The sequence below is a fragment of the Bubalus kerabau genome, chromosome 20, assembly GCF_029407905.1.
Source record: "Bubalus kerabau isolate K-KA32 ecotype Philippines breed swamp buffalo chromosome 20, PCC_UOA_SB_1v2, whole genome shotgun sequence".
Lineage (NCBI taxonomy): Eukaryota > Metazoa > Chordata > Mammalia > Artiodactyla > Bovidae > Bubalus > Bubalus kerabau.
In genome coordinates this window covers 18,684,184-18,794,962 of record NC_073643.1, presented here as the reverse complement: position 1 = coordinate 18,794,962, position 110,779 = coordinate 18,684,184, and the positions used below count along the sequence as shown (strand labels likewise).

The 110,779-nt window shown below is 46.6% G+C and overlaps 2 protein-coding genes, 1 long non-coding RNA gene and 1 other non-coding gene across 18 annotated transcripts; 3 read left to right on the top strand and 1 right to left on the bottom strand.

Annotated features, from left to right (window-relative positions):
* Positions 1 to 311: 311 nt before the first annotated feature.
* Positions 312 to 28,222, top strand: LOC129634999 (uncharacterized). 6 transcript variants are annotated; one of them, XR_008706051.1, is made up of 4 exons: positions 312 to 804; positions 1,730 to 1,772; positions 5,087 to 5,177; positions 27,684 to 28,222. It is a non-coding gene; the product is annotated as an uncharacterized LOC129634999 (long non-coding RNA). The 6 variants fall into 6 exon arrangements; XR_008706049.1 differs by lacking the exon at positions 27,684 to 28,222 and adding an exon at positions 8,950 to 9,373; XR_008706050.1 differs by lacking the exon at positions 27,684 to 28,222 and adding an exon at positions 8,950 to 9,373 and having other exon boundaries at positions 1,629 to 1,772.
* A 7,664-nt stretch (positions 28,223 to 35,886) lies between these two features.
* Positions 35,887 to 35,993, bottom strand: LOC129635652 (U6 spliceosomal RNA). The gene has a single exon (XR_008706410.1). It is a non-coding gene; the product is annotated as a U6 spliceosomal RNA (small nuclear RNA).
* Positions 35,994 to 41,765: 5,772 nt separating this feature from the next.
* Positions 41,766 to 87,240, top strand: MTMR14 (myotubularin related protein 14). Of its 9 annotated transcripts, XR_008706321.1 has the most exons (20): positions 41,766 to 42,062; positions 43,718 to 43,866; positions 49,913 to 50,021; positions 57,114 to 57,189; positions 57,508 to 57,568; positions 59,041 to 59,163; positions 60,144 to 60,217; positions 64,743 to 64,813; positions 65,408 to 65,482; positions 70,179 to 70,245; positions 71,096 to 71,181; positions 71,440 to 71,516; positions 71,754 to 71,790; positions 74,147 to 74,217; positions 75,152 to 75,210; positions 75,376 to 75,514; positions 76,242 to 76,421; positions 82,874 to 83,029; positions 85,763 to 86,027; positions 86,875 to 87,240. XR_008706321.1 is itself a non-coding variant. In XM_055558557.1 (19 exons), the coding sequence occupies exons 1-19, from the start codon at positions 41,907 to 41,909 to the stop codon at positions 85,944 to 85,946; spliced, it is 1,950 nt and encodes a 649-aa protein (XP_055414532.1). In that variant the 5' UTR covers positions 41,766 to 41,906; the 3' UTR covers positions 85,947 to 86,358. The 9 variants fall into 9 exon arrangements, 8 of the variants coding, with proteins under 8 accessions (XP_055414532.1, XP_055414538.1, XP_055414536.1 ...); XM_055558557.1 differs by lacking the exon at positions 86,875 to 87,240 and having other exon boundaries at positions 85,763 to 86,358; XM_055558563.1 differs by lacking the exon at positions 86,875 to 87,240 and having other exon boundaries at positions 82,915 to 83,029; positions 85,763 to 85,902.
* A 124-nt stretch (positions 87,241 to 87,364) lies between these two features.
* Positions 87,365 to 108,766, top strand: CPNE9 (copine family member 9). Of its 2 annotated transcripts, XM_055558566.1 has the most exons (20): positions 87,365 to 87,897; positions 88,416 to 88,456; positions 88,577 to 88,623; positions 88,719 to 88,822; positions 89,260 to 89,296; positions 89,794 to 89,870; positions 93,465 to 93,528; positions 93,641 to 93,744; positions 93,939 to 94,043; positions 95,732 to 95,773; positions 96,093 to 96,168; positions 96,274 to 96,327; positions 96,773 to 96,834; positions 97,547 to 97,593; positions 98,735 to 98,916; positions 99,157 to 99,284; positions 104,657 to 104,759; positions 105,440 to 105,497; positions 105,877 to 105,950; positions 108,370 to 108,694. In XM_055558566.1, the coding sequence occupies exons 1-20, from the start codon at positions 87,749 to 87,751 to the stop codon at positions 108,553 to 108,555; spliced, it is 1,740 nt and encodes a 579-aa protein (XP_055414541.1). In that variant the 5' UTR covers positions 87,365 to 87,748; the 3' UTR covers positions 108,556 to 108,694. The 2 variants fall into 2 exon arrangements, with proteins under 2 accessions (XP_055414541.1, XP_055414540.1); XM_055558565.1 differs by lacking the exon at positions 105,877 to 105,950 and having other exon boundaries at positions 108,370 to 108,766.
* The last annotated feature ends 2,013 nt before the right edge of the window (positions 108,767 to 110,779 follow it).

The following is a 110,779-nucleotide window of genomic DNA, read 5'->3' as shown; positions in this document are numbered from 1 at the left end:
GGAGCGGCCGGGCCCCAGTAGGGCCGGGAGTGGGGGGTGGGGGGCGGCTACCCCGCGCCCAGGCCGGACGCGCGCGGAGGCTGCGGCCGCGGGGAGGGGGTGCGGGGAGACCAACCTGGGCCCGGTCCGGAGCGGTGAGTCCGGGACTGGCACGGCCTAGGCGCCGCGGCTCTGCGCTCCCAGAGGCGGCTTGCCGGGCCCAGGCGGCGGCCTCTGCGCGGCCTCCATCTTGCTCGGGTTCTCCCCGGGGCGCGCTCCCGCGCCGAGGCGCGAGCTCTCGTGCACCGGCGCGGCCCGACGGAGGCGCGTTCCTGCAGCCGGCGTGCGGGGCAGAGCGGAGCGGAACAGGAAAGGGGAGCTCTGTGTTCTGGCAGTCCAGTCAGGGAGCGGGGTAGGCACGGTCCGGGGGAGTCCCCAAGCCCTAGCAGTAAGCCTCCTTCACAGTAAGGCCTTCTAATTTGGGGGACCCCGTTTTCCCAGCCCGAGCTGTGGGTTTGTGGGGCCCACGCAAAGCCCATGGGAACGGGGGAGGGTCCGAGCAGGGTATTAGTTGATAAGAATTTGAACTGACCCCTGGCTCCCAGGTTAACTCAGGTAAAGCCTATCCCAGTGCCTCGAGTTGCACCATTACACTTCCAGTCCTTTGGGTCTTGGAGGCATTGAAAGTTCCCAGAGGCTCCTAGGAAACCGCCAACAGCTCTGGGAGAGGGAACCCCCCCGCAAAACTGTTAACAGCCACTTCCGCGGTGGGGATTCGTTGGCCGCCAGTGCATTAGGAGTTAGGCCTGGAGAGCAGGACCCAGGGTGAGTATGGGAACAGGAGAGAAGGAGGCTGGGGACGTGTGGTTTGTCTTCCTACACTTTCCCGGTGCCTGGCATGAAGTGGATACATCATGAGCGTGTAGTGTGTTAAAGGACAAAGCATCCAAGTCCAGACTCACTGAGAACACGAGGGGGCGTACCAGGGGGGCCAGTGCAGGTCATTTCTTCCCCGCTGTGAAATAGCTTTTGGTTTAGGTTCTGCCAAGGTGGTCTAAATTGGCATCCAGAAAACTCGCTACTACTTACTGTCTCCCTGATCTTGCACTTGCTCTTTGAACCTCTGTTTCCCCATCTGTAAAGTGGGCAGAGTAAGCCCCACTTGACAGCTATTGAGGGGTAGTGAAAATAATGTTAGTACGACCCAAGGACTGGACTATACACAGGGATCAGTCTGATGAAATTAAGGACTATCTACAAAGAAAATACTAATAATCATGTGAGGTTGCCACCTGTCTTTTTTCCCATGGGGAGAGGGAGTGGGTTTTTGTGGGGTTTTTGGTTGTTTGTGTTTTTGGTTTTGTTTTTTTTGTTTGTTTGTTTTTTGCTGAAACGATGTACTTCTTGCTTTCTTGGTATTAAAAATATATATATCTTTTTTAAAGACCTGGTTTTGATAGTTAATGGGATTTTTTTTCCTTCAATGTCCAAATTTGGCAAAATAATAGATAGGCCGTGTTGTTTCCAAATTAAAAAAAAAATTATGTGCAGTCCTCCACAATTTGAGGACCACAGACCCACATGAAATCATTTTACCTGAGACAGTTTGCTCAATCAAGTTGGTTTCCCCTTCCATTGGTTCCTTGAAGAGGCATGCAGACTGTCTCCTGAGAACCCTAAGATCCCAGAAGCATTGAGCTAGAAGGGGTTGTGGAGAGAGCCTCATTCCATACCTTCTCCCACCTGACAGATGGAGAACAGAGGCCAAGAGGAGGATTGACTTGTACGAAAAGGTGAGTCCTTACTGATCAGTACAATTAAACTGATCAACCTAATTCATTACTTTTTTTAACCTACCCAATAAATATGTGAGAGGCTCCTGCAACGTGCCAGCACAGCACTGTGCTGTGCCCTGGGGAGAAGATCAGGTAAAATAGATGTGGTTGCTGCCATCCTGAAGCATACAGCTTCATGAGGAGATAGAAGGTGCCGGGAGGAGCAGAGAGGGAAGTCATCCTCATAGGGCACCTTGAAGTCTTCTGTGGGTTCTCCTGGTATGGGTACTATTCTGAACATAAGTTACTGGAGCCAGAAGCTCCATCTTTTGTCCTTATCCTGCCATGAATTATTGCCTTTTTTTTTTTTTTTTTTCTATCCTGCTGAGGCAAGTTAGGCACTCCAGCGGGGAGGTGGAGGGGAGGGGGGAATCACAGAAGTCCACTTACTATTCTCTTTCCAGGCAAGAACTGAGAGTTCTTGCTAAGATAGGGTCGTTTCCAGCCAGTACCCTAGCAAAGGAAGATTTGTGACTTGCTAGATACCCGTATGCCTAAAGTAAATATTCAGTTACAATGAACAGTTATTAAGCACTTACAACATTCTAGCTCTCCTGATTTTTGCTTTAAAAATATTGCCTCATTTAATCTTCACAATAACCCTATGAGATCATGTTATTGGCTGAATTGTATCCCTCCTCCCTGCCCCCAAATTCATATGTTCAAGTCCTAACTTCCAGTATCTCAGAAGGTGGCTATTTGGAAATACGACCTTTAAAGAGGTGGTTAGGGTAAAGTGAGATGATATGAGTGGGCTCTAATCCAGTTTGACAAATGTCCCTATAAAAAGAGGAATTGAGGACAGAGACTAGATGATGACCATGGGAACACAGAAAGAAAGCAGCTATCTTCTGAGGGGCTTCAGAAGAAACCAGACTTGCTGACACCTTGATCATGGACTTCTAGCCTCCAGAACTGTGAGAAGATGCATTTCTGTTGTTTAAGCCACCCAGCTTGTAGTATTTTATAATGGCAGCCCTAGGAAACTAATACGAATAGGTACTATCTTACAGATGAGGACAGTGCGGTATGCCTGTGTTACAGATGAGGACAGAGAAGTTAAATTACTTCCCCAAAGTCACACCTCTAGCAAGTGAAACAGCTGGGATTTATGTCGCACCCACATTCTTAATTACTGTGCCCTATAGATAATTCTGTAGAGCGGGTTAAATTCTTCTCAACCACCTGGGGTTTCCTTTTTATTTCCATATCATTTGTTTACTGACATCAGACCATCTGGATTCAAGTCTCAGTTTTTCATCCCTTGGATCATAGGCTGTAAGGATGCAACCTTTAGGCTATATGGTCATGTTCACAGTTTCATGGCAAAACCCAAGAGGATAAGCCAATGTGTCCTCAGAGAGATAGAGAGGTTCTTAATACTTTTAAGTTAAGTGAGTGGAAGTCGCTCAGTCGTGTTTGACTCTTTGCGACCCCATGGACTATACAGTCCCTGGAATTCTCCAGGCCAGAATACGGGAGTGGGTAGCCTTTCCCTTCCCCAGGGGATCTTCCCAACCTAGGGATGGAACCCAGGTCTCCCACATTGCAGATGGATTCTTTACCAGCTGAGCCACAAGGGAAGCCCCAATACTTTTAAGAGCCTATGGCAAAAGTTATGCCTGTCTTTCCATGGTTTTCTTGAATCCCTCTCTTTTCTTTACAATAGTCTGAATTTGGGGGCAGGGAGGAGGGATACAGTTCAGCCGATAACACAATCTCATAGGGTTATTATGAAGATTAACTGAGGCAACATATTTAAAACAATGATTAGGGGAGCTAGAATGTCTAATGTCTCTGAAAGAGTCAAAGTAAAGGCCCTCTCTTTCTCTTTCCTCCCTCAAACTCTCACATTAAATCTTGCTCTTTGACTAGAGAAATCATTCATTACTTCAGCCACTCAGCCAATAGGTATCAGTGGCACCTTTTATTTGACAGGACCTTTGCTAGGCAGTGGGGACACAAAGATGAGGAAGACCCAGTCCCTGCCCTGAAAGAACTCGCTATCTTGTCTCTCCTAGGAAGCAGATGGAGTAGAATAAGCATGACAGAAGTTCACTCAGAGATTTTCAGAGCCATGTGCAGGGGCTCACTGGAGCTGGAGTCTTAAATGAGTCACTTCGACTTTTGGAATCTCAGTGGTTTCATGAATGATTAAATAATGTGCTTTATACTTGAAGCAAACTAGAAGTGTAAAGAATTGTTCATTCAATTATAAAATGCTTTCATAGCTGTACTGTGTCTCTCCTGGGAAGTACATGTTTTCTTCAGGACTCTTGGGTTGCAAATGACAGAGACCCAGTAAAAACTGGCATAAGCAGGAATAGGTTCCAGCATGATCCAGCAGTTCACGTGATGGGAATCATATCTGCCCATGAACCCTGCTTTCCCTTCTGTGGTTAGGTCCATGCCCAGGCAAGATATTCCTAAGCCATGGCAAGATGTGTCCATTGTCTTTGTGATCAGAGAATATGGTCTCTGTGAAACTCAGACTTTGGAATTTGTGGAAGATCCATTTGAGGCCTAGTACATGGTTCATTTGCATAAATGTGCTTGCAAAGAATGTGATTTCCTTGTTAATGGAAGGAAGTTCTTTCTATGTCTGTTAGCTCAAGCCTTTTAATTGCATTGTTCACATTTTCTAGATCATTACTCTTTTTTTTCCTGTCTACTTGATCCATTCATTTCTAGAAAAATATGTTAAAATCTCCCATTACGATTGACTATGAAGGGAGATGAGAAAATTTTATGGATTGATGGTAATGTTCTGTGTCTTACCTGGAGTTTAGCTTACACAGATATATACATTTGTCAAAATTCAGCAAACGTGCACTTAAGATTTGTGTGTTTCATTGGATATAAAATTCATTACAAATGAAAAAATTGCAATCAGATAATCAACCTTACTTAATGAAGTCTTTGAAAAGTGACTGAATTTACTTTGAAATGCATACAAAATAAGATGGTGTAATAAATGGATAGAAAGGTGCAGAGGTTGATATGTGAAGAAGCAAATGCAGAGTAAAAGTGTTATTGGTAGAACTAGACGGTAAGTATTTGGATGTATGCTCTAAGATTCTTCTAGCTTGTGGTACATTTGAAATTTTTCATTAAAAAATATTGGGGAGGAAAATCTGCCATTATGATTGATTTGCCAATTTCTCTTTGTGAGTCTATTGATTTTTTGTGATATGTATTGAGACTAAGTTATTAGATGCATAATAGCTTTCTTCTGACCAGTATTTTCCTTCTGTCTATTCTTTTATCTTTAGTCTTTCTGTCATCATGTTTTTGGAGTGTCTTTTGTAAAAATCCAAAAGCTTCATAAAAAAATCTAATATGAAAGCCTCTGCCTCATAATAGGTAAGCATTGATCTGTTTACATTTATCGTGATTATTGATCAATTTGAACTTATTTCTACCATCTAATTTTGTGTTTTACCTTTACTATGCTTTTTCTATGTATTTTTTCCTCATTCCAAGCCTTCTATTTTTTTTTCAAGGTTTTTTCAACCATTTTTATTTTAATGGTTTCATTTTCTTTTTTCTTGGTTTTGCTTCTTCTGGTTTGGAAGATCTGTAATTCATACTTGTGTGAGACGTTTCTCAAGAGAATCCTCTTGGTTTTCAATACCAGAACATCATAGAGATTTCTTATCTCTCAACACAATATTTTCTGGCCAATATTTAGATAAGAAAATTTTAAATTTACATCCCTAAAATTCAGCACACTGTTTTAAACAAAACTCAGTGTAGGAAATAGCTTAAGCTATATTCAAACCACTATTGATACAATATCAGAATTAAGTGTTCTTTGTAAATTGTGCCTCCACACCCACAAAAAGAATGTGTATCTCAAGATGTCTTTGGTGCAGAGAGAGAAATCAGTGTATCAAGTTATTGCACACGAGATTGTTGAAGCTGTTTGCTAACAGCAGTAGCATTTGTTTGGTGGTTAGGAAGCAGAGTTTTTCATTTTGCTTTTCGTGTGTAGTAAAATATACATAACAAAGCTTATTCTTTCAATGATTTTTAAGTGTTCGCTCAGTGGCATCAAGTACATTGTGCAACCGTCAATGCTTCCATTTCTAGAACTTTTTAATCATCTCAAGCTCTGTATCTATTAAACAATAACTCCTTATTTCCTCTGTGTCCCCCAGCCCCTGGTAACCTGTGTTCTATTTTCTGTCTGTTAATTGGCCTATTCTAAGTATCTTGCCTGGAAAATCCCATGGACGGAGGAGCCTGGTAGGCTGCACTCCATGGGGTCGCTAAGGGTCGGACACGACTGAGTGAATTCACTTTCACTTTTCACTTTCATGCATTGGAGAAGGAAATGGCAACCCACTCCAGTGTTCTTGCCTGGAGAATCCCAGGGAAGGGGGAGCCTGGTGGGCTGCCGTCTATGGGGTCGCACAGAGTTGGACACGACTGAAGTGACTTAGCAGCAGCAGCAGAAGCAAATATCTTATCTAAGTGGAATCATACAATATTTGTCCTTTTGTATCTGACTTATTTCTCTTAGCATAATGTTTCCAAGGTTCATCCATGTCGTAGCTGTATTCTTTTCTAAGGTTACTGTTTCATTGTATTCTATTTCTAAGGTTACTATATTATCCATTTATCAGTTGATGGGCATTTGTATTGTTTCCACCTTTGGACTATTGGGAATAATGCTGCTGTGAACACTGGTGTTTAAATATCCATTTGAGTCTCTGCTTTCAATTCTTTTGGCTGTATACCTATTAGTGAAATTGCTAGATCATATGGTAATCCTATGTTTATCTTCTTGAGAACCCACCAAACTGTTTCCACAGCAGCTGCAACATTTTACATTCCAACCAGCAATGCCAAGTGTTCTGATTTCTCCACATCCTTGCCAACACTTGTTATTTTCTGTTTTGTTTTGTTTTGTTTTATTATAATTGTAATCCTACTTGGTATGAAGTGGTATCTCATTGTGGTTTTAATTTGCATTTCTCTAATGACTAGAGATGTTAAACATCTTTTCATGTTATTGATGGTTCATACATCTTCTCTGGAGAAATATCTATTCACATTCTTTCCTCATTTTTCGATTGGGATGATTGTTTGTTGTTGAGTTGTAGGAGTTCTTTATATTCTCCAAATATGAATCTCTTATCAGATATATTATTTGTAAATATTTTCTCCCATTCAGTGGTTTGTCTTTGCACTCTCTGGATAGTACCCTTTGATACACAAATGTTTTAAATTTCAATGAAGTCTGATTTATCATTTTTTTCTTTTATTGCCTGTGCTTTTGTGTTATATCCAAGAAATCATTAACAAATACAATGATGTGAAGCTTTTTCACTGTGTTTTTCCTAACGGTTTTATAGTTTTATCTCATATGTTTAGATCTTTGATCTACTTGAATTAGTTATTATATATGGTGTAAGGTAAGGGTCAAACTTCCTTGTTTCACATGTAACTATTCAGTTGTCCCAGCATCATTTATTGAAAAGACTGTCCTTTCCCCCATTGAGTGGTTTTGGCACCCTTGTTGAAAATCAGTTAGCCTGTATGTGAGGCTTTAATTCTAGACTTTCTAGTCTATCATCAATTCTATTCATCTGTATGTCTATCCTTATGGTAGTACTATGCTGTTTGAAGGAAATAGTGGTTTTAATCATATAAAATCTTAATACAATAGACTGTTGCTTATGTGCAGGTGTTTCACTATATTTTATTTATGTTTTAGGAAATTGTTTGGGTTTGGTGTAGACACATCATGCATTATAATTTTTCCCAGTTAAAATAATGGGAACCACACTCCCTTCTGCTCTGTGCTTTCACATAGAACGTCTGATTTCTGACACAGATTACTAATGTTAAGCAAGAGATTCTTGTATTTTATTTCTGTCATTTATTTGTAAACAGAAATACTTAACATGATATCTAAAGTAAATTAAGATTTTTATACTCCTTCTATGCCTAAATGGATATTAGAATATTTTAGCTTAGAATCATATTCTTCCATATTTGTTGTTGTCGTCTATATATTTTTAGTCCCATCTTCTAGTACAGTTCAGTTCCATTCAGTCACTCACTTGTGTCTGACTCTGTGACCCCATGAACTGCAGCACACCAGGCCTCCATGTCCATTACCAACTCCCAGAGTTGACCCAAACTCATGTCCATTGAGTCAGTGATGCCATCCAACAATCTCATCCTCTGTCATCCCCTTCTCCTCCCGCCTTCTATCTTTCCCAGCATTAGGGTCTTTTCAAATGAGTCAGCTCTTCGCATCAGGTGACCAAAGTATTGGAGTTTCAGCTTCAGAATCAGTCCTTCCAGTAAATATTCAGGACTGATTTCCCTTAGGATGGACTGGTTGGATCTCCTTGCAGTCCAAGGGACTGTCAGGAATCTTCTCCAACACCACAGTTCAAAAGCATCAGTTCTTCGGCACTCAGCTTTCTTTATAGTCCAACTCTCACATTCATACATGACTATTGGAAAAACCATAGCCTTGACTAGACGGACCTTTGTTGGCAAAGTAATGTCTCTGTTGTCTAGGTTGGTCATAACTTTCCTTCCGAGGAGTAAGCATCTTTTAATTTCATGGCTGCAGTCACCATCTGCAGTGATTTTAGAGCCCCAAAAAATAAAGTCAGCCACTGTTTCCACTGTTTTCCCATCTATTTGCCATGTAGTGATGGGACCAGATGGCATGATCTTAGTTTTCTGAATGTTGAGCTTTAAGGCAACTTTTTAACTCTCCTCTTTCACTTTCATCAAGAGGCTCTTTAGTTCTTCACTTTCTGCCATAAGGGTTGTGTCATCTGCATATCTGAGGTTATTGATATTTCTCCCGGCAATCTTGATTCCAGCTTGTGCTTCTTCCGGCCCAGCGTTTCTCATGATGTACTCTGCATAGAAGTTATAAGCAGGATGAGAATATACAGCCTTGACGTACTCCTTTTCCTATTTGGAACCAGTCTGTTGTTCCATGTCCAATTCTAACTCTTGCTTCCTGACCTACATACAGGTTTCTCAAGAGGTTAAAGCTCCCCTAAGTGTAATTTTTAAAAGTCACTTTTATTGATAAATTTTTAAATTATTTATTTATTTAATTATTATTAGCCTTGCCATGCACTATGTGGTTTCTTAGTTCCAGGATCAAGAATCGAATCCATGCCCTCTGCAGTGGAAGGGTGAAGTCTTAATCATTGGACCAATAGGGAAGTCTCAGAGGTATATTCAGATATGATAAAATTCACTCATTTCAGTAATGACAGACACATAAAGTTGTATATCCACAGTTCAGCCACTCCCCAAAATTTCCTCTGATGTTGGCTCCTCACCATACCTTGAACCTTACGTAACCACTTTTTTTCTTTTTTAACTTTATTTTATATTGGGCTATAGTTGATGTACAATGTTGTGTTAGTTTCAGGAGTACAGCAAAGTAATTCAGTTATACATATACATATATCGATTCTTTTTAAAATTATTTTCCCATTTAGATTATTATAGAATATTGAGAAGAGTTCCCTGTGCTTTATGATGGGTCCTTGTTGGTTATCTATTGTAAATAAAATAGTGTGCATATTGCAATCCCAAACTCCCACTGTTGTTTGTTTTCTTTCACTGTGGGTTTTGCTTTTTGAGCAATGTCACATAAACGGGATTATGCAGTATGTACCCTTTTCAGCCTTAATTCTTTAAGTTGACATAATGCATTTGCAATTCAACTGTGTTCTTGGATGGATCAGTAGTTTGTTTCTTTTAGTTACTGAGTAGGGATCCATTGTACAGATGAACCATAGTTTATCTGTTCACCAATTGAGGGCCACTTGGATTGTTTCCACATTTTGACAATTATAAATAAGGCTACTCTAAACATTCATATATAGGCTTTTGTAAGAATATAAGTTCTCACTTTCTAATGTAAGTACCTAGAAGTGAGAATGCTGTGTCATCAGTGTGGCACTCAATATGCCAGCAGATATGGAAAACTCAGCAGTGGCCGCCACAGGACTGGAAAATGTCAGTGTTCATTCCAAACCCAAAGAAGGGCAATACAAAGAATGTTCAAACTCCTGTACAATTGCACTCATTTTACATGCTAGCAAGGTCATATTCAAAATTCTTCAAGCCAGGCTTCAGCAGTATATGAACCAAGAACTTCCAGATGTTCAAACTGGATTTAGAAAAGGCAGAGGAACCGGAGATCAAATTGCCAACATTCACTGGATAAGAGAGAAAGCAAGGGAATTCCAGAAAAATATCTATTTCTGCTTCATTGACTACACGAAAGCCTATGATTGTGTGGATCACAACAAACTGGAAAATTCTTAAACAGATGGGAATACCAGATCACCTTATCTGTCTCCTGAGAAACCTATATGCAGGTCAAGAAGTAACAGTTAGAACCAGACATACAACAGTGGACTGGTTCAAATTGGGAAAGGAATACATCAAGGCTGTATATTATCACCCTGCTTATTTAACTTATATGCAGAGTACAACGTGTGAAATGCTGGGTTGGATGAATCACTAGCTGGAATCAAGATTGCCGGGAGAAATATCAACAACCTCAGATATGCAGATGATATCACTCTAATGGCAGGAAGCAAAGAAGAACCAAAGACTTTCTAGATGAGGGTGGAAGAGGAGAGTGAAAATGCTGGCTTAAAACTCAACATTCAAAAAGCGAAGATCATGGCATCTGATCCCATCACTTCATGGCAAATAGAAGCGGGAAATGTGGAAAATGACAGATTTTCTTTTCTCCGGATCCAGTATCACTGCAGACTCTGACTGCAGCCATGTAATTAAAAGACACTTTGCTCCTTGGAAGGAAAGTTATGACAAACCTAGACAGCATATTCAAAAGCAGAGACATCACTTTCCCAACAAAGGTCAATGCTTTGGGAGATAGTGAAACTCTGGGACATAGTGAAAGACAGGGAAACCTGGCATACTGCAGTCCATGAGGTTGCAAAGAGTAAGACAAGAGTTAGCAACTGAACAACAACAAATAACTAATGATATTGAACATCCCTTCATGTATAGTCAAAGCTATGGTTTTTCCACTGGTCATGTTCGGATGTGAGAGTTGGACCATAAAGAAGGTCAAGCACCAAAGAATTGATGCTTTCTAATTTTGGTGCTGGAGAAAATTCTTGAGAGTCCTTTAGGCAGCAAGGAGATCAAACCAGTCAATCCTAAAGGAAATCAGTCCTGAATATTCATTGGAAGGACTGATGCTGAAGCTCCAATTCTTTGGCCACCTGATGTGAAGAGCTGACTCATTGGAAAAGACCCTGATGTTGGGAAAGATTGAGGGCAGGAAGAGAAGAGGGTGACAGAGCATCAAATGGTTGGATAGCATCACCAATAAAATGGACATGATTTTGAGCAAACTCTGGGAGACAGTGAAAGACAAGGACACCTGGCATACTGCAGTCCATGGGGTTGCAAAGAGTTGGACAAGACTTAGCGACTGAACAACAGCAAAAGACTAATGATGTTGAACATCTCTTCATGTTCTTACTTACATCACTGGTGAACAGTCTGTTCAAATATCTTTTTCCTGTTTTTTATTAGACTGTTAGCTATCTCATTATAAAGTATTAAGAGTTCTTTATATGTTATGGATACAAATCCTTCATTAGATATGTTTTGTGAATATTTCCTCCTAATCTGTGACTCATCTTTTCATTCTCTTAACAGTATCTTTTGTAAGAGCAAAAGTTCAAAATTTTTATGAAGGCCAAATTCTCATTTTTTATTTTATGGATCATTTTTATATAGTATCTTAGAAATTTTTCCTTGATCTAGTTCATAAAATTTTTCCTCTATATTTCCTTTCAGAAGCTTTATGGTTTTATTCTTTACATGCAAGTCTGTAATCCATTTTGAGTTGGTTTTTTTTTATTATTTATTTTTGGCTGCACTGGGTCCTCATTGCTGTGCACGGGCTTTCTCTAATTGCAGGGAGCAGGGGCTACTCCTCACCGTGGTGCTCAGGCTTCTCATTGCCATGGCTTCTCTTGTTGTGGAGTATGGGCTTTAGGTGTGCACACATCAGTAATTGTAGCATATGAGCTCAGTAGCTGTGACTTGCTGTCTCTAGAGGGCTGGCTCAGTAGTTGTGTCTCACAGGCTTAGTTGCTCCACGGCATATGGAATCTTCCTGGACCAGGGATCAAACCCATGTGCCCTGCATTGGCAAGCAGATTCTTAACCACTAGACCACCGGGGAGGCCCTCGAGTTAATTTTTGTATATGATGACAGTTTGATTAGACTGTCATCTTTTGCATATGGTTATCCTATTGTTAAAAGACAAAATTAAAAGATGCTTACTCCTTGGAAGGAAAGTGATGACCAACCTAGACAGCATATTAAAAAGCAGAGACATTAGTTTGTCAACAAAGGTCTGTCTAGTCACGGCTATAGTTTTTCCAGTGGTCATGTATGGCTGTGAGAGTTGGACTATAAAGAAAGCTGAGCACCAAAGAATTGATGCTTTTGAACTGTGGTGTTGGAAAAGATTCTTGAGAGTCCCTTGGACTGCAAGGAGATCCAACCAGTCCATTCTAAAGGAGATCAGTCCTGGGTGTTCATTGCTAGGACTGATGTTAAAGCTGAAACTCCAATACTTTGACCACCTGATGCAAAGAGCTGACTCATTTGAAAAGACCCTTATGCTGGGAGGGATTGGGGGCAGGAGGAGAAGGGGACAACAGAGGATGAGATGGTTGGTTGGCATCACCAACTCAATGGACATGGGTTTTGGTGGACTCCGGGAGTTGGTGATGGACAGGGAGGCCTGGCGTGCTGCAGTTCATGGGGTCGCAAAGAGTCAGACATGACTGAGCGACTGAACTGAACTGATCCTATTGTTCTTGCACTGTTTATTGAAAAGACTATCTTTTCTCCTTTGAATAGCCTTTGCACCTTTGTCAAAAATCAATTGAATCACACTGAGATACCTCTTCACAACCACCCAGGTGGCTAAAATTAAAAAGAGAGATAAAAAGTGTTGATGAGGATGGAAAAATTAGAATCCTCATACATGGGTAGTAAGAATACAAAATGGAAAACAATTTGGAAGTTTCTCAAAATGTTAAACATTGTGGTGCCATATGACCCAGCAATTCCATTCCTCACATAGGAGAACAGTGACTAAGTTACAGCCTTAGATCTTGACACAGGAAGGATATAAGAAAAAGAAGTGATTGCTCCTGGGAAATTCTCAAAGACTAGCAAACGCCATAGAAACATATTCCCACACTGCTTCTAACCTGACCATCTGGAGCTTTGTATATCCTAAATACACATCAGTTCAGTTCAGTTCAGTCACTCAGTCGTGTCCGACTCTGCAACCCCATGAATTGCAGCATGCCAGGATCCCTGTCCATCAACAACTCCTGGAGTTCACCCAAACTCATGTCCATCGAGTTGGTGATGCCATCCAGCCATCTCATCCTCTGGCGTCCTCTTCTCCTCCTACCCTCAATCCCTCCCAGCATCAGTGTCTTTTCCAATGAGTCAACTCTTCGCATGAGGTGGCCAAAGTATTGGAGTTTCAGCTTCAACACCAGTCCTTCCAAAGAACACCCAGGACTGATCTCCTTTAGGATGGACTGGTTGGATCTCCTTGCAGTCCAAGTGACTAGCAAGAGTCTTCTCCAACACCACAGTTCAAGAGCATCAATTCTTCAGCGCTAAGCTTTCTTCACAGTCCAACTCTCACATCCATACATGACCACTGGAAAAACCATAGCCTTGACTAGACGGACCTTTGTTGGCAAAGTAATGTCTCTGCTTTTCAATATGCTATCTAGGTGGGTCATAACTTTCCTTTCAAGAAGTAAGTGTCTTTTAATTTCATGGCTGTAGTCACCATCTGCAGTGATTTTGGAGCCCCCAAAAATAAAGTCTGCCACTGTTTCCCCATCTATTTCCCATGAAGTGATGGGACCAGATGCCATGATCTTACTTTTCTGAATGTTGACCTTTAAGCCAACTTTTTCACTCTCCTCTTTAACTTTCACCAGGAGGCTTTTTAGTTCCTCTTCACTTTCTGCCATAAGGGTATTGTCATCTGCATATCTGAGGCTATTGATATTTCTCCGGGCAATCTTGATTCCAGCTTGTGTTTTTTCCAGCCCAGTGTCTCTCATGATGTACTCTGCATAGAAGTTAAATAAGCAGGGTGACAATACACAGCCTTGATGGACTCCTTTTCCTATTTGGAACCAGTCTGTTTTTCCATGTCCAGTTGTAACTGTTGCTTCCTGACCTGCATATAGGTTTCTCAAGAGGCGGGTCAGGTGGTCTGGTATTCCCATCTCTTTCAGAATTTTCTACAGTTTAATACATATAGTTTATCTTAATTTGGGGGCAAGTGAGTGTTCTTCATGTGTTCCAAGCTCAAGTCCTTCCTAAGAGAAATGAAAACATATGCACACACAAAAACTTGTGCACAAATGTTTATAGTGGCACTATTCATATTTTTGGCACAGTAGCCAGAAAGTGGAAACAACCCAAATATCTATCAACCAATGACTAGATACATAAAATGTGGTATAGCCATGCAATGAAATAGTATTCAGCCATAAAAAGGAATGAAATAATAATACGTGCTACAACCAAATGGACTAATGGTATGCTAAGTGAAAAAAAAACAAAACAGTCACAAAAGATCACATATTATGTGGCTCCATTTATATGAAATGTCTAGAATAGGCAAATCTATGGAGAAAAATAGATTAGTGATTGCCTAAGGCTGGACTGTGGTGTTGGAGAAGACTCTTGAGAGTCCCTTGGACTGCAAGGAGGTCCAACCAGTCCATTCTGAAGGAGATCAGCCCTGGGTGTTCATTGGAAGGACTAATGCTAAAGCTGAAACTCCAGTACTTTGGCCACCTCATGCGAAGAGTTGACTCATTGGAAAAGACCCTGATGCTGGGAGGGATTGGGGTAGGAGGAGAAGGGGATGACAGAGGATGAGATGGCTGAATGGCATCACTGACTTGATGGACGTGAGTCTGAGTGGACTGCGGGAGTTGGTAATGGACAGGGAGGCCTGGCATGCTGCAATTCATGGGGTCACAGAGAGTTAGACACTACTGAGTGACTGAACTGAACTGAACTGAAGGCTGGAGAAATGGGAGAATGAGGAGTAACTGTTAATGGGTATGGAGTTTATTTTTGAAACTTTTCAAAGTTTTCATTTTGAGGAGATGAAAATATTCTAAACTTGGATTTTGGTAGTTTGCACAACTCTGTGAATATACTAATGTCATTGAATTATATATGGGTAAATGTTATGGTGTGTGAATTATCTCAATAAGATACTTTAAAAATATATTGGTCACATATGTTTGTTTCTTTTTCTGGACTCTGTTCTGTTCCATTAATTTGAGTCTGTCCTTTCAAAATACCAGTTTACCTTGACTACTGTAGCTTCATATTAAGACATGAAATTAGGTGGTGCATGTCTTATAACTTTGTTCTTCTTTTGAAAATTATTTTGACTTTTCTAGTTCCGTTACTTTTCAACATAATTCTTCTCATCAGAATGTTGATGTCTACCAAAATTCCTGCTGGAACTTTTAAATGGATTGGGTTGAATTTATAGCTCTATTTAGGGATAACTGAACTTCCTGATGTTCAAGCTGGTTTTAGAAAAGGCAGAGGAACCAGAGATCAAATTGCCAACATCCGCTGGATCATAGAAAAAGCAAGAGAGTTCCAGAAAAACATCTATTTCTGCTTTATTGACTATGCCAAAGCCTTTGACTGTGTGGATCACAATAAACTGGAAAATTCTGAAAGAGATGGGAATACCAGACCACCTGATCTGCCTCTTGAGAAACCTGTATGCAGGTCAGGAAGCAACAGTTACAACTGGACATGGAACAACAGACTGGTTCCAAATAGGAAAAGGAGTTCGTCAAGGCTGTATACTGTCACCCTGCTTATTTAACTTCTATGCAGAGTACATCATGAGAAACGCTGGACTGGAAAAAAACACAAACTGGAATCAAGATTGCCGGGAGAAATATCAATAACCTCAGATATGCAGAAGACACCACCCTTATGGCACAAAGTGAAGAAGAACTCAAAAGCTTCTTGATGAAAGTGAAAGTGGAGAGTGAAAAAGTTGGCTTAAAGCTCAACATTCAGAAAACGAAGATCATGGCATCCAGTCCCACCACTTCATGGGAAATAGATGGGGAAACAGTGGAAACAGTGTCAGACTTTATTTTTCTGGGCTCCAAAATCAGCGCAGATGGTGACTGCAGCCATGAAATTAAAAGACGTTTACTCCTTGGAAGCAAAGTTATGACCAACCTAGATAGCATATTCAAAAGCAGAGACATTACTTTGCCAACAAAGGTCCATCTAGTCAAGGCTATGGTTTTTCCAGTGGTCATGTATGGATGTGAGAGTTGGACTGTGAAGAAGGCTGAGCGCCGAAGAATTGACACTCTTGAACTGTGGTGTTGGAGAAGACTCTTGAGAGTCCCTTGGACTGCAAGGAGATCCAACCAGTCCATTCTGAAGGAGATCAGCCCTGGGATTTCTTTGGAAGGAATGATGCTAAAGCTGAAACTCCAGTACTTTGGCCACCTCATGCGAAGAGTTGACTCATTGGAAAAGACTCTGATACTGGGAGGGATTGGGGGCAGGAGGAGAAGGGGACGCCAGAGGATGAGATGGCTGAATGGCATCACTGACTCGATGGACGTGAGTCTCAGTGAACTCCGGGAGTTGGTGATGGACAGGGGGGCCTGGCGTGCTGTGATTCATGGGGTCGCAAAGAGTCGGACACGACTGAGCGGCTGATCTGATCTGATCTGACACTGGAAAGATGATGCTGTAAAAGTGCTGCACTCAATATGCCAGCAAATTTGAAAAACTCAGCAGTGGATACATGACTGGAAAAGGTCAGTTTTCATTCCAATCCCAAAGAAAGGCAATGCCAAAGAATGCTCAAACTACCACACAATTGCACTCATGTCACACGCTAGTAGAGTAATGCTCAAAATTCTCCAAGCCAGGCTTCAGCAATACGTGAACAGTGAATTTCCAGATGTTCAAGCTGGTTTTAGAAAAGGCAGAGGAACCAGAGATCAAATTGCCAACATCCGCTGGATCATGGAAAAAGCAAGAGAGTTCCAGAAAAGCATCTCTTTCTGCTTTATTGACTATGCCAAAGCCTTTGACTGTGTGGATCACAATAAACTGGAAAATTCTGATAGAGATGCGAATACCAGACCACCTGACCTGCCTGTTGAGGAATCTGTATGCAGGTCAGGAAGCAACAGTTACAACTGGACATGCAGACTGATTCCAAATAGGAAAAGGAGTCCATCAAGGCTATATATTGTCACCCTGCTTATTTAACTTATATGCAGAGTACATCATGAGAAATGCTGGGCTGGAAGAAGCATAAGCTGGAATCAAGATTGCCTGGAGAAATATCAATAGCCTCAGATATGCAGATGACAACACCCTTATGGCAGAAAGTGAAGAGGAACTCAAAAGCCTCTTGATGAAAGTGAAAGTGGAGAGTGAAAAAGTTGGCTTAAAGCTCAACATTCAGAAAAGTAAGATCATGGCATCCAGTCCCATCACTTCATGGGAAATAGATGGAGAAATAGTGGAAACAGTGGCAGACTTTATTTTTGGGGGCTCCAAAATCACTGCAGATGGTGACTGTAACCATGAAATTAAAAGATACTTACTCCTTGGAAGAAAAGTTATGGCCCACCTAGATAGCATATTGAAAAGCAGAGACATTACTTTGCCAACAAAGGTCTGTCTAGTCAAGGCTATGGTTTTTCCAGTGGTCATGTATGGATGTGAGAGTTGGACTGTGAAGAAGGCTGAGTGCTGAAGAATTGATGCTTCTGAGAAGACTCTTGCTAGTCCCTTGGACTGCAAGGAGATCCAACTAGTCCATTCTGAAGGAGATCAGCCCTGGGATTTCTTTGGAGGGAATGATGCTAAAGCTGAAACTCCAGTACTTTGGCCACCTCATGCGAAGAGTTGACTCATTGGAAAAGACTCTGGTGCTGGGAGGGATTGAGGGCAGGAGGAGAAGAGGACGACAGAGGATGAGATGGCTGAATGGCATCACTGACTCGATGGACGTGAGTCTGAGTGTACTCCGGGAGTTGGTGATGGACAGGGATCCTGGCGTGCTGTGATTCATGGGGTTGCAAAGAGTTGACACGACTGAGCGACTGAACTGAACTGAACTGACATCTTCATAATATTAAGTCTTTAAATCCATGAACAAGGTATATTTTGGCGTTTTTCTGTTTTATTTCTTTCATCAATATTTTATGGTTTTCAACATATGAATCTTACACAACTTTTGTTAAATTTATACCTATTTCATAGGGGGAGTTTGGTGCTCTTGTTAATGGTACTATTTACTACATTTCAATTTCTGATTGTTCATTGCTGCTGCTGCTGCTGCTGCTAAGTAGCTTCAGTCATGGCCGACTCTGTGCAACCCCATAGACGGCAGCCCGCCAGGCTCCCCCATCCCTGGGATTCTCCAGGCAAGAACACTGGAGTGGGTTGCCATTTCCTTCTCCAGTGCATGGAAGTGAAAAGTGAAAGTGAAGTCACTTCAGTCATGTCCAACTCTTAGCGACCCTGTGGACTGCAGCCTACCAGGCTCCTCCGTCCATGGGATTTTCCAGGCAAAAGTACTGGAGTGGGGTGCCACTGCCTTCTCCGTCATTGGTACTTTGTATATATATGTATATATATATATATATATAACTTATCTTTTTATATTGACCATCTATCGAGTTGCCTTGCTAAATTGTTTATCAAGTCTAGTAGTTTTTAATAGATTTGTTGGGATTTTAATGAACATTGGATCAAAGAGGAAATCAAAAAGGAAATTTTTGTTTTAATATTGGAACAAATGAAAATGGAAATCCAACATACCAAAATTATTAGATGCAGCAAAAGCAGTCCTAAGAAGGAAGTTACAGTGATAAATGTCTACATTAAAAGTAACAAAAGATCTCTTAACAACCTAACTTTACACCTCAAAAAACTAGAAAAACAAGAACAAACTAGCCCAAAGTTATCAGAAGGAAGGAGATGACAAAGATCAAAGTAGAAATAAAATAGGGACTCCAAAAACTGTAGAAAAAAAAAATCAGTGACACTGAGTTGTTTTTTTTTTTAAATAAACAAAATTGACAAACCTTAGCTAGACTTACTAAGAGAAAAACAGAGGACTCAAATAAATAAAATTAGAAATGAAAGAGGAGATATTACAACTAATACTGCAGAAATGTAAAGGCTCGTAAGAGACTACTATGAACAAATATATGTCTACAAATTGGACAGTCTGGAAAAAATGGATAAATTCCTAGAAACATACAATCTGCCAAGACTGAATGATGAAGAAACAGAAGACTTGAACAGACCAATAGTGAATAAGGAGATTGAATAAGTAATCAAAAATGTTCCAACAAACAAAATGCCAGGACCAGTTGCCTTTATGGGTTAATTCTACCAAACATTTAAAGAAGAACTAATGCCCATCCTCCTCAAACTCTTCCAAAAAATTTAATGGTCAGGAATACTCCCAAACTCATTTTATGAGTTTACTTACATGTAATGAGTTACGTTACACTGATACCAAAGCTAAATAAGGATATTACAAGAAAAGAAAATGGCAGACCAATATCCCTGATGAATATGGATGCAAATATTCTCAACAAAATAAATACTAGCAAACTGAATTCAAAAGTTCATTAAAAGGCTCATACATCATGATGAAGTGGTATTTATCTCTGGGAGATCACAAAGATGGCTCAATATATACAAACCAATAAATATATTATACTGTATTAATGTAATAAAAGATCAAAACCATATAATCATCTCAATAGATACTGAAAAAACATTTAACAGAATTCAACATCCTTGCATGATGAAATCTCTCAACAGATTTGGTATAGAAAAAACATACCTCAACGTAGTAAAAGCCATATGTGACAAATTCATAGCTGACATAATACTCGATGGTGAACGGTTGTAGCAAAAATTAAGGGTTCTCAGGTTAACTTTGTAACTCAACAATGACAGTGAGGATTGAGAACTTTCCATCTTTCCTCTCTGCAATACATGTTTGTAATATTCTTTATTATGGTCCCAAGATGGCTGCAGCAGACATTGCCATGCCCAGAGTGGAGGAAGAAGGCTTTTCCTCTTACACAACTCTTTCTACTAGGCAGGAGACTCTTCCACAGCGTCCCTTTGCAAACTTACCCTCAGATCCCATTGGCCAGGACTCAGTAACCTGCCTGTATCTTCAAGAGAGGCTGCAAAAGTGACTCTGAGCATGCTCCACTCTCTACATTGGGAAGTGAGCTCTTCCAGTAGTGAAGAAAGGACAAGTTGGAGTTGGGAAAGGTTTTTCAGTAGGCAACATTTCCAAAAATTTGTAGGGGTGTACACCAGGAGAAAAAAAAGTTGGTTACCAACTCAGTCTACCATATTGACTGAAATTCAGTATTACTTTTATAAATAGAATAAAATAGGGCTTAAAACTCTGAAACAAGAATTCCAACCATTTCACACAGATGAGTTCCTGCAGACTACCTCAGCTGCAGACCATGGTGTGTGCCTTGACCTGTGAGTGAAATCCGTCTTTAACTTAAGGGAGCTGAAACTCCCAGATCATTAACTTCTTTTCAAAAAAATCAAAACTTCTATAAGCTTCCTTATAGCTGATACCTTATGAAGAAAGTGATAATTTACTTTATAGAAATATTGAGGAGTCAAACTAGTTATTTTTCTCATTTGCAATATAAACTTAACAGCTATAGTTTAATTATGTATAAGATGGACATTACCAGTAAATGGATTATGTTGAGTTCCCAGAGCTTGGTGACATCACACTGCTTCTCTTCTCTAAATGTCTCTTCTACTTGCCTATGAAAGATTTCTTATTCCTATAAACAGCCAATGTTGGTTTTTCTCTGAAGTGTCTAATATCCTTTTTTGAAAAAAAGGACCAAAGAGCTATATAACTAAAAAAAAAACCACACACACACACACAAAGATAAATTTTGGTTTACTAATTAAAAAAAAAAAATCCCAACTATTTTAACTAACCTCCCAGCCATCCTCCCTAGCAAGAAACCCAACCTATTTAGAAAGCCTAGTTGATTTTAATGTCATTTAGTGCAACAGGAAAAAACAAAGAAAGCATTTGTTCTTGATTCCATGTGTTGGGTCTTTGTAACACATATTGCCTTCAATCTTCACAATGACCAATGTGATAGATGCTCGTGTCCTCACTTTACAGATGAGGAAACTGAGACGTACAGAATAGAAGTGCCTTGCTTGGGCATTTCCTAGTAGTGTATTCACTGCCAGGCCCAGGGTTTGATCCCTCGTCCAGGAACTGAGATCCTGTCCACTGTGGCAAAAAGAAAACAAAAATGCCTTGCTTGAGGTTACACTGCCTAGAAAGCCACCCCAGCCAGGACTGCCTGACTCGAAAGTCCATGCATTTTTCTTTGGGGATTCTTCCTCCTCTTTCCCCACCCCAGTTACTTGTAAGGATAGATTTGACACTCAAAAATGGAATTTCCCAGACTTCCTCTGGGCCAAAAAAGTCCATCTTGAAATCAGAAATCATCATAGTAGGGCTTGTTATTAAATAATCCACCAGACAGGTCCTTGATTAGCAACTCTACCTAGAATCTCTCTGGGAATACCATTTAGCTATATTAAATTGAGAGCTTAAGTTAGTCTGAACGAAGAGTTAATTCCCTCTCTGATTCAGGCAGCTGTCCTGGGAGTGAGGTCCACCGGGAACTCAGCCTCCTGGTTCAGATTTTCAGCAGATGAGATTCCAGAAGAGCAGACTTTCCCAGAGCATCTTAACTGTTCTTCCTCAGCACTCCACTGGATTGCTGTTTACAATCTGTCTTTCCTACAGTGTTCTCTGGTGGCTCAGTAAAGAATCTGCCTGCTGGTGTAGGAGACATGGCTTCTAATCCCTGGGTTGGAAAGATCCCCAGAAAAGGGAATGGCAACCCACTCCAGTATTCTTGCCTGGAGAATTCCATGGACAGAGAAGCCTGGTGGGCTGCACAGTCCATGGGGTCACAAGGAGTTAGACCTGACTGAGCGACTAACACTTTCCCTAGAGGACAGTGAATAGCGAAGCTCGGAGATCTACTACTGACTCCCAGACCCTGCATAGTGCCTAACGTATAGTAGCACTCTATACACACTTGGTTAATTAGTTGACTGATTAACAAATCATTGAAATTACTAGCATTCTCCTCCTACCCCGCTGGTAGGAATGTAAGTTGGTGCAGCCACTGTGGAAAACAGTATGGGGGTTCCTCAGAAAACTGAAAATATGGGATTTCCTTGGTGGTCCAGTGATTAAGTCTCCCTGCTTCCACTGCAGAAGGCACAGCTTTGGTCCCTGATTGGGGAACTAAGATCCTGTATGCTGTGTTGCATGGCAAAAAAAAAAAAAAAAAAAACACCTAAAAATAGAATTACCACATGACGTAGAAGTGCCACTCCTGGGCATATATTCAGACAGAACTACAATTCAAAAAGATACATGCACCTCTGTGTTCATAGCAGAGACATGGACTATTCACTATAGCCAAGACATGGAAACAACATAATGTCCATCGATTAATGAATGAATAAAGGAGATGTAATAGATATATACAATGGAATATAGATGTATGTATAATGGAATATTACTCAGGCATAAAAAAGAAGAAGATAATGCCATTTGCAGCAACATGGATGCAACTATAGATTATAATAGTATGTGAAGTAATTCAGAAGGAAAAAGACAAATACCATATATATCATTTATATGTGGAATCTAAAATATAACACAAATGAAGTTATCTACAAAACAGACTCACAAACAGAACAGATTTGTGTTCTGTAGGGTAGGAGAGGGATGGGATAGGAATTTGGGGTTGGCAGATGCAAATTATTATATATAAAATGGATAAATAGCAAGATCCTCCTGTATAGCACAGGGAACTATTTCAATATTCTATGATAAACCATAATGGAAAAGAATATAAAAAAGAAAACTCAATAGTATATATGAAGTAGTTCCATTATTTGTAAGTGAATCAATGTAAAGCAGAAATTAACACTAAGATTGTAAGACTGACATGACCCCTACTACTCTGCTCTAGCCTCCTTTACCTGGGTACTCATAGTCTACTAGTTCTCAATCTTACTGGTCTTTCTATTCCAAACAGACTACAAGACCCTTAACAATAGTCTTCCAAGTTGGTGACCTTATAACTGCAACAGTTCCAAGGCCAGAAATCTAAAACAGGGGGCATCCTCCTTTGCACCCTCTTAGAGGTCTATCATCAAGGCATTGGTCCAGAATTTGATGTCTCTTTTGCAGTCAACTGGGACACTGGGAAAATATCCTTGAAAGTTTGTCAAATCCTTCCACACTGTCTCGAATGCTCCTGTTGTAGCCTCATGTTCCGGGAAACAAACTCACTCAGAAGGACAATGCAGATAGTGAAGTGCAGTTTATTACACCAGCGAGCCCAAGGCAGAGTCTCCTCTTAGCCAAGGACCCCGACCAGTTTTTGTGAAAACTTTATATACCCTAAGTGTACATGTTCAAACCCACCTCCCCAAATTCTCTGAAACTCGTCTGAACAAAGGAAAAGAAAGATACAAAGTTAACCTGTGATTCTTATGCCTTAAACCCATGATTCGTATGCCTTAAGCCTAGGTAGTTAACAGTAGACAATTATCAATAGGCCTGTGGTCATACCCCAATAAGCATAATAGAATTTATGATTTATTTGGTTACACAGATAATTAGTGTATTCTTTTAGGCAATGGAGAGTATAGATACGAGCCCTGGGGCTCTTCCATCACGGGGGTGGGGTGGGGGGGTCTGGTTTTCCAGTTGGTGTGTCGTTTCCATAGATACTGGGCATATAGCTCAAAGTCCACAGTCCGGCCCAAGATGGAGTCCTGCTTTGAAGATGGAGCCTGTTCTGTCTGTTTCCTCCTTCATTCCCCACTCTTGATGCTCTTAATTCATAGTATGAGCATCACTCATAGGGATATATTGCACCCTGGCTCTCCAACCACCAATCTGGGAGAACGACACCAACCTTTGGGTTACAAAGTTCATAATACATTGTAAAATGCAAGGTCCCCAGAACAGAACTATCAAGGCAACTATAATAATGGTAAATTAATTTTCTGCCAATCACCCTTCACCCAAGGATAGTACCGAAGTCCAGAAAGGAATGTTTTTATTTGACATTGTTTTTACCTGGTTTTTTCATGACATCTAAAGCAGCTGATACATTGTCAGATAAATCAGGAATATATACACAACATTCAACCTTAATTATAGCACAGGTCCCTCCTTGAGCAGCTGTGAGCATGTCCAAAACCATTTTAATTTGAATTAAATTAATTCAAATTACTTTTATGAAACTGGTGTTTACATAATATGTAACCCCATGACCCAAGTCTATTGACTGTAGGTCTGGCTTACATCAAGAGAGCAGGGAGAGATTATGATTGTGTCCCAGAAAAGAGCTGAGTGGTTTAAAGTCTCCTTGGCAGAGCGGTGACAGCCACCAGGGAAGTCCACCCATCACAGACAGAGGCATAGCCCCACATACGCAACAGTCGAAGGTATTGTGGAAGTTGGCATGTCAATGAGGTCAAGCAGCAGGAGTTGATCATGTGGCTTCATCCTGAAGGTGCTCGTCCGGGATCTTCTTTTTCTTCTTCTTAAGGATGGTCTTAGTCTCTTGAGGGTCAGTGGGGTCCCTCTGTGCAGTCCACTCAGTGTTTTCTGGGTCTGTATGTTATGCTGTCTTTACCCTGGTATGATGGATCCAAGGGGCAATATCTGCAACTTTAACTGCTGTAGGGGTAGTTAGAAAAATATAAGGGCCCTTCCACCAAGGGGCTAGCAAATCATGTTTTCAATCTTTGACCCATACTCAGTCACCAAACTTAAACTTATGAATCTGTCCCCCAAGGGGGAACAGCACCCTTTCTTGTACAAACTTAGTTACCTGATTTATTACCTTACCCAGTTCCATCTGCTGTGAAATCCTATCCCCCCTTACCTGAGGCAAATTTGTTGACACCTGTTTTATTATGGGAGGGGGCCTCCCATACACAATTTCCTAAGGAGAATAGCCTTGGGACTGTGGGGGTCATCCTGAGTCTGAGCAGAGCCGTCGGAAGCAAGTCCACCCAGGAGCAGTCAGTCTCTATGATCCATTTGGAGAGTCTCTTTAAGTGTCTGGTTGGTTCATTCCACCATCCCAGAACTCTGGGCCTATATGCAGTGTGCAGTTTCCATTTGATGTTTACAGTTTTGCTTACTTGTACTAAATCAGCTACGAAAGTCAGGCCATTGTCTGATCCAATGCTGGTAGGAAATCCAAATCTGGGAACTATTTTCCTAAGCAGGCACCGGGCTACTTCTGATGCTCTTTCAGTCCAGGTAGGAAAAGCTTCTACCCATCCTGAGAATGTACATACCATGACCAGCAGGTAACGGTAGTATTGGTGAGGTTTCATTTCAGTGAAGTCCACTTCCAGGTGTTCAAAGGGCAGTGTGCCTTTTAGCTGAATCCCCAGAGATTTCTGTTTGTGCCAGAGGCAGCACTGACGTGTGAGCAGGCAGTGCAGTTCTGAGATTCTGTCCTGCATAGGGAAGAGAGGTGGGGAACCAAGAAATATTTTCGAATTAGCTCTTCCAGTTTATCATGGCCTAGGTGGGTTGCTTGGTGTGTTTGGCTTAGCAGAATGGGTGCCAGCTCCTCCAGTACCAATAATTTGCCACTTTGCAATTCCCACCATCCCTTTTCAGTCTTGATAGCCCCTTCTGCTTTGACTTTGGTTTTGGGGTTCGGTGTATTTTGGAGAGTCCAGCGTTGCTCAGGCAGCTCCACCAATACGAGAGCTTTAATAGGGGCTTCACTTGTCACCCCAAGCCCTCGGCTGCTTGTTTAGCTGTCTTATCAGTCAGTCTGTTTCCCCGAGCCCAGGGGGTATCCTCTTTTTGATGTCCTTGGGAGTGTATGACTGCAACCCTTTCTGGTTCCCAGGCAGCATCTAATAGGGCCTTAATTTCTTCCTTATTTAATATCTTTTTCACTGGCTGTCAAAAGGCGTCTCTCCTTATACAGAGCCCTGCGTACATGTATTGTGGCAAAAGCATACCTGGAGTCTGTGTAAATGTTTGTCTTCTTAGCTTTTGACAGCTGAGGGTCTGGATTAGAGCATATAGTTTGGCCCATCGAGTGGACCAGTGTGATGGCAGAGAGCTAGCCTCAGCGATGGTTTCTTCCATGACTACTGCATATCCTGACAGTCATTGTCCTTGTTTCACCAGGCTGGTGCCACTGGTGTGCAGGACCAAATCTGGGTCCAGGATTGGCTGGTCTCTCAAGTCAGGGCTGCTGGCATACGTCCTTGCAATCATGTGAGGGCCCACCTTCTCCCACAGGAAGGAGGGTGGCCAGATTCAGGGCCTGACAAGGCTCAATAGTAACATGGGGGTTTTCACATAACAGTCCCTGGTATTGAGTAGTCCAGGATGTTGACAGCCATTTATGGGGGTCCCCTCGCAGGAGAGTGTTGACCTCATGCGGGACTTTTATGATCAAATCTTGGCCCAAAGTCAGCTTGGTTGCCTCCCAGACCAATAAGGCAACTGCAGCAACTGCCCGTAAGCATCCCAGCCACCCAGTGGCAATATTGTCCAGCCGTTTTGGGAGATAAGCCACGGGTCTGTCCCATGTCCCCATGCTCTGGGACAACACTCCCATAGCCACCTTGTCCTTTTTAGTCAGGTAAAGAGTAAACAGTTTATATAGGTCTGGCAGGCCCAAGGAGGGTGCTGATATAATTGCACTGGGTTTTAGTTCTATTACCAGTGGGACTTGTTTTGCAAGCCTGGGGGTGCCAGGGGTGGTTGTCTGCCTCCAAGACCTCAGGGAATTGTTGAGTTAGCTCTCTTTCTCTCTCGACTGTGTAGCCTGTCTGGTTTCCCTTCTGGGGGATCGAGCAACCTCCATTCATCTTGAGGGGTTACCCAGAGGAAGAGTAAATAGGTGGTTGATCCCACTCGAAGAGTGGGTCTTTCGTGGCAGGGAAAGGTCACTTGTGCCTCCAATTTAGCAAGTCTCTTCCCAACAAAGGTACTGGGCATTCAGGGATGTATAAAAATTCATGAGTCACTTGGTGTCCCCCCATCTGACATTTTTGAGATAGTCTAGAGACACAAATTCCGCATTTATCACCATCTGAGACCCAGCAGCCTCTGGATCTATTGGCGTATAAAGTCTACAGGCCTCGCACAGTCTTTCGTAGAACTCAGAGGGTGATTCGCTTTCCCTTTGAATCACTTTGGAGAGTTTTGCCATACTCATAGGTTTTCGGGGCCCCCTCTTGAGGCCTTGTAAAATAGCTGCCCAATATCTCTCCAGGTGGCCGCTCCCCTCCTCTGTGTTACAGTCCCAGTTGGGCCTCTCATCGGGGGTGGCGAGTTCTGCCCACCGCTGCGGGTTTGCAGTACCCTCAGGTGCCATTTCTTTTAACCATTTTCTGACCTCAGTTAGGATCCTGCGTCTCTGCCAGTTTACTATATCTGTAGAGGAAAATAATAATAGGCTACAGGGGGCTGATGCTACGTAGTGCCCACATGCGTCCTGAACCGGAGGCTCTCTGAGGGGCAGCTGTAGTGGGGTTCTTTCCGCCTGTTCCTTGGCAGAGCACAGCCTCTGTCTAATTCCTGTGTTTTCTTCCCCCTCTCCATCAATACTCACTGACAGAGGTGGATACAATCTAGGAGGTCCGGCTGAGATGGAATTCTGGGGGCATTGACCAGAGGTCTCCATCGCTAGGATCGGAGCCTGCCAAAACGGCGGCTCTATGAACTCCGGGAGAGCTGGCGGAGGAGCAGCGGCTGCTGCAGGACTTCACCTGGCCCTGGGTTCGGCATTAAGGCAGCCTCCGGTCCTGGTGGAGCACTGGGAGGCAGGCGCATTATTATCCAGTATGGGGAGGAGTCAGGTCATCCCCGTCCAAATCCTGTAGAATTTCCTTTTTTATCATCAGTCAATTTTTGTGCCATTAATATTTTTCCCTTTTCCTTCTGGAATACAGAACCTTGTCCAAGTAGGAGGGTCTTGAGCTAACCCTAGCCATGAGTCAATATATGGATTTTGATCCCCGTGTCCTGGCTCTCCTGTGCCTACTGTATAGACTGCTTCCACTATTTGTAAGTTCATGGTGTTCTCTGGTGGCCATCCTACTCCCACAGGGGGCCATTCGACCTCACAGAGTATGTGGAGGCGGTTAGGCATCATCTTCACCCCATAGTCTCCTCCAAATCCCTTCTTTAAATTTTTAATCATGCACTCCAATACAGTTGCCTTAGATTCACTTCCCCCCATCTTGCTTACCTTCTCAGACCTTCTTCTACTTTTCCTTTTCATTCTATGAAGTTCTCAGTACCCTATGTACTTCTGATATTTCCACTCAATGAAACATTTAAATTGCCATTCCACCTCCTTCCTAATTGGGGTGAGAAGAGCCTTACCTGCTAGATCCCAGAGGGAGAAGGGGGATCCGCGTGTCTTCACCTGCTGGTCAGCACGGCCAAACCAGAACACCACATAGTCCAAGACTGTTTCTCCCTTAACTTTTAAAGTCCATTATGCCTTGGTGGACTTGATCAGGTGCGGATGAAAACACAGATGGGTTAAATATCCCACGTCATAGGCCATCTCCAGAAAAGCCAATTCGTACTCACTTACGTATTCCCCTCCTTCTAGCCTGACAATTCCAAGGAGGTGAAGAATTTCACAGCAGATGGGACACCTCCTGGGGGACAGTAGAATATGAGCACACAAGGACCAAGTTTCTTCTCCTAAAAATCCCCTGACAATTGCTTAGTAATAATTTTCCCCAAGACTGCATGGACACCACCTCCTAAATTACCTTCACAACTTTCCTTCCTAAGCCCTAACACGCTCGTCGACCCGTGTACCAAGCAATCGCTGCCACCTGTCTATTCCAGACCCCTGTGGGTCCGTGTCCCTTCTAGTCCCTCCCAGGGGGGTGACCAGGCCCCCTCTTCCACCCTGCCAGGTGGGTTCCTCCTCACCTGAGCGCTCAGTTCCCTTGCTGCCGTTCACTACCTGTCAAAGCAAAGAAACCGGGCTTTGAAAGGCTGAATTCTTCCAGAGGGGCAAGGCGCCTTCCCCCCTCTAGGAGATTCAAGCCACAAAGCCCTGGGGTGGCCTCAACTGAGACCTGTCTCCTCAAAGTGAGGAGTTTCCCGGCCAGTGCACCAATTGTAGCCATGCGTTCCAGGAAACAAACTCACTCAGAAGGACGATGCAGACAGTGAAGTGCAGTTTATTACACCGGCGGGCCCAAGACAGAGTCTCCTCTTAGCCAAGGACCCCGACCAGTTTTTGTGAAAACTTTATATACCCTAAGTGTACATGTTCAAACCCTCCTCCACAAATTCTCTGAAACTAGTCTGATCAAAGGAAAAGAAAGATACAATCAAAGTTAAGCCATGATTCATATGCCTTAAACCCATGATTCGTATGCGTTAAGCCTAGGTAGTTAACAGTGGACAATTATCAATAGGCCTGTGGTCATACCCCAATAAGCATAATAGAATTTATGATTCTATTTGGTTACACAGATAATTAGTGTATTCTTTTAGGTGATGGAGAGTCTAAATACGAGCCCTGGGGCTCTTCCATCTCGGGGTGGGGGGGTGGGGGTGGGTCTGGTTTTCCAGTTGATATGTCGTTTCCATAAATACTGGGCATATAGCTCAAAGTCCACAGTCCGGCCCAAGATGGAGTCCTGCTTTGAAGATGGAGCCTGTTCTGTCTGTTTCCTCCCTCACTCCCACATTTAACCTTGAAGGATGATCCCTATCTCAGCCCCTCCCAGGGTTGGTGGGACTCTAAGGGGTTTTCTGGTAAACTGCTACCAGTTATTTCCTTTAAAAGCCAAAGGGAAACTAAATTTGAAATGAATGGAAAACCATGTCAGATTTTTGTAGATACCTGGAATGCACTCTCTAAACTTCACTTGCTATGGAGCCTGAAGATGGGCTGCTGGGAAAACTGGCAGAAACCTGAGAAAGGTAAAGATCAGTGTCAGCTTCCCTGGATCTCCATAGGCAGGATCTTCCTGCCTCATTGAGGGAGGAAGGCACGATGCTCTTGTGAATTGGTTTTGGGTTACCAGTTGGTCATAAATCCTTTCTTTCTTAGGGACAGTTATTGTTTTCTTGTCTGTTTAGTTTTGTGTCCTTAGATCTCGGTTCAGGTTTCTGCCTGCCTGGGGCATGCAAGTTGTTATCACTCAAATTTGCAGGTTGGGGGCCCCACAATTAGGCTGGACCGAAAAATGTGGGTCAGATATGGTCCTACTGACTGTTGCCAAGGTGCTTGAAAAATGTCACCTGCCATATGAATAAACAAATGATGTTGTTTGTTGTTCAGTCACTAAGTCATGTCCGACTCTTTGTGACCCCATGGACTGCAGCACACCAGGCCTCCCTGTCCTTCTCTATCTCCCAGAGTTTGTTCAAACTCATGTCCATTGAGTCCGTGATGCCATCCAACAATCTCATCCTCTGTCTTCCCCTTCTGTTCCTGCCTTCAATCTTGCCTGGCATCAGGGTCTTTTCCAATGAGTCAACTCTTTGCATCAGGTGGCCAAAGTATTGGAGTTTCAGCTTCAGCATCAGTCCTTCCAATGAATATTCAGGACTGATTTCCTTTAGTATGGACTGGTTTGATCTCCTTGCTGTCCAAGGGACTCTCAAGAATCTTTTCCTACACCACAGTGCAAAAGCATCAGTTCTTCAGCACTCAGCTTTCTTTATAGTCCAATTCTCACATCCATACATGACTACTGGAAAAACCATAGCCCTGACTAAATGGACCTTTGTTGGCAAAGTGATGTCTCTGTTTTTGAATATGGTGTCTAGGTTTGTCATAGCTTTTCTTCCAAGGAGTAAGCATCTTTTAATTTCTTGGCTGCAGTCACCATCCACAGTGATTTTGGAGCCCTTTCTCTTTTTTTGGGTTCCAAAGGATGTAGCTGCCATCAATCCAGCAGCCAAGGCAGCCACCCCCAACTGTGTACCCTGAAGTGAGTCAGGATGGAGAAAAGTAGCATACTGGCCCTGCATAGTTAAGGTGCAAATCAGAGGAATGATTTCAATGAACCCACACTCTTGCATCTTCCCATGTATAGAAAAGCACTAAATTCATTAACTTGAGATGTATGGCTTTCTTTAATTAACAGATGTTCTGACTACCTGGTTTTTGTTACAAAACTCCTATATATCCTGGCTCCTCCCTTACCTCTTTGGAGCAGCCCCTCACAGCTAAGAGGCTATCTTTCAGACTTAAGTCCTCCGAAAGTCAACTGAATAAATAATAATTCTCAACTTTTAGGTTGTGCAATTTTTCAGTCAACACCAGCTCTCAAGGGAATTATCTAAGTCTTTGGCTACCTTTGGGAGTGGCTCTGGATCTTGGGAGAGGTAGTGTCTTTTGCACTCTCCAGGCATGCCTCTTGCATCCATGGTGTTGTTCAACACTTCCAGGAATACTTACTCTTTTTCCCAAATGAAGTCTAACAAGATATTTGAAAGGATTTTTTTTTTTTAAGTAGCTGTAGAGTTGGACTGTGAAGAAAGCTGAGCGCCGAAGAATTGATGCTTTTGAACTGTGGTGTTGGAGAAGACTCTTGAGAGTCCCTTGGACTGCAAGGAGATCCAACCAGTCCATTCTGAAGGAGATCAGCCCTGGGATTTCTTTGGACGGAATGATGCTGAAGCTGAAACTCCAGTACTTTGGCCACCTCATACGAAGAGTTGACTCATTGGAAAAGACTCTGATGCTGGGAGGGATTGGGGGCAGGAGGAGAAGAGGACGACAGAGGATGAGATGGCTGGATGGCATCACTGACTCGATGGACGTGAGTCTGAGTGAACTCCAGGAGTTGGTGATAGACAGGGAGGCCTGGCGTGCTGCGATTCATGGGGTCGCAAAGAGTTGGACACGACTGAGCAACTGAACTGAACTGATGGTTAAAAGTTGGCCAGATTGGAAGCTCATATGTAGAGTTGGTTAGAAACTTATTTTTAGGCCCTCTCCCCTAAGGAAACCATGTATCCAGTGGGGAGGAGGGGGGGGAATTCCAAAAACAGCTCTAAATTTAGAACATAGGAATCTCTTGATTATTTGAACATCTTATCCCTGATACAAGAAGCAAATAAAGTAGTTGGGTGGGTGGGTGAGACTGTGATGTCATTCAGGTTGCAACGCAAGTCTTGGAGGAATTGAAGACAATTGTCCTTTATTTTCAGAGAAGGCGATGGCACCCTACTCCAGTACTCTTGCCTGGAAAATCCCATGGACAGAGGAGCCTGGTGGGCTGCAGTCCATGGAGTCGCTAAAAGTCAGACACGACTGAGCGACTTCACTTACACTTTTCACTTTCGTGCATTGGAGAAGGAAATGGCAACCCACTCCAGTATTCTTGCCTGGAGAATCCCAGGGACAGGGGAGCCTGGTGGGCTGCCGTCTATGGGGTCGTACAGAATCGGACATGACTGAAGCCACTTAGCAGCAGCAGCAGCAGCAGCAGTCCTTTATATTGCTTCCCAGGTGCTGCTAGTGGTAAAGAACCTGCCTGCAATGCAGGAGACGTAATGAGACATGAGTTCAATCCTGGGTTGGGAAGATCCCCTGGAGGAGGGCCTGGCAACCCACTCCAGTATTCTTGCTTAGAGCATCCCATGGACAGAGGAGCTTGGTGGGTCACAAAGAGTCGGACACAACTGAAGCAACTTAGCATGCACATCATTTATTTAGAACAAGAACAAAAAACCTTACCCATCCTTTTTTAACCAATCCCCAAACCTGCCCTATTCATTGGAGGAACTTACATTCTTTCTCCCTGTCTTTGAGACTTAAATGTTGTAACTGCTCTTCTCTAGGTAATTAAATTTGTAAATTTACCAATCCACAAAATACTGGTGTAACAGATTGCTTGAAATGCAAACTTCAAGGAGGCAATTCTTATCAGAAAGAGTAAAAAAGGGAAAGGCTATTTGGAAGCTGCTGCTGCTACTGCTGCTAAGTCACTTCAGTCGTGTCTGACTCTGTGCGACCCCATAGCCCACCAGGCTCCCCTGTCCCTGGGATTCTCCAGGCAAGAACACTGGAGTGGGTTGCCATTGCCTTCTCCTAGACAAACGAAAAGTCTTGAGAGTTTTTCTCATAAATACTGCTAAAAAATTTAAGGCATCTGAACAGGTCAGCTTATTTCATCTGTTAGAAACATAATTTGAATCTGCAACTGTTTTATGGCTAAAAATTTAAATACAAATTTGCTTCTGTTCTGTATGTATATATTTATATGTGTATTACAGATGTGTGATAATTTTTCTACCTTCAGATGGTATTTACAAAATTTGTTTGTAAAGATTTCTATTAAAAAAAAAAGATTTCTTTTTAATTGGGGCTTCCTTTGTGGCTCAGATGGTAATCAATCTACAATGCAGGAGACCTGGGTTCGCTCCCTGGGTTAGGAAGATCCCCTGGAGAAGGAAATGGCAACCCACTCCAGTATTCTTGCCTGGGGAATTCCATGGACAGGCCCCAGTACATGGGGTTGCAAAGAGTAGGACACAACTGAGTGACTTTCACTTCACCTCTATTTGATTGTCTTAAAGAAATTAAATATTTATATAAATCAAATATATTCTCAGAAATATAGAAACTAATTCAAATATTTCTGAAGGTCACATGATCTAGGGTAATCCTGATGGGGGAAGCTAGTTTAAATTTGCTGGTTTATTTAAAACAGGCATGTATTTAAAGTTATTCACAATAAACACAACTCAGACATACAACTTTTATTCCACATAGGATTACTAAAAGTCAAATAAGTCTTTACAAAAAAGTCAAAAAAGCCTGTCACCTGTTAAAGATTTTGTTAGCCAAAAAGATAACCAAAGATGATGGTCAGTTTAACGTTTCACGAAATTTTCGTGAATAATCCAAATATAATTGTTAAAAACAAGAAAATTAAATAGATGTAAGTAAAAATTTACAAACAAACTTTTTCTTTTCTCTTTTTTTCTTTTTTGACTGTGCAGCTCCACTTACAGGATTTAGTTTCCCAACCAAGGACTGAACCCCAGCCAGGGCAATGAAAGAGTCCTAACCACTGGACTGCCAGGGAATTCCCTACAAATGAACTTTCGACAATAATTACACTTTATGGTAGGTCTGGCATCTTTGGTGGTTCAATGGTAAGGAAATCTTCCAGCCATTGCAGGAGATGTGGGTTTGATCCCTGGGTATGAAAGAGTCCCTGAAGAAGGAAATGGCAACCCACTCCAGTATTCTTGCTTGGGAAGTCCCATGGACAGAGTAGCCTGGAAGGCTATAGTCCATAAGGTCACAAAAGAGTCGGACACGACTTAGCAACTAAACAACAATGGTATGTCTACTTAAAAATAATTTCCAAAATCTTTTTTGACAACTTGAAACCCTGAAATTATACTGAGATAAGTTAAATGATAGATATTCACTGAATATCTAGATCATTTCCAAATATGATAAAATACTGAAACATTAACTTCTGGGCATAGGTTTATCCACTTTGGCTTCCTTTACAGAGGAACTAAAAATACTTGGTTCTGCTAATAAATGTGTTTTGTGCCACAGTGAAAAATTTACTATGAGGAAGAATAAACTTCCAGAAATTGTGAAATGTATTTATAAGTTTACCAGTCCACAAAATACTAATGTAACAGATTGCTTACTTCTTAGTTTTCAATAGGAATTAAGAATGCTAAAACATATGCATAATTAAAATTACTGGAAATAATATAAGGAACATCTTTATAAAAGGAAAGTAGTATGTGTTTATGGGTGAGAAAAGGTACCTTTTAAATAATCTGCCTGGAAAGCAAAGATTCTGTGTCTTACCAAAATAATTTACTGTACTTCATGTTATGTTTATCTTAAGGAAATGCTCAATATTTTTTTTTCAATGAAAAATTTTATTTAGCTCAAATAAAATCGGACATAGAGCCCATTGCTTATTGAACTAAACCAGCACTGTCTTATCAGCTACAAGAGGGCTTTTTCACTTGATTTTTATTTTTCCAATTTGCCTGACAACCCAATGAAGTTATCAAAATAAAAAGTAACTTCTCTTTATCAAACCGCAAACAATTCATTATTCTATTCTATAATGTAACTGGAACTTAATACCACCCACCCCCCTTTTGCCAACTGTACAAAAATTTTTAACTTATTGTCAAATGCTGTTTTATTTATTGGAGAAGGCAGTGGCACCCCACTCCAGTACTCTTGCCTGGAAAATCCCATGGATGGAGGAGCCTGGTAGGCTGCAGTCCATGGGGTCGCTAAGGGTCGGAAACGACTGAGCGACTTCACTTTCACTTTTCACTTTCATGCATTGGAGAAGGAAATGGCAACCCACTCCAGTGTTCTTGCCTGGAGAATCCCAGGGATGGGGGAGCCTGGTGGGCTGCCGTCTATGGGGTTGCACAGAGTCGGACACGACTGAAGTGACTTAGCAGTTTTATTTATAATGTGTACTTAGATTATAACATTTTAGTCACTAGAGTTATCATACTTAAATTTGACAATTTTTAACAACAGCACTGCAAAATTATTAAAGAATGATAGGCACTAGAGGCCAATTATTTTAGACTATGCTTTTGATGAAGAGAAAGAAGAACTCTAAAATTATATGTAATGCCAAAAAATAAACACTTTTGATATGTCGAGGTTTTCAAGATTATTAGCAGTTTTATTTTTTCTCAAAAGCCTAGTCATATTTTTTTTAATAAATTTTTTTTTCAGGCTGCTTGCCACTCTATTTTTTTAATTGAAGGACAATTGCTTTACAGAATTTTGTTGTTTTCTGTCAAACATCAATAAGAAAAGTATGGAATGCTTCACGAATTTGCATATCATCCTTGCACAGGGGCCATGCTAATCTTCTCTGTATCATTCTAATTTTAGTATATGTGCTGCTGAGGCGTGCACAAAAGCCTAGTCATATTTTTTAAGACAGTTAATCTGCAAATAAAAAACCCTGACTCTTAAAAGACTAAGGGTTTAGGGTTTTTACAATTCTGTAACTTTCTGTCTTTGCCTTCAAAGTCTTTACATGTTACTTTGGTTAAATAAATATTTTCAACAAACTTACCCAAAATCAAATTCTAAATTAATTTTTTTTAACCTGGAACCAACTCTGGGATTTTCCAAAGGACCCCTAGAATATTTATTCTCTGTCCTTGTAAAAAGAAAAATGTTAAGCTAATTAGGCTTATTTGATACGTTAAATTACAAAGGAAACACTGCCAAGTGATATTTAGCTTATCTTTGTAGGAGTACATTATTAGCCTAAGTGTTCCAGGAATTATAAACTTTCTATAAATCTGATATGCCTTCTATAAAGTTATCAGCCATAATTCTAGTTATTATCTTAAAAATATTGGGTGTCACAGAAATAATCAAATTTCTTTGTTGATTCCATTGTAATGAACTCTGATCAGATCTTCAGTCGTGGGCATTTTACAGTCCTTTGTCATTTACAGGCATTTACTTTTTTACTTTGTTGCTTTTGCAAAGATGAGATTCCTGGAAAGGACCTTCTGGTGTGTTCTTGACCTCTATCATCACTGTCGAATTACAGGGTGTCACAACTTGGATACACAGTATTTCCCAACTGAAGAAGACCCCACCTAACACCTGGCCCTGTGTAAATGTGGAGACCTCAAAATCTGATTGACTACGGAGAGAAGTAGGCAACATTGGGATAGACTGCTTTCTTCCAAGAAGTCAGATTAAGAACGTTTCTTTCCATTTCTCCTTTCTTCCCTTACCATCCTTTTTCAAATTCATACATGATTCTTCTCTCCACCTTTTGCCTTTCTCTAGCCTAGAATGATAATTGTTCACACGTCTCAGGTCATTACAAAGAAGGGTAAACTGACTCTTGGACTGGCTTGGATGCTGGTGATCTTGTCCTTTCTGGCTGTCATAAACTTCTCCCTGATTTCTAACACCTCTGTTTCTCTGGAACAAGCTCACCGATTAAACATTTCTGGGGAAGGGGGACATAGTTACACAAAATATATAAACAAGTCAACCGGTTTAAAGACGCCCCCAGTTTTCTAGCTGGATTGGATCATGGCGACCCTGGCTCAGGAGTACTCTCCAAACCATGACTATTGTTTTGTTTCTAGTAATTATTATTGCCTCCCTAATAATCTGGGGTCTCCCAAAGTTTTAAATGCACGTAGGGAGCCGCTGATCAGCCAACAGATGGTTTCTCTCTGACTGAAAGGACGAAGAGAGAACAGAGGAATGGAATCAGCTCCAAGACATCACCTGACATCATCTCTTGTGACTACTACACTGAGAACAGAAGAGGCAATGGCGACTGAGGGTCATGTTAGTACTGGTGCTTTCTAAACATTTTTATTTATTTAATTTTTGGCTGCCCTGGATCTTCACTGCTACGCGTGGCCTTTCTCTAATTGTAGTGAACCAGGGCTGCACTCGAGCTGCGATGCATGGGCTTCTGATCGCGGTGGCTTCTCTTGTTGCAAAGCACGAGCTCTAGGGCATGTGGGCTCAGTAGTTGTGGCCCATGGGCTTAGCTGCCCTGCAGCACATGAGATCTTCTTGGACCAGGGATCAAACCCACGTCTCCCACACTGGCAGGCAGACTCTTAACCACTGAACCAGCAGGGAAGTCCAGTACTGATACTTTTGACCAAACCCTGTGAATGATCAAGAGAATGTTAAAAGGGAGAATTACTTCCCTGGTGGCTCAGATGATGAAGAATCTGCCTGTAGTGCAGGAAACCCGAGATGCATCCCTAGATCAGGAAGATCTCCTGGAGAAGGGAATGGCAACCCACTCCAGTATTCTTGCCTGGAGAATCCCATGGACAGAGGAGCCTGGTGGGCTACAGTCCATGGGGTCGCAAAGAGTTGGACACGACTGAGCAACTAACACTGACATAAATTTGTATGACAAATATTGGAACCACTCCTGCCCAGGGTGCTAGAGCAACAAACCAAAACTCAGTAACTTTGGTGTCTCTATTAGTGTTCTGCTTGACCAGAAACAGTATATATACTCAGCCAATCCCCAAACACTAAGCCAGCCCTGGGCTCTATACTTACTTCATGGTTTTTCATTCATTTTCTATTTTTCTCTTCCTTGTTCCTTATTCTTTGGTTTCAGCCCCATTTTGCAGTTTTTTAGATCCTTGGGAACAAACACTGGTCATTTCATGAAGAATGAGAATATGTTTTAACGCTTACATTTTCTTCCTTAATCTTTTTTTTTTTTTTGACCTGCTGTTCAACTTGTGGGATCTCAGCTCCTAGACTAGGGATTGAACTTGGGCGATGGCAGTGAAAGCATGGAATCCTAACCACTAGGCCACCAGGGAATGCCCCTTAATCATTTGTATTTTAACAGTACTACTGTGGGAAGGAATCCCTTAGAAGAAATGGAGTAGCCATCAGAGTCAACAAAAGAGTCTGAAATGCAGTACTTGGATGCAATCTCAAAAACAACAGAATGATCCCTGTTCATTTCCGAGGCAAACCATTCAGTATCACAGTAATCCAAGCCTATGCCCTGACCAGTAATGCTGAAGAAGCTGAAGTTGAACAGTTCTATGAAGACCTACAAGACTTTATAGAACTAACACCCAAAAAAGATGTCCTTTTTCATTATAGGGGACTGGAGTGCAAAAGTAGGGAGTTAAGAAATACCTGGAGTAACAAGCAAATTTGGCCTTGGAGTACAGAATGAAGCAAGGCAAAGGCTAACAGAGTTTTGCCAAGAGAATGCACTGGTCATAGCAAACACCCTCTTCCACCCACACAAGAAAAGACTCTATACATGGACATCACCAGATGGTCAATACCAAAATCAGATTGATTATATTCTCTGCAGCCAAAGATGGAGAAGCTCTATACAATCAGCAAAAACAAGGATGGAAGCTGACTGTGGCACAGATCATGAACTCCTTATTGCCAAATTCTAACTTAAAGGCTGTGAATAGAAGAGAAGCGAAAGGCAAAGGGGAAAATGAAAGATATACACATTTGAATGCAGAGTTCCAAAGAATAGCAAGGAGAGATAAGAAAGCCTTCCTCAGTCATCAGTGCAAAGAAATAGAGGAAAACAATAGAATGTGAAAGTCTAGAGATATCTTTAAGAAAACTAGAGATACCAAGGGAACATTTCATGCAAAGAGTGGCACAATAAAGGACAGAAATGGTATGGACCTAACAAAAGCAGAAGATATTAAGAAGAGGTGGCAAGAATACACAGAAGAACTATACAAAAAAGATCTTCATGACCCAGATAATCATTATGGTGTGATCACCCACCTAGAGCCAGACATCCTGGAATGCCGAGTCAAGTGGGCCTTAGGAAGCATCACTACTAACAAAGCTAGTGGAGGTGATGAAATTCCAGTTGAGCTATTTCAAATCCTAAAATATGATGCTGTGAAAGTGCTGCACTCAATATACTGGCAAATTTGGAAAACTCAACAGTGGTCACAGGACTGGAAAAGGTCAGTTTTCATTCTGATACCAAAGAAAGGCAATGCCAAAGAGTGCTCAAACCACTGCACAATTGCACTTATTTCACATGCTAGTAAAGTAATGCTCAAAATTCTCCAAGCCAGGCTTCAACAGTATGTGGACTGTAAACTTCCAAATGTTCAAGCTGGTTTTAGAAAAAGCAAAGGAACCAGAGATCAAATTGCCAACATCCATTGGATCATTGAAAAAGCAAGTGAGTTCCAGAAAAACATCTATTTCTGCTTTATTGACTATGCCAAAGCCTTTGACTGTGTGGATCACAATAAACTGTGGACAATTCTGAAAGAGATGGGAATACCAGACCAGGGAATACCTGACCTGCCTCTTGAGAAATCTGTATGCAGGTCAGGAAGCAACAGTTAGAACTGGTCATGGAACAATAGACTGGTTCCAAATAGGGAAAGGAATATGTCAAGGCTGTATATCGTCATCCTGCTTATTTAACATATATGCAGAGTACATCATGAGAAACGCTGGACTGGATGAAGAACAAGCTGGAATCAAGATTACCAGGAGAAATATCAATAACCTCAGATATGCAGATGACACCACCCTTATGGCACAAAGTGAAGAAGAACTAAAGAGCCTCTTGATGAAAGAGAGTGAAAAAGCTGGCTTAAAACTCAACATTCAGAAAACTAAGATCATGGTCCCATCACTTCATGGCAAATAAATGGGGAAACAGTGGCAGACTTTATTTTTGGGGGCTCCAAAATCACTGCACATGGTGACTGCAGCCATGAAATTAAAAAGACTCTTGCTCCTTGGAAGAAAAGCTATGACCAACCTAGATAGCATATTAAAAAGCAGACATTACTTTGCCAACAAAGGTCCGTCTAGTCAAGACTATGGTTTTTCCAGTAGTCATGTATGGATGTGAGAGTTGGACTATAAAGAAAGCTGAGCACGGAAGAATTGATGTTTTTGAACTGTGGTGTTGGAGAAGACTCTTGAGAGTCCCTTGGACTGCAAGGAGATCCAACCAGTCCATCCTAAAGAAAATCAGTCTAAAATATTCATTGGAAAGACTGGTGTTGAAGCTGAAACTCCAATACTTTGGCCCCCTGATGTGAAGAGCTGACTCATTTGAAAAGACCCTGCTGCTGGGAAAGATTGAAGGCGGGAGGAGAAGGGGACGACAGAGGATGAGATGGTCGGATGGCATCACCAACTCAATGGACATGAATTTGAGTAAACTCCGGGAGTTGGTGATGGACACGGAGGCCTGTCGTGCTGCAGTCCCTGGGGTCTCAAAGAGTCGGACACGACTGAGCGAACTGAACTGAACAGTACTAATCTGTTATAAATACTGAAGTAGTCACAGATTAAATAATGAGATGTGTTTTAAAACAATCCTATTGGATGGGGAAAGATTGACTAAACAGGATAGATTGATAGTATTTGGATTATTGTTGACACAAGCTAATGTATTGGAGAAGGCAATGGCACCCTACTCCAGTACTCTTGCCTGGAAAATCCCACGGACGGAGGAGCCTGGTAGGCTGCAGACCATGGGGTCGCGAAGAGTCGGACACGACAGAGTGACTTCACTTTCACTTTTCGCTTTCATGCATTGGAGAAGGAAATGGCAACCCACTCCAGTGTTCTTGCCTGGAGAATCCCAGGGACGGGGGAGCCTGGTGGGCCGCCGTCTATGGGGTCGCACAGAGTCGGACACGACTGAAGCGACTTAGCAGCAGCAACAGCAGCTAATGTATATAAGGGCTCATTATACTATTCTCTCCATTTCTGTGAATGTTTGAAATGGTCTGTTAAAAAAAAGAAAAATAATATGGGGCTTCTTAACACAAAATTTCAAGCCAGTCATGATCCGCCCCTCCCCTCCCTTTTCCCTCAATAAATTGGGTTGACTATTGCAGCATCCTCCTCTCTCGGTAATGGTTCGTTCCACTCTTCCGCGGTCTTTCCGTGGTTCTTTCCTCCTAGTTCCCGCGCTGTCCACCTCCCCCCACGCAGTCCCAATGGTTTAGCCTGGCTTTCCGGAGGAAACCCCGTGGGGCGGAGCAGGAGGTTTCTGCGAGTGGCCGCAGTCCCCTCCTCGGAGACCACTTGGACCGCTCCGCGTCGGGGGTGGGCGGGTAATCTTGGGGCAGGACGCGAGTCTTGGGCTCCGATTGGTCAGTGCCGGAGTAAACATCCGTCTGGGTGGGGCGGGGCCGGAAGTGGAAGGCGAAGGCGGTGGCTGAGGCGGCTGTGGAGATTCTGGACTTGTACTTGGTACCTGCAAGTGCCATGTGCCGGGCTGAGCCGCGCTGAGGGGGCCGCGGGGCGCTGAAGGGGACGGGAGGCTGGGCCATGGCTGGCGCTCGGGCCGCCGCTGCTGCCTCGGCGGGGTCCTCGGCTTCTTCGGGCAGCCCACAGCCACAGGAGCCAGGACTCGGGGAGCTGCTGGAGGAGTTCTCCCGGACTCAGTACCGGGCCAAAGACTGCAGTGGGACGGGCGGCTCTAAGGTGAGTACGGAGCAGCAGTGAGCAGAAAGAGAAGGTCCCTGCCTTGGGAAGTAACTGAGGAAAGGCTGAGGTCAGGGGTGAGAGGACGGAAAGAGAGGGAAGTTCCCAGGGTCTGGACTTGGAGAGTAAGGGTCCGGGTTTAAATACCGAAAAGAGGAACTGGGGTCAGAGTGAACCAAGGAAGGACGACATTTTGGTTTGAGACAGAGAGGTTGGAGGTCAGGGATCAGCCCTGAGAGACCAAGTTCAGAGATTAGAGAGGGGGAGCTGAAGGGAGGGGATAATTCTCTTGCATCAGGTATGGGGACAAAAGCCCTCAAGTCTACTTTTTAAAGGCTAGAGGATTTCTGCAAGTCAGAGATTAGAGTGAAGATGCTGGAGGGCTGGTGCAGAATTGAGCAAAGAGGTAAACCGAGTTGTGTTGCCTCCTTCAACAGCCTCAGCATGACTTAGAATTAGATCCATCCCTTCCTTTCCTTCTTCCATAGAGTAGGAAGACAGCCCACACTCTCTATTCCTTTATCAAAAGCAAGTCTTAGTGCCTCTATTTTTCTACCCTTGGGATTCCCTTCAGTCTCCTTATTGCTAGACCTGGAAAGCTTCCAGTGTGGTCACGCCATTTCCATCTTAGGCACTGCCTGGCAGTCTGATGGGAATCTTGCTGACCCTACCATCTGTCATTCCTCACGTTCTTTTGGCAGGTTTAGCATCAGGTTTTCCAATGAAATTCTCTTCCATGCAGGGCCATGAAACTCTGGTTTGGCTCCAGACCATCAGCATCACCTGGGGTCTTTATTAAAAATAAAGGTTGCTTGGTCCCACCCAGTCCTACTGAGTTAGTATTTCTGAGGTTGGGAACCTGGAATTTGTAATTTTAATAGGCTTCTTAATGATGTTCATGTCCCTTCAAATTTGAGGATTCCTCATTCCTGTGAGTTTTTCCCACCCCATTGATCTTTTGGGTGGTTACAGGGTCAGTGGTTTTCCTGGGGCTCTTTTCATTTTACACACGCATGAAAATCAGTGTTGTAAAAAGTTATGTCTGACTTTCACTCCAGCTGGCGTTAAACTTTCTGATCTTTTGCAGGCTTGTTGAGATGTTGTGGGTTTTATGTCCTCCTTCTATGGGGCCTTTCCCGAAATTAGCAAAATAAGAGCAGTTTTAAGGGAGCTGCTCCTTCTATTTCATAAGCAAATTGTAAGGAGACAGCTTTGTCTGCAGCTTCTACTCATTACACTAATTAGAGCTTCTGGGTACTGTTCTATGACTGGAGAATTGAGAAGCATCTGGAGCCAAAGGAAGATAATGTATTGATGCTGGTTAAAATAACCTAGAGCAAAGGTTCTTAATACTTAGGGCCTGTGGACCCCTTTGAGAATCTCGTGAAAGGTGTAATCCTCTCTTTGGATGCCTAAGAAACACAGTTTCACCACAACATTGAGGGCTTCAGAGTCCCTCCCTGCCCCCACCAAAGTTTATTACGTGGGTTCATGAACTGCACGTTGAGGGCCTATGACCTAGCAACAGGTCTCTTCCTTGTATTGAATTATAATTATAGAGGGAAAGGTTATTCCCAGAGATTTCTCCAGGGCAGGACCCAGCTAATTCTGAATCCCAGAATCTTCTTTATGTTCATATCTCCTCCTCTGTGCAGGTTGAACGCATTGAGAAGAGGTGTCTGGAGCTGTTTGGCCGAGACTACTGTTATAGTGTGATCCAGAATGTGAATGGGGATATCTGTGGCCACTACCCACAGCACATTGTGTTCCTGGAGTATGAGAGTTCGGAGAAGGAGAAAGACACGTGAGCATCATGTCACCAAGGCATCCCCTTCTGGGAAGGCCTTGACATCTCATCCCCAGGATCAGGAAAGTCTGTCATTGGGCAAGGCAGACTCGCTTTTCCCAGATGTTAAGCCTTGTTGGCATCCTGATAGCACAGCATAGAAGAAGAAGCTGAAAGTCACAGTCCTGGTCTCCTATTTTACTCCCACCCTATCAGTCATTGTCCTAAGACAGCTGACTTCATGCCCCACCTCCCTAAACCTCAGCGTTTCCTTTTTTTAAGAGTGAGTGGGAGGTATGCTTTGTGGACATGCTTAAGGGTACGTACATGTATAGAGCTTAAAAGCCTGAGGTCAGTGTACTTACTGGCTGCATCACCGACTTGGGCAAGTTGTTGAACTGCTTTGGCTCTTAGTTTCCTCATCAATCTATATCTCTATTTACAAAAGTGACTAGTACAATCCCTGCTGATAAATGGGACTATTCCAAGCTTGATGTGTGTGCTCTAAGAGTTAGAAATAAGTGCTGCTGTTTATTGAGGACCTACCAAAGCGCGGGTGCTTTTCTGTGAGGTAACAGTTCACCAGGTACTAGTGACACAGAGCACCCAGCACAGGATGCAGCCCGTAGGCAGTAAGTAAACGGTAGCAGTTGTTGGCAGAGAAGGCAGTGGCACCCCACTCCAGTACCTCTTGCTTGGAAAATCCCATGGACGGAGGAGCCTGTTAGGCTGCAATCCATGGGGTCGCTAAGAGTCGGACACGAATGAGCGACTTCACTTTCACTTTTCACTTTCATGCATTGGAGAAGGAAATGGCAGCCCACTCCAGTGTTCCTGCCTGGAGAATCCCAGTGATGGGGGAGCCTGGTGGGCTGCCGTCTATGGGGTCGCACAGAGTCAGAAACAACTGAAGTGACTTAGCATAGCAGGTGTTGGACACTGATAAGTAATCAGGCTTATTACTTATAAGGCTTATAAGTAATAATAAGTACTTACAAGAGGCTTATAAGGCTCTAGGAAGTGCTTTATGTTGATCTCAAAGTTTGTTCTGCTAGACTTCCTGCTTGCTTTTGATTTTAAGGGAATTCCAGGAGGTGTTGCCAACAATATCTGAAACTCTGGCCCCAGGGAAGCACTGTTATGAGAAAGACTACAGTAGAGTCATTCTACGGGGTGCAGCAGGCCATCATTGCTCACAGCACTGCTCAGAGCTCACTGGCTAGAGATTCTGAGTCCTGGGTTCCAGAGCCACTGAATCAAAATCATGGCATAACAAGATGGCCCATACATACATAGAGGCTGGAGAAGTGCTGCTGTAGACAAGTTGGGGAGAAGGGTAGATCCTGCCTGGTGTGTGAGTGTTTGGGGAGACCCTGTGGTGGAGATGCCTTTCAGCTGTAATTGCACAGACAAGTAGAAATGTCCCTTAAATGTCCCTAGTTAGGGACTAGCTTGTATAGGGTCTTGATTATTGGTCCAAGGAGTGCGGACTTGTGGGTGTTAGTGGTTCTTGGGCTAGTACCCTCTGAGCACTCATTGAAATCACAGATTCCAGGGGCCCTAAATCAGAATTTCTACATCACAGAGAGCTTCCTAGATGACTCCTTTGCTATAACCTGGAACCACAGGGAGCCAGAGAGGGCTTTCACATAGACAAATTTGCTCATGTGTAAGATGGGACACATGTAAGTGTGCCTTCTAACCAGGTCGAGGTGGTGTTCCCTGAGAAAAAGGAACTTACTGGGGGAATTAATTGTATGTAGATTATAGCACTTGTATGCCTGCCTCTTCTTTCTATCACTGCCAGGAAGCTTCCACTTTGCCTAGCAGAGCCTCTCTTTCCAGGCCAGGACCACCACAGTATATCGCTAACCCTAGAGGAGTTATAGTCTGTTTTTACTTTTCAATTCTTGGAAGGCCTCAAGGTGATACTAAGTGGGCCATGTCTGTTGAAGAGAAGGGAATATGTGCATGTGTAGGTGAGAAGAAATAGAACTTTTTGCTTTACATGCCTGGATTTGGTGTTACTATGACACTAGTTAGACTGAGTTGCACAGGGTAGAACTGGATTCAGGAAGTGGTTTGGTTCTATTAATCCACCTCCCCAGTTTAGCCCATCATCTGGGAAGAGAAGCCTGGATGGGGCTATCTGAATGGCCAAGACGTGTGTTTATCAGCAAGACAAACTACTGCCATGGGCCACATCTCAGGGATCTAGTTGGAGACCCTGCCAGAGATATGAAATCCTTACCTTTAGGTCTGGTCGGTAACACAGACCAATAAATGAGCAATGATTGTAACAAAGGCCAGAATTAAGGCAGGTATAGGTGAGGCATTAGGAGACAGAGTTAAAATCCTGCACTTGATAATTCCCACTGGTTTGTGAGAGTAGGGTAGGGGGGGTTCCCTCATACCACTGATTTTGAGACATCAGCTGTGTGTTCTACAATTCAACTCAACTCTGATACCATCTACCCAGAGATAGCTTCAGATCTTACAGGTTAAGGGCTCAGTCCCACAAGACAAACATAAATACATAGCCCACTTTCATTCCTTTGAATAAAAGTATCATGTGTCAGACACAGCCCAGTGCTTAGCATGGTAAGAGAAAGATTCTAAGGCCAAGAAATAATAAAAATAAAAACAGGAACCACTGAGAACAGAAACTGAATTGGTTCTTTGAGTAGGGGACCCAGGACAATAAAGCACCAGCTAGCCTAATGAAAAAAGTGTGCCTTCCTCCACATAAGACTGCCCAGAGCCCTGAGGCTGGAAATGCTGGCATGTTCTTTCCTTCGGTTTTGTGGAGCGTTTGTTGAATGGAAGTATTTAGCCTGGGAGACTCAAATGTGGTTTCAAGGCATTTAGAGCTGCTGGTGTGAGCTCAGAGTCAGTTAAAGCAGTGCTGGGACTTCTGAACTCCCAGTGTAGGGGGCCTGGGTTCAATCCCTGGTCAGGGAACTAGGTTTTGCATGCCATAACTAAAGATTCCCACATACCTCAATTAAGATCTGATGAAGTCAGATAAATAAAAATAACTTTTTTTTTTTAACTCAGCAGATAGTGCTGATCTCATCTGTGCAAATGACCTGGGGCCACCAAAAGGTGGGAGGAAGACTAATGTAAGCAGTATTATGTGTATTTTGTTTTATATTCTCTTGGCATCTGAGTTTAATTAGGCAATTATTTTGAACTCAGTTGCCTTTTTATTTCACAGAGTGAGGGAAAGGTGGTAGAACTTGGTTTCCAGTGAGCCATGTTTTTTCTAGGGCCTGACTGATTGGCCTGTGCCAGCTTCCCTGGTAACTCAGCTGGTAGAGCCTGCCTGCAATGCAGGAGACCCCAGTTCGATTCCTAGGTTGGAAAGACCCCCCTGGAAAAGGGATAGGCTACCCACTCCAGTATTCTTGGGCTTCCCTCATGGCTTAGATGGTAAAGAATCCACCTGCAGTGTGCGTGACCTGGGTTCCATCCCTGGGTTGGGAAGATCCCCTGGAGGAAGGCATAGCAACCCACTCCAGTATTCTTGCCTGGAGACTCTCCATGGACAGGGGAGCTTGGTGGGCTACAGTACATGTGGTCGCAGAGTTGGAGATGACTGAGCAACTAAGCACAGCACTCTGTACGTACCGTGAAGAGGCACTCCAGCCTTCTTCCTTCCTTCAGAAAAGAAAAAAATGTTGGTCGTAAAAATAACATGGGGACTTCCCTTGTGGTCCAGTGGTTAAAACTCTGAGCTTCCACTGCAGGGACCACTCACTCCCTGGTCAGGGAGCTAAGATCCTGCATGCTGCACAGTGCAACCAAAAAAACAGAAAGAAAAAGAGAAAAAGAGTCTTATGTAGTCACTTCTCTATTTGAATTATAGTAAAGATGTAATCAATTTGTGATTTAAAACAAAATGCTTAATAAAAATGGGGAAAAAGTCTTAAATCATACCTTACAGAAACATACACCATGGAAAGTTTAAGTCCTCTTCCTTTATCCTCTTGTTTTCTTTCTACAATCACCAAACTGTTGGTCCAAGTTATTTTTTTATTATTATTATTTTTTATGCTTCCTGTACCTCTAACCTGTATCCCCAAATAAGAGGATTTTTCAGTGATTATTTCTTCAAATAATTTTTCTCTCCCTCTCTCTCTCCTCTTTCTGAGACTGATATAATGCAAATGTTAGTACATTTGATGTTGTCTTAGGGGTCTCTTAAGCTCCTCTCATTAAAAAACTTTTCTTGCTGTTCTCATTGGGTGATTTTTATTTTACTGTCTTTCAGATTGCTCATCTGTTCTTCTGTATCATCTAATTTGGTATTGATTCCCTCTACTGTATTTTTTATTTCATTTCAGTTATTCTGTTACTCAAATCTAATTGATTCTTATTTTTCTGGGTTTTTTTTTTTTTTTTTTTTTTTCCACTTTTTTGGATTGGAGAATAATTACTTTACAGTGTTCTGGTGGTCTTTGCTTTACATCAGTGCAAATCAGTCATAATTATATATGGTGGCGCTAGAGGTAAAAAGCCTGCCTGCCGATGCAGGAGACATAAGAGATGCTGATTTAGTCCCTGGGTGGGAAATATGCCCTAGAGGAGGAAATGGCAGTCTGCTCCAGTGTTCTTACCTAGAGAATCCCATTGACAGGAGCCTGGTGGGCTACAGTCCATGGGGTCACAAAGAGTCAGGCATGACTGAAGTAACTTCGCAAACGTGCATGCACAAACATATGTATATATGTCTCCTCTCTCTCGAGCCTTTCTTCACCTCTGCATTCCACCCTTCTCGGTTGTCACCGAGTCCCAGGCTGGGCTCGCTGTGTTATACAGCAGCTTCCCGCTTGCAATCCATTTTACATGTGATAGTATATATATGTCAGTGCTGCTTTCTCAGTTTGTCCTACACTCTCCTTCCTGCTGTTTCCACCAGATCATTCTCTATGTCTGTGTCTCCATTTCTTCTCTTAAATAGGTTCATCAGAACTGTTTTTCTAGACTCCATATATCAGGTTTTTATTTGAAGACCTTGTTTTAACTTCAGTTTCAAATGCTCACTTGATAGTAGTTATTTTATTAGCAACTAGCTTGAGAATATATCTATGAAGGCTACTAAGAAATCAGCAGTGTTTTCAGAAGACTATATTTTTATTAATGCCAACAGAATTTAGATATGCTTAAAAAGGTACCAGTGCTGTTTAGGAGTCACTGAACTTACTCATTCTGAAACAGTTATTTGTGTGCACATGTCATGCAATGACACTAGCAGGACTGGGATGTAGGAGGGGTGACGCCCTCGGACTCGGCCTGGAAACTCAACCCTTGTAAGGAAGGAGCTTGACTGTCTTCCTTTTCCTCTATTATTCTGCATAGCCGGGAGAGCTTCCCACTGTTGAACTTCCTGCCTCCTGTTTCTCTTGGAACCAGAAGTTCTTACTGGCTGATGTGGAGCCTTTTGTTAAGACTCAGTGGGTGAATCTGTGACAGTAGACCCTTATTTTAAGGGTGTGCTATAGGTGTGACTTGCTTAAACTCATTTCTAAATGTGTTTTTTTGGTGTGTGTTCTAGAAGCTCCCTTAGCAAAGCTGGATGTGTTAACTTCCATGCTTCTCAAGGCCACAAATAGCTTCTTTTTCACCATCTTTGCTCCAGCATTCCCTGCCTTGTTGACATTTTAGACTGTTAGTGTTGGTTGAAATGTTGATAATGTATCAGAGGCTCATAACCATGTGGAATGTTAACTTCATCATATCCTGCCCTCTGAAAGATCACAAAGATGGCCCCGTTATTGCCAGAGGGTCCTCAACATATTTGTCCTACTTTTGGAGTGAAAAACTGAGCACCTTTTGTTTTGATCTTAAAGGTTTTGAAATCAGGATGATTTCAGTTTTAGTACCTATAATCTAGCTTTTTTTTTTTCTTTTCTTGAAAAGCTTAAAATGTCTGTGATCTAGAATTTAGGAACCTGAGCATTTATTCAATTTGAAATGAATATTTACACACACACACCCCTAGCATGGGTTACACAGTACTCATGCACAAGCAGCCTGACCTACCTCTCTTGCCTTGTGTTAGGTTTCAGAGCACTGTGCAGGTGAGCAAATTGCAGGACCTCGTCAACCGCAGCAAGACAGCCAGATGCAGAGGACGTTTTGTCTGCCCAGTGATCCTGTTCAAGGGCAAGGTAAGACCTCCCCATAGCCTCGCTCTCCCTCCCTTGGAGGTACCTGGCTTAATGCAGAGTGTACAGTTGTCTCAGCAGTGGCCACAGGACTGGAAAAGGTCAGTTTTCATTCCAATCTCAAAGAAAGGCAATGCCAAAGAATGCTCAAACTACTGAACAATTGCACTCATCTCACACGCTAGTAAAGTACTGCTCAAAATTCTCCAAGCCAGGCTTCAACAGTACATGAACCATGAACTTCCAGATGTTCAATCTGGTTTTAGAAAAGGCAGAGGAACCAGAGATCAAATTGCCAGCATCCGTTGGATCATCAAAAAAACAAGTGAGTTCCAGAAAAACATGTATTTCTGCTTTATTGACTATGCAAAGCCTTTGACTGTGTGGACCACAACCAACTGTGGAAAATTTCTTAAAGAGATGGGAATACCAGACCACCTGACCTGCCTCTTGAGAAACCTGTATGCAGGTCAGGAAACAACAGTTAGAACTGGACATGGAACAACAGACTGGTTCCAAATAGGAAAAGCAGTGCATCAAGGCTGTATATTGTCACCCTGCTTATTTAACTTATATGCAGAGTACATCATGAGAAACACTGGACTGGAAGAAATACAAGCTGGAATCAAGATTAGCGGGAGAAATATTAATAACCTCAGACAGGCAGATGACACCACCCTTATGGCAGAAAGTGAAGAGGAACTAAAAAGCCTCTTGATGAAAGTGAAAGAGGAGAGTGAAAAAGTTGGCTTAAAGCTCAACATTCAGAAAACAAAGATCATGGCATCTGGTCCCATCACTTCATGGGAAATAGATGGGGAAACAGTGTCAGACTTTATTTTTGGGGGCTCCAAAATCAGTGCAGATGGTGACCGCAGCCATGAAATTAAAAGACACTGACTCCTTGGAAGGAAAGTTATGACCAACCTAAATAGCATATTATAAAGTAGAGACATTACTTTTTTTTTTTAGAGACAGCCAACAATGGTCTGTCTTGTCAAGGCTATGGTTTTTCCAGTGGTGATGTATGGATGTGAGAGTTGGACTATATAGAAAGCTGAGCACAAAAGAATTGATGCTTTTGAACTGTGGTGTTGGAGAAGACTCTTGAGAGTACCTTGGACAGCAAGGAGATCCAACCAGTCCATCCTAAGGGAAATCAGTCCTGAATATTCATTGGAAGGACTGATGTTGAAGGTGAAACACCCAGTACTTTGGCCATCTGATGCGAAGAGCTGACTCATTTGAAAAGACCCTGATGCTGGGAGAGATTGAAGGCGGGAGGAGAAGGGGATGACAGAGAATGAGATGATTGGATGGCATCTGACTCAATGGACATGAGTTTGACTAAACTCTGAAAGTTGGTGATGGACACGGAGGCCTGGCATGCTGCAGTCCATGGGGTTGCAAAGAGTCGGACACAACTGAGCGACTAAACTGAACTAAACTGACAGTTGTCTTGTTGCCAGACAAGGTAGGGTGGTTACCGGGTGTCTGGTGTGGTGGGAAGCAGGCCAGAGAATCAGACCAGTTTCAAAACCAGTTTTTTCAAGGGTGATTCTAGGTAGGCAAGGGATGGTCAGCGCGGAGGACTCCACCCTATGTCCTGGAGCCCTGCTGCGTAGATTCTGATCCCGGCTCTGCTGCTTCCTGCCTGTGCAAGGCCTCCATTTCCTCCTCAGTCAAATGGGAAAAATAATCATGCCTACATCACAAGTTTATGAATAGATTAGATCAGATAAGTTGTTTGTCCATTCTTTCAGTAGTGTAATTTACCAAGTATTTATTGAATATGTATCATATTCAGGCCTTAAGGTACCTCAGCATATATGATAAACAAAAATTTGCACCCTTATCAAGCTTATATTCTATTGAGTGTTGTTAATTTGGTACCCAAATAGGGTCTCATTTCACCTATTTTTAATAATCCTTTGATGTATTAGATAGTCCCATTTTGCAGATGAAATGAAGGCTCAAAGTGGTTAAATAACTTCCCCAAGTTTACTTTACACAACTTGAGAGCTGAGATTTAAACTTACTGCAAAACGCCCTCAAGTTACTACACTGTAGCTTGGGGCCACATAGTGTGGTATCAGAGGAACCCACTAAAGACGGGCAGTGGTGTGGACTGACAGGCATGGCCTCATTAAGTGAGCGGGACTAGGCTACGAGCTTTGGCAGAAGAGTGGGAGGGTATCCCAGGCAGGTGGCTGCCTGGGGCGTACAGTGAGGCAGGCGTGAGAAAGGCTGGGAGACGACCTGATGGGAGTGAGGTAGGTGGCAGAGCTGAGGATGGAAGGGGCTGAATGCAGGAGGCTGGATGCTGGCTGAGGTGTTTGCATTTGCCAGACAAGCCTCTGTGACTTCTGGGCAGGGAAATATAGGATACAAATATCATTTTGAGAAAGATTAATCTAGAAGAAGCAGACCAATAGCTTGGAGGAGGGGAGGAAAGCAGAAATGTCTGCCCACTCTTCTGTTCATCTGGTAGGTGCCTGTGTGTGCTGTGGTCCTGGCACCTCTGGGACTTTAGTCCATTCTCCCAGCATGCAGGCAAGGGCTGGAGCACGGCACTGGGAGAGAGAAATGCTAGCCTGATTCCTCTCCTTTTGTGCCTTCATGTGACAGTAGATAGGAAAGGAGAAGCAGCCACAGACTTTCATAGGGTAGGTCTGTTTCCTCTCCTGTGCCTTTCTTTCTTAAATGGAAGAAGGGCAAATGTGACAGGTGAGTCAGGAAGCCGCAGACTTGATAGGGTTGGTCTGTTTTAGGGGAAAGTATGTCTGCGAGTGAAGTTCCAGAAATTGATCATCTTAAAGCTTACTTATTCCCACAAGAAATTATGTAGGAAACACTCAAACCAGTACTTCCCACAGTGTTCTATAGAACAGTAGTTTAAGGATATGCTTGTGCAATGCATTCCCTCTCAAATAAGATTGAGAGACATCGCACCCTAGATTCACCCTGACCCCCGAGCTCCAGATTCAGGAGGTACATTGGCAAGTGTACGTCAGTGTAGGAAAGGCTCTAAGAAGTCCTGAAGCAGAGGAATCTGTGTGGTGTTGTCCTTTCTCACTCTGCAGACCTTGAGAAGTGAGTTTCCAGAATGCACTTGGGAAATTGCAGTGAGACTGAGAGAAAGAGCCGCAAGGCAACACATTTCAGAGGGAGGGTAAAGAGTTGGAGGGATTATTTTTTTATTTTGGCCGTACCCCAAGGCTTGTGGGACCTTACTTAGTTCCCTAACCAAGGATCAAACCCAGGCCTTGATCGACAGTGTAAGCGTGAGAGCCCTAACTGCTGGACTGCCAGCAAATTCCGTTTTGGGGGGCAGGGGTGGTATTATTTTGAGGAGGCTTTGACACTAAGGGCTTTACCATTCATCATGCTTTCTTCTCCCTTTGCACCTTCCTGTCTGTTGATGTGATCCCATTGTGTTCCCTGTAGCTTCCCCTGACTCAGTCGTGTTCACTGGCTTAATACCTACTTACGTACATTTTATTCCTATTGTGTTTGAAAATCTGCTGTCTCCTCTCGGCTGTAATCCCTATGAGGACAGAAGCCGTGTCTTATTACTGCTATCCTCCCAGTGTCTAGCAGCTGCCTACCCAGCTGGTGTGGGCAGGCTCTCTAGGAAGACACTGCTGTTGGGTTACACAGCAGTGGGCTCTGTGCTGGGTTCTAGGTGGACAGGTGACTGAGACAGTCCTGTCACCCTGGAGCTCAGTGAGTGGGGAAGGCAGACCTATGAACTTGAGGATCAAGAGATGGGGAAGAACAGGAGACGGTCTTGTGTTGTGAGGTGGGCATCTTGTCCGCAGGCGGGTCTCCCAGCAGGCCCTAATGAGTTTGGTGACAGCAGTGTTTGCTGCCAACACACCCAGCCAAGCTGCGCCGGGAATGTATGCTCAGAAGTGCCGATTTCCTGCTTCCTTCCAGACTCAGTCCATTGTGGCTAGGCCAGCTTAGGAACTAAATGTCTGATTTTGTTTCATTTCAATTAATTTCCATTTTCTAATTGAAGCGATGTAGAATTTTTTTCGATTAAATACAATTTTCTTTTGAGGTAGGACTACATTACCCTTTAAACACTGAAAATAAAGTGTCCTACTTGCGATGTGCTGTATTTATAAATACATATTGGATTTTGAAGACTTAATCCAAAAAATGTAAAATATTAATAATTTAAAAAGTGACTATATGTTGACATAGTAATATCTTGGGACATATAGGCTTAAATAAGATATATTATTAATTTTTTAATAAAACTCAGTTCAAGCATTTAAGAATAAGCTGTTCTCATGTGCCATTTTCTCCCCCATCACTTGTATCTGGTTTTTAGAAAATTAAAATTGGAATAGCTCCTCTTTCTGTTTCCTCCCTTAAGAAATGGGGAGCAGAGATCAGCTGCTTTTATTCTGCATGCCAAAATTGGTACTAAATTTACAAATCCTACAGAGCCATCTTCCTCATGCAACATTAGAGGCCGCCCCTAATTAGGTAAATGGATAGCTTTCAGAGTGTATCCTGCTTTTTCAGTCAAGAGTTAAGCTTGAAGTATGGAAATGGTGGCCTGTGCATTGGAGCCGTGAAGCCCAGGAGCAAGGTCAGACATGGACCCGCCTGTGGGGTACGGCTTCCCCCAGACTCCAGCTCTCAGGACCTTTCTGTGGAGGTTGGTGCTTCACTTGGGAAGCCAGCCAGCTTACCCATTCTCCTCCACCTGATGAGTCCCCTGGACTGGGTGTGGCTGCCTCTGAGACCAAAAAAACAGGGACAGATCGAGGGGATTTGGGGAAATTGGGGAGCAGAAAGAAGAATCTGAGCCTTGAAAAGAGCTCAGAGCTCAACAGCTCACGAGGGGATATGTGTCTGCCTGAAAAAAATTTAATAGAAATAATAGAAGAGTGAGATTTCGTGCCGCAGCTTGGATGATGGAGGGGGACATGGTAACATGTGCTGGTCAAACTCAAAACAGCCACCACCACCCCTCACTTGTTTGCTCATGAATCGGACCTCCCCCAATACCATTGGAATCTTGAGGGTCCTCAACCTGAAAATGGACACTCCGTTGCTGCAACTCCTAATTACTGGGCTGGTCTCTTCCGAGTAGAGGATGTTATTTGAGGCTGGAAAGGGATCTGTGGATGGACTTGGAGATACAGGTAAACTCGGGCATGTACATTTTTATCCGGAGACAGTTTGTCATTATCATCAGATTTGCAAAATCCTTTTGGACCCAGAGAAAGGGAAACATTCCCCTGATCGTGCTCAGGCTAGCAGGACTCTCTGCCCAAGCCCTTCTTTACAGGCTTCCAGGACAGCCCTACCTCAAATGTGTTCTGCCCCCAGCACTGGAAAAGCACCCCCCGGATTGTAGCAGGTTGCCCTTCTATCATTTGCCCCCTGTTCTAAGCTGCCAGGGATGACCTGCCAGTTCCTAGCATGCCTCTTTCCTGTAGCAGCAAAACTGTTTCTTTCCCACTGTCTTACAGGTGGAGAAGGAGACGCCCTCTGTCAATATTCTACAATCTTCCAGGGACCCTCCTTATACTGCCAGGCTGCATGACCCATTCAGAAATGTACCCCCCACCCCCAGTTTAATCTCCCAGCCACCCTCACTGCCTCCCTCAGCCTGTAGCTAAACCCTGGGGTCACCAGATCCCAGATACCTCTTCCCATTCCCCCACCCCTCTTGGATCTCATCAAACACAGTTTATAAAGATTCAGCCTTAGAATCAGATAGTGAGAGGCTTCCCTGGGGGTCTAGTGGTTAAGAATGTGCTGTGCAATGCAGCGGATGTGGGTTCAGGCCCTGGTCTGGAAGTTGAAATCCCACACGCTGCAGAGCAACTGAGACCTGACACAGACAAATAAACTCTTTTTTAAAAAATTAGAGAATGAAGTTCACACCTAATGCCTGGTTTCTAGAATTCTAGCTCTTCTAATGCTGCTTCAGTGATGAGCAAAGAGTAAAAGCAAAGTTAAGCACAGTTACAGTTACTACATTCCTTTAGTACGTAGGAGAGAGAAGGTAAAATTTCTTTAAAAAAAAAAAAAAGCCCCCAAACATTTCTCCCTTAATTGACCCTCCTGCTCCAAAGGTTTCCCTTCCCTGCGCTAAGCAGTGACAGCACAGGTGCTCTGGAGGGATGTGGGCTCGGTCAGATCCCTGCTTGTTCCTCACTGTGGGACCTCAGGCCCTACTTCATCTCCCTGCGCCCGTTGCTCTTTGCATCTGTGAAGCAGCAGCAGTGCCTGCCCCCAGCCACACTTCCCTTAAGAGCTTGTGAAAACCCAGTGGAAAGGTGTGTTTGTGTTTCACTGACATGCTGACATACACATGTGATAATCGCCAGGTCTTAACCCAAGTAAGACCACTTGTGTGTGACAACCACTGAGTCTACCCATTACCATTAGTGATACTCTGGTGCCTCTCGTTTGGGAGAGAGAACCCCTTGACAGAGGCTCTAGGTTAAAATCTAGGCTTGCTTCAGAGAGACTGCTGTCACAGTGGCCCTGATGCTGAGACTTTGGGCAGTGCTCATGCACCCATTTTGCTGGTCTGGAATGATCAGAAGAGTTCCAGGGCTTCCCCCTACTGTGTGCACTTCAGAAAACCACCTGACTGTTGGTCAGAGGGTACAAACTTCCAGTTGCAAGATGAATAAGGTTTGTGGATCTAATGTACAGCGTGGTGGTTATAGTTAATAATACTGTATTATATACATGAAAGTTGTAGAGAGAGATGGTCTTAAATGTTTCCACCACACAAAAAAAGAAATGGTAATTATGTGACCTGATGCAGGTGTTAGCTAACTCTGTGGTGGTAATGGTTTTGCAGTATGTTAGTGGTCTTGCCTGGAGAATCCCAGGGATGGCGGGGCCTGGTGGGCTGCCGTCTGTGGGGTTGCACAGAGTCGGACACGACTGAAGCGACTTAGCAGCAGCAGCAGCAGTGATACAAATCATCATGTTGTGCACCTTAAACTTACACAATGTCATGGGTCAATTATATCTCAAGAAAGCAGGGATAAGTAGAACCAAAAAACTCCAGAAAACCATCTGACCCTGAAAATGTGGTTTCTCTCCCAGCACATTTGCAGGTCAGCCACACTGGCTGGATGGGGGGAGCTGTATGGACGCACTGGCTACAACTATATTTTCTCAGGTGAGCGCTGAGCTGCAGCCTCTGTGACTAAGAACAGGAGCCCAGTCATGGAGAACAGTTACCCATGGCCACAGCGGTGGTGGTGATTATGGGGGTGGGCAGCAACCTGGGGCAGGGGGGGCAAGGGCGTCTAGAGCCCCTCCTCTCATCACCTGAGAAGATGCGTGTGGTGAGAAGAATGCCAGGCACATGGGGCATCCAGTCCTGGGAAAGGGAGGAGCATGGTCCTTGGGGTGGAACCAGGGGTAGACTGGTCAAGCAGCCCTTGCATGGAGCCCCTGCCATGCCCCAAGTGCTGACCGCAGGTTCCTCCCACAGGGGGTGCAGACGACGCCTGGGCAGATGCAGAGGATCTCACAGAGGAGGACTGTGCTCTTCGGTCAGTGCCAGGCAGTTATGGGTCTGGGCTTGGGTGAGGGGCAGGTATCTGACCAGTGGTGGCCATTTTCTACTGATGGCCGTGACATCATCAGTGGTCCAGGTGAGTGGATTGGCTTCCTTCGTCCACATCTCTGAAACAGTTGTTGAAGTCCACCCCATAGCCTCACCCGCAGCTGACTTTATGAACTGCCTGAGCAGTCTGTCTTTATCCTGGCTGCTCACAAGGACCCCAGGGAGAGTGCCCCAGTCCTGGGGTTCCTGGCACTGCAGGCCCAAGACATGGTGCAGACATCTGTGTGTCTTCAAGCCCCATGGTTTCCAGGATGTTGATGTCCAGCCTACCAGGTGATGCCGGACACACCTGGCCTGAGGACTGTGGTCAACACATCGGAGATGCGGGCACCAGAAGTTCCGCAGCTGTGTAATTGGTGCCGTAAGGGAGTACAACACAGAGGAGTGCTTTAGGTCCCCTGAAAGGGAGGGAGGGGGCTGGCTCCCACTCTTCCTACCTCCTTTCTAAATACTTTTTCGAAAATGACAGTAATGTTACTTTGGAAAAGCTCCTTTGCATGGTCTGTGCCACATGGAAAGTCTTTAACTGGTGTCAGGCATCTCTGGAATGCACATCAGCACCCTGGTCAGATCAGCTGCCCAAAATTACAGCTCAGAGCTTGAAAAGGCATCTCGCTGTGCCCAGCTTCTGCCTGCTGGTTCCACGAGCAGCGGCTCTGGCTTGCACACAGGAATGTTTGGCTCTTCCCCCGAGATCAGACGACCTCTGCTCCAGCCAGGCCGTCTTCCACACTGCGCACTGTTCTTGGCGAGGCATCTGCTGGGTTCAGCAAAGCAGTGGGCATTAAAAAAATAAATTAATGGTGACTGTTTATTTGTTCTACTTTTGCCTTTATCTGTATGACTGATCAGAAGGCAGCCTGGGGATTAGGAAAATCTCATCTTTCTCCTTGCTTCAGAGGCCTTCTAAGGAGAGGGAATTCACTTGCTAGTATTTCACAATTAGTTGATAAAATAGCTCTAAAAAGTCTATCTCCCAATGAGAATTTCAATCTGTTACATTTTGAGCAAGTCATGTGGCTAAAAATGGTCATAAATGGGGGAGAGGGAGGAGGGTAGAGAGAGAGAAACTCTAATGGAAGCTCAGAGACTTGATCAGCCACCAGCCTGCTGCTTTTTAGAACTCGGAGATTATCTTGAGTCTTCTGGCTTAATGTCAGGCAGCACCAGAAAGCCCTTTCCTGCCCCAGCTGCATATTGCTTCTCTTTGAAATGTGTCCCAGAGAGCAGGATAATCTCTTGGAAAGTCACCTTCCCTCACCTTCACTGGGACCGCTGTCCCGTCTGGCCCTCGCAGCCTACCTCTCCTGGAGAAGGGAAACAGAAGTGCTCCTGTAGCGCCTAGACTTCTGGGAATGGACACTCAGTGCAGCTTCTCCCTCTGGCTGTCTGTTTCAGAAGTTCCGACACGCATCTCTTTGATAAGGTCAGAGGCTATGACATCAAGCTGCTCCGGTACCTGTCAGTCAAGTACATCTGTGACCTGATGGTGGAGAACAAGAAGGTGAAGTTTGGCATGAAGTGAGTGCAGGGCACCCCCCTCCAAGTGGGTGGAGGCCATGTGTTCACAGGCTCATGGGCTCGGGGATGGTGCAAAGCAGTCACTAGGGCACACTGGGTGCCAGGCCTTGAGCATCCTCTCCCTGTATCCTCACACAGCCCTCCCTGTGAGGAGGTTCTTGTATCCCTCTCTTGCGGGGGAGAAACAAGCCAGAGAGGTTAAGTCACTTGCTCAGGGTGGTCCAGTAGGCACCGAGGGAGCCGCCAACGTCTCATGTGTACTCTGCTGTCACTCCGCCATCTCTGGTGGATTGGCATCTCTTTTAAAGTGGATCCAAAAAAACAGGGTGGATCCAGAAAATCAGTATTCACTCAATTTTTATATCCTGTATGCTGTATGGACCAAGTGTTCACAGGACAAAGAAAAATGAGAAAAAATGGAGCCTGGGTTGGGGTGATGAATTTGGGGAATTTTCCCAAAGTGTAGCTTGTTTATTTTTTTTATAATACTGACCTTTAATTATGCCATGTTTGTCTTAGAAAATAAGCCACACTTATAAGTTACAGTTCAGCTGTCTGTAGGTCCCCCTGCCCCTCCGTCATCTGTCAGAGTAGACCTCTGTCTCTCAGATGCTGCTGGGGAGCATCCTCAGCTGATGCTGGAGAAGACAGTGGAGAGGAGAGTCCCCCTTGGGGCCCCTCCTGAATGGTGCCTGTGCTTCCTTCATCTGGGAGGCTTATAAGGATTGTGGTTCTGTGGCTTTAGGTCCCATCGCAAGTGCTGTGATATCAGGGAGAGTCAGCGCTCTCACCTGGTGACTTCGGGTAGGCGGCAGAGAGGTCCCATTCTTACTTGCTCAAAGTAAGCCTGACTGAAGGGCCTCATCCCAACTCTTGAGAGAGGTTTCTGTAGCAGGAGGCTTATCCGAGCTGTGGTGATGCTTGTGGGGAATGGCATGCATGGGTTCTGATGCCGTAACACGTTGTGTCCTGTCTTGTAGTGTCACCTCCTCTGAGAAGGTGGACAAAGCCCAGCGCTATGCCGACTTCACTCTCCTCTCCATCCCGTATCCAGGTAGGGGCTCCTTCCAGGGTCCGGTCAGGGGACAGGCTTCCCAAGACTGGGGCTCCGAAGGCCACCTGGCAGGCCCTGGCCACTTAGGTGCTCAGGTGCCCTGGAGCTCCCTGGTAGCATACACTGTTGCTCAGTGTAGGACAGTGTGGTTCCCGGTCCATGGCTCTCAGCTCAGGGTAGGACACTGTCCTGGCAGGGGTTTGCCTTGGGAGGGGCCCAGGGATGGAGTCTGGACTCACACGCACCCTGCTGCACCCTTGAGCGAGTTCCTTCACCGTGCCAGTCCCAGGTTTTCTCAAGCATCGTGGAAGTCAGTGAGGCTTAGCTCAGGGTCTTGTCGGATTAGGTGAAGTCAGGTTGATCAGCGTGCTCTGTGCCGCTAATGTGCTGTTCTTATGGTCAGCCGCCAGTCGTGCCCTGCTGGGTGTTACTGTGGTGACGTAAGCACTCTGTCCTCAGTTGCACGTGGTTGGTGGCCTCGCCATGTTGCAGAGCACTGTGGTGAGCACGCAGCTGGCTACATGTGTCTCTGGCACAGACTGTATGCAGTCTGTAGCCAGGGCAGTGTTCTCTGCACTGCATGGGTCCATTGGTAGCATTGTAGCCTTCTAGCAACACCTGCTTGTTCAGGGAGGTATGAGAGCCCTAACCTCAGTGCCAGACTTTGTGAACAGACAGCAAAAAGTGAGCTCGTCCTTAAAACCTCTCTCCTGCTCCGCAACACTAGCCCTGCCTTCAGTCCTGTGCTGGATCTTGTCTCTTCATCTTGGAGCCATGGGGCCAATGGCAAGAGCAGACTGGTGACCCCAGGTTGCTGTCGAGCCACGAGGCCTTCTCTTTAGAAGCTCAGGTTCATCTGGTGCCTGGTGGGCAGAGGGTATCATCATTGTGAGCCGGTGGCACCTGAACCAGGACCCCCGGTGGCCTGGCTGTCTCACTCTGGCCTCGGTTAGGGACTCTCCTTTCTAATCTCTGCCAGCTCAGCATTTGGTGGCTTGTAGGGCTGGGCGTGCATCTCAGCTGCAGCACCATGTCCTTGAATAAATCCCCTAACCCTTCCGAGGATAAATGAGGATAACACTGTTTATTTCTGGGTGCTATGCCATGTCCAGCCCTGACAGGTGCTCACTGACACTGGGCAGAGTGATGGGTGCGTGGGAGGAAAGGCTTGTTTTAGCCAGATGCTGAACTGTTACATTGATGCCTGGGCTTGGCAACATCAGAGCTGTCGAGAAGATGTCCCACCTGGGGGTCTGCATGAGGGCTTCCATAGTGTAGTTTTCAGGTTGGTTTTCACACCAGGCTCCCCACTCTCAGGGGATGCTTTGGGGTCTGCAGACTGAAGTACTCTGCCTAATGGGAGAGCTCTGTATTGGCTGAGGACCCAGGTGTCAGCTTTCTGTATTAGTATTCAGGTTCTCAGTAGGATTTGGTTTAGAAAAAATTGTTTTGTGCCAGAACAGTGGCACAATATCCTTTCTGCTGTCATTGGGCAACTTGTTATAAGACTCCTGAAACTAACACCATTTGACCCAGTTATTCATTAGGCTGTAATCCAGCCAGCCTGGGGCTGCAGATGTTCATCATGTGAGTTTTATTTTTTTGGCCACACAGCATGTTAGTTCCCCAAGCAGATTGAACCCATGCCCCTGCATTGGAAGGCAGAGTCTTAACCACTGGACCACCAAGGGAGGTCCTTCATCACGTCCATTTATACCCAGCCAAACATGGGTAATATTTTCATTAATCAGAATAAGGATTATGTAAATAACGGCACAGCCACCCATAGTATTGTAGAATGAGATATTACACAGTCATAGAAAAATGCTTAAGGTGCTAATAATAAGCACAATACAAAGTGAAATAGTAAAATCTCAACTGTGTGCGAGGAAAAGTGCTTATACAAAGGATAAGAAAGAAATATGCCAAAATGGTAAGATGATACTATCTATCTCTGAATTTTTTCCCCTGTTCTTCCTAGAATATCATGGACTGGATCTGATAGTCGTATGTGTGTTGAGGGGAGAGTAAGGGGGGTGGGTAATCAATAAAAATTCAGAAGCCTGGGGTGGGGGAGATGGCATGTGAGGGCACAGGAGAAGCAACTTTTACTTCCTGTGTTTTACTTCTTATGTTCTTGAATTTCTTCACCTGCCTATATTACTTCATAACAAAATTAACATTAGCCAGACCAAGTCCTGAAATGCACTCTGCTGCCGTTTCAGGGGTCTCCGTTGAGCCCTCTGATGAGTTTGAAGCCCAGACAGGAACTGTGGTGGTATCAGTTCTCTGTCAGACTAACTTAGGCTTTGACTGGCCCTTGAAAATGAGAAGTGTTCTGGGAGCACTTCCCTCAGGCCCCAAAATAGAAGGGGCCGAAAACTCCCCAGCACAAGTCTAATTTGTTTCCTTCTCAAGTGAGCGCCTGCTCTCGCTTCACTTTTGGTGCCATCCCTTTGCCTCTCAACAGGCTCAGAAGCCCATTGAGGTAATGAATGTCAGGCCTTGCCCTGGGTATCAAGGTTGTTTTAATTCCCTCCATTTCTCACAGTCTATTGCTTCTGTATCACACGCTGCTCAGAGCTGGGCCTGGAGCCTGTGGTGTTGATTGGAGTGCTTGAGTCTGAGAAAGCAGAGCACTTCACAGGAGCTCTGAGGAATAATTGGTGTCTCTTCTAAACCTGGGCTGATAAGCTCAGGTCCTCTGTCTGATATTTATATTTCTTCTTTCTCCCAGTGAGGCGCCTAGGAATAGGCTGAAGTGTTAGGGCTGAGTATTGTGTCCTGACTTCCCCATCTACAGAGGGGCCTGGGGACTTAGAGTGAAGGAGGGCAGAGGTAGGGGGTGGATAAGAGCCACGTCTCCAGGACACGGGCTCGGTCTCTAGACTTCCCCCTACCAGAGGAACCTTTCCTTTGTTCCCAGGAGTGACCTCAGGCTGAGCGTGGCCCGAGGAGCTGGAGAGTCCCATGGGAATGTTGATGGCCTGTGGCTACCTTGACAGAATTCAGGCAGTTGTTCTGTTGTCTTTGGGGACCTCCTCAGACTTGGACCTGTGGCCAAAGGCTTGTGTCCTTCAGAGTTTGTGTTGGCTCTGACAGAGGACCTGAGAGGAATGTAGGAAGCTCTCTGCCAACCCCCCGGCCCTGGCCGTCCTGGCTGTGTGGTGAGGGCAGGCCTCATTCCGCCTGGATCGAGCTGCAGGGCTGCGCTGGGCTCTTGCTTCAGCTTCAGCAGGAAGGTGGCACTGGTATGCTGTCTCCTGAGGGCCATCAGTGCTCTGCCAGCTGTTTTCTGTGTATTATTTCATCTCGTCCTTAACCACTTGACAAATGAGAAAGTCAAGGCTGAGAGACGTTCACGTGTACACGGTCACAGAGCTGAGCTAAAGACTGAGGTTTGAGGCTGGGAACGTTGGCAGGGCCCTTTTCACTCTTTTTCCCTCGGTTCCTGAGGTCTTACCTTGGTGGTGTTTCTTACGGCGTTTCACTTGTCGAGATGGGTGTGTCTGGAGCACCTGTCCCGTGCACTGCCCACGGTCCTTTCCTGCATGTTACAGTGCTCAGTCCTCACTGAAAGCCTATGGGGCTGCTATAGGCAGACCTTGTTTTACTGCTCTTCGATTTATTACTCTTTACATTTTACATCTTTTATAAATTGAGTGTTTGTGGGAGCCCTGCATCAAGTCTGTTGGTACCATTTTTCCAACATTTGTTTACTTCATGTCTCTGTGTCCCATTTTGATAACTTTCATAGTACTTCAAAATTTTTCATCATTACTACACTTGTTATGGTAATGTGTGATCAGCGATCTTTGACTTTACTGTTCCAGCTCATTGTAGGCTTAGATTTTGGTCAGCAATTTTAAGGAATAAAGCTTTTTTTTTGGCCACACCACGTGGCTTGTAGGTTCTTGGTTCCCCAACCAGGTGTTGAACCGGGCCCACAGCAGTACTCTTGAGTCTTAGCCACTGAACCTCCAGGAAATTCCCTGAAGTATTTTTTATATTTAAGGTATATTGGTTTTTTAAGACATCATGTAATCTCACATTTAATAAACTGTAATATAGTATAAGCCTGACTTTAATATGTACTGGGAAACCAGGATTTGCATGGCTTGCATTATTGCAGTATTTGCTTTATTGGAGTAGTAGCAGGGTGATCTTATGTGACTAGATAAGTTGCTGAGAACGTGCTGCCAGGGTTCAAATTGTACGCCACGCTTTTGTTCTCTGGTTGTTGGCACTTCAGGGGCATATAGAACAGAGGAACCTGAAATGAAAGGAGAGGTGACCAGCAACCAGTGAGCACAGATGGAGAGAGAGAGAGAGTGGTGTGCAGGCAGGCGGTACCTTGTCAGGAAGGGTCGTGACTAGAAACCGGAGGAGCGCTGGAGGTGCCTGCCCACCCAGTCCAGGCCCCACTCGTGTCAGCTGGTGGCCACTTTCGTCCTCCAGCGCCCAGGGGTGTCTCAGGACATTGGGCCAGGAAGAGCGGTGGTGTAACTCTGCCCTTCTTTTCCAGGCTGTGAATTTTTCAAGGAATATAAGGATCGGGATTACATGGCTGAAGGGCTCATTTTTAACTGGAAGCAGGTATGAACTGTACCACTTGTCAGCTTGGGTCTTCTGTTCCTTTGTGAAGGGAAACCAGCTAGAAAATTTTGAGGGGAAAACAGCTACCCTTTTCGTTTCTTTTCTCTTCCCTGAATGAGTCTCATTTTTTTCTCTCCCTCTTCTCCTTAGATATACATGTTTAAACTCTTATCACATACTATTTTCTCACCCCCTTTTAGTTTCTCCCTTTCTTTAAAAAAGTTTTCAGGTAGGAGAAATGCTTCATCTTTGCTCCACCACCTCCTGTGGGAAGAAGGGGCAGCCTTCTGGTCCTCCCCAGTGGGTGGGAGCAGCCCAGGAGCTGCTGGAGGCTGAATCCAGTCCATCACCTCCGTCTCAGCAGCAAACACTCAAATGGCCAACTGAAAAACTCCACTTGGCAGCAATATCTGGTCCCTTTGATTTTTTAAGCTTTCCCTCTCAGGGTGGCACAGGCATCTAGCTCAGAGGAGGCGAGCACTGTCGGGGGGACACCCTGCCTGCCCATGATAGCCGCAACTTCAGGGCCTCCACCTGTCACCATAGCGTCTCCTGGTGGCCAGCCTGTGTCTCACAGTGTCTTTCTGTCCCCAGGACTACGTCGATGCCCCTCTGAGCATCCCTGACTTCCTGACTTGCTCTCTGAATATTGACTGGAGCCAGTATCAGGTGAGGGGACCCCTGGTGCCCAACCCACAAGCCCCTCAGGCAGAGGTCTGGAGGCCTGGCTCGCCTCCAACCTCTGACAGCCTAGGAAAGGAGGAGCTGCTAGTCTCTCTGACTCTCTCTCCTGATTTGCTCTTGGCCCAGAAAATCAAAGCTTTCTGAACATGACTCACTGAAAGATTTGCATCCACCAGGGGGTTCTGTTTCCAGAGGAGGACTGCGTGGAGTTTGCTTTTCCGGCTCTGGGACTTAGTGACTTTTTTCATTTTACCTTTTAAATGCATGTTCCATCAGAGGAAGTGCAGCGCTCCCTGACCTAATTTGCTCATAGAGACCTGAAAATTATTTCCATTGTACGTCTCTCGTTACTGTCTGCCGTGGAAGGGGCGCCAATCTTACTGGATGAACCCATCTGTCTACCACGTCTGGCCCACACTGTACAAGCCCGTGGCCCATTAGCAGTCTCCTTGCCACCTGCTTCAGCCAGGACAGGGAGCCTCATTCTGCCCACTGCCTTCCCCACGCCTATTCCCTCTGCCTGGCTGGCCCCCCCCAGACTCCTTTTGTCTGGCTGACACCCTGCCTTCAGGATTTGGCTTGAGTGTCCATTTCAAGAAGACTTGCCTGATGTGCCTCCTGTCCCCATCCCTGGGAAGTTGGATGCTTGCATTACATTCCCATTAATCCCTGGGCGTGTCTTTCTTGGAGTTTTCCACTGAGCTCTAGTTACTGATTTATAATAGAGCTGCTTCCCCATCTTCTGTAGACTGAACACCAGGAGGATGGGGAACCACGGCTTGTGCATCCTAGAACTGAAAATGGCCTTGAGCCAGAAGGCTGAGCCACTGAATACCTAGAAAACATCCTGCTTCCGTCCTCTTTTCATCTGCCCCTGGGTCTGGACAGTTCCCATTCAGCCTTGAGATCTCCCTCTCCCAGAGGCCCAGCACCCTCTGTTACGCAGCTCTGTGTTCCAGTATCACCTTGGACTTTGTTATCCTAGTAGCAGAGGGTCTGTAAAGGCAGAGGCCATGCTTACCCTGTTTTTTTCTTGTACGTGTGCCCCCGGACACAAGGCAGTTGCTCCATAACTATTGGCATGAGCCAGTTATAGGGGTGTTGGGTCTTCTCTGTGTAGGTGTTTTTGCAAGAGAGGGGACTTCAGAACGAGAGCTGATAGGTTGTTTGTTGTGTCCCAGAAAGGTGGAACAGGCTGAGGAGCCTTGTTCCCTACTGTCAGGCCCCAGTCTGTCCCCAGACAGGCGGCACAGCCAGAGAAAGCGGCAGGCCTCCTCCTGAATCTGCTGTGTGCAGAGCCCTCAAGTAGGCCCCACCCAGCCACCACCCCTCTCTCTGCTGGCACCGTTCTTTGCCCTTGTGCATACAGATCTGAGAACCACTTCCTCACCAAATTCCCTATAACTGTACATCAATGCTGTCAACTATGTTGATAGCATTGATGCTGCCAAGGAAGTCTGTCTCTCTGGGAAGGGTCCCTTGTGTGTGAGGAGTTGTGTTTAGTGGATAGAGGCCCTGGGTGTGAGCTCCTTCGGCTGTTCTCACGGGGCTCTGTGACCTTGAGCAAGTGACCTCACTTCCCTCTGAAAGCAGAATTGACAGCACCTGTTTCAGAGTTGTGGTGAGGTTCAGATACGATCACTGCATGAAAGTGTCCTGTTAACGGAAATGCCGGACCAATTTAGTGATGATTGAGGGGGACTCCTGGCTTACTAACTTGGGAGTGAGCACTCATAAAGCCCTGGGCACGAGGGTAGGGGGCAGGGCCTCCCCCAGCTCTGCCTGCCAACAACAGCTTTTGTCTCTGGTGTTGCTCAGCCAGTTGGCCTCACTGCGCTTTGCTGTCCTCTTCCTCAGCCAGGTATGAGCTTGGTCCTTTCAGCCCCTGTGCTGACTCTTCAGCTCCCGGGCCCGTCCACCCATCACCACTCCCTTCACCCTCTGCCGGGTCACCCAGGCCTGGGGCTCTAGGCCAGGCCTCACTTGGCGATCCGCATCTACAGTCTTTCCCAAATGTCCAGTCATGTGCACACCTGAAAGTCAAGCTGCCCAAAATGGAATTGTCAAAACCCACAGCACCCCCAGGCCCTCCACCATTTGCCCAGATGCTCAAACTCAGAATGTTGGGGATGGTGGCTCTTATCCCTCACTTGATGGCTATAGTTCCCATTAGTTCTCTAAGTCTCTGCCCCAGGGATTTTCTCCAGCCCTTCCTGCTTCCGTCTCATGTCACTGGCCTAATACAGGCTACCATTATCTAAGGGCTGAGAGTGGGGCCACACTGAGGGTTAGCCGACTGGAAGTAAGGAACCTAAGTATGTGAACAAGGCCTGGCAGAGAGCAGTACTTAGGTGACAGGCCAAGATTGTCATTGTCACTCCATCCTTCCACATTCCATCTGACTTTTCCTGTTATCCTCAGAAGTCCAAGGACCCTCACATGGCCCGAGCTCGTTCTGGTGACTCATTGGCTGTCCCCTCCCTCTCCTCCAGCCACTCTGGCCGTCTTCCCTAGGGAAGATGCTCTGCAACTTTGCACGTGCTGTTCTCTATGCCAGAAACACTGGATGCTTCCCCTAAACCCTTTTCTCACATGCATGTCACCATCTCTTAAAAGCCTTACCTAATGGTCCCCGAGGATCGGGCTAGGCTCACCTCCCATTACATGGTTCCACAGCATCTTACAGGGCTTCTTTTAGTCAGCACGCCTGCAGCAGTTCACTTTGCCTTCCGTTCCGTGCAGCCCCGAGAGCTGGGGTTATTGTGTTCACTGCTGTGTCCCAGGGCCAGGCCCACAGTGGTGTTCACTGCAGTGTTCCCAGCGCGCGAGGAGCAGTGCTGCCCTCTGAGTAGCCGAATGGAATCCCCTAGAGCTCTGCTCTTTCATTCTGTGCCCAAAGGCCCCTTCCAGTGGCTGCTTCTCCTCACACAGATCCCTGACCATGAACAGGCAGTGAAGGAACTTTCCAAGGGTATCTCCTAGTCCCTAAGCACTAAGCCTTATAGATGCAGAGCCCTCATTGGACTTGGTCTAGGAGAAGAGACAACACATAATTGTCATCTGCATAGAAAGATTATTGGCCAATGGCTACAGAAGAAGACTGTATGTAGATAATGGGGCTGGGCCTTTGAAGGATGAGTAAGAATTTGCCGGCCAGCGGAGACTACTCCAGGCATACAAATGTAAGCCAGATATGTGGTACTTGGCTCTGCACCCGGAGGCTTTTTCACGGCACACATGGGGTGAATCAGAAATGAGTGTAGATTTTCATGCATTTCCAGGGTCCTCTTCACATTCTATACTCTCCTTAGACATTCGTTTCCTCACTCTGGTATCTGAGGAAATAGACATCACAGTGTAGCGTGTGACTTACCACAGGCCTGGGTCCAGACCCCAGCTCAGCTTAGCTGTGTGACCTCGGGCTTCCGCCAACCCAGTGCTCCCTAGGCTGTGGTTCTTGCCCCCGCCCTAGGCGCCATGGCCAGTAGCATGTGCTGCCGCTTCCTGGTCGTTGGTGTCCCCTTCAAACAGCTGCTGTGGTTGGGGGGCCCTGCAGGCTCGTCCTTGGCGGCCCCCTGCCTTCTGGCTGCTGCAGCCCTCCCCCAACCCGTCCAACCACTCCGCGCATCTGCTGCGAGTCTCCTGCTTCTCCTGCTCTTTCTCCTCTGGGACTCACAGTGAGGAGGAAATCTGTGGACAGTGGTGTATCTGACATGTTGAACCAGACAAGCAGAGAGACCCCCAAGCTGCCATGGATAATAACTTTATTAATGTGGTGCTGTAGCGGCTTTCTCTGGAGCCACTGAAAGTGGGTCAGGACTCTCCAGGGTCTGTGGGAGGGTCAGGTAAATGAGCCTGTTTGAAATTCCTGGGAAAACCATTCCAATTACAGGTGCTGTGTTCACCCTCCCTGTGGGAGCACTCTTGCTGGCATTCACCACGGCCTCTCTGCACAGCCCAGACACTGAGAAGCAGTTGTGTTGAGAGACTGTCCCCAGCTCGGTGGGGCGGGGGCCACAGAACTGGGTCAGGCCCCTCCGTGGAGTTCCAGACTCCAAAGTGGGCTGTTTCTCAGAGTGTCGAGTTTAGCCCTTTTGCTTGGGCTAGAACAGAGGTTCCGATCTCTAAGAAGCTTTTGCTTATTTTTTTATCTCCTACCTCATGGATCTCCTGTTTTAAAAGTTTTGTCTGCCAGACTGCATTTGTTATTCATCGAAAGACAGTATAGTGAGTAGCAGTAAAGAAGCGATTGATGAGAAGGCTGATATTTTCCTTAGTTTCTATGATATAACAGCAGATGAAGTAGCTCTTGCTGTTTGATGACAATGGCCACAGGCTTGAGGTTCTTTGTTGACTTCTGTTAACTCCCTGGACAGCTGTGCTTGGAGCCCAGGACACACAGGAGGTTAATATCCAGCTGTTGCTAGTGGGCGTGGTGGTGTGGGTTGCCCGGGCCTCTGCATGGCTCCCCTTCCTCGCTCTCACTTTGGGTGAGAGCACACCGGGGTAGGCGGTGGGCCCGTGGGAAAGGGTGAAGGGACATGTGGGGAGTGAAGTCACAGAGAATCTGGGGTACTTTTTGCCCCAAAATAACTTATTGGTCTTTTATTTTTTAAATATAGTATAAATTCCCATTATGAATTAAATACCTATTCCTAGAATCCTTTTTCTTTTCCAACAGAGTTGGGACCTGGTGCAACAAACACAAAACTACCTGAAACTGCTGCTTTCCATAATTAACAATGACGGTGAGTCCGCCTCGGCCTGCCTCAAGCCAGTGGATGTTCGGGGTGTTCCCAGGTCTTGACAGCACCTGTGTGTGATTATTGGAGCCTTTTGCTCTATGGGAGAAGGATATGGGGATTTGCTCATCATTGGCGGATTTATTCCATGTTCTCAAAACCCTAGAAAACAAAATTATGAACTTCTACAATCTGAAGCACACACAGGGTGTTCCTACACTGACTCAGCTGGCCTTTGAGCTTTGAACCTCAGCCTTTTGTGTGGGGCTGCAGTAGCCTCTTCCGGTTCAGAAAGTTGAGAGAAAGTCAGCCTTGGCTTCTTCTTGGTCACACACAAGCCCATGACAGACCTGTTCTCTGGATGGTGCTCCAACTGCTTTGACTGTTTTGGTTGGATAAGCCCACGACGCTCAGTGTCCTGGGGCAATCTGACTCTGACTGCTCCTTATCAGTTAGGACTTGTGTGAGGTTGCATTTGCTTGAACAATATAACCAAGAAGGCCCAAGAGCAGAGCCAGGAGACAAATAGCAGAAACAGTCTCTCCTTGTCTCATATCCACTGTTTAGTTAGCTCAAAGCCGGCAGTCATTTCAGACTTGTCTCCTGCCGCCTTAAATCCTCCAGAAGAGAGACACAGTCTCTGTCCCAGAGCTCACACTCATTGTCTCCATTTGGGTCAAGTGCCCATCCTTAAACTGTGGCAGGCTGGGTGGGACATCCCCTGCCTGCCCCTGGAGCTAGACTGTGGTTCTGGGGTAGCCTGGATCTCACCCTAGACCTGGGCGGTGGCACATCCCCTTCTCATCAGCCTGTGTTTACTTTTCTCCTGGGCCACCTGTCCTGTGTTGCTGCGTAGACGACAGCGGGCTGCTGGTACACTGTATCTCAGGCTGGGACCGGACCCCCCTCTTCATCTCTCTCCTACGCCTTTCCTTGTGGGCTGTGAGTACACATGGGCTGGGCTGGGGGTCAGAGAGCCTTCAGAGGCCCTTACAGGGTCTACCCTTGGGGAGCGCTGAGCCTGTCTCCAGAAGCAGAGAGGATTTGGCATGAGGGACTTCAGGTGTCCAGAGCAGAAGTTGTAAAGTTTGACCCTGTTCCTGGGCTGTGGGGCAGCCTGGTTGTCGGGGTTCTATGGGTGTGGTTCAGCCCCTGAGGCCAGGAGGGGGCCTCTCTCTGATCTGTACACGTCTCTTCCAGGACGGGCTCATCCACGCGTCCCTGAAGCCCGCTGAGATCCTCTACCTCACAGTGGCCTACGACTGGTTCCTCTTTGGGTGAGCCTTCGGGGGATGGACAGCAGGCCGTGGGGTGGGGGCAGTGCCTCAGAACCAAGTGTGTGCACGGGTGTGGGGGCTCCTGTGACAGGGTTGAAGGTGAAGACAGTCCCACCCCCTTGGGAAGACAGGAGGCGCTGGTCAGGCCCCCCGAGGCTGTGGGGCCGGTGCCATGGGCTCTCCCCGTTCTCCTGCCTGCGCACTGCTGGCTTTGACTTCCTTGCCTTCTTGTTTCAGGCACATGTTGGTAGATCGACTCAGCAAAGGAGAGGAGGTGGGTACTGCTCACAGTCCGCGAGCACGTGTCAGGGCTCCGCAAGCTCTGGCTCCTGTACTCCCAAGAGGGACAGGATGACGGTTTGTTTGGTGTCCACACTTTGGGGGCAGTTCTTTGCCTGGTGTGTGCTGGGGCTGGGCAGCGTGGCAGGAAGAAATCCAGCCCAGCAGCCCCCCACGCTGCACCTTAGTCCCCCGCTCTCTCAGGAAGGACACTTACCTGTGACCTTCCTGTGTCGGTCCTCCTCCCCTCTTTCTCTGCCATCCTTTTTACGGCTGACCTTGTTTTCTGCACTCAGCTTTGGAAGCAATTTACAAGTCGTTCCTGTGCCCCTCACCCTTACAGCTGAAACCCAGAAGCTCTTCCCTGTCCTCTGTCCTCATCACACCCACTCGGTGACTTCAAGCCCTAGGGCTGTCCGTGTAGGCAGAGGCCTGCCTGCCCCTCACCACTGGCCCAGGCCCAGTCAGGGGCCCTGGGTCCCCTTCCTGTCTGGGCACTGTCCCTCCTTCCTCCTCTCTGCCCTGTCCACACAGCATCCTTTTTGTAGCCTTCGCCTTGTTATTCTTTTTTCAGCCTATTTTCCCTACACGCAGACCTAGAGTCAGACTTAAGTGTGAACCCTAGTCGTGCCACTTATACCTGGGTGATCTTGGAAAGTGTGATTAACCTTGAGTCTCCTGGTGTCCATCCTGCTGCCTCACAAGGAGAACAAGTCCAGATGCCCAGCGTGGGAGTTGCACGCAGTGCTGTCTCTTTCTCCACACCCCCACCCCCCATTTTCCTGAAGCATCCTCCTCCCTTCCTGAGGCTGCCTCTTTCTGGGATCTTATCTTATGCCTTCTTCTTTTGTTCCTCCCTCTCAGCTGCTCCTCTCCCCTTGCAAATCTCTTCTGAGCACTTATCGCATCTGCCAGAACTGCAGAGCTCATAAGCCTGTTCCTCAGAGGCAGTGACTTTGGCACGGAAAGCTGCACACACAGTCCCTTTGCAGCCTCTCGTTTTGAGACTTGCCAGGTGCCGATGCCCCAGGACCTACTGCCCACCCACTGCCATGCTGTCCCCCACCCCCCAAGGCAGGCCAGGTTTCACCTCAGAGACTGGGTGGGAGATGCAGCTGAGCCCAGTGGGTTCTGGATTCAAACCCTGGCCATGTCTCAGTATAAACAAGAGGGTCTCCTCAGCCGGGAGGGCGGGCAGAAGGTGGGCTTTTCTCTTATTCCCCCCTTCCCTCCCTCCCACTTCACACACTCAAGATACCGAAACTTTAAAAACATGCAAAAGGCTAGGACCTGTTAAACAGCATTCTATACCCTTCCTTTGCCTTTGAGATTCTCCGAGCACATTAGCATATTAAAATCTGAAAAGTCTGTAATGAAGACATCTGTTTCGTTGTATCTAACAGGGAATTCCCTGGCAGTCCAGTGGTTAGAACTCTGTGTTCAGGACTCCATGCCTTCATTGCTGAGGGCCCAGGTTCAATCCTTGGTCAGGGAACTAAAATCCCACAAGCCAAAAAAAAGAAATTTTGTAACCAAGTTTTCAAACTGGACTGACCTTGGCGCTCTCCCTCCTCTTTTTGAGGAAATCTTACCAGGCTCTGGGATACTCTGTAGGTGTTTCTCCCAAGTGAGGGGTGGATGGACCACACCTTTCAGAATCACTGCAGAGACAGAGCATTGTGTGCACTTCGCAGAGGCCTGATGGACGTGTGTGCTGGCTGGAAGGAAAGAGCGTTTGCCCACAGAGACGAGGATGTGGATGTGGGGCCAGAATTCAGGGCCTCCCCTTGCCTTGGCCTGTCTCAGACTTCATACTGACCCTGATCTCTGAGCAGTGCAGTCTGTGGGTCTGAACCACACTGTTTCTGGGTATTTCCCCTATGAAATCTGATTCCTTACCCTTCTGTGGTGTTCCTGCTGTGTCTTGCCTCCAGATCCTCTCTCTCCCAGCTGTCCTTCCCTGTGACCCTCTCTCCATGGTGTTCTCAGGAGAGACTGAGGGGGAGAAGTGACTGTTATCTTCATCGTTTTCAGTAGCTTGAGAACACACGTGTGGAACTTGAAGATGGTTTGAAACATCCCTGGCTTACCCTCTTGCGTTCTAAGGAAGGAAACATAGTCCTTTCCTTCCTTGCCCAGCCCCGGCATGCCTGCCTGAACTGCTACGCCCTCTCTGGCACCCATTCTTCTTCCACACCAGAATATCTGACAGGGTCCCCAGAGCGGGGCTGCTGTCTGGCAGGGGTGACCAGGGTCATTGGCTGCCCTCTCCTGGGAGTCTAGCCACCTAGATCCTTCTCCCTGGGGAAGACTATCTTCTCATGTGTGCTGATTTTTGGTCTGTTTCTTAGATTTTTTTCTTCTGCTTCAATTTTTTGAAGCATATCATCTCTGAAGAGTTCTCTGCTCTGAAGACACAGAGGTAAGGAGAGACCTGCTCTTGCTGGAAGGCAGGTGCACTGGGAGGGGCTGTGCTAGGGCAGGTGGTCTCGCTTGCTGTCTTCTCCCCACCCTGCCTCCCTGCATGCTGGGCAGGCTGGCCTTCCATCCCTGCCTTCCCTCTGAGGGCAGATAGGGGTAATTGGAGAGGGCCAGAGGGTGAAATGGCACCCCACTCCAGTACTCTTGCCTGGAAAATCCCATGGACAGAGGAGCCTGGTAGGCTGCAGTCCATGCTAAGGGTCAGACACGACGGAGCGACTTCACTTTCACTTTTCACTTTCATGCATTGGAGAAGGAAATGGCAACCCACTCCAGTGTTCTTGCCTGAAGAATCCCAGGGACGGGGAAGCCTGGTGTGCTGCCGTCTATGGGGTCGCACAAAGTTGGACACGACTGAAGTGACTTAGCAGCAGCAGCAGCAGCAGAGGGTGAAGAGGCTTATCTTGTGACTGGGGTGCAGGGCACATTGCTGGAGGGAAGGGATGGGGAGACCCCAAAACTGCCCTTCCACCACCTCCAAGGCCAAAGTTCTCCTCCCTGAGTTGCTGCAGAGGTATGTCTGTGCAGCCCCCCACCACAGAGCAGTCTGCTCCCAGTTTGACACACATAGGGGTCTTGGCCTGGTGATTGCTCCTGTGAGAATTGGTGTCTGTGCCGTGTTTCCTCACCTTCCAAATCCAGGCCCCTAATGTGTTGAGCCAGACTTGACCTCTGAGGGACCATGCTGACGGGCAGGAAGCGGGCTTTGCTGGCCTCCCTGAAGTGGGCCTTGGCCTTTTGCAGCAGGCTAGGTAGGACCTGTCTCCATGAGTTTCCACGGAGTTGGAGCTTCTTTTCCAGGTGGGCAGCATAGTGGGAGACAAAGAATACCCCCAGTCCAATCTGGAGCTCACTGTTCTGGCTTCTGTTTATAGGAGGAAGAGTTTGCCAGCTCGGGATGCAGGCTTCACCGTGGAAGATATCTGCATGCTGAGTGAGTCATGGGCCCCGGCAGACTTCTCTGTGCATCTTTCTGAGTATGGACCACATAGAGATTGTTTGTTCTAGGAACTTCTCTCTCCAGTTGTATGGTGTAGAAGAGGTGGGGAATCCCTCATAGAAGATAATATGCTGACTGATGGTCCTGGCCTCTTTTCAGGGCGGAAGGACCGTGGCAGCACCACCAGCCTTGGCAGTGACTTCTCTCTAGTCATGGAGAGCTCCCCAGGAGCCGCCGGGAGCTTCACCTATGAGACCGTGGAGCTGGTCCCTGCAGGAGCACAGACTCAGGCAGCTTGGTGAGGGCCAGGCTGGAACTGAGCTTGCTAACAGCTGGGAGCCAGGGCTTCAGCTCCAGGGAGCCCCAGGAACAAAGGGGCCCCAACAGTAGGTCTAAGAGCTCAGCTACCTGCCCTGCTGTCTCTACTGGACCTCAGAGGCCAGCCATCTGGTTGGGGAGGGATGCTGCCATGCTGGCCCAAGAGCATCAAGGGCCAGTGCTCCCTGTGGGACAAAGGAAGAAGCTGCAGGGCTGGGCAGACAAGGTGGGGTGAGGGGAGGGTGTTAAAGGGACTTCATGGGGGCACTCCCTTGTATCGATTGCCAGGGAGGTGGGGCCAAGCTTAGAAAAAGAAAAAAGTACTGAGTACGAAATGATGGTTGCAGCTGGGAGCTCGTTTGAGGGTCAGCTCCTTTGAGAATCAGATGACTTTTCTCCCTGGACAAAGGGCTTGAGATTTTGTACAACATTTGGAGGGAGGGGCAGTCCTTAAAACTGTTAGTTCAGAATCTGTTGCCCAGCATGTGCACTGAGGCCAGTAGGTCAGTGTGTTTGAACGCCATAGTCCCTCTGTGAAGACCCAGCTCTCGCTGCCTATGGCCAAGCCCAGGGGAGTGGTGAGTGTGCCCACTCCCATGTGGCATTTTTCTGGTGGAAGTAAAAACTGGGCCCAGAGACTCAGCTCAGGTGAGCAGAGGGTGGGCCTGAGGTGGCCCTTCACCAGCAGCCCTGTCTTCCCACCACAGGAGGAAGAGCCACTCCTCCTCTCCACAGAGCATGCTCTGGAACCGGCCACAGCCCTCCGAGGACCGCCTGCCTCCCCACCAGGGACTGGTAGAAGCCAAGTCCTCCAGCTCCTCGTCCTCGAACCATTCTGACAACTTTTTCAGGATGGGTAGCAGTCCCCTGGAGGTCCCCAAGCCCAGGTGAGGAGCTCCAAAGTCCTTCCCTCTTGATAAGGCTGGAGCTTGGGATTCCAGGGCACGCGGCCTGGTAGGTGGTATATCCAGGAGACCAGAGGGGATCAACAGACTTGCAGGCTCACCCACTGTTTGGAGGTACAGAGTGAAAGCAGGTTCACAGAGCAGTCTGAGAGCCCTCCTTCCTGGAGCGCTGGCCGATGTGGAGTCGAGAAGGTGGAGCAGTTGTGATGTGATGGGCAGGGAGTCGGGGCTGCCACCACCTGCTGCCTTTGCCAGGTCTCAGCCCCTGTGAATGCCACATTCTGATTAAAGAGATGGAGCTGGATCCTCTGGAGTTGCTTCTGGTTCTCCCATTCCTTGTCTGAATTGGTGGGGCATGGAAGAGAATGGCCAGTAGGGAGTCAGGCTAGATGTGTGTGGCTGGGGTAAACCTCACAAGACTGTACACCCGGTAGGAGAGCAGCTCAGCCAGGACGGACAGGTGGGCCTGGAATGTGCTGCAGAAATCATGTTTCTCTGGTGAGATGAAAGCTGAGCACCGGGCAGGTTTAGGATTGAGGGATGGCCTGGCATTTGGGGAAAGGATTTCCTCACTGACCTCATACCTTCCAAGTCATACAGCCAGGGAAGAAATCCTGTGATTTATTTTGTTTTCTAACGCCTTGAGAATGTCTAGTCCTTCTGGAAAGAACAAAGCAGTGTGTGACTGAAGAGGTCCTTAACAAATGCCAGGGAGAAAAGACCTTTAGCAGAAAGATCATAAGTGTTAAAGTCCACTCTAGATTCAAGTCCAGCTCTGTCAGATTTTCCAGAATTTCAGGTCTCCTTGTAGCAGACGTGTTACCAAAGAGGAAACTGAGCCCAAAGGTGGCAAACTTATAAGGAAAGACCTGAAACTTTGGAAAATCTCCTTCCTTCGCCATCCTCTGGTTTTCCCTTTCTGGGCAAAGACAGGCAATGGAGGAAGGTGGGGAAGAGCGCCCTCCCCTCGCAGGCTGAGTGGGTCAGCTCTAGGCGAGTAGGAGCTGCACTGTCCAGAGGGGTCACTTGAAGGTGAGCCCTTCAATTCCGAGCACTGCCATGTCTGCCAGTGCTGTAGCTGAGTCTGGTAAGCAAAGGCCACAACCCCTCTGTCCCCACGGGTTGGTGGAGGCAGCTGAGCAGAGGTGGCACCCAGCAGATAAGCCCCTAGCTGTGCTCGCGCACATCCTCGGTGCCACCCCATGTCCATGTCAGCTTTCCTCGGCTGCTGTGGGGCTGCTGGGGCACCGCGTGGCCCTCGCTCTTGCGGCTGGAGCTCCTGTTCACCGTCCCTCCTTTCCTGCCTGTGCAACACTGCTGGACAACTGGGAAGGAAACCAGAAGATGCCCCTCGTCTCCTGGGTCCTCCTGGTCTTAAGTGTCCAATTGTTAGGGCTCCCTTACTGAGGCAGCACCCCACCACTCACCTTAGCTCTTAATCATTTTCTTCTTCCTGACATTCATTCCAATTTTGTGATCATTTCCCTCTGTCTCCCCAGTGGTTTTCCACCTGCACTGGGCTCAAATGCTATGGCTGGTCCAGGATGGTCCACAAGGCTGAGGAGGATTGGGAGTGTCCTTCTGAACTTGGGACCATGTGAGCGGGGGCCTGGTGGAGGAGGCTGGAATAACTGGACCAAGATGGGGCACAAGGCCTTGGAGAGGCATGGGGTGGACTGCTGTGTGGTTTCTGATGGCTCTGCTGGGCTGTTCTGTCAGTGCTTGCTTGTAGCCAGGCTGGACTGGCTACAGGCTGGCTAGGAGACAGGGTTCCAGATTGGATGCTTGTTTGCCAGGGGTTTTGAAAGACTAGATTCTGATTTAGAGCATTCTAATTATAATTATGTATCTCCATTAACATTAAAATTAATTTAGTCCTTCTTATCTTAAAGTGCCTGAGGGATTCTGTCATTAGCTTTCCTGCTACTCTTAGGAAACAATAACCAATCAGCTTTTTAATGCAGCAGGAGGAACTGTGTGGAAAGCTATGTGTGACAGCCAAAATTCCCCTAATAATATGAATTCTCTGGGTTTCATATGCTGCAGAGTCCTAAATTCTACCAGTGTATCTCTTTTTTTTTTTTTTAATTAAAAATTTTTTTTATTTTTAATTGGAGGATAATTACAGTGTTGTGTTGGTTTCTCCCATACTACCATGTGTGAATCAGCCGTAAGTGTACACTGGGCTGAGCTCCCTGTGTGATACAGCAGCTTGCCACTAGCTACCTATTTTACATATGGTAATGTCTGTGTTTCAGTGTTAACTCTCTCAGTTCATCCCACCCTCTCCTCCCCACCCACCCCCCACCATGTCCATATTAGCATATCTCGTTTAAGGTGGGACTGCTGGCAAAGAAGGCAATGGCACCCCACTCCAGGACTGTCGCCTGGAAAATCCCATGGATGGAGGAGCCTTGTGGGCTGCAGTCCATGGGGTCGTGAAGAGTCGGACACGACTGGGCGACTTCACTTTCACTTTTCACTTTCATGCATTGGGGAAGAAAATGGCAACCCACTCTAGTGTTCTTGCCTGGAGAATCCCAGGGACGGGGGAGCCTGGTGGGCTGCCGTCTATGGGGTCACACAGAGTTGGACATGACTGAAGCAACTTAGCAGCAGCAGCATCTGGCAAAAAAATTGGGGGAGCTTTGTGCAAAGTTACGAAATAGGTGTCGGGTTAGAAAGAAGGTTCTGTGGGGTGCTGGTTCTTATCCAATTCCAACCCCATACCCCTGACTGGCAAGACTGGTGGCCCTTTTGTGTCCTTAGTTGTCACTACAGTAGCTTCTGAGTTGTGTTTCTGGACCACTGTGAAATCTCTCGTCATCTGCAGGGCTGGGCTGGGAAGAGGCAGGACGCCTCCCTGAGGCCTGATCAGTAAGGTGCCCCTCTCTGTATGGTCTTGGTCTCTGCTCCAGGGTCAGACATTGGGGGCTGGGGATTGCTAGCATTGTACATGCCTGGAGTGGGAGGATGCTATCGCTGAGCCCAGCTGGAGGCCAAGCTGCCTGAAGAGCAGATGAACTTGTCTGAGGGACATCCAGCAGCCTGGTTGAATAGCTGAGTGACAACATAGGCACCAACTCTGCTGCCCAGATAGCGGCTCCTCCCCCACCCTTCCCCACCTACTGACTACTTGTTGTTACAAGCAATGTGCTGTGTCCTGGGCTGTGTTTAATGAGGCAGGAAAACCAGGGTGCTTTCTATGACACATAGGGTTCCTGTCCCATGTTTGATGAGTTCTCACTTGGGGCTACGGAGAAGGCAATGGCACCCCACTCCAGTACTCTTGCCTGGCAAATCCCATGGACGGAGGAGCCTGGTAGGCTGCAGTCCATGGGGTCGCTAAGAGGCGGACACGACTGAGCGACTTCACTTTCACTTTTCACTTCCATGCATTGGAGAAGGAAATGGCAACCCACTCCAGTGTTCTTGCCTGGAGAATCCCGGGGACGGGGGAGCCTGGTGGGCTGCCATCTGTGGGGTCGCACAGAGTCGGACACGACTGAAGCAACACAGCAGCAGCAGCACTTGGGGCTACAGGTCCAGACCAGGGATGAGTGATGAGGAGCGTTAAGGCATTACCAGCTTGAGACTGAGATGGATAAGAGAAAACTTGGAGCCTCAAAAAACTTTTCCTTGGGCTGCTGCATGAATGCAGAGGTCCCTGGTTCACACACACAGACACACAGAGCAATGCTTAAAGTCCAGGCTGGGGGAAACTTGATGATCTTTCAAATCTGATAAATCTTGTCCTAGCTGCCACTGAGGTCGAACACTTCCCTTCTGAGCTCATTTTTTTCATCCCATCATTAAAGTAGGAATAGTGATCTTTGTCTTCATAAGTTTGGGTTTAAGTGAGGTGACCTTGGAAGCACTGTCAGCTCGACCATTTTCCAGTTTAAGGATGGCTTGGCCCAATGTCCCCTCCAGTCCTGTAGGTAGATGGGTGGAGGTGGATGCTGTGTGTGTACTTGAGTTCAGGTGTAGGGAAGAAGGGCATGGGGCTTATTAAAGCTGCTTGCGTTACCTGTGCACTGGGGCTAACTTGAAGGTTTTCCCTCCTTTCACTTGGCAGGTGCAGTTTCTTCCTTCTGGTGACTGTTTCCTGTCATCTTTAGGGTGTCCCCTCTCGCCAGCTGATTTAAATTGGCACTTACCAGCACCTCTGTGCTTTGTACAGCTCCTTGCTCTCAAACCCAGGAACTCAGTGGTTATGTTACTTTGCAACCCTTTCTATGACAAGAGCCTCAGATAAAAAGGTTCATTTGGAGCCTGTGTATTCAACTCTTGAAAAAAATGCAGAAGATGGTTGGCTGCTTGCTGAGATTACTTTGTGACCCCTGGGATCATGCGTCCTGTTGCTATTTATGCTGTCTACTTCATGCCACAGCTGTCCCCTGACTGCTTCAAGCATGGCTCTTGCCTGGTGCTGCTGCTGCTGGGCAGGGCAAGTACAGGGAACACAGCCTAGAAGACCAGGAGCCCTTGCTGGGAACCTGTCTGTAACCACATTCTACCTGGCTGTCTTTTTCCCATTGGAAATGTGAGTCACTGATAGCCCTGGGGAGTGGGGTTAGGAACATGGAAACCCCCATGTTCCCTGTTCTAGAAGTCCCTCATCCTCCCCAGCCGCCTCTACTTCACATTACTTTCGTTCCCTCAACACTTGGTTGTTTAACGATTGTTTTCCCAAAAACTGGAAAAGAATGTCCATCTTAAGCTTGGAGCAATAGATGAGGTATGTGGAGCCAGGCTGACCTCAAGAGGGGTTGCACCAACATGAGACCCCAGCATGACCCAGAGAAGACACAGGACCGGCCCCAGACTGGCCTGCAGCTTGCTCTTATGTGTAGTCAGCTGTTTGATTTATAAACAGTTAAGGATCACCAAAGATAGAGCATCTGGCCACCAAGCATCTCTGCCTGGGAAGAAGGGAGCCTGCTCTGTCATCGCCAGGGCTTCCGCCAAGCGGCCCATCCTGTCCTCATCCATGCCCTGTTGTCACACACCTTCGGGGTAGGCCAGGAGCAAGGAATATGGCAAGTCGCTGTGTTGCAGGAGATTCCATCATGGCAGCGTTAATGTGGACAGCCATCTGTTTTCCCTGGTCTCAAGGTGATTCTGTTGTATGGCAAATCTGTAATCAAGCTTAGCTCTAAAAAATAAAAATCTCTTCTTGCACTCAGTAATTGTGGTGGATCCTTGGGCAAGTGTCTTCCCTTGCCCAGGCTGCCATTTCCCTGCCTCTAAGATGGAGACAGTTTAGGATCAGCAGAGATGTAGCGCTGGCCAGAGCTGCACTCAGTTTGGCCACTGCTTGCGGATAAAGCTGGCCTGGGGACCCAAGGGGACTGTCACCTCAGTCTAGGAGCCCTTGACACCAGCCAGCTGGTTGGGCCAAGGTCAGTTCATTTGTCAGTTCCCCACCCCCTATACCACGATTCATGCTTCTGCTCTGGTCCCTCAGGAACACCTGCTGCTGTTCTTGAATTAAAGGATAAAGGGTCAGGCATCAAAGATGATATACCTCTGGGGACAGGGACCTGGTGTCACTGATGGAAGGGCCTTGTTTGATGTTTCCCCGGCTCCTCCCCTCCTCCCCCACCCCCACTGGCTGGGCCACTGTCCAGAGACAGCAGAGAAGGCTTGGCCGTGAGTGGGGAGCTGGTGGCAGTGGTATATTCCTAGTGCAGCTTTCCTTTCCCCACACCATGCAAACCTCTATTTGAAAAAGGTCTGATGAAGCTGTCAAGTTGGCTACCAGATTCATCCCTCCCCTCTGGGCATACAGTGAGTTTGCTGGGTTGATGCTTGTGAATACAAACTTTGGCTCCTGGAAGGCATTGCAGAGGAAGAGGGTGGGGCTCAGGGCACCCGTACCCTCCTTTTCAATCTAGGTCACCACATCCACCATCCCCAGGAGACTCGTTCTCTCATCTCTTTGATAGGACCTCAGTGACCCTGGGCTCTGCATTGCCCATCCTGCCAGTCTTCATGCCAGGAGAGTGAGGTGATCCTGGCTCCTGGAGCCTTCAGTCTTGCTCCCCTCCTTGTGGTGCTGTTGAGATTTTACTTGTTTTGTCAGGCAGAGCAGGCACGCCCTGATCCCCGGCTTTGGTTGCTTGCTCACCTTTGTCACCATGCTTTGCTCTTGTTCTTTTGCTCCTGTAAATCTTTGCATGAAGTATTGTCCTCACAATTAAGCCTCTCTTATGGTCTTGACTCTTCTTTCTTGGTCATAAGCTGTGCAGCAGTTTTTGCACTTTGGGAGAAAGTGCAAAAGTTGACTCTGCAGATGCTCTTCCACTAGGCCCCTGTGGCCAGGTCCCAGGGCCACCATAGCCCTACCCCGACCCCGACTCTTCCAGGACCTCCCCTGTCAGGCATATGACTGACTACATCATCTCCCCTCTCTCTCCTCTTTGCCCCAGATCAGTGGACCATCCCCTGCCCGGATCCTCTCTCTCCACAGACTTTGGCAGCTGGCAGATGGTAACAGGCTGTGGCAGTATTCAGGAACGGGCTGTCCTGCACACAGACTCCTCTCTCCCTTTCAGCTTCCCGGATGAGCTCCCTAACAATTGTCTGTAAGTGTCTTGCTTGAGAAGACAGGATGCCCCTTCCCCTGCCTGTGTGAGAAGCTGGCAAGCAGTCGAGTGCTGGCCAGGAATGAGGTGGCAGCTGGCCTAAGGGAGCTGGCCTGGGCTCCCTGCCCCTCCTGAATGTCTCCGCTAAGTATACCTCTCTGGTCCTGCACCCTGAGGTGTGAAGGGGGCTGACGGGCTGCTCAGGAAGGGTGATAGAATGTGTTCACTCTCCCCAGCCTCTGAAACCCATCCATGGATGTCTTGGGGCACACCCTTAGGGAAAGCTGGCTGGACTCTAACTATAGAGGATGCTATTTCGGTCCAAGGCTTTGCCTGACATGAGAATCCTTTGAAAGCGGAACAGTGGGGTAGTGAAGGTAGGTGTATGGTGGAGAAAGAGCCAGAATGGAGCTGGGTTAGCCCAAGGGCTGTGCTCCCAAGCAGAACCGAGGGTTCCTTGCTGTTCCCTGCCCCCTTTTGTCATCTGCTTTTGCCTCTGGTCAGGAAAGAAAATTGGACGGGAATACTAAAGCCCACGCCTATAAACTCCTCTCCCTCCAAGGCTCCAGTACTGGGCCTCCAACTCAAGCAGTGCATCTACTTGAGCAGCTGCTTCTCAGGCTGCCCTGCCCCCTGCCTGCTCTGCTGTTTCACAGATGTCAGATGGCAGGGAGCCTCCGGTGGCCTGGGGAGCAGGATCTGACTGTGGCTGCCTGACAGCCTTCAACTACCCACCCACTACTGCCCCCGATATGGGCTGAATGAACTTCAGGTGCTGGGTGGTCGTCACCACCTTCAGGATCAGCTCATACCCTCCAGTACTGACAGGTTGGAGGCAGGTTGCCTTTGGGAGCTGAGACGGATTCTGCCTAGGGCAGGCAGGGGCCAGACCTTGGGATTCTCGGATGGTCCTCGCAAGCCCTGGCCCTGCAGCTCAGGAGTAGCCCAAGGACTTCAAAGGCCTCTAGGGCTTGGCACAGCTTTCTCTATAGCCACTCCCTTAAGCCAGAAATAAGATCTCTTAGAAAAATTAAAGACATAGTTCTCTTCGTGTTTCCGTAGGCTCTTGCTATTGAAGCCAAAGAGCCTAGGAGCTGGAGGAAGCTGACATCTCTGCCCCTGCATAATAGCACCCTCACTTACCTGGCATTAGCCACTGAAATGGGCAGCTTCAGCCCTGGATCCTGTAATTAATGCCTTAGGTAGTTCTCTGTGTCCCTAGCCATTCCTCAGGTTCTGGGTGGTTCCCAGAGGAGGGCTAGGTTCTCCATGATCCCATGGCCTCTGAGATTGCAGGGTGGGCATGGGCTCAGGGTTGATAACTGGGGAGATCACATAGTATGTGGGTTCAGTGCTTTGGCTTGGGTGTCTGAGAGAAATCGAATCCAAATCCCAGCTGTTAGGTTTACAAGTTCTGTCTTGGGGTTGAACCCTTGACTACTATGAGCCTACTAGCTCCTGTCTTGAGAGGGAATGACACTGTAGTAGCTCTGCCCACCTTGTGTCCTCAAGCGGATCACATATCCTCTCTGGGCTCCAGGTATCTTGTTTCTAAAAGAGGTTGTGATCTTTCCCCTTTCTGCATCCCAAAATAGGGGCAGTGAGAATGCACACATATGGACCTTCAGATAGTCCCTGTGAATATGAACTACTAATCTGAATTTCTCCTGGTTATATGCTCTAAGGGAAAGCTAAAGAGGCACACATGGTCTCCAGCCTTTGTGAAAACTAATTAGGAAGTAAAGAAGATCTAGGGCCACGAATCTCCCCCACATGCCAAGAGAGACTTGGGAGTTGTTCATGGTATTGCAGGAGTCCAGGATCAGCCTCATTTCTTTGTGCTGCCGCTACAGTTACTTGACTTTTCTTTGCCCTAGAACCTGCTGCTACTTCTGCTATTGCTGGTATTTCTCTCTCTGTCACACATGCACACATACACACCCCCCCACTCCCACCAGTCTGCTTTTCCTGGGTCTGCTGTCTCCATACTTAAGCCCTGGACTGTCATTTATCCTCACACTTCCATGGGCTCCACAGGCCCCAGGTACAGGTCATTTGGGCTTGGGAATTGGGGATATTGCTGCGGCTTCTGACAGATTCACAGGAGGAATTACCCAGGCATTGGTCTCTTAGGGGAAATTTTGGAGGGAGTTGGTGTTCAGGGCTGGTCTTGGTGCTTAGGTGGATAGGAACGTGAGGGCTCATCTCATGTAGGTCTGTGACTTTTTCCCTAATTCCATCTCTCCTGCCCCTAGACTTTATAACTTTGAGTCCAGAGGTTGTGTGTGGTTGGTACCTCAGCCCTTTTCTATGAATGACCCTTCAGGTTATCAGATAACCTCATGTGAAATTCACACTTTTTGTTACCCTTCTTGACTTGTGATAAGTGCCTGTAGAGGCCAAGAAAGGAAAAGCAGATAGAATCAGAACGGAAATCCTGCTGGAAAAGCCAGCCCCTTCCTAGACGTTTCCCTGGGGACTGCAGCGACTAAAGGTGAGGGCTCTGGCCTCTCCAGGTAGGAACAGCAGCCTGAGGGAGAGTTGAAGATGGGAACAGGACTGAACATTTCAGGGGTGGTTCAGGGGCCTGAACCACAAGGCCGCATGGCCAGGGGCAGATGCTGGCCTTGTACTGGCGAATGCAGAAGGACAGGCAGTGGGGCGTAAGGATGAGGATGATGGATCCTGCCCCTGGATAATGCATTAATTCTCTCTTTCCCTCCCTCCCCACAGACTTACAGCCCTGAGTGAACGGGAGACCCGGCTACAGGAGGTGCGCTCAGCCTTCTTGGCTGCGTATAGCAGCACAGTGGGGCTCCGCGCAGCAGCCCCCAGTCCCTCTGGTGCCATCGGTGGCCTGCTGGAGCAGTTTGTCCGTGGCGTTGGACTCCGGGGCACCAGCAGCAGCACCTTATGAAGCAGCCAGCTCACAACAGCTTCCTGATCCTCTCTCACCTGAGCGGAATCAAAGCCATGCCCAGCTAAGGGGTGCTTCAAGGTCGGGGGGAACTTCCCTTCACCATCACGCACATGGCAGCCCCGAAGCTGAGCAGGACCGAGGACGGGGTTCTCCCACCCCCAGCTTCCTGACTGGTGTCTGCCGACCCACTTGTCACTGCCTCCCACCCACCTTAGTCTTTGCCAGGATTCCTGTCAACTCTCAGAACTGTGTAGCGTTTCCCTGGGGCCTTGGGGGAGGCTGAGATTTCACAAAAGACCTCCACTTTCCATTCTTGTCTCCTGGGGAGGAGGGGTCGGGTCACCTGCACTGAAAATGAGGCAGTTTAACACAGATCACAAAATGAAATCAAAGTCTTTTTGAACAGCTATTTTCTTGCATCATCATTTGGTTGCTGTCTTTGTGGAGTTAATTAGAAGGTTCTCACTTTCCTTCCTTTTGCTAGAAGAAGGGGTTTTTATAGGGGGGATGGAGGTACATAGGAAGCAAGAAGAGATTGGAGACTTGGATGTGCCTCTTAATTCATGAGCCATGAGAGTCTCCAGTGAGATAGCAACACATAGCAACAGGCTCTTAAGGTGGGAACAGTGGTCCTCAGGCCTGAATGGGCCCCAGTCACTTGGGGAGCCTGTTTATCCATGCAGATTTCCAGGGCTGCCTGAAAGTTGGACTTGAAGTTGCTGAGATCTTCATTAAGCTGGGAAAAGGGGTGGGGGAATTTTTTTTTTTTTTTGGCCATGCCCTGGGTTCTTAGTTCCCTGGCTGGAAATTGAACTTGCACCCTCGGCAGTGAAAGCATGGGGATTCCTAACTATTGGACCACAAGGGAATTCCCAAGTAATCTTTATTATTAAAAAGTTCAGCAAACAATCTGCTTTTGGTACAGGTGACCTGCAGGCCCTGCATTCGGTGAGGGATTGGCTTCCAGGGCCTCGAAGGCAGTAGGTGATATGGGGAGGGTGAACCTGGCCGACCACCACCCTCATTTACTGTGTGATCTGCGGTGAGCTGCATCCTCACAGAGTATGTCTTCGTCTCTAACACCATGAAGTCATGTGGGTTCAAAGACATGGACCAAAGGTTTTGCACAGTGCACCATTTACTGACCTCTGACTCAACACAGAAGAGATTATTAGTGTAAATGCCCAGAAGAGGGAAATAATACCAATGAACATTTTTTGAGTGTTTACTGTGTATAATCCCCTATGTTAAATCCTGTTTGTAGGTTATCTTGATGAAATTTTACAACACCCCAAGTATGTGCTATTAAGGCCATTCTTACCAGTGAACTGACTCTGCCAGTGACTCGGCCAATGTTGAGTAACTTGCCCAAGGTCACACGGCTAATGAGAACAAATGTGTAACTATTCCTATTCAGAGACTGAGGAAAGGCGGGAGTGGCAAGGGGAAGAAGCAGATTGTTGAGGGAGCAGCTCAGGAAAAGCAATCTACCCCAGTGCCCACTAGGTATCCGGGGCCGGTCAGCATCCTGGACAGCTCTTGTGGGGGCAGGCCTGGCTCTCTCCTCGGGGAGATGCACTGGGAGGACTCTCCCACCTAGTGAGTTGGAGTTCGGATCTGTGTAAGGTTCCTGGCCTATTGGAGGCTGCTCCAATGGAGTGGGGGCCCCCCGCGGGCCGGGCGGGGTTGCATTGCCATCTGGAGCCGCTGTGCGGCCGGCCACAGTGAAGGCGCGAGCAGCCAGAGCGCAAGCAGGGCTGGAGGGAGCGCAGCCTCCGCCACCACCGCCGCGGCGGCACATGGGCCGGGCCCCGCCGCCGCCGCCGCCCCTAGCAGCCCCCGTCTCGCAGCCTCCCGCAGCTCCGGCCACCCGACCAGCCATGTCTTTCAGCGGAGCCTCCGAGCGCAGCGTCCCAGCCACCAAGATTGAAATTACCGTGTCCTGCCGGTGAGCGGGCCGTGCCGGGAAGGGCTTAGGCATTGCCCCAGCACCACCCAGCTCAGGGGCTCAGCGCGAGCAGGGGGTAGACCCCAGGAGAAGAAGGATCGGGGCCGGGGAAAATCGCGGGTGCAGACTCAGGGGAGTTGCTAGCGGACGCGGGGAGGGGGTTTCCTTGAATAGCCCCAACCACAAAAGAGGGCTCAGCCTAAGGCTTGAAGGGATGGGTTGCGGGGATCCAGTAGGATCTGCGCCCCAGGAGGGTAAAGTTCTGGGGGCTAACCCTCTTTCCTGGGCCCTTGGAGGCAGTCTGGACGCGTCCAGTCCGCAGAGAAACAGCTCTAGGGCTGAGATTTCCGGTGTTGTCCAGGGTGCTGATAACGCGGGCCCCCGGCAGGGTGTAGTTACGGGGGAAGGAGGTGTGATTTGAACCCCGTGCCTCCCTAGGTGCCCACCTCTGGGTAGGGTACCAGTAGTGGGCTCCAGAATGATCCACTCGCTGTCCGTCTGTTTGTCTCTTTCTCTAGAAACCTGCTGGACCTCGACACCTTCTCCAAGTCCGACCCCAGTAGGCGGCACCAGGGTGGGGAGGGAGGGAACCTGGGGTCCGAGAGCACCTGAGGGCCGGGGGGGCGGGGGGCGGGCCGACCTGACGTCCTTTCTTCCCCGCCCCCGCTCCCGCCTGCAGTGGTGGTGCTTTACACGCAGAGCCGGGCCAGCCAGGAGTGGCGGGAGGTAAGTCCTGGAACCCTCACCCAGTCCACCGCCGCGCCTGGGAAGCACCTGCCCCCTTTAGCAGGCCCCATGCTGATTGTCCACTCCCCATTCAGTTCGGACGGACCGAGGTGATCGACAACACACTGAACCCAGACTTCGTGCGCAAATTCGTCCTGGACTACTTCTTTGAGGAAAAGCAAAACCTGCGCTTCGATGTGTGAGCCCCGCCCAGAAACCTGGCTTGGACCTCCCCCAACCTGGATCCGCCCCCCAGCGGGCCCCCGACCTGGCTCCACCCCCGGGCCCAGTTCGGTAGCACTTTGAAGGACTCCTCTCTAGGCTTAGCGCCGCCCCAAGTCTAGGTTGGCCACTCCCCAGGCCTAGTCCTGCTGACAACACTTCTCCTTAATTGGCTCCGCCCCTTTCTAAGTCCCACCTCTGAGGTGACCATGCCCCCAGCTGGCCCCGGACTTGACCTTGCCCAGGTCTGACTCCCTCTGACCCCGACTCCTACCCCAGGGAGGTCCAGGTTGAATTCCGGTACAAGACTGCCCCACCCTCCACCCACAATTTTAACCTGGACTCGAAATCGGACCCCTTTTCCAGGCTCTCTCCCACCATCCCCTCCCCATGTTGGTCCCACTCTCTTCCCAGGTACAACGTCGACTCCAAAACCAACATCTCCAAACCGGTGAGCGACCATTCCCTCACGGGCAGGCTGGGCACACAGGCGGCGCTCACTGTGTGTTAAACGACCCTCCTTAGAACCCTCCTACCCCTCAAACCCGACTCGACCTTCTTCTGCCCCGAACCTGCCCTCCCTGCCCTCCTCTCCTGTTCCTGCCTCGGTTTCCCGCCTGTGCCTCTTACTCACTGCTACTCTTCCTTCTCGACTGCTGCTGGGACCCTCAGAAGGTGAGGCTGAATGGGGCTGGGCGGGGTCAGTGTGTGTGGTGTGTGAAAGGTGAGGGGTGGGATGGTATCTTGGCAGGGTAGAGGCAGCGGGCTCCAGATGTCAGGACCAAGAGCGGCGGCCTGTCTGGGGACCCCGTCCCTCCTCTAAAGCCCTGGCTGGGTGGTTCCACTGCCTCCAGTCGCAGCGGTCAGTGCAGCAGCAGCAGCAGGGCTGGGCTGGGACTCTGCACCACCAGTCGCTCCTGTCCTCGCGGACTCTGTATCCCTGTGCAGGATTTCCTGGGCCAAGCGTTCCTGGCCCTGGGAGAGGTGATCGGAGGCCAGGGCAGCCGAGTTGAGCGACCCCTCACGTGAGCTGAACCCGAAGGGGAATGGGGAAGGGGCGGGCTTCCGAATTCTCCTAAAGATGCAGCTGACTCTGTATCGTTGGAGGCTGGGATTCCCCTGGTCAGGTGCCTTCAATGGCTCCCATCACCTCCTGGGAAAATTCAATTTTCAGGGCTTTGCTCAAGTCACTCTCAGCCCTGACATATCTCCTCTCTCTCTCACTCTCTCTCCTCACTCTTTTTCTGAATCTGATTCAGACTTTAAGGTCCATTTCCAAGTCTTCCTCACTAAATTAAGTTCTCTGGAATTTACATTACATTCACTCACTAAATATTTATTAGCACATTTTGTATGCTATACCCTGGGCTGGGTACCAAGGATTTATCCATTCCACAAACACTACTGGGCATATACTCTATGTGAGCCACTGTTCAAATGGCTTGGATTGCAGTGGTGAACGAAACAAAGGCTCCTGCCCTCAGGGAGCTTATGTAACAGAAGAGGGAGAGAAATAGTACAAAACTGAAATAATAAATAAGTAAATTACATAATGTGCTAGAAGACATGAAGTGCTGTGGAATGAAAGTAGAACAGAATTAGAGTGACCGGAAATGCAGGGTGATGGGTGTTGCAGTTTTCTGCAGAAGGGTTGAGGAGGCCTCATGGAGAGATAACTTCGGAGCAATAATCTGAAGAAAATAAGGGAGTGAGCTGTGCTGATATCTGGAGGAGGAATGTTCCAGGAGAGGAAACTGTGCAGAAGTCTGATGTGTTCAAAGAGCAGCACAGAGGCCAATGTGGGTGGAACTGGGTGAGCAGGGGGGAGAAAGGAGGAGGTGAGCTTGGTGGATTCACGTTTAGGGCCTGGGAACCACTGTGAGGACTTTAGTTTTTACTCTGAGTTGGGACTCAGTGGAGGGTTCTGAGCAGACAAATGCTCTAACTTGCTTTCAAAGGATGCTGCTGGGTTGAGACTACATCTTGGGTGGGCAAAAGTAGAAGTAATCCATGGTGCCACGAGTGAAGGAGGGGAGAATTAGTTAGATTCTGGATATAAATTGAAGATGGAGAAGCAGACTCCTGACAGACTGAATATGGACGTGAGAGAATAAGAGGAGTCAAGGATGACACCAAGGCCTTTGGCCTGAACAAGTGGAAAGATGGAGTTGCCATAGAGATGATTTTCTTTTTTAGGTGAGGGAGGAGTAAGTTGTGGGAGGAAGTCAATGAGGAGTTCAGTATGACGTATTGAATTTCATAAATTTTTATTAGACAAGTAGATGTGTCAAATAGGCAATAAGAAACATAAATCTTATATGCTCTTTCAGGACATGAGATTAGATGAGATCACTAAGGGAGTGAGGAGAGAGAGAGAAGACCAAAGACCAAAACTCCATGAGTTGGAGCTAGGAAGGGAGACTGAGAAGGAGCATTAATGAAATGGGGGGATAACCGAGAGTAGGTGGTGCTGTCCTGGAAGCAAAAGACAGGCATCAATGACAAGAGAGTGGCTGACCATGTCAAATGCTGCTGCAGTCAAGAAAGGCGAGGACTGGGAACTGGACAGTGGGTTTAGCAGGATGTCAGTCGCTGGCGACTCTGCTTGTCAGAGTTTTGAAGAACAGGTTTGGATAACAGCCTGGTTAGGGAGGTTTAGAAGAGAATGGAAGAGAGAAATGGGAATTAGGGATCTTTCAAGGAATTTTCCTGCAAAGAGGAGAAGAGAAAAGGAGGGGTGGCTGGAGAGGGAAGTGAGATCAAGAAGAGGTTTGTAATATTTTAACCTGAAAAAAATTATATCACATTTGTATGCTAATGGGAATGATCTAGTAGAATCTGAAAATCTGACATAATACAAAGAGGGAAAGAACTTCTCTGGTGGTCCAGTGGTTAAGACTCTATGTTTCCAGTGCAGAGGGTGTGGGTTCAATCCCTGATCGGGGAACTAAGATCCCACATGCCTCATGGCATGATCAAAAAAAGGGGGGCCAGTTGCTGGAGTGATGTCTCTGTACAGGCAAGAGGGAGGGTGTGGAATGTAGCACACAGGGGAGGGATAAATAGGCACATGTAGTCATTTATAGCAACGGTAGGAAGGCCTCGTGTGGGAGAAGATACTGGAGGCAGGGTAGGTGTGTGGCGGGTCTGTGGACAGTGTCTTCTGGTTGCTTCAGCTTTGTCAGTGAAGTCGGAAACAAGGTCATTGGCTGAGAGTGAGGACGGAGGAGGAGGCTTTTTGGGCTGAGGAGAGAGGAGGAGGAGTGCAAGTGCCATCTCACAGCACTGGGGAGTGAAGGGCTCACTTAACCCCTTCTTAAGGACCTTCTTGAGGTTTGTGGTCACACATCTAAAATGAAACCAGTTAGCACAAGTGTGAGTTTTCCTCTGGCCATATCCAGTTGCACAGGTGTGGTATGGGTTAGGCAGAGAATAGGATTTAACTCAGGCTGTGGTTCTGCCAAATAAGTAGACAGAAGTGAGAGAAGGGCTAGGGGAAAGGAGTAGGATGGAAGGGAATGATTATTATAGTCCAGAGTGACTGGAATTCACACTGGGTGAGGAGATGAGGGAGAAAATTAAGGAGAGAAAGAACAGTGAGAAGGCAGTAGCATCAGTGATTCACTTCTGGGTGTGCAGGTGGAGAGTCCCTGCACTCATTACACACTATCTTTTTAAAGCACAGGGAGTCAGAGATCAAAAAGCCAACGAAATGGTTCAAGTTCTCATATTAAAGATGACAAAAATCACATGGCAAGTTGGAATCAAAACTTGAACTGAGAATACTCCCAACTTAGCTTCCTCTCTGTCACACTTTGGCTCTTCCAGAGTTTAGGGTTGGCAGGCCCACATCCACAAGGCCTCTGACTGCTTGGAGACCCAAAGCAAGTTGGGGATGGATGTCCAGGCATATGCAAGTGTCTCTTCTTGGATCAGAAGAGGATAAGGCTGCCCTGGTCTTTTAGGTCTCACTCTTCACAATCTTCTGAAACCACAGCATCTTTGACCTAACAAACCAGTCCTTCTGCCCCAGATCTGGGTAGAAATTGCTGTCCCTCATTCAGGACTGTTGCATCACATCACACTGTACTTGCCTATGGCCTTGACATCCCAGCTGCCCCTGGAAACTCCCTGAAGGCAGGGTCTAGCAGAGCTGGAAGGTGCCAACTGGCCAAATTGTACCTAGAACAATGCCTGGCATATAGCAAAGTCTGCTTTGAGAAACGGAACCACCTTCATATCTACCAAGCTTACCAACTGCTTTTTATTCCATGCATTCATTCTCATCTTTTCACAACCCTAAGAGATAGACAAGATTCCCATTACATAAAGAGAAAACCAAGGGCCCAAGGAAAGGGAAAACAACTTGCTCAGAACTCTAAATCCTGTCTTTCCCATGTTACCATTATGAGATGTCCACACAGGCTAAATTAACCCCTTCCTTCCAGACCAGAGACCCTCCCCAGTCCAAGTCAGGTCCTACCCCACCAGAGATGGAAACACTCGGGACAGTCAGTAAATGACAAATTGAATCCCCTGGCCTACCCAATCCCAGATTGGCCACCCCAATCATTGTTTCCTACTCTCCCCCCTCACAAAGAGGCTTTTTCTGCTTCCAGGGGTGTACCAGGCAAGAAGTGTGGGACCATATTGCTGACTGCAGAGGAGCTTAGCAATTGTCGGGTAATTAAGGGCCACATGCTAGACCCAGGAGGCTCTCTTCTCTCCCCAAACTCCCTTTAGTGGGCTGAGTCTGGGGGCAATTTGAGTGTCAATAGTCCAACGTCATCCACAGGATATTGCCACCATGCAGCTGTGTGCAAACAAGCTGGACAAGAAGGACTTCTTTGGAAAATCAGACCCCTTCCTCGTGTTCTACAGGAGCAATGAGGATGGCACGTGAGTCACTGCTCCCACTATTGCTGTGGGCCCATAAGGGCTCTTAGGCTGGGACATCTTAGACTCCATCAGGACCTGAGCCCAGAATTCACTTAAGGCAGCACCCAATATGTGCTTAAACCAAGCATATGAGGCCCTGTCTCTGGGCTCAGTCCTACCCCAAAGGCAGGATCCAGTCCTCTTGTCCTCTCCAGGTTCACCATCTGCCACAAGACAGAGGTTGTGAAAAACACACTGAATCCTGTATGGCAGCCCTTCAGCATCCCTGTGCGGGCCTTGTGCAATGGAGACTATGACAGGTCTGCATCAGTATAAGCCAAGGAGTAAGGGGACAAGGGTGTGAGAGTGGGGTTCTTGGGGTGAAGAATGAAGGTTGAAGTGCCATAATAGCATTGGAGGATCCTGCTCAGTGAGACAGTTTTGAACATGGATATGGGTGCATGGAAAGGCATATGAATAGCCACATGGATGAATAGGTAGATGGACGGATGGATGGGTGGATGGATGAATGGATGAAAGGGCAAGTGAATAAGTGAATGAGCAGGTACATGGATAGATAATCAGATGAATGGATAAACTGGTGAATGAATAGATGGGTATGTGGATGGGTGTACAAGAGGACTGGTGGGTGGGATGGATGAATGGATAGCAGATGAGTGAGTGAGTGGACTGCTGGGTGGATTAGTGGATGGGTAGATGATGGGCAGATTAATGGATGGATGGCTAAATGCTTGAGAGGCAGGATGGGTATATGAGAGATTGGTGGTTGGTTGGAGAGGCAGAGGGGTGACTGAAAAAGCAGGAGGATAAACAGGTGGAATGACAGTACATTAATAGACAGACAGATGAATGGGTGGTAGAGGGAATGGATGGGTGAGTGTATCGTAGATGGACAGGCTGACCATATGAATTCACAAGTGGGCAGCATGAAGGTAGGTGAGTGGGCCCATAAGTAGATGGTTATGTAGACGCATGGATGATTAGATGGACAAATACCAGATGGCTGAGTGTTTGGTTGGATAGATGCGTGGAGATACAGATGAACGCTTGAATGTATCGGTGAGTCATTGAAGGGCTGGATGTATAGTTATATGGGTGATAGAGTTTAATAAGTAATTGATTGGTAAATTTATATGGGTAAAAGGGTGACTAGATGGATGGTTGAATGAGCTGCCACATAGATCAGTGGCCATATGAGATGACTTAGGCATAGCTGTTAAGAACATGGTCTTTGGAACCACGATGTCAGAGTTTAAATCTCAGCTCAGCAATTTATTTGCTATGGTCCTTAGTCAAGTTACTGGTTTTGGGGCCTCAGTTTCCTTATTCAAAAGTAATAATAGTATTAATACTTGCTTTATAGAGTGCTTGTTAAATTAGTCAGTGAAAGTGCTGAGAACAATGCCTGGAATACGTGTGTGTACTTAGTTGTGTCCGACTGTGCGACCCTCTGGTCTATAGCCAACCAGGCTCCTCTGTCCATGGGATTTTTCAGACAAGAATACTGGAGTGGGTTGCTGTGTCCTACTCTAAGGGGTCCTCCTGACCCAGGGGTCAAATCCACATCTCCTGCATTACATGTGGTCTTTACCTTTTGAGCCATCAGGGAAGCAATGCAATTCCCTGGTGGTACAGTGGTTAGGACTCTGCATTTTCACTGCTGAGGGCCTGGGTTCAGTTCCTGGTCAGGGAAAAAAGATCCCACAAGCCATGCAGTGTGGCCAAAATATTTTTTAAAAATCAGTAGTAAAGAATAGTAATAGTACAAATAGCAGCAGCAGTAGTAATATTGATAGTGTCAGTAGGTAGTTGGGTACATTCATGGACTGATGAATGGATAAGACAGATGCGAGGAAGGCTGAGAGGAGGACAAATGGATGGATGGAAGGATGATCTGTATATAGTCAAGATCATCTTGACTATCATGGGTGGGGGTGTCTCAGACTTATCCTACAAACCTAGCCTATGTTTATCTCCAACATTTCAGAACGGTGAAGATTGACGTGTACGACTGGGACCGGGATGGAAGGTAGCACTGCCCTCTCCTAGAATTAAACCAAACAGTTCCCTGAAATATGTAGCACACTCACTAGGAACCCCAGACTAGCCTTGGGAGCCAGAGAGGGTGACGACAGATGCCAGGACCTTGAACACAGCTGGTCCCCTTAGTTGTCTCTCTGGCACACTGTCTCTTCCCTTCTTTTCCTCTTAGGTTGGTCTCTCTTCTGACCCAAGGCCCAGTGCCTGGCAGACCAAGTAGAGGCAGGGGATAGTGAGGATAAAAGACTGGTTTCAGGGGTGGCTCCAAGCCAGCAGCAGTCACTTACCTGCCCCTGGCCTCATTGCAGCCACGACTTCATCGGTGAGTTCACCACCAGCTACCGAGAGCTGAGCAAGGCCCAGAACCAGTTCACAGTGTATGAGGTGAGAGCACAGGCCCACCCAGGTTTCCCAGGCTCCACCCCAGGTGTGCTCGTCTGTGCTCCCTTCCTCTGTGTCGCACTGTTACCACTACCTTACTTCACTTAGGTACTTAACCCTCGGAAGAAATGTAAGAAGAAGAAATACGTCAACTCGGGAACTGTGAGTACTCCCGAGAGCTCTGGCCCTCTGTAGATCCTTCTGTCTCTGTCCCCAGAATGGGGACACCCAGCATGACCACGCGGTGAGGGTGTGGGAGAGCTATGGGTGCAGACTACTTGCACACAGTGATGCTGGATACAAGGTGGCACCATTTCAGTTTTGCTTTTGTTTCGTTTTTTTTTTTCTTGTTTTTCCTCTCACCTAAGAAAATTTATTTGATCTTTAATCTTTTGCAGGTTTTTCAGGGGCGGTGAGGGGGGGACCCTAAGTTTTATTTCATGATTTAACACACTTTTGGAAATCCAAGTGTGTTTCTGATGGCTTCCCCCTTTGCCCTTTCAGAAATCGGACAGGGTGGGTCAGGGGCTGGAGTAGAGTGCCTCTTTCCCTTTCTCTAGCCCAGCCACCTTTTCCAAGTAGCAGGGCTGCCTCTTCTGTCCCACAGGTGACACTGCTCTCCTTTTCTGTGGACTCTGAATTCACTTTTGTCGATTACATCAAGGGAGGGTGAGTCACAGCCAAGCTCCGGACTAAAGTCCAGCAATGAGTTTCTCCCAGTTCTCAGCCTCAGTGTTACTCTTCATTAATGGTCAGGATCCGATGAGATCCTGAAAACAAACTTGAGAACACTTGGCAGACTATAAAGTGCAGGGTGCTGTCCACGGTAGTTCTCTCCATAGGACTGCCTTTCAGCTCTAGCTTCCAGCCCCCCTGGGAAGATGACAGACCAGTGGTCTCCCGTAGCCTTACTGGAGCCCAGACAGAAGATATGGCGAGGCAAGAGGGAGAGGCTAAGAGAGAAGGAAAAGACAAGCAGGCTGTAGGGGACATTTTCCTTGGTTTAGTGGATGCATGCAGACCCCAGTAAGGTACTTTTCTTCTTTCAACCTGATTTTAATGTAAAATGGAGATGTTAATTACTACTTCAGGACTATAGTAAGGGTTAAATTAAATTATGCATATTATGTCATGAGGTAGGCATTTAGGAATGAATGGGGCATGTGGGAACACACTCCCCAAAGTGTGTTCCATGGGCCAGCAGCATCTGCCTCACTTGGGATTTTGTTAGAAATGTAGAATCTCAGGCTCCACCCAGACCATCCAGATCATAATTTACTTTTTAACACGATTCCCAGGTGATTCAGATGCATACAAGTGTTTGAGAAATTCTTAGTAAGTATTAGTCCCTCATTTCTCAATCCATCTATTTCCCCAACAGGACACAGCTGAACTTCACAGTAGCCATTGACTTCACAGCTTCCAATGGTGAGGCATGGATGGGGGAACAGGGTGTGGAGGGATTCTAAAGAAGTCATTAGGGATGGGCCTGAATTAAAACCTGGGAATAAGAGTTAACCTATCCAGGAAGCCCAGGCTTGAGGCAAGGCCCAGTCAGGCTAGTGTTGTGGGGGTAATGGTGGGAGAGAGTACAGAAAGGTTTAAGTGGATAAATGGATCAAAGAAAATTGAAAGGATAAATAGCTCTAGATAGCTTGAGAAGTGGATGAGTAAATGAATGGATGGGAGGGAATAGAAGTATACTAACAGATGAATACATAAATGCGTGGATAACTGTGTGGGTAGCTAGATGAATAGAGTAGGCAAATGGGTCTGAGTGAGTACAATAGGCTGAAGAGGTGGATGCATGAACTGGCATGTGGGTGAACAGATGGACAAGTGTTTAAATTGGTGAAATAGATGAGTGGACAGGTGGATGGATCCATGAGTACAGACAGACAGGTGAATGAAGGGGATGGATAGAGAGGGATGAATGAATGAGTAGATGGACAAAAGAATATGGTTATATGGACAGATGGGAAAGAAAGAGAAATGGCAGGTGAGCAAGTAGATAGATGGCAGACTGGCTGGCTGGATGCACAGGTGGGTGGCTAGCTGGATAAGAGGATGGAGAAGCAGATGATAGAGATGAAGAGATAGATGGATTTACGGCCAGTGGAAGGGTGAATAGATGTATGAGCAGGTGGATGAATTGGTGGATAGATATAGGGGTTGGTACATGGATAGTTTGAAAATGAACATTTGGATGACTGAGTAAAATAATAAGGAGTACATGGGTAAAGAGGCTTCTCTGGGGGCTCGGTGGTAAAGAATCTGCCTGCCAATACAGGTGACATGGGTTCGATCCCTGGGTTGGGAAGATCCCCTGGAGAAGAGAATGGCAACCCACTCCAGTATTCTTGCCTGGAGAATTCCATGGACAGAGGAGCCTGGCGGGCTACAGTCCACGGGGTCATGCAAGAGTCAGACACGACTTAGAGACAAAACACCAACAGCATGGGTTAAGAGTGGATGAATGGATAGGCAGCACATAGATGCAACAAAGACAGGCAGGTGAATAGACGGATCATCAGTATGACCATGGGGTGGGGCTCCTGTTTCCCTACAGGGAATCCCCTGCAGCCCACCTCCCTGCACTACATGAGTCCTTATCAGCTCAGCGCCTATGCCATGGCCCTCAAGGCAGTGGGAGAAATCATCCAGGACTATGACAGTGACAAGCTCTTCCCAGCTTATGGCTTTGGCGCCAAGCTCCCTCCAGAGGGACGGATCTCCCACCAGTTCCCCCTGGTACAGTATGGGCCAGATCCTAGACTCCACACTCTGGAATCTGGCCCACCCAAGTTGACAAAATTCTTCTACTTAGGTTTTCTTCTAAGGGTCAAGGACATGCAGAAGAGAAGGATCTAGGGGAGGGTGGCAGAGCAAGGAGGGGAGCTGGGCTGGAGTCTGGAGGGGCATATGAAAGAGAGCAGTGGAGAAACGCAAGAGTGAGCTGGGATCAGTCCAGCAGGGCATCTTCCCTGACAGAACAACAATGATGAGGACCCCAACTGCGCGGGCATTGAGGGTGTGTTGGAGAGCTACTTCCAGAGCCTGCGCACAGTGCAGCTCTACGGGCCCACCTACTTCGCCCCTGTCATCAACCAGGTGGCCAGGTAAGGAAACTGGATGGACCTGGGGGAAATTAAGGGGACCAGAGAGGGGATTGCGGAGAAGGTGATGGCACCCCACTCCAGTACTCTTGCCTGGAAAATCCAGCACGGAGGAGCCTGGTGGGCTGCAGTCCATGGGGTCGCTGAGAGTCGGACACAACTGACCGACTTCACTTTCACTTTTCACTTTCATGCATTGGAGAAGGAAATGGCAACCCACTCCAGTGTTCTTGGCTAGAGAATCCCAGGGACGGGGGAGCCCGGTGGGCTGCCGTCTATGGGGTTGCACAGAGTCAGACACGACTGAAGCGACTTAGCAGTAGCAGCAGACAGGGGATTGACTTCCCAAGGATAGTGAATTTAGGCTTTGGGGAGAGGGTGAAAGTTTCAGTGTTGGCCAAGCTCTGGTATAAAGAGGTTACATCAGGCCTTATTCTAAGGTAGAAAGAGTGTCAGTGAACTGCCTCAACCCCACTTCCTGGGAACAACAAACCAGGCCTCAAGTTTGAGGAAGAGAGAAGGACCTATACAACAGTGGATAAGGCACAAGCTTTGGCATCAAACCTGGGAGTGACCCCGGGTCCACCACTCACTAACCTCATCTGACCTGGAGCAACTTAACTTCTTTCTAAGCCTCCATTTCATCCATGTAAATGGGTATAATAATGGATAATAAGAGCATCTTCTTTTTATAGGGTTATTGGGGATTTAAAACTAGGTAACAATATAATAATACTTAGCGCAGTGTCTGGCCCATAGTCAGTGCTCATGGTAGATTAAAATGAGCTCAAGTTGTAGATTAACGATGGAAGAGTAACTTCTAAAAACAGAAGAGTAACTCCAAATTTTCAGAATAAAAACACAAAGCAAAGAAAATCCAACTTACATATCAAATGATTTTTTTTTATTTTTTAAAGTATATTTCAATACATAAATTTGTATGCATGCTTTAAACAAACTATATGTCAAGAATGAGAGAGTCTAAACAAAAAGTATGACCAGCACCAGCATTTAAGTTTTCTGATTTTTAATGCAAATAAAATGATTGAACTAAAACCGAACGTATGTCAATGAACTTAAGTTGGATAAATTCACCTAATAAAAGAAAAAGTTTCTCTGATTGGATAAAAAATAATAATTCTACTATATGCTAAGGGCTTCCCTGATAGCTCAGTTGGTAAAGAATCCACCTGAGATCTTGGTGCAATTCTTGGGTCAGGAAGATCCCCTGGAGAAGGGATAGGCTACCCACTCCAGTATTCCTGGACTTCCCTTGTGGTTCAGCTGGTAAAGAATCTGCCCGCAATGTGGGAGACCTGGGTTCGATCCCTGGGTTGAGAAGATCCCCTGGAGAAGGGAAAGGCTACGCACTCCAGTATTCTGGCCTGGAGAATCCCATGGACTATAGAGTCCATGGGGTTGCAAAGAGTTGGCCACAACTGAGTGACTTTCACATACATGCTGCTGCTGCTGCTGCTGCTAAGTCGTTTTAGTCGTGTCCGACTCTGTGCAGCCCCATAGACGGCAGCCCACCAGGCTCCCCCATCCCTGGGATTCTCCAGGCAAGAACACTGGAGTGGGTTGCCATTTCCTTCTCCAATGCATGAAAGTGGAAAAGTGAAAGTGAAGTCGCTCAGTCGTGTCCGACTCTTTGTGACCCCATGGACTGCAGCCTACCAGGCTCCTCCGTCCATGGGATTTTCCAGGCAAGAGTACTGGAGTGGAGTGTCATTGCCTTCTCCATTCACATACATACTATATGCTAAATAGAAGAGACCCATGTAAAACGAAATACCTCAGGAAACTTGAAAGTAAAAATATGAAACAAACAAACAAAAAAATAATAAAAGTGGAAGAATTTCAGAGAGATATATATATCCAGAGACTCCATTTTCCTCTAATAAAGATTAGTTTATCTTCTAATTCATTATGAGATAATAGTTTCTTTAATTACAAAAGTAATGTAACATTGCTGTTGAAATTTTAAGGATGGAGAAATTAAATAACAAATGACCCAGAAAATGGCCCATGAGAATGTGAAGATATATATATATATACACATATATATATAATATATATATGGTTAATGATAGTCTTTTCCTTATGTAGCCATAATGGCAGTCAAATTTGATGTAACATTTCACTACTGATCTTTTCACTTAATAATGGAACCTGAGCACATTTTCTTTTGTTATTGTTATTAAACAGACTTAAATATTATCTTGGGCAAATTCGCTGATTCACTCATTCATTTACTGATTCAATGTTCCATAATGCAAAATGTAGCATGAATGTGGGCTGTAGAGCTAGACTAAGTTAATACACACACTCTACTGATTACTAGCTGTGTCACTTTGGGCAAGACTCCTAACCTCTCTGTGTCTGTTTCCTCAACTGTAAATGAGGATAATAGTAGCTACATCATGGGGCTGTTGTGAGGACTAACTTAATATTCATCAAGCACATACAACAGTGCCTGCCACATGGTAAGTGCTATAGGTGCAAGCTATTACTGTTACTATTATTATCATTATTACTATTCAAAGGGCATCTGCCTGTGCTCAGATATCTGCTGGGGCACTGGAGATTCAGATGAATCAGATCTAGTTTCTGCCCTTGAGATCTCCCGCCTTGGCGCGGGAGACAGAAATATAAATAAATCATTACCTTCTACAGGCCAGAGCTTCCCAAACTTTTCCAGCAAGTCGCCTGCTGGCAAAGGCAAACAGGCTTCCCCTAGGGGACACTGGGGGCCCAGTTGAAAGCAGCCAACCTGAAAATGTCTTTGAAATCCCCATATTTTATCTTAACAATTCATGCACATTTTACATGCTTCTGACATTGTGTCCATATTTGCTATAATTTAAGGCGTGGGGAGGTGTGTTTTAAGTATACTTAGAGTCATCTAGCTTTATCCACCAGATCATATAGTGTAATGGGTGCTTCAGGTATCCTATGACCTTGGGTTCCCCTTGGCATACATGTTGGTACACTCATGGGTGTAAGGACCCAGGAAGGGCGGACAACCCATCTTGGTGGGTGGCATCCAAGAGACCGGAGGCAGCCTAGTTGTGGAGGGACCTGACTTCTTGGCTGGGTGCAGGGGGCGAACTGGACTTTATCAGAGGAAGATGTGCAGAACAGGCCTGGTGGCAGGAACTGCATGTGAAGAGCACAGAGGCATGAAGGGGCAAGTTTGGGAGACAGTGAACAGTACACCTAGATCAGAATGTGCAGCGTGCACAGAGGAGTAGCCAAAGGGCAGGTGGGAATGAAGCCTAGAGGCATCAAGAGCTCAGGCTTTAGGCTTAGTCGGTCAAGTGTGGACTGGGGCCCCAGCTTCACCACCCCTTTGGAATGTTATTCCTCATGCCTGTAAACTTCACTTTGGAATAACAAATGTGCCCACCTTATAGAATGGTAGTGAGGATTCAATCAGATCACGTATGTCAAGTGTGCAGCCATGATTTTGATGACCACAGATGCCTCTTCGTTGTCTGCCACCCCAAAGCCAAGTGGGGCACAGACTGGCTTTCCCCAGCCCATGACCCAGCTCCAGGTCTAAATGGCCTTGGGAGTGCCAGGCTTCTGCAGGGAGCCACGGGTGTGCCTCCCAAGTCCCCAAACCCTTCCACACCCCTCAATGTTCCTGCTCACAAATCCCTTTGTGAGGGGGCCCTTACCCATTGCTCTGACCTCCTCTCTCTTCTGTAGACCTACCTGCATCTCCTAGAACACGCTCTCTCTTGGTTTGCGCATGCCATTCCTTCTCTCTGGAACATCTTTCCTTTACCCTCCCGTCCTCCCCCCACCCCACCTCTACCTCCACCTCCTCCTGGCTAACTCCTACTCACTTTTCAGGTCTTAGGTTAGATGTCATGTCCTCAAAGCCCTCGCCTTACTGCATCGTCGTGCTGTAAGCATCCATCTCCTCCCAGGACAACATCTGATTCTCTGCTGCAGGCTCAGCACCAAACTTGGTGCCTGACCCACAGCAGGTGTGCAGTGATTATTTGCAGAATGAGTGAGCGACAGGAAACGGTGGCAGCCCAAGCCTATGAAGAGGCTGCAGCCAGAATTCAGGAAAAGAGCAAAGGCTGCTAGGGAGGATCATGGCCCACTCCCACCCTGGGCCCTGGGCAAAATGAACTGTAGCTGTTTGAATTCTCTACCCTCACTGTGCTTTCCTCTGGGTTTTTTATATCAAGCTTATATATCAGCATTGTCTGATAGAACTCTCTGCAGTGATGGATGCAATGATGGAGATGTTCTGTATCTTGTGATGTCCTGTATGGTAGCTCCCAGACACATACAGATAGTGAGCACCTGGAGTGTCGCAAGGGTGAACAAGGAACTGAGATGATTTTATTTAATTTATATAAATTTCCATAGGACCTGGGGACTGCCTTACTGGATAGTACAGCTCCATCCTTTCCAATCTTCACAGGGTTTGAGACTAGAAGTCAAGAGGCCAAGTCTGCCATGGCCTTTGTGCTGTCTGAGGTCTTGTTTCTCTTATGTATAAAATAAGGGGACTGGACTCAATGGCTTCTGAACTCATTTCAGATCAAAAAATCTTGGGAGTCAAAGTGAGAGAAGGGAAAAGACTCTGGGAGCAGCTGTTAAGACTGGCTGAGGACCCAGAAGCCTAGGCAATGGGATGTGATGAGCAGAAGGGAGAAGGGAGGAGGAGAAATGGGTGAGAGAGGGGAGAAAGAAGGCCTTCAGTCTTTGGTCTTGTTCTTGTATAAACACCAAGATCATTCCAGGGCCAACAAAGTCCTGGGTGATCTGGGCCCCACCCCATTTCAATCATATGGTCCATGCTGCTCCCCTCACTTTCTGGGCCCCAGACAGGGTAGACTTCCTCCAGTTTCATCACAGGGACTTTGTCCATGCTGTTCCTTCTGTCTGGAATGACCTCCCCTCCCCTTCACTTAGCCTCCTCTCCCTCCTCTTCTCCTTCATCCTCCAACATTGTTTCCTTAAAGAAGTCTTCATTGACCTGGGCCATGTCAAGATCCCTTACAGGACGCTCTCATAGCAGTAGCTTTTTCTCTCCCAACTCTCCTCACAAATGCTATTCTATAGCTATTTCTGTGATTCTTGGTTCAGTGTCCACTCTCAAGAGGACTGGGGGGACTGTTTCTTTCTCACGATGCCTAACACAGTAGCTACCACAGTAAATGCTCTGTGAGTGTCACTGGAGGGATGGTAGGAGGGGCAGGCAGCCAGCTCTGGGGAAGGAGCATGAGCTTCCGAAGCCCCAGTGCTTGTCCTCTGCTTACAGGGCCAGCTGGGGAAGTTTTAGGGATAGACATTCCTTTGGACTCTCTGGGCTTTCAGCTGAATTCTGATTTTAGCCTCTCCCCCAGGGCTGCAGCCAAGATCTCTGATGGTTCTCAGTACTACGTTCTGCTCATCATCACTGATGGGGTCATCTCTGACATGACACAGACAAAGGAGGCCATTGTCAGTGTAAGTCTGAGGAGGGTTTGGCAGGAAGAGGTCACTGTTAATAACTGTCCAGGGGTTGAGATTTTGCCCTACGTGCAAGCTAACAAGTCAGGCTGCCAATTTCATGGATGCTCGCAGTGGACACAAGACTTCTGGATCAAAAGCAAAGGTGTGTGGGACTTCCCTGGTAGTCCAGTGGTTAAGACTCAACACTTCCACTGCAGGGGGCATGAGTTCAATCCCTGGTCGAGGAATTGAGATTCCACATGCCACTATCCCAGCAATAGCAACAGCTTAACTATCAGCATTGGCTCTGATTCACTAAGTCCCACTTCCCAGAAGATAATGTGCCAAGGGCCAGATTACCAGTGGGTTGTATTATAGAACACAAACCCTGAGTGTAGAAAACCTGAGCCTTTTATCATGGGCAGTAAGCATGCCTGCCCTTCGTTCCAGCATGAGACATTTTATTATACTAGACAGTAAACAAACCTGCCCTTTGCTGTATAGGAAGACCCTGTATCTTTCAAGGCTGTTACATATGCAGACGTACTTGAAAAGATAGTCCGGCACAAAGAGAAATCAGTGCCTCTGCTTGTAAGATGTGCCAAAATATTATACACAGAGAGAATTGTCCCCCAACAGTCACTTCCCTTGTTATGGCTGCTCATCCCAAGAATTTACCCTCTTTCCCCTCACAGGCCTCATCACTGCCCATGTCTATCATTATTGTCGGTGTGGGACCAGCCATGTTTGAAGGTGAGTAAGATGGGGGGTTTTCCTGAGTGAGACCAAGAACTGGGGAAAACAAAGGAGGATCTGGGAACCCAGACCTGTCTCATAGAGAAGATAGGATGGATGCCTGTGTCAGACCTTGGCCAAGTCAGACCTTCTCTGAACCATTTCCTCATTATAACTGAGGTTGTTGATACAAATACTTCCCTCCTGAGGTTCCTAGGATGATGGAATGCATGGGAGGGAATAATAATAATAACTCCATTACAATGCCTAATATTTGTAGGACTTTGATACAACCATTAGGTGGTCTCTTGATGACTCCAGAGGGGAGCGAAGAGGCAGAGGGCAGCATGGGTTGTTGTGGGAAAGGTCAATCAGCTGAGGGGTGTCTTTTCTGCAGCTATGGAAGAGCTGGACGGTGATGATGTGCGCGTGTCCTCTCGGGGACGCTATGCCGAGCGCGACATCGTTCAGGTAGACCTGATGTCATGAGGTCAAAAGGAAGTCATGGTATCAAAGGCATGGTGGGAAGGAGGGGCTAAGTTAGCAGCCATTCCCTTTTACTGCCTTCCTTTTTTTTTTTTTTTTTTCCCAATTTTTATTTATTTATTGGCTCTGCTGGGTCTTCATTGCTGCATGCGGGGCTTTATCAAATTTATGGGAGTGGAGGCTACTCTCTAGTTGATGTGTGTGAGCTTCTCTTGTTGCAGAGGTTGGGCTCTGTGACCCGAGGTCTCTAGACCGTGGGCTCAGTAGTTGTGACGCAAGGTCTTAGGTGCCTCAAGGCATTGGGATCTTCCTGGACCAGGGATTGAACCTGGGTCCCCTGCATTGGCAGGTGGATTCTTAACCACTGGACCACCAGGGAAGTCCCTTTACTGCCTTCTTAATCATTTACCTTTCTTCCCTTCACTCTTTCAGCCTTCCTATGTTCATTCAACAAATTCTTTTTGAGAAAACAGGCAGGTTGCTGCAGCCATGGTGGATTCATAGTGTAAGAGATCCCCAAGGCACCTGCCCTCTAGTGGAGGCAGCCAATAATAATGGCACAGTTCATTAGATTGTCCTAAGTGCTCCAGAGGGACAGCAAACGCCACAGTGAGAGTCTGTAACTGGGATCTAATTAGGCAGGATTGTCAGGGAAGGCTGCTGCTGCTGCTGCTAAGTCGCTTCAGTCGTGTCCGATTCTGTGCGACCTCATAGACGGCAGCCCACCAGGCTCCCCCGTCCCTGGGATTCTCCAGGCAAGAACACTGGAGCGGGTTGCCATTTCCTTCTCCAATGCATGAAAGTGAAAAGTGAAAGTGAAGTCGCTCAGTCGTGCCCGACTCTTAGTGACCCCATGGACTGCAGCCCACCAGGCTCCTCCGTCCATGGGATTTTCCAGGCGACAGTCCTGGAGTGGGGTGCCATTGCCTTCTCCGTCAGGGAAGGCTACTACGAGGAAATGACATTGGAACTGAAATCTAAAGCAAGGTATAAGCATAACAGGCAGAGAAGCAGCAGGTGAGAAGGCCCTTAGGTTCAAAATAACTGGCCCAATCATGGAGAAGGCAAGAGGCCCGGGTGCAGGATCACAGCAGTGAGTGGAAGAGGAAGGCAAGGCCCTGCCAGTCATGGTGAAGTTTGGGGCTTTGTTCTAAGATAATTAGAAAGCTCTTGAAGGATTTTAGATAGAGAAGTGAGATGGTCAGTCTCGCATTTTGAGACATGCAGAGAGGCTGCTAGAGTGCGGACTGCAGCAGGACGAGGGAGAAGGCAGGGAGATCTGTTAGTGAGGAAGCCTTCGAAGTAGTCCAGGGATTTGGATGGGAATAGGAGCAGTGAGGATGGAGAGGAGAAACAGGTTCAAAAGACAATTTAAGAAAAAATGTATGAGAATTGAATATTTGATTAAATGGTGATAGGGAGTCAGGGGGGCTTCAAGAATGATTCTTAGTTTCCTAGACTGAGCCCCTGGGTGAGTGATAGTCTCACTTGCTGGGAAAGGAAAGGCTGGAGGAGGGGCAGATTTGGCAGAAAAGCCTAGAATTCAGCTGTAAACACATTGGACTTGAGTTATCTAAGACGAACGAAAGGGGATGTGATATGGGCAACCAAGTTGTGACTCTGGGCCTTAAAGAAAAAAAGGTAGGGATGGATGTATAAATGTATGAGTTATCAGGGAACAGGGTTGTTGTTTTTTTTTAATTGAAGTACAGTCGATTTACAATACTGTGTTAATTTCAGGTATGCAGAATAGTGATTCAGTGCTTTTAGTTTATACTCCATTTAAAGTTATTACAAGATAAAAGCTACAATACCCTGTTATACAGTTTATCCTTGTTGCTTATTTATTCTGTCTATATTAAGTAGTTTGTACATCTTAATCCAGGGAACAGTTTGTAAATGTGTTGAAAGTGTATGAAATCACCCAGGAAGAGAATTAAGAAAGAAAAGGCATCAGCTTTAGAGATTAGGCAGACCTAGAGCATTGGGGTTGGTGCAGGGAGGCATCCAGAAAGGTAGAGAAAATCTAGAAGAATGTAATGTGTCAAGAGTGGGAAGTGTTCAGGAAGATTATGGTGAAATGTAATGGAAAGCTCAAGGGGAGTCAGCAAGATGCGTGACAATCATTGCTTGCAGGACTGATTGGGGAACATGGTACTGTTGACTTCGTTAGCAAGAGCAGTTTCAGTAGACTGTATGAAGCCAGGTTAGAGTGGCTTAAGGGTGAATGGAAGGTGGAAAAAAAAGTGGGTGGGGAGAAAGCAAATGCGGAAAGTTCCTCTAGATAAGGTGGGAAAGCGAGTGACGCTTGGAGATGTTAGGGGCCAAAGAGGAAGCCTCCGCCACTCCACCCTCCCCAGTCCTCTCTCTCCTGGCCACCCACATCTGATTGTGCCTGTTACAGTTCGTCCCATTCCGAGACTATGTGGACCGGTCGGGGAACCAGGTGCTGAGCATGGCCCGACTTGCCAAGGATGTGCTGGCGGAGATCCCAGAGCAGCTACTGTCCTATATGCGCACCAGGGACATCCAGCCTCGCCCGCCACCCCCTGCCACCCCCAGCCCAACGCCAGCTCCAGAGCATCCCTAAATAGCCCACCTAACCAATGCCCAGCAGTCTGCCCGCCTGCCCACCCATTGCTTCTGCTCAAAATCAGAGGCACCTTGAACCTTGGACCTCATTGGGAGGGCAGCTTGGAGGATCAGTATTGGCTGGTCGAGCCCTCTGCCCCATCACCCACAGAAGGGCCTGGCACTGTCACCACCTCCCTGCCTTCTTGCCAATAATAAAGCTGATCTTTACTTCACTTCTGTCTCATGGGTCTTAGGGAGGGAGGCTGGGATGCCCAGGGTCTGGGACACATCAAGAGAAAGATGGAGCAAGGACAGCTTCAGCTAGGGATCATCCCCATCCTAACACACATCCATCTAACCCTTCTTCAGATATTCTTCAAATACTTTAAGAAAGAAGTGAATCTTTATGTGCGTACATTTTCCTGAGGAGAGAGGCCCATAGCTTTTATCAGATTCTAAAAAGGATTCTTGACCTCAAAAGGGGTCAGCTTTAAGATCAGTTCAGTTCAGTCGCTCAGTCGTGTCTGACTCTCTGCAACCCCATGAATCGCAGCATGCCAGGCCTCCCTGTCCATTACCAACTCCCGGAGTTCCCCCAGACTCACGTCCATCGAGTCAGTGATGCCATCCAGCCATCTCATCCTCTGTCGTCCCCTTCTCCTCTGGCCCCCAATCCCTCCCAGCATCAGAGTCTTTTCCAATGAGTCAACTTCGCATGAGGTGGCCAAAGTACTGGAGTTTCAGCTTTAGCATCATTCCTTCCAAAGAAATCCCAGGGCTGATCTCCTTCAGAATGGACTGGTTGGATCTCCTTGCAGTCCAAGGGACTCTCAAGAGTCTTCTCCAACACCACAGTTCAAAAGCATCAATTCTTCGGCGCTCAGCCTTCTTCACAGTCCAACTCTCACATCCATACATGACCACAGGAAAAGCCTTGACTAGACATAGCCTTGACTAGACATAGCCTTGACTAGACAAACCTTTGTTGGCAAAGTAACGTCTCTGCTTTTGAATATGCTATCTAGGTTGGTCATAACTTTCCTTCCAAAGAGTAAGCGTCTTTTAATTTCATGGCTGCAGTCACCATCTGCAGTGATTTTGGAGCCCAAAAAAAGAAAGTCTGACACTGTTTCCACTGTTTCCCCATCTATTTCCCATGAAGTGGTGGGACCAGATGCCATGATCTTCGTTTTCTGAATGTTGAGCTTTAAGCCAACTTTTTCACTCTCCACTTTCACTTTCATCAAGAGGCTTTTTAGTTCCTCTTCACTTTCTGCCATAAGGGTGGTGTCATCTGCATATCTGAGGTTATTGATATTTCTCCCAGCAATCTTGATTCCAGCTTGTGTTTCTTCCAGTCCAGCATTTCTCATGATGTACTCTGCATATAAGTTAAATAAACAGGGTGACAATATACAGCCTTGACGAACTCCTTTTCCTATTTGGAACCAGTCTGTTGTTCCATGTCCAGTTCTAACTGTTGCTTCTTGACTTGGATACAGATTCCTCAACAGGCAGGTCAGGTGGTCTGGTATTCCCATCTCTTTCAGAATTTTCCACAGTTTATTGTGATCCACACAGTCAAAGGCTTTGGCATAGTCAATAAAGCAGAAATACATGTTTTTCTGGAACTCTCTTGCTTTTTCCATGATCCAGCAGATGTTGGCAATTTGATCTCTGGTTCCTCTGCCTTTTCTAAAACCAGCTTGAACATCAGGAAGTTCACGGTGCACATATTGCTGAAGCCTGGCTTGGAGAATTTTGAGCATTACTTTACTAGCGTGTGAGATGAGTGCAATTGTGCCGTAGTTTGAGCATCTGCTCTCATTGGTCTAGTTCAAGTTTTTTGAGTGAGGATAATTTAAAAAGCTGATATTTTCTTTGAGTGAAGTGAAGTGAAGTGAAGTGAAGTCGCTCAGTCATGTCCGACTCTTTGCGACCCCATGGGCTGTAGCCTACTATGCTCCTCTGTCCATGGGATTTTCCAGGCAAGAGTACTGGAGTGGGTTGCCATTTCCTTCTTCAGAGGATCTTCCTGACCCAGGGATTGAACCCAGATCTCCCACACTGTAGGCAGATGCTTTACCATTTGAGCCACCAGAGAAGTCCCATTTTTTTTCTTTGAGTATTCACTACATATCAGACATTGATAAGTAATTTATATGCATCATCTTATTTAATCCTCACAGCAATCCTGTGAGATAAGCACTGTGTTATCTTTTGCACATGAAGAATCTGAG

Excerpts from the sequence above, each read along its gene's own strand:
- MTMR14 (XM_055558557.1), top strand. The coding sequence starts at position 41,907 with ATGGCTGGCGCTCGGGCCGCCGCTGCTGCCTCGGCGGGGTCCTCGGCT. Across the intron at positions 71,791-74,146 it reads GACTCAGCAAAGGAGAGGAG|ATTTTTTTCTTCTGCTTCAA; the intron begins GTGGGTACTGCT and ends TCTGTTTCTTAG. Across the intron at positions 75,211-75,375 it reads GGAAGATATCTGCATGCTGA|GGCGGAAGGACCGTGGCAGC; the intron begins GTGAGTCATGGG and ends GCCTCTTTTCAG.
- CPNE9 (XM_055558565.1), top strand. The coding sequence starts at position 87,749 with ATGGGCCGGGCCCCGCCGCCGCCGCCGCCCCTAGCAGCCCCCGTCTCG. Across the intron at positions 88,457-88,576 it reads CTTCTCCAAGTCCGACCCCA|TGGTGGTGCTTTACACGCAG; the intron begins GTAGGCGGCACC and ends TCCCGCCTGCAG. Across the intron at positions 96,835-97,546 it reads GTCGATTACATCAAGGGAGG|GACACAGCTGAACTTCACAG; the intron begins GTGAGTCACAGC and ends TTTCCCCAACAG.